Source organism: Pecten maximus, chromosome 5 (assembly GCF_902652985.1).
Source record: "Pecten maximus chromosome 5, xPecMax1.1, whole genome shotgun sequence".
NCBI classification, from domain to species: Eukaryota; Metazoa; Mollusca; class Bivalvia; order Pectinida; family Pectinidae; genus Pecten; species Pecten maximus.
Window position 1 is genome coordinate 25,464,612 of NC_047019.1, and position 137,067 is coordinate 25,601,678.

Sequence of the window (137,067 nt, forward strand, 5' to 3'; positions counted from 1 at the left end):
GCTATTTTGTAACGAATCTTTATTTAAAAAGTTAAAACATGTCTGAATTTTATATATAGAATGCTTTTCTCTATTCTTACCTAAGTCTGTCTTAAATTGGGCTGTGGTTTAGCATTTGATACGCAATATTGATAAACCTAGATGGCAATTTTTTCATTAACCGCATTATCTATTTATATCTTGGAGACATCACTGATCATTTCTACTTTCACTTTTGGTTTATATAGATTGGCTGTATCGATGTTTAGTTCGTGGATCTCGTTTTATTTCTTTCTTAACCGGATTATTTTGTTATTATTTTTCATTGTCAGCAATGGTACTCATACGCCTTCATTTAATTCTCTATTTGTGTATTCACATGTCAGTTTAAGCGCTTGGAAGACTTTTGTGGCATCGGTTTATTTTTGGGTTTGGGAAACACTACGGACCTTACTGTTCGAACTAAGCAGTGTCTTCAATTCTGTACTCATTGTTGGTTTTAAAGATGTGTTGACCAGGTTACAATGCTGGATCGAGAACGTGCTATCTTGCAATTCCACAGATATGATATATAATTATACAAATTACACCGAACCGTATAGTACATCGGTCTTTTACTTACATCGGCGTCTGGAAAATCAACTGATTGTGGCACCAACCATAAGGCTATCTGTGATCAACACTGTACCAATGCCAAGACACATTTTGCTACATCATCCCGACAAGGACCAAACTTTATATCTAACTTTCTATTTCTTCCTTTGTTTGATATTTGCAATATTGTCGATTCTTTTCATGAGTTTCAGAAGATGTTTGAAGGTAAGTGGCTTATTTGATATTAGTTTGGTCTATTTGGACGATAAACAAATATTGTCACTTTCTGTTTCGTTTTTTAAAATTTACTAGCTCCTTATTGGAGTGAAAAGATAAAACCTCAAAATGATATCATACGGAGAAACGAAAGTAGGGAATTCCATGTGATTACATGATGTCAACGTAGGGTTTACCTGTCGTCATTTCATACCGACGCTATGAAAGTCGTAGCTGTACATGTCTTATTAGTGTTCTACAGTGTAAAATGTACTGCTCCATATATTGGAGACATATTATTAGTGATACAGGTATGTATGATTTATTTGTTAACTATTTTGTTCCAGAATTTCACTTTACAACATTTTAGAACTACGCGTAATAAATATTGGGATTCCATCACTATTAATTAGGCAGAATATTTAAGCATAGACGGTTTTAAAATATGAAACTAAAGTATGCAAATCACACTGCACTAATGGTGTTGTAGTTATTGATCAGAACTAAAAATCATTTCCACTTTCGCTTTCGTTCTAATAAATTAATTTTCACCTAATTAATGTTTTCGTTCTATCCGATTGCGTAATACCTTCCATTGTGTTCCCTGTTCTATATATTTCATTCCAGTGGGGCCCTGGGGCCCTACGCTTAAATAGCAACGAGTTAAGAGTTTTAATTGGTTTGGTCTATAGAGAAAAATAACGATGCGCATGCGCGAGTGTAGATGTGTTCCGGTAAAAGGCCTTAGCACGGTCAGCTCGCTGTCTATCAAACTGGCTCTCGCGCCAGGTGCAGAATAACTGTGTGCATCGGGCTCCATACTCAACAAGCATCTTATGAATAAACAGTATTTACTGGTTAAGAATTGTAAATTTCTTGTATAAAAGATGTTATGAATGTTTTTCGTCCATATGGTTAAGGCGTATAAAAAAAACTCTCAATGCAGAAATATATATTAAGTTTAGCTAATTATTGTACATAATTATTGAAATTAATTAATTAATTCAAGTTATTAAAAGAAATAAAGTTTAATAAATGTCACGGCACGACGGTAGGTAATTTGAACTTGGGTAATTAACACAGGTGGTTTCCAACTTATAAAAAAGGGGGAAGATGGTGGAGGGTATTGATATATATTTTAAATGACATGCCAGCGAACAATTAGCTCTAAGCTGACCGATCCATTTACAACGGGTAACTGTCAGTCATATTTGAGGCTGATCCTTACCTCACCTTCCCAACAAGAGGATGTTACAACAGTGAGCTTATAACATTTAATGCAGAAAAGGGGTACCTAATGAGATGTCGTAACTGCAACTCTGAATATTTATCAGGTACATAACTCAGAGTTATCTGTCATTGGAAATACAATTCAGAGAAAGGTATCAATTTCAAATCACAGCTGAAAAGTAATATTTGCTGCCGGATGTGTAGACTATAAGATAGTCTTAGACAAGGATGTTATTATGACCGCCATCAATTCGGCCATCATTCTTGCTGAAATAAAATGCCAGAAAGTGAATGGAACAATCAGAAATCTGTCATGCAAATGTGTCATGTAGGATCGTACATGGTATATGCTCGACAGTGGCTTGACGATTCCATTGGTGATCGTTCTATTTCGATGACTAAAATCTAACTAAGATTTACTATGGTAGATTCAATAGATAAGTGAAATATATTTTGTAGTTAGTTAATTTGTGAATTGATATTAATTGCATAAATATGGTTATTTATACTCCATAACTGCGCCATAACTGCGCATTGCAATTATATTTTGAATTAATGCATATAATTAATAATCTGTGACTTAGGTTTAATAATCCGCAACTTTGGTATAATTACTAGACAAATTTATAGTTCAAGGTCACATAATCCGGATACCTTCACTAAGGCTGCAAACGTTTTATTCAACTTTAAAAAATGTTCTTTTACCTTCTTAGAAATATGAACCGATTCACTTCAGTTAGCAATTTTATTACGATCACAACTGTATAATTCAAATGAAAGTCCATGGCTGATATATTCAAAATAACTTTGTTACATATGTACATTTTTTTCTATGCTATGTTTACTTTATTCAAATGCCAAGAAACTTTTATAAACTATTATATGTTCCTTTTTTTTCGTCACATAAGTAGATAACTAAATACATGTGCCTGTCTTACAGACTGATATTAGAGTTTAATTTGATATTGCAGTATAATTAACAATTTGCTTACTGATATTTCACATGATTAAATTGTTTTATCAATCAATTATGTAAAACTCTAAAATCATTCTGGAAATTCAGTGATTACATCGCCCTTGATGTTGAAAACATTTGGATCAAACAAGACCTTATGTAAACGTATGCTTTTTTGGGGCAATCAAATGTTAGCACATAATTTAATGTAAGTTTCAATATGATAACACAATGATTAATTGGCGTAAGGACAATACTTGGATCATTAAAAAGTATACATCAACTGCCATTAACGCAATCGTATTTTATCGGAATGCTTTCAGCGCTAAAAGTGCAAAATCAAAATTACTGCTAAATATGTACGTGTACAGTCAATCTATATTCAAACTGCTAGATGAAGGTCATTGCATTTGGTGGACAAAATCATGCTATAATTATTTTCCCTTCAACTTTCAATCTTCAGTGAGTGCGATGCCATTCTCATACCATGGCTTATGGTCATTATTCTGTACAGTATGAGCTTACGGTATGGTTTTCCTTCCATTAATGTACCATGTGATTGCTTCATGGGTGTCTGTACTATAGTCCAGGACCCTTGGAACCAGTAATCGACCGATGCTAATCCCTCGGCATTGTTTGGTTACCAGTAACTCGTGTCAAATATTCTGGACTATTACACAGACACCCATGATATATTTGTATAATAGAGTATTGTAACTTCTTTCTTTGTTCTGATGAGAGAAGATACAAACAAACTGTAATATCCTATTCTGTAATCGGTACATCATCCAAGTATGTTTCAAGATCTTATCACAACCAATTACATATACATCATTCAAACATAGCGGTAATGTTGTTTCAAAGGGAATTTTACATAACTTAAAAACACTTTGCAAACAGGGTTTTCTGTCACATTAATTGATATTTACAAAAAACAATATTCACATTCACTGGCTAGGCAAAGACCTTATACTGTGGATTGAGGTTTTTTGAACACGGAAGTAGAATTTTGTACATTGTTGTTTACAAAATTGCTTAAAAACTAGAAGAGTCGTGGCGTTGAAAATTAGGTGGACGTTTTATGTCCTGGTGAAATGAACACTGAAGAAATATCTTTAAAAAGATAAACGGCATAGTTTAAATGCTGGTGGTTATAATGTAAACTTGCTGGGGAAATAAATTAACGTTTCAGCGCGATAACAAAATTATATCCTCTTGAATCATTTTTGGTGATAATAAGACTGCATTTGAATCATAAATATAATTTTATTAATGTGTCACTTGACAAGACACACCCACTTATTCAGTTTGCATTCAATCTTAACTTTGTTTCGTTCTTAACTGCACATGTGCATTTTGCATTTACAGCTACATTGTCCAATCACATACCTCATCTTGACCAGTAACGCCACCTGTCGCGTCATATCCGGGGTCAAAAGAATATTAAACGGCTATGCCGAATAAAATTTGGTGATCGTAGATTTATTGGTTGTGGAAATATATAACCTACATGCATGTCTTACTATAGCGATGACTCATTCTCGCTGCATATAGGTATACGTATAGAGCCCATGTTGTGGCCTGCCTCCGTAATAGTGAAAATCTGCGCCTTCAGTCAGTAAATTCACCTGTAGTTTGTGTTATCAATTCTATGATATATAACCCAATATGTATATTGAATCAAACATGGAAGCTTCATTTTTATATATTAAAAAAAAACTGATAAAAATGATAATTTCACTTCGAAATCGTGTCTTTTGTGCTTAGAAAAGTATACCAAAGCCTATTAGCGACTTGAAAAACTGGGTAGTCACGTAACCATTTTAGGTGGACAGTGCATTTGTGTATCATTCCACTGTAAAACTTTGATTTCGATCACAAATTATTTCCACTTAAGACGGACTTAAATGGAATGTAACATTCTCATAAAAGTATACAATGCTACTACTACATGTACTTTTTTATGCTCTTATATTTTAAAATGACCAACATAGCAAAATATTGAAAGAGAATTTTCTAGTTTTGTTCCCGTGCACTGCCAATATCTTTCAAGCTTTTGATCTATTCTATGCATGTATTCATCGTGCAAAATTAACAGGTGTTTATAATGATGTTATATTAATAACTACTCACTATATTTAATGAACTGTGAAATACCTCATAAAAACAAATGCATCAGTGTTGTATAAACTGTCGTCTAGAAATGACTCAAATGTAGCCAAAATTGTGTCAATTGTATGTTGACATAATCCAAAAAAAAAAGGTTCTGCGGTCAAAGCAACCGGTGGACTCATTCTCGATACAATCCCTTGTAGCGAAAGCACAGTACATTAGCGATACACCTATTAATATGAATATAGAGCCCAATAGATCAAATAAGTTTTTATAACGGATCTAATGCTGTGACCGGGAATACAGACAGATTTATTAATTTCTTCTGGCCCTACCTCTTCATTGTAATGCTTCATATGTGTCATAAACAAAATAAACAAAGGAGTTTTACCATTAAGGCAACGAGACGGCCAGAGACCTATGCCGGCCTTGGCCTTTTGTCAGTCTCGTGTTTATCTACGAATATAACTTACTAGCACGCAGCCTTCAAGACTATGAGATGGATGGATTGAAGTTGAAATGATACATTCCTTTGAATTTTGGCTTTTTATTTATTTGAGAAAAAAACACTCCTGTATGATATTTCTACATCTTACTTTCAAAAGTGAAAAATATGCAATTGCCTGTACTATTAAAGTATTCCTAATATAATGCTCAGCTATTCGTTTAAGAATAAAATGAAGAGGCGCAGAAAACCGGATGAAGAAGAAGGAATCGACGATGACGACACACACTCGAAAGAGAAGGTTCCTATTCAGTTACTATTGTTGTCTGTAAAACAATTTATTTGTAAAGTGATATCAATATGTGGTCAATGAACTAATACAGTTTGATTGATATTTGTTTTGTCTAATCGGTTTGTCAATACCGATGTCTTTATGGCGTAAAATCAGTAGGCGAGTGCATCATAGTTTAACGGTTTGTGCTGATATTTGCACATAAAACGTTTTATTATTTTGAGTGAGAAGGAATTCTGTTCAACTAATTTGGGATGTATTTAAATATTGGCTAACAGAAACTGAAGAATCCAAACGCAACTTTGAATGACTTAGAAGAAAAAAGGAAAAAGGATGGAGCTGATGAAGAGGAACGCAGACAACAAGTAAAGTCTAAATAATTATAATTTATGAGTTCCGATCCATTTGTTATACCGTCCTCAATTAGTTTACACATTAGTTACATAAGAACTGAACTAACTCTAACTTTGTATCATAGAAAGTAAGGTTTCAGAACTAATTAATTAGTAAACTAATGCTTCTTTACATTTAGTCTAGTCTTGAAATATTTTTTAAAATTCAAGTTTAATCACATCATTTTACTGTCCTAAACAAAGCGAAATATAGTTTTTAAATGCATATCTAAGGATGAATACTGTGTTAGGATACTCATTGGTCATTCCCAGTAGATTTAAGTGATTTTTTTAGTTGATTTTATCTACCATTTTGTAATGAGAAAAGTACTTTATCCCCGAATACCTGATATTTTATATTGCTTAAAGATAGGTTCCTCTATCTCATTAGTTTCCACCACGACGTCACAATATTTATGATGCAGTACTTTCATTGAAGGCTTATTGAGTTGAAAATAGTCATCGATCCCCTAAATGTTAATGCTTCTATCACGTATAATTGCCACTAAATTACCGCCATGTTCGGTTCGTTACTAAGTATATAACATAATGTCATGTAATCGTTCGGGTCAAGTCAGTTTTGAATATTCGAAAGAATGTGTATTTTTGTGGATAGGAACTACATCAGAGGACAAACGTTGATTTCCCTAATTAAACTACTAGTTACTTTTCAAACCTTATAACAATCCAGGGGAAAAAAGAGATGATGACTTGATTGATATCTTTAATTATAACATAGACTATACGAACTGAAAATACTAGGGGAAGGGGGCACAGAGATATCTGTTTATCCTTTCAGTACTGTTACCATCTCAGAATGTTGTTAATGATTTTTTAATTCTGTTTTTATTATTGTTTTATTATTTTCTTTACAGGTATATTATATTTCTTATAATTAGCTCTAACAATGCATATTTGAAACCTTGTATTAATTAAGCTTGTACCGCATTTATCATGATGATTAAGAAAAAAATCAAATTATTAAAAAAAATGCAAATTGAAAAAGAGACTTGGTTAAGGTCAGTTTTACTATAATTTTCAGGATGAAAGGAAGAGGAAACGAGGGCAGGAACAAGCGGAGGAAAGGCGAAAGCAGGAAGAAATGGAGAGGAAACAAAATGAGGAAAAGGAGAGGAAACGAAAGGAGGAAAGGGAGCGAAAGAGACGACTGCAGGCGGAAATAGAGTCAAAGAGACGAAAACAGGAACTTCAGGTAAATAGTGGTTTGCGATCTTTGAATAATATCTGTATATCTGTTCGTATGATCATTTATCTTCGCCAGTGTCTAAGCAGATCGTAGACAACGCTTGGTAAAATATGGCTAATACTAATGTTAAGTAATTTAGTATTAAGAATTCAACACGAGTCTGCATAAGAGGGCAAAATTAGACGATTTGATGTAAAAGAACAACGATCAATAAAAACGAACAATAATGTGTATAATATCAGCAGAATTGGTATAATTAACGGTTTTAAAGAGGTGGTATCAAGGAGATATCTCATCGAACATAACACTTACAATAATAATTGGTGGTATAGGTGACATAATAATTGGTGGTATAGGTGACATAATATTGGTGGTATATGTGGCATAATAAATGGGGGTATGTAAGTGACATAATACTGGTGGTATATGTGGTATAATATATGGTGGTATAAGTGACATTAATTAATAGTGGTATAAGTGACAATATGAACGGTGGTATAGATGACATATTACAGTGTTGTATAAGTGACATATTAAATGGTGTATAGGTGACATAATAAATGGGGGTATGTAAGTGACATAATAATGGTGGTATATGTGGCATAATAATGGTGGTATAAATGACATATTACATTGTGGTATAGGTGACATAATGATAACAATAAATGATGGTATAAGTGACATATTAAATGGTGTATTTGTGACATAATAAATGGTGGTAAAGTGACATAATATATAGTGGTAAAGGTTACACAACAAAAGGTGGTGTAGATGGCAAAATAAATGTTGGTATAGGTGACATAATAAATTGTTGTATTTTGGTATCAATAAGTTTATTTATTACTATCAACAGTTTTTAAGAAAAGTTTTTAAGAGGTACCCCATCGTCTTTCTGGACCCGGCATAAAATTCTCCCAGTTGAACTTTCAATGTATGGACGTCGAAGTTTTCACAATCCTTTGGTCTAGGCCTACCTGTTGCAGATAGGAAATGTCTAAAGGAATCCACGGCCACATTGATGACCCTTTTGGTGTTTTTAGAATCCTTTTCTTGCAATAATTTCGCCAATTCCTCCTCTGTTGGCAGACGATAGCGTCCGCCGGCAGCCATTGTTGTTGTCAAGCAGAATACTCGGAACTTCTCTGATTCGACTACTTTTGAAGACGTTACGGAAGAGAGTTCCGAGTTGGGGCTCACGAGAGGGTGACATAACGATTTTGGAGGGCTCACGAGAGGGTGACATAACGAATGTTTTTAATCACGTGACATGGTTTTCACTAATCAGAAGCTGTGATACAAGTCTGAGGTATAATAATATACAATTATTGCCCTTGTTCCGGGTTGACATGAATATTTGACCACCCGAGAGGTGTCATGTCACCCAAGGGCGTAGCCCGAGGGTGACATGACACCTCAAGGGTGGGCAAATATTCATGTCAACTCGGAACAAGGGCAGTAATTGTTTTATTATACCGAAAAAAACATAAGTGAATTAATTTTGGTATCAATAAGTTTATTTATTACTATCAACAGTTTTTAAGAAAAGTTTTTAAGAGGTACCCCATCGTCTTTCTGGACCCGGCATAAAATTCTCCCAGTTGAACTTTCAATGTATGGACGTCGAAGTTTTCACAATCCTTGGTCTAGGCCTACCTGTTGCAGATAGGAAATGTCTAAAGGAATCCACGGCCACATTGATGACCCTTTTGGTGTTTTTATAATCCTTTTCTTGCAATAATTTCGCCAATTCCTCCTCTGTTGGCAGACGATAGCGTCCGCCGGCAGCCATTGTTGTTGTCAAGCAGAATACTCGGAACTTCTCTGATTCGACTACTTTTGAAGACGTTCCGGAAGAGAGTTCCGAGTTGGGGCTCACGAGAGGGTGACATAACGATTTTGGAGGGCTCACGAGAGGGTGACATTATGATATTCAGAGGGTGACATGATGTTTCGAAAGCGACAGCAAGTCAATAATGAATTATTTGGAAAGTTGTGGTTGACATAACGAATGTTTTTAATCACGTGACATGGTTTTCACTAATCAGAAGCTGTGATACAAGTCTGAGGTATAATAAAATAAATTGTTGTATGTGTGACATAATAAATTGTTGTATGAGTGACATAATAAATTGTTGTATGTGTGACATAATAAATTGTGGTATAGGTAACATAATAAATGACGGTAAAATGGTAAAGGCGACATAATAAATTGTGGTATAATGTGACATAATATATATTGGTATATGTGATATAAATAATGATAGTAAACAGTAGTGACAAGAAGTTTTCAAGTTAACATTTATTCGCTTACCTATGATGAAGACTGAAAATGACCATACCAATCAATCGTCCTTCCTTCTCTCCTCACACTTATTGAACTTGATCATCGAGTGCAGTTCATTAATAAACACGGTCCATTATGATATGTACAACACAATGTACAACGAAACTCAGTCAAACAAATTACAAAATTTACAAAACGTTTTAGCTGTATGCCTGTTCATTAAAATACCGACAGATTTGTAACTATAGTATGTTAAAGAGATTCTTATTTATTATTTCTATAATCTTTTTGAACATTGTTTTCTTCACACTCAGAAACTTCGTAAAGATATTGAGAAAAGCAAGAAACCTGGTTGTTGGAAATATAACGGTCAACCAAGGGTAGGTTTGTTGTTTTTGTTTTTTTGTATACCATCTTCACCGCATGATTCTGTTTATTGATTAGGTTGCAATATTCCCTGATCATTAATTAGTTTATAACTGCCTAGTAATCCATGTTAACTATATCCATGTATTTTAGAAATAAGCAATACATATACATGTGATATTTTGATCGCTAATGTACTATACTGATAGAAAATAATGTGCTAGTTGTGCCTCTGTCCAAAAACATAAATTTGTATTTTTTTTTCTGGCTTTTGCTATGAAACTTGATTAAATGATATTATAAGAAAACTATATTTTCATATAATGTTATTATAATATTATATATATATATATATATATTCGTGACGTCACACCATTATGTACTGTTACTATGTACCTGAAGATCTAATAGAGTGAAAGCGCTAGTGCAAAATGTAACGTCTTCTTTTGTCAATTATCAGTGTATATATATAATTATTATATTATTATATATGTAATATTATTATATATATAATATTTTGAATATCTGCTAGTGCATATGGCTGCATTCTGAATATTAATATATATATATTAATATATATTCTAAATATTTTCCATTTCCAGGGATTACCAAATTTAGGGAATACGTGCTACATGAATTCAATTCTTCAGGTATGATATACATTTCTCTTTGTTAACATATACAATGTAACAACCCACACGACTGTTAGTTTGGGTGATACGATATCTCAAAGGTAAGCAAAAGTAGGGATAATTCAATTTCAGGTGAAGATGAAAATGGCGGCTGGTTGTAAACACACTTTAGGATTGGTAAAACAATATTCGTTATTAACTTAATCTTCCTTGTCCAAATGTTTTTTTCAGTCGATGTTTGTAATTTTCAAATATGTTTTTATTTTTCTTTATTTCACAGTGTAATAATCTTTAACTTTAAAAAAAAATTTGCTTTCCGGATTGAGTGCAGAAACACGTGTTTGAGAGAATAGAGGAAGGTTGCATATAAATGGCAATGATTTGCTATTGGCAATGTAACATTTGATTATGAAACTTAAGGTCTGAAAAAAGCATTAATGCCACAATGCATACAAAAACGTAAAGTTTGTATGTAATAACGTAACTTGTTATTTCAAATCATTTTGATATTTTTATCTATCAGAATGTTTTAAACTTATTTCAATAAAAAGAAATAATATTTGATGTTCAAAGGCAGTGGTTCTTATTGATGTGATCAAATTGTAATTCTGTTTTCAGTTTTACATCTTAAGAGATAGAGCTTGTACAGGCATAGCCTGTCTAAAAACACAAATACACAATATGTGAACGAAGTTATGTTACCTCTTCATCCAGACACAATTCTTCGGAAATCACAATAGTCAAAAAATGTTGTTTTTCGTTTCGTTTGGATTCATCTTTTAAGACGTTTAATAATTAATCTTTGAAAGCAAATTAATACATTTTCAGGTTCTTAGCTGGACACCGTTGCTGGGAGAGCAGCTTGCAGAACAGTTATCGAAATCAGTCGAAAATGAAAACATCGAAGTAAGACAGCTGTCCATTGGTTACATATATATACATGTATAATTAAACAATATAAACGGTATAGCACTTTGATCAAATTGCAATTCTAGCTTTTTTCCTCAAAGAATTTAGATTATTAAAGTAAAGTGAAATATGCATTATTTTAGCGATGTTTACCTACAGTACTGCAGTGATGATGTTATTGATAAAATGAATAGATTTGTCTGATAAGAGCATTTTTGTTTTCTGTATCCACAGACAGACATCAGAAACAACGTACAGGCTCGTTTATTTCTGCTTCTTCAAAACGTCCATTCGGAAAACAAATCTTCAACGACATTGGATTTCAGTATCCCTAATGACATATTGAAAGAGGCCAGGAAACTGTAAGGATATGTTAACACACAAACACAACCGCGTTACATTTTGAAAACAACATAACGGCTTAAATGCATATGCCTGATCTGTTGGTATAGGATTTCGAGATATCTGAAGATATTAGCATACTATGTATTACAATGAAAAACAAAGTAAAAATATATTTCATACCAGTTTGCAAATACGCTTTATTACTGCACACCTAGAAAATCTAGATTATCATTTTGAAAACATAATATTGGATACATAAGATTTAAATCAATATCTATTCTTTGAAGTTGCCTTCGAGCACTTGCATTTGGTTTAACCTATTGCACATAAATATGTTTCGTTAGCTTAAACTGAGTGGTTTCACAAAAGAGGAACGTCTTTTTATACAGAGAAGAAATAAGAACCTCTTTTTAAAAGTACAAAATTTACATTTATAACTACAAACTTCTATTTTTCTTTTAATTGATTCTAAATATTCAAATTTGACCTTTTTGTATCTTTAGTAACGACCAGTTTATGGGATACCGGCAACAAGACAGCTTTGAAATGTACAACACTTTGATTGGCGGAGTGGAAGATGAGGCGAGAGTATTACCCTGTAATGTATGTATTGAAAGGTTTGATGAAGTATGGATTGAATGGCAGGAGTTGTTGGAGATTTTCTTTGTTTTTTATTTTGTTGTAGTGCACAAATGGATAGGTGGACAATTTTAGTCTACAGTGTAAACATTTATAGCAAAATCATATCGGATGATAACCATCCAGTATTTTATCCTTTAATCAACGTCCTGTATGTCAAATGGAATGAAAAGCTATTTTGATTATTTACTCATGTGGTTTAACCATTGTAATTGATCTTATTTGTATACGTCCGTAAGTCTTTCCCCTTGTTCATCCCACATACTGTAGGTGTCAGCTGGTATTCATTTATATATTCCGACATTAGTATTCGTATACATGATCTAGTAGTTGTAAAGCTAGTATACCAATAAGTGCGTTGTGTATATCTGTGCGGGTGTGGGTGTGTATAGATGTGAATCATTCCTTGTTGTGAATGTATATGGTTTGTTTTCATTCTGTTTCTGTCTTGAAATATGTCGTTATTTTATACTGAACAAAACGAGTCAAGGATAAACATTTATTATTTGTAACTTAAGTTTCTTTTCTTACACTTTAAATATTTTGAAATATATCTACACAACCTCTCTTGTGAATCTTGATAAACTTAGATAACTATGCAAATGTCCTTTTTTTCCTGGAACAGCTTGTCAAAAGTTACATCTCCTTGCATATTATGTCAGAATTTATAGAACTGTGTTCTCCATGGATTACTTATTTTTTTCATTAACTGAATTTGTTTATTTCAACCCTTTTCATTTAAATTATGTATAGCTCTGGTAACATATTTCCTAACCTTTCCTTCTTCATACTGTTTAGATAATATGCTTTAGTTTAATTGATTCCTATTGAAATATCACTGATGTTTTTTGTGTCTGATTTATTGTAGTATGCTGGCGAAAAGAGCATGACAGGTAATAGTTCAATTTTATTTCGTAACAATTTTCGACTCTACATTATACTCTGTAAATCCTTTAGAATTGATAACAACGAATATCATAAAGGTTGTTTTATTAGATGACAATTAACAACAAAAACATCCATGTTTTAGACAACGAAGTTCTCATGCGGAAATCAAACGTATCGAGGCTTCTGGGTGGAACCTTCATGACAGTGTGGTACTACGAATCATGTGAACACGTATGTACATATAAAAACGCGAAACGGTATAAATAATCTACACTTATACATATAAGTGTATCAGTTATGAGCAGATTAAAAATATTGCTTGTTAAAACATTTCTGTATGCGTAGTTTGACAGAAATGTATTTTATAAAGCGGAATTGAAACCCTAACTTGCTCATTATTTAACAAAAACAAAAACAAAAACAAAACAAAAAACGAAAAAAAATGATACACTTTATATTTATATATATGTGTGTGTGTGTATTTTATATATTATGATTAGATTGGAACATATTCAACCGATACATGCATCTTTACGCGAGCGCCTTGAACCAAGTATAGTTCTGATTATCTAATTGAAGTTATTCAGTTTCGTGGATAATTGTGTTTTAAAGGTGGAGCTAACATTCCAGAGGTTCACAAGTGTTAGCGCACCAGTCCCTAAGCCAAAGTCCCTCCAATCGGTAAAGTATCACGCATATTTTTTCGCATATGTTTAAAACCATTTATATATGCAACAATAAATTCCATGCATATGCATGCTTACATACAAGACGTACATATATGTATATCTGTTTTATATTAACTGACATGCTCAAGAAGCGTGGACATTATTTTGATGAGGCTGATTGATATCAGCGATAATCAAAGATCATTCCAATCGTTCCGTTAGGAAACTAAAACTGTATCATGACTTTTAAAAAAGTGATTCAAATAACTAATTGTATAGGTAAATTTCATGAGATTAAATACACGACAACAAAATAGTAAAAATAAACAAATATTACAGTACATGTATATGGAATTATTTCAATATTTTCTCACTACATTTCTGTATCTGCCTTGCATCAAACATGTACGTAAATATTTCTGTTACATATTTCACATCAATAACTGTTTTTCTCTCTAGAAGTGTAAGGAAGCAAGCATATGCATGCACAGACAACAAATAAGAAGAAATTGATTTTTACAGATTAACAACAAGCGAAAAAGTCCTGAACCAGCTGATGATATTGCTGATCAAGTTGAAGATGACCATTCTAGGGACAATTCAGAAATAGGAAACAACCTAGACATTGATGAATTCCATCCAACCAAAAAGGTATGTATTTTTTTATATAATAATTACAAAATCAAAACATATGAGTTTTGCGATTAAAATACAAACGTAGATATTTTAAAGAATTTTTTACAAATAAATATTTGAAAATAATATTACGCAGATAATAAACTTTTCAGACGGAGCTACATGCAGCTAGTAAAAACTCGTATTAACTTAATGTAATTGTAGTTGAAAAGGTATGCTTTTCATGGTTGCATTTGCTGATAATTTACAATTGTGTAGCCGTATTGTACTACAAAATATCACATACTTTTATTCGCTCTTATCATTGTTATATCTTCTCATTGTTTTCTCTGAAAAAGAGATCATATGACAAAACCTTTGATGAAGAGGACAAAGACAATGCAAACTCATTCCTCGAATTATGCGGCGAAAATAATATTTGTGGAAAAGGGCCCTCGTCAACATCCACACACAGACCAATGCAGGATGAAAAAAAGAATGAAAAGAAAAATAAGAAAAGAAGAAAACAGAAGAAACGAAAAAGAACTAATCAATTCGAAGATAACGTCAAAGTAAAGGCAAAGATCGGAAACGATCGGGAGGTAGACAGGAACGGCCAAAGTTGCTTGACATTACAAGAAGAAACAGGACATAACAGCACATCTGGGATATCTGCAATTAGTAGCAGCCCATCTGATATATCCACAAATGAACATAGCAGCACATCTGAGAAATCTGCAAATGGACATAAAAGCACACTTGAAACATCTGCAAATGAACATAGCAGCACACCTGAGAAATCTGCAAATGGACATAGCAGCACACTTGAGACATCTGCAAATGAAAATAGCAGCACACTTGAGACATCTGCAAATAGACATAACAGCACACCCGAGACATCTGCAAATGAACATAGCAGCACACTTGAGACAAATGCAAATGGACATAGCAGCACACTTGAAACATCTGCAAATGAACATAGCAGCACATCTGATATACCTGCAAATGAAAATAGCAGCACACTTGAGAAATCTGCAGATGGACATAGCAGCACACTTGAGACATCTGCAGATGAACATAGCAGCACACCAGAGACATCTGCAAATGAAAATAGCAGCACACCTGAAACATCTGCAAATGAACATAGCAGCACATCTGATATACCTGCAAATGAACATAGCAGCACACCTGAGACATCTGCAAATGAAAATAGCAGCACACCTGAGAAATCTGCAAATGAACATAGCAGCACACTTGAGACATCTGCAAATGGACATAGCAGCACACCAGAGAAATCTGCAGATGGACATAGCAGCACACTTGAGACATCTGCAAATGGACATAACAGCACACTTGAGACATCTGCAAATGAAAATAGCAGCACACTTGAGACAAATGCAAATGGACATAGCAGCACACTTGAAACATCTGCAAATGAACATAGCAGCACATCTGATATACCTGCAAATGAAAATAGCAGCACACTTGAGAAATCTGCAGATGGACATAGCAGCACACTTGAGACATCTGCAAATGAACATAGCAGCACACCAGAGACATCTGCAAATGAAAATAGCAGCACACCTGAGAAATCTGCAAATGAACATAGCAGCACACTTGAGACATCTGCAAATGGACATAGCAGCACATCTGATATACCTGCAAATGAACATAGCAGCACACCTGAGACATCTGCAAATGAAAATAGCAGCACACCTGAGAAATCTGCAAATGAACATAGCAGCACACTTGAGACATCTGCAAATGGACATAGCAGCACACCAGAGAAATCTGCAAATGAACAAAGCAGCACACCTGCGACATCTGCAAATGAACATAGTAGCACACCTGAGACATTTGCAATTGAACATAGCAGGTCAACTGATATATCCGCAAATGAAGATAGCACCTCATCCGATCTATCTGCAAATGAAAATAGCAGCACACTTGAGACATCTGCAAATGAACATAGCAGCACACCTGAGACATTTGCAAATGAACATAGCAGGTCAACTGATATATCCGCAAGTGAACATAGCACCTCATCCGATCTATCTGCAAATGGACAAAGCAGCACACTTGAGACATATGCAAATGGACATAGCATCGCACCTGAGACATCTGCCAATGGATATAGCATCACCTCTGAAATATCTGCCAATGGACAAAGCAGCGCAACTGAGATATCCGCAAATGACCATAATAGCTCAACTGATATATCTGTAAATGAACATAGCAGCACAACAGCTATATCCGCAACTGGACATAGCACCACATCCGAGAATCCTGCAAATGGACATAGCAGCACACCTGAGACATCTACAAATGAACATAGCAGCACACAAGAGACATCTGCAAATGAACATAGCAACACACCTGAGAAATCTGCAAATGGACATAGCAGCACACTTGAAACATCTGCAAATGAACATAGCAGCACATCTGAGAAATCTGCAAATGGACATAGCAGCACACTTGAAACATCTGCAAATGAAGATAGCAGCACATCTGATATACCTGCAAATGAAAATAGCAGCACACTTGAGACATCTAAAGATAAACAAATTTACCAGGCAATACAAGAGGAAGTGGCATCATCCACGAGACTAGTATCTCCTACAATGTCCAATTCACTTTTAAGAGACCATAACGGCAATGATCAAACAAGTACTCGAAGGGAAAAAGAATTCATGGATTGGACACAGACAGACCAAGCTCCTGACATCATAGTGGATATGGCTGGCTGTGCTGATAGACAACAAACAAGGACTCGTGAGGAGGATGAAGACATGGATTGCATACCGACCAATCAAGGTCACGACAGCATAGGGGATGAAGCTTGCTCTGCTGATAGAGACATCGCAAAAAGCAACCGTCCTACAAAGGCTGGTGACAGAGAATATCCTAAAAGCAATGAAGAATCAGATTTTGAAAATCATCGTCCGAGTCAAGATGCTATCGAATTGAGGAAAGAAGATCAGAAAAATAAAATACTTCCACATCAACCGTTGGAAGTGATGCGGGAAGATCCCACTGATCTTGAAAGGGGACTTTTTGAATTGACAGAAGAGGAAATTTGGGACGAGGAGATGATCGGATGCCGTATCTGTAATTCCTCAAATACACACGGTATGGCCTTTTCTATATAAATTAAGGTAAATGGGTGGTAGGACTTCCTAGCATCTTTATATTGAGGAACACTAAATTAACGTCAGCATACGATCATTTGGCGACAAAAAGGTATCTTAATGTATATAAATATCATGTCGTTTGCTGACAATTGAAAAGTCACATACAACGACATCAAACGGCACTTCGTATCTCCTGTAAAAGCTACATTAATAAATCATATATTGTATTTATATATGTGTACTCTGTTTGATTGGAAGACATTTTCAAATATGTTTTGTCATTCACACGTAAAATGTCTCTAACAAATCTACAGGGAAACAAACTCACAAGAAACTCCTGATCATCGGTTTGCCGCCAGTATTTGTTGTTCACATCAACAAGATAGAAAAGGTAAATACGTAAAATGTACTTGTTATCTGTCCTGATTTCTACTAACAGTTTTGAATTAACACCATGGGAATATAAAGAACAGTTATATAACAATCGGGACAGCTTTTTAATATTTTTATTGTTTAGATTTCAATTCAAAATACTGCTTCTTTGTTTACATTTCAGTCAATCTTATATTCAAGATTATACTATTTCAGGACGGATATGGAGGCCTACGGAAGATCAACAAGACGGTAACATATCCTAAATATCTTAACGTAGCACCATTCTGTTCTTCGGCTCTTCTGAAAACTCAGGTAAGTTATCGAGGAATTTCTAGTGTGAACGCAAATGATGTCTTAATAAGCACCTCAAATAGGGGATATATTCTATATATTCGTTTTTCGCTAAATACATAGCATTTTTTATCATTTCCTGTCTTAGATATCCATTGCTCTATAAAAAGATGTCTTTGTCTAATGTCTTATAATCATTCTAGTAAAATTGATATGGAAGGAAATTTCCTTAACGTTTGGCTACCCTACATTGACCCGCGTTGTTAGCACGAATACAATATTATTTATACACTTCCTACAGGCAGGGGGTACCCCTCGTACCTGGTTTAGACTATATGGAGTTGTCAGTCATGGCGGATCGATCCACGGCGGACATTACACTGCCTACGTCAGAGCCACTCCCCAGAATGCATCTGCACTTTATAGCAACTTCCTGCAGACGAAATGGATGGACCCTGAGCGAGTAGAAGAGGATATAAAGAAATTTTGGCAGAACAGTACTCACAGTCATAATATGTCACCAACAAAATCACCACAGGATGATGACAGAGAGACCTGGTACTACGTCAGTGATAGTATGGTTCAGCCGAGTGATGAGTATACAGCAGCCAACGATGGGAACGCCTATATCCTGATGTACGAGAGGTGCTGCTAGAAAAGGCAAAAATAACAAAAAATATTTTTTATCAATATCGAAGTGTTGTTTTTCATTGACATTCCAAGCAACATGTAAACCGTTTATAATTGATAGCGTATGATAGATTTTTCATTCAAAAGATGATAACACATCAGCATTTCAATATATGAATAACTGATTAGTGTTGGGTGACATACATGCATTGAAGTGTATTCTTTCAAAAAGAATATACAATGTACTAGGTTTGATGTGTTAGCATGCGTTATTCAAAACATTATTGTTTATAAAAAAAATAACATATTATCACGTAGTATCATTGGTAATAAAATTACTTTTTATTAATATCCATTATAATGTGTATACTTTAATTATGATTCATATTTGCAAATGCCTATCTAATTTTGATATTACATTTTACAAATGGAAGAAAGATGATTAACCATCTATTTGTAGGTTGAATGGTTTTGAAAATCAGCCGTAATTTGATTTATAATCAGAATTATTTTATGTTAAATTACAGTTTTAATTGTGTATAAATAAGTGGACGATTGAGATTTATAATCATTTTGCTGTATGATGCTATACATTAAGTAGACTGAATGGTAAGGTTTAAGCGGTGGTGTTAGATTCTATATAACTGGCGTGTATAAAGCAAATGTGTCATTTTTGGATACAATTAAATCACGCATAAAACTCACCTCAATACGGAGTGGCTAATGTCTTAGTGAAGATTGTTATTACTATTTGGTGAAGAGGGTCAATGCTATTTAATGAAGAGAGTTATTATTATTGAGTGAGGAGGGTCATTGCTATAAAGTGAGGAGGGTTATATTGTTTTAATGAAGAGGGCTATTTCTATTTAGTGTAGAGGGTTATTATTATTGCTTAGGTGCTTAGGGTTTACCCACTTCCTAGCCTAGACTGGCTTGTGTCCCTTGGGGAGACTAACCCATTATCCAGTCAACTGGGTCAATATTATTAACCATATAATCAACTAACGTTATATAAAGACTACAGTGGTACAATCTATAAATGCGGATACAATATATAATATATTTATTGTAAACGTATTCCTCCAAAATGTTAGAATTTCACTAAAAAGGAATAAATTTAGCTTTGTTCAAACTCTAAAATGTATGTACCTATAATCTACTATTTTATCATTACTTGTTAAAATGTATTGTACAATTTAATGTATATCCAATGAACTTTTTTCTCTACGTATGGGATACTTTGTAAGAGACAATATTCTTATTGTGATAAGCTAAAAGACAATGCTTTTTTTATATTATTGTACATGCTGTATTTTCTGGTGGTGTCTAACTACTGTGTGATGTATATAAGTGATGAATTAGATAAATGTACAACAAAAATAAAAATACATCATGCTCATTAATCAAAAACAAATGCTGTCCTTATTTAAATTGGGCAATGTGATCAAATTAATTTGTCTTGAATTACTTGACGGTTACTAAACGACAATTACGCATACTTTATATTTAGAACATAAACCATATCCTCTTTATGTATGTGAATAGATGGTCTAAGGGAGATAATTTTTATTTCATTTTAGCAAATGTCTTTATCAGCATTAGCGCTTCAAAAAATGTTTGTGCATTAAGACTTCTTCGGTATCGGTTGATGTTTTATGATGATACAGAGGGATTTTAATTATAAGCTTTGTGATAATTTGAAATCCTTTTCTTGCTGAAGAGAATTGTTTGGGTGTGAAAACATAAATGTTGATATGTATAGTTGCTACTTCATACATTCGAGGATGTATGTTATAAATAAACATTCAATCTATTTTCTCATTTAATACATAGTAACCGGGGCTTTCGATAACATTGTGCAGTTAAACATAATTAATTGTATTTAATATGTAAATAGCTGAGCTTGTTAATTAAAATAATCTTTATGCATATATATAGTTCAGTTGTTTCATTTGTCCATACTGACCTTCGTTTTATATATTGCATGTCTATATACATGTCTTGTAGGTTAACCGGAGAAATATGAAAAAAAAAGTATTTCAACAATTTGATGAAAAATATAGAGCATCAAAGTTTATACAAAAACTAGTGATTGTTTATAAGTCGTTGTAATAAGGTATGGTATATGTGTATGGTAATTACCAATCGCAGATGTGTATTTTGTTTGCCGTATCGATATCTTTTTTTCGGTTCAGACGGGGAATTAGGCCCAAAAATGTTTGCCTCAATTTTAAGAAATTGCGTTAATCGTTATTCTCTCTGATGTTTTTCAGGAGATATGAAAAAAGACAGACATACATAAATCATTTGCATAGAAGTGCTATTTAACGACATTTCAAGCAAGAAAATCAGAGTATCAATCCAAATTTTGCAAAACATATACAGCCGCCATTTGAATTTTAAGGTCAACAGTGAATCGATGTTATGTTTTTATAACGTCAAACATGGTCAAACAAACGCTCCCACTTCATGTGCCTGTTAAAGACACTCGTGAGCATAACGGCATGGTTATTGTTTACAAAATGTCTGATGCACATGAGCCTCCTGTGTTCTGAAACTTGCACTTAATGAATGTTCTTCCAAAATGTGCAGATGACTTAATAAATTAAATGTCAAAAGCAAGACCCATGGATAGCCATGATACGTATTAACAACTGGTTAAGTTACTTCTGTTCCACTGCGCCAGAATAGTGATTTATATACCTGTAAAATATCACTAGACTTGATATTTATATCAAACTTAAGTTAATGAATGATCAGAAAACATCTGTCATCGGGATTAATGGTGTTATAGATATGTACAGGAAAACATTATCGTAATCCGTACGTGATTCATGATTTAACTTACTCGTGAAGATTAGCATGGTGAGGTGAGGGACGGATTAACGTATCATCAGTGATGTATATGGCCAGTGATTCTGATGTCGTGACGTTACCTGAAACAGACACCGTTTACTGTACATCTACAGAACATCAAGCCTTATTCTCATTGTAAGTTTTCTAGAGTATCCATACAAACATATAGTTTGCTTATACTATTCCATTCCCTATAGATATCGGTTCAGAAAACTATTTCGTTTAAATGTAGCAATTATTGAATCAATGCATACTTCTTCTGCATAAATACGTATGAAAGAAACAGCTGAATGCTGTCCTCAGCATAACTATCGAGTCCTGGACAGACGACAAAACTATATGATGTCCACAGTATAGCAGGCGGATCATAGACGGACGAAACATCGGTATTGTGTATCCGGCATAACTGACGGGTCCATGACGGACGAAATAGGCGAGATGTTACCAGCTTAACTGACATGTCCTAGACATGATCATACAGTTTTATGATGTCCCCAGCATAACTGACGGATCCTAGACGGACGAACCAGCAGTATGATGTTCCCAGCATAACTGACGGGTCCATAACGGACGAAATAGGTGAGATGATACCAGCTTAACTGACAGGTCCTAGACAGATGATACAGTTTTATGATGTCCCCAGCATAACTGACGGGTCCTAGACGGATGAAACAGTCGTATGCTATCCCCAGCATACAGCTGCATACTGAATCTATTACTAAAACATTTTAAAATGCTAACATATTAATGTCTCCGCGTAAAACACTTGGAGTTTAACTTTCACGATCTTGCCTATTGTAGTTTACTTTAAACTTTGCTTAAAACTTGTAAGTGATTTTGATTTCTTCATAATTATTATTTTTTCCTTAAACAAATGAACGCAGTTACATCTGCGTTTTCTTACAAAGTATTTTATATGATCCCTTCTTCTTTATGTAAACGCTGTTGCACGGCTTCTGTAACATTTCAATGACTGGATGAAAACTGCAACATTTCATCAAACAGGTAATGTTCTACTGCGAATGTGACTGTGTGGCATCGACCTCACAAAATTTTAGTAGAATGAAAACAGTTAAATTTCCAGTACGTATCTGTAGTATTAATCATTTAAATATGCAAATCAATTGATTTGATTTGTTTATCTTTGTTTAATTATCACGATAGCGTACGTTTAATAAAATTAATTTCAACAATTGGAATTTACTAGTACACTATCTACTTTCGGTTTCGGTATTTAAAGTGTTAAACCTTCCTTGGGTTAACCCGTATGTATTTATAGAGTCAACCAATATGTATCCTGGACAAAATAAGCTCTTCGTCAGTATTACAGTTATTCTGTATTAACAGTTACTGAATTCCACCTGTGACAGGTACAGCGTGGTTTTACATGTGACGACTGAAACAAGGTAAATATGAGTTACGTCATTTTGATCGGAGGAACCGGTATTAGTTACAACGTCTAGAACAATGTTTCATTTCCGTTACCCCTATTATGTTTTATCAATAATGATATAGTCAACATAACGTACCTATGAACAATATATCGGTATCCCCTTGCTACTTTCAGTTTCAAAGGGGTATGTAAACACAGCTAGATATAAAGTAATTATGCAATCTTGGCTATGTTACACTGATCGCCGCTCTGAGGATCGAGTCATTTGTTTATGTTTTTGTGGCAGCCTAAAACAGTTTTCGGTCAGGTGGGCTTATGATATAGTGCGTCGTCCATCGTCCGTCTGTCATTCGGCCGGTGTAACGTTGAAAATGGACCCCCGTGGAAAATGGAACCCGGTTCCATTTTCAACGTTGAAAATGGAACCGGGATGCCGTGGAAAACTGACCCTCCTGTTGAAAATGGACCCCATCAGGTCTCTCTTTTCCACGTGTAGCCTGTTGAAAACGGAACCCGTTGAAAAGTGAGCCACATGTACATGTTTCTCTGAATAATAGCACTGTTATAAGATACAAGTCTGTATACAATTAAACAAGCATACAATTTTGATCGATATTGATTAACAATTCGATCTTTGGTGACCCATATAATGACCTTTGGTATATCTTCAAACTGTTGTATAATATGCATATAAAATGTATACAATATTGATCAATATCGGTAAAACATTTGACCTTTGACCTTTGGTGACCCATATTATGACCTTTGGTATAACTTATCACTGTTATCAGATATGCATATGACATGTAAACGATATCGATCGACATTGGTTGAAAACTTGACCTTTGACCTTTGGTGACCCATATAATGACCTTTGGTATATCTTCAAACTGTAATAGGATATGCATATAAAATGTACAAAATATTGATCAACATTTCACCTATGACCTTTGGTGACCCATATACTGACCTTTGGTATAACTTATCACTGTTATCAGATATGCATATGACATGCAAACGATATTGATCGACATTGGTTGATAATTTGACCTTTGACCTTTGGTGACCCATATAATAACCTTTGGTATATCTTCAAACGGTAATAGGATATGCATACAAAATGTATACAATATTGATCAACATTGATTAACAATTTGACATGTGACCTTTGGTGACCGGTATAATGACCTTTGCTATAAATTATGACTTATATAAGTTATGCATATATGTAACATGTACAAGATATTGATCGACATTGATTGACGATGTGACCTGTGACCTTTGATAACCTATATAATAGCCTTTGGTTTATCTTACAACTGTAATAAGATATGCATATAAAATGTATACGATATTGATCGATATTTACCATTGACCTTGGTTGACCCATATAATGACCTTTCGTATAAATTCAAACAATAATAAGATAATCATGTATATTATATTCATCGACATGAATAAACACTTTCTCCTATTAAGCGTTCGTTTTTTTGGTTTGTTCGTTGTTTTGTTTTGTTTAGGTTTTTTTTTTTTGGGGGGGGGGGGGGGGGGGGGGGTCGTAAACCGAGATCCGCTGTAACATTTGAATATGGAACCGGGGTCATTTTCAGCAAATGATATGCAAATGGGTCAGTATGTTGTGGTGTCCATTTTCAACGTTGAACATGGAACCGGTGTAATTTTCAGCAAATGATGTGGAAATGGGTCAGTATGTTGTGGGGTCCATTTTCAACGTTAAATATGGAACTGGGGTCATTTAAAAAAATGATATGGAAATGGGTCAGTATGTCGTGGTTCAATTTCCCTTCGGGCAGGTGAGCTAAAAACATTTAATACAATGGAAATATTGAAACATACTATCGATAGTATTTAGGTTTAAACGTTTAGGTGTGAATCAACATTGCATATAAAACAAAACACAAATAAGAAAGAAAGACTATCATCAGGTTATATAAAATTAAACATTGTATTTAATCACATCATTGACATCACTCTATATTTTTCTATATTAAGTCTTTCCTAATCAGAAAAAAATAATGTTAACTTTAAAAACTTTTAATTCAAACGGAGTACATTTAAATGGTAAAAGACTCTTAGAAGGTGTGAACTTTAAATTACTCCCTCTGTTCCAATAGTGTGGGGACTGATAATCCATCAACTTCGCTAGCCAAGGGTGTTCAATACGATACTCTCCTTTTCAGTGAAAAGGAGAGTATCGTATTGAACACCCTTGGCTAGCGAAGTTGATAATCCATATGCCGTCAAGAACAATATGATAATGATTGAATACAGTAAAACCCCACTTACTCGAACCCGGTTTACTCGAATACCCTCATTCGTCGAACATTTCCTTTCGTCCCGACAGAGTTCATACGTATTAAATATACCTCGAATTACTCGAATACTATGTATCCCCGAACCTCGATCAGGTCCACACGAATTCGAGTAAGTGGGGGTTTACTGTATATGAATGTGCATTATAGATACACTTTGCAACGGAAGCTTTCATAAACTTTTGCATCAAATAAATTTAAACTGTCATTATTGCTCAATAAGAAATAACCATTTCTCTTCTTTTTTTAGTCCAAGCACCAAAAACCATAAGAAATATATAATGGGCAATATCATAGATTTAGAAAATGAGACAATGCGTCAGCAGTGGCGTCATTGATAACTACAGTATACATTGTATACATATCTGGTTAATACGATATGAAGTCATCGTTACATTCATTAAGTATGGAAAATGATGTCATAGGTAAATATATATATACATTGTATAACATGGGACATATCAACATCGAATACTGTGTAGCATAATTATGCTATGTTAAATCACCAGGAAACAACAATGCTCAAGAACTGGCATTGTCATCTATGAAGATATGGCGACGGTTATCAGTAATTATGCACAATTTGAGACCTGATGTCATTGGTTACTACAAAGCATGCGAGACATGGTGTCAAAAGTAATAAAAATAAACTGTGCAGGAGTTCTGATAGATATACCCCATACCCCCACAAAGTGGTCTAGAGTGATATGTGGTCCTAAAATGGACCCCACAACATACTGACCCCTTTCCATATTATTTTTAAAAAGTAACCCCGGTTCCATATTCAACGTTGAAAATGGACCCTACAACAAACTGACAAATTTCCATATTTTTTTTTAAATTGACCCTGGTTCCATATTCAACGTTGAAAATGGACCCAGCGACATACTAACCCATTTCCATATCATTTGCTGAAAATGACCCCGGTTCCATATTCAACGTTGAAAATGGACCCCACGACATACTGACAAATTTCCATATTATTTACTGAAAATGACCCCGGTTCCATATTCAACGTTGAAAATGGACCCCACGACATACTGACCCATTTCAAGATATTTTTTTTTATTGGCGCAGTTCCATATTCAACGTTGAAAATGGACCCCACAATATACTGACTCATTTCCATATTATTTACTGAAAATGACCCCGGTTCCATATTCAACGTTGAAAATGGACCCCACGACATACTGACCCATTTCAAGATATTTTTTTTAATAGCGCAGTTCCATATTCAACGTTGAAAATGGACCCCACAATATACTGACTCATGTCCATATTATTTACTGGAAATGACACCGGTTCCATTTTCAACGTTGAAAATGGACCCCACGACTTACTGACCCATTTCAATATTTTTTTTTAAATGACCCCGGTTCCATATTCAACGTTGAAAATGGACCCCACAACATACTGACCAATTTCCATATTATTTACTGAAAATGACCCCGGTTACATATTCAACGTTGAAAATGGACCCCACGACATACTGACCAATTTCCATATTATTTACTGAAAATGACCCCGGTTCCATATTCAACGTTGAAAATGGACCCCACGACATACTGACCCATTTCAATATATTTTTTTTAAATGACGAAGTTCCATATTCAACGTTGAAAATGAACCCCACAATATACTGACCCATTTCCATATTATTTACTGAAAATGACCCCGGTTCCATATTCAACGTTGAAAATGGACCCCACGACATACTGACCCATTTCAAGATATTTTTTTTAATAGCGCAGTTCCATATTCAACGTTGAAAATGGACCCCACAATATACTGACTCATGTCCATATTATTTACTGGAAATGACACCGGTTCCATTTTCAACGTTGAAAATGGACCCCACGACTTACTGACCCATTTCAATATTTTTTTTTAAATGACCCCGGTTCCATATTCAACGTTGAAAATGGACCCCACAACATACTGACCAATTTCCATATTATTTACTGAAAATGACCCCGGTTACATATTCAACGTTGAAAATGGACCCCACGACATACTGACCAATTTCAATATATTTTTTTTAAATGACGAAGTTCCATATTCAACGTTGAAAATGGACCCCACAATATACTGACTCATTTCCATATTATTTACTGAAAATGACCCCGGTTCCATGTTCAACGTTGAAAATGGGCCCCACGACTTACTGACCCATTTCAATAATTTTTTTTAATGACCCCGGTTCCATATTCAACGTTGAAAATGGACTCCACAGCATACTGACCAATTTCCATATTATTTACTGAAAATGACCCCGGTTCCATATTCAACGTTGAAAATGGACCCCACAATATACTGACCCATTTCCATATCATTAGTTTAAAATGACCCCGGTTCCATATTCAACGTTTAAAATGGACCCCACGACATACTGACCAATGTCCATATTATTTACTGAAAATGACCCCGGTTACATATTCAACGTTGAAAATGGACCCCACGACATACTGACCAATTTCCATATTATTTACTGAAAATGACCCCGGTTACATATTCAACGTTGAAAATGGACCCCACGACATACTGACCCATTTCAATATATTTTTTTAAATGACGAAGTTCCATATTCAACGTTGAAAATGAACCCCACAATATACTGACCCATTTCCATATTATTTACTGAAAATGACCCCGGTTCCATATTCAACGTTGAAAATGGACCCCACGACATACTGACCCATTTCAAGATATTTTTTTTAATAGCGCAGTTCCATATTCAACGTTGAAAATGGACCCCACAATATACTGACTCATGTCCATATTATTTACTGGAAATGACACCGGTTCCATTTTCAACGTTGAAAATGGACCCCACGACTTACTGACCCATTTCAATATTTTTTTTTAAATGACCCCGGTTCCATATTCAACGTTGAAAATGGACCCCACAACATACTGACCAATTTCCATATTATTTACTGAAAATGACCCCGGTTACATATTCAACGTTGAAAATGGACCCCACGACATACTGACCAATTTCAATATATTTTTTTTAAATTACGAAGTTCCATATTCAACGTTGAAAATGGACCCCACAATATACTGACTCATTTCCATATTATTTACTGAAAATGACCCCGGTTCCATGTTCAACGTTGAAAATGGGCCCCACGACTTACTGACCTATTTCAATATTTTTTTTTAATGACCCCGGTTCCATATTCAACGTTGAAAATGGACTCCACAGCATAGTGACCAATTTCCATATTATTTACTGAAAATGACCCCGGTTCCATATTCAACGTTGAAAATGGACCCCACAATATACTGACCCATTTCCATATCATTAGTTTAAAATGACCCCGGTTCCATATTCAACGTTTAAAATGGACCCCACGACATACTGACCAATGTCCATATTATTTACTGAAAATGACCCCGGTTACATATTCAACGTTGAAAATGGACCCCACGACATACTGACCAATTTCCATATTATTTACTGAAAATGACCCCGGTTACATATTCAACGTAGAATATGGACCCCACGACATACTGACCCATTTCCATATCATAAGTTTAAAATTACCCCGGTTCCATATTCAACGTTGAAAATGGACCCCACGACATACTGACCAACTTCCATATTATTCACTGAAAATGACCCCGGTTCCATATTCAACGTTGAAAATGGACCCCACAATATACTGACTCATTTCCATATTATTTACTGAAAATGACCCCGGTTCCATGTTCAACGTTGAAAATGGACCCCACAGCATACTGACCAATTTCCATATTATTTACTGAAAATGACCCCGGTTCCATATTCAACGTTGAAAATGGACCCCACAATATACTGACCCATTTCCATATCATTAGTTTAAAATGACCCCGGTTCCATATTCAACGTTTAAAATGGACCCCACGACATACTGACCAACTTCAATATTATGTACTGAAAATGACCCCGGGTCCATATTCAACGTTGAAAATGGAACCAACGATATACTGACCCATTTCCATATCATTTTCTGAAAATTACCCCGGTTATTAAATTTTCAAAGTGACACCAGTTCCATATTCAAACGTTATAGTGGATCTTGGTTAATTAATAAATTACCAAAAACATAATTGGACAAATCTATGTCGATCAATATCGTATACATGTTTTATGTAGCTTATGACAGTTAATATTTATACAATATGTCATTATATGTGTCACCAAACTTCAAAGGTCAATGTCGATTAACATCGTATACGTAAGAGTATGCATATCAAATAACAGTTTGAAGTTTATACCAAAGGTCATTAAAATTGACACCAAAGGTCACAAGTCAGATTTTTTCAAAAATATGGACCAACGTCGTGAACATGCCATATGCGTATATAGTTGAAAGTTACACAAAAGGTCATTATATGGGTCACCAAAGATCATAGGTCAAAATGTTTATCAATGTCGATCTATATCGTTTTCTTGCTATGTGAATAATATTTAGCAGTGATAAGTTATACCAAAGGTCAAATTGTGTTTCAATGTTGATCAATATCATATACATTTCATATATATAACCTATTACAGATTGAATATATACCAAAGGTCATTATATGGCTCACCAAAGGTCAAAGGTTGAATTGTGTACCAATGTCGATCAATATCGTGAATATGTTAAGTGAATATCTTATAACAGTAATGAGTTATAGCAAAGGTCATTATATGGGTCACAATAGGTCACAGTTCCAATTGTTAATCAATGTCGATCAAAATCGTGTTCATGTTACATGAATATCTTGTACCAGTGTTCAGTTATTTCAAAGGTCATTTTATGGGTCACCAAAGGTCACAGGTCAAATTATTAATTAATGTGGACCAATGTCGTATACATTTCATATGCATAACTTACAACGGTGATGAGTTATACGAAAGGTCATTATCTGGGTCACCAAATGTCAAAGGTTGAATTGTGTACTAATGGCGATCAATATCGTGTACATGTTAAATGAATATCTTATAACAGTAATGAGTTATAGCAAAGGTCATTATATGGGTCACAAGAGGTCACAGGTCAAATTGTTAATCAATGTCGATCAAAATCGTGTTCATGTTACATGAATATCTTGTAACAGCGTTAAGTTATTTCAAAGATCATTTTATGGGTCACCAAGGGTCAAAGGTCAAATTATTAATCAATGTCGATCAATATCGTATACATCCCATATACATATTATATTTCAGTTTGAATATATACCAAAGGTCATTATATGGGTCACCAAAGGTCACAGGTCAAATTATTAATTTATGTGGACCAATGTCGTATACATTTCATACGCATAATTTATAACGGTGATGTGTTATACGAAAGGTCATTATCTGGGTCACCAAAGGTCAAAGGTTCAATTGTGTACCAATGGCGATCAATATCGTGTACATGTTAAATGAATATCTTATAACAGCGATGAGTTATAGCAAAGGTCATTATATGGGTCACAAGAGGTCAAAGATCAAATTGTTAATCAATGTCGATCAATATCGTATACATTCACTATGCATATCATAATTTAGTTTGAATATATACCAAAGGTCATTATATGGGTCACCAAAGGTCACAGGTCAAATTCTTAATTAATGTGGACCAATGTCGTATACATTTCATATGCATATCTTATAACGGTGATAAGTTATACGAAAGGTCATTATCTGGGTCACCAAAGGTCAAAGGTTAAATTGTTTATCAATGACGATCAATATCGTGTACGTGCCATATGAATATCTAAGAACAGTGATAAGTTTTACCAAAGGTCATTATATGGGTCACCAAAGGTCACAGGTAAAATTGCTAACTAATGTCGATCAATGTCGTATACATTTTATATGCATATTTTAAAACAGTGTAAAGTTATACGAAAGGTCATTATCAGGTTCAATTAAGGTCACGGGTCAAATTATCAATCAATGTCGATAAATGGTATACATGTATAGGGACATCTTATTTAAAGTAATGCTAATGGTCATTATCTGGGTCACCAGATGTCACGAGTTAAAGTGTTAATCAATGTACATAATTATTATATACATTTTATATGCACTTCTCATAACAGCCTAATGTGATATCAAAGGTCACCTAAGGTCACGGGCCATTTTATTTTACCATTGCCCTTCAATATCGTTTATACATTGTAGCATGTAAGCATATCTTATCGCAACGTCCATGACAATATAAACTAGTACCGAGATCCAATACTTGTATGTGGTTCTATATTCAACGAGGTCCATTTTCAACGGGTATGTAAAGAAAATTTAATATTTGGTTCCGTTTTCCACGGCATCCCGGTTCCATTTTCAACGTTGAAAATGGACCCGGGTTTCATTTTCCACGGGGGTCCATTTTCAACGTTACACCGGCATCAACATTTTCATTTTAACAATTTCTTCTCAATATCTAAGGGTCCCAGATACCTAAAACTAAGCATAGGTTCAATGCAATTCTTTGAGCTACATTGGAGGATAGGGGGCCGAATATGCTACTTAAAACTAGTGGTTTGTTTTTTTTTGGTTTTATTTATGTTGGTTTTTTGTTTTTGTTTTTTATTTTGTTTTTATTTTGATTATAATTGCTGCATAACATTGTTAATAATTTTAAGTAAAAGTTTAAGTATTTCATTTAAAGCTGTCAAACGAAGTGGTATATGTAGAATAGCAGTTATTATTTGATAAAGTCACATATTTATCGTCATAACAGACAGCCATTATCTTGTCGGTAAGCGTAATTGATAGATTACCACGTAACAGCAGTTACAAGGTAAACATGATAGACTCTTCAGGTGAGGCATATCACGGTCAATGCACTTTGGACGGATATATAAAACAAAAAAGATTCAACAAACAATAACAATCAATAACGCAAGTGTTTTCAGGCCTTCCTAAATATATTTACGTGTCTGTACTGTCGTTATTACTAATTGGCAGAATATATATATATATATATTACCTTTGATGTGTCACAATTTTTTAGTTTATTTACCAATACCATTGATACTTAGTGCATTATTATTGCTAAACAAATACTGCTTAAGACTTTCGTTATTATTTATTATTACTGGATAAAGTTATTATTACACATGTAACTATAATCAATAGATTGGGTATTTTATATATATATATGTATATATCTACAATTATTATTAATATGTCACCAGTTAATCGTCATAATTGAAAAAAAAATCTACTATTCTATCGATTACTACAATTGATACATCTTGCATTATCAAGTAACTTTATACTGATCAATAAAAGCATGGCTTCTGCCCACTTCGTAACTCAAATAAAAACTCAAACACGCAGATATACATTTCCTGTACTGTCCCGTCTGGCTATTAATCAATAAAACAATTTCCTACTTCTGCCGTGTTTCTAACTGCCATGAACTATAAGCGTTTGTATCAATACATATTAAAGCTGATTAAGCTAATCTATAAAACCGACATCGGCATACTTATAGTACGTACATGTACGCCTCGAGGTATACAGAGTATACTACATTGTTGTACCTGAATTATAGCTTTGTAGTGTTTGATTTCATTTATCAGGGTGACTTGGTATACACACGTGTATATGTCATTGATGATGGCGGATTTATTCAAGGTAGGTGATATTATAGCCCTGGTAGTATTCGTTGATGGTATATGCACAAATTGTATAACCCCGGATAATAAACTCTCTGATTGATATATATTTATAGTACAATTACACAAGTAAACCCCAAAATAGTATATATATACCCCTGTTAGCATAACACTGACAAGAGCCCACTGTTACAGGTAGGAATACCATATTTTTTTCAAAGCTCTTGTTTGCAGATTATATATGATATGTACCAGCTAACAGTAAGAATGTCGAATGTGATTACTTGAAAAACATATGTCTCAAATACATTATTTCTATTTATAGAATGCGTTTAAAGGGAATAGGAAACACAAGAACAATACATGTATTCCACAGGTATGTTTATCAATCTAAGAATGAGATTAAACACTGACAATACGTAGGTATATATTAAAAGACGGTCTGTATTGAATAAACGTATGGATAAACGATACCATTCGACTACAGGCTGTATCCATTAATTCTTCAACGTGATAGTCTTACTGATTTAGATGATTCAAAGTTCAAATATAAATCAGTTCCGATTAGAATGTTTGTATTCTCATAACACCAATAAAAGTTAATTAAGGACTTTTGATACTTGATAAAATGGTAATCAAAAGTCATAAAGATAATTTTGTAGTGTGATATGATGTCACAACAATTGTACAAGAGCTCAATATCTTAGAGTAAGTTGCTGCAGCACAATTTTACAATTTGTAATGGTTTCTTGTGTAGGAATGTGTATGGTTTACGTTTAAGTTATGTGATGCATGTGCTTTACTTTCAGGGCATACCGAACGTTGGAAATACGTGTTATATCAACTCCGTAATCCAGGTAAATTGTAACACAGCAAGTACACATTAACTAAACCGGAATTCAAATTTAAAATCAGTAATTGTGAACGTGTACTGATATTATGGTATATCAATGATCTTCGTATTTATTTCCTGTCCTTTGACTTTATTTTATCATCAGGTTTTAAAGTGGACTCCTGGTTTCCAGTCGAGACTTGACACATGCCAAAAAGAGGTATCTGTAAATTATGATCTCAATCAAAATAGACAGAAATTCATCGAAATAAAAAAACCTAAAAGTCAATAATCCAAAAATATACATATTTCGAGTATAAAATGATTTTGATATATTGAAAAGTTGTGTGTTAAAGTAATAATGATAATTGTGTGTTTGATGATTCAGAGCCAGTTAGCCCTGGATGTAGAAAAAATAATGAACGTTACTGATAAAAGAAAACTGCGGTCTATATTAAAATCTCTTGGGACATCAATCGGGTTAGTATTTTCTATTTTTAGAAATATAATTTTTTTGTTTTTTTTTGTTTTTGTTTAGGTGCATAGCATTATATGTTGATATTGGATGTTAGTTATATTTATATTCTAGTTGTATGTACACAATACACATTTCCATGTACATTTACTTATTATATACTCGTAACAATTAATTCATAATGAAACAAGATGCTGATTTAGTTCAAAGTGCTGTTTGACGTATAATCTTGTTAATGTTATGTATGTATTTGATTTTCAATTCAGTCGGAATACGCTTACGTCCGGGAACCAAGAGGACTGTTTTGAATTGTATAATGCACTCACAGAAAATCTCCACTCAAGCGACGACAGTAAGTCACTTTAATGTAAATTCTCCAATCACACGACAAGAATAAGTCACTTTAATAAAAAAAAATCCGCTCAATGAACGAGAGTAAGTCACTTAAGTACGAAATCTCCAATCACACGACGAGAATTAGTCACTTTAATACAAAACCTCCAATCAAGCGACGACTGTATGTCACTTAAATACCAAATTTACAATCACACGACGAGAATAAGTCACTTAAATTCGAAATCACTAATCATGCGACGAGATTAAGTCAATTAATTACAAAATCTCCGATCAAGCGACGACAGTTAGTCACTTTAAAATGTTGTATTGATATAATAATGTTTAATGTTTTTGATGCGTTTTGCTATGTAATTGCACTGTACTACCATATGACAAAAAATAAAACTGCAAATTCAATTTATTTACATCTGAAATAGCATTTGTAAAGATAAAAATGATCATCATATAAATAACCTTTATTGAAAAAACGTTGGAAGTACTGAAAGTATAAACCATAGCTTAACAACTCTTCACAAATCTTAGGTTTGTGTTCATATTAAAATGCTAATATTTAAAGCTAAACTGTCTCAGATAAGGAAATATTTCTTTGACTTATCATATTCTTATTATACCTTTATGTCAATATATAGAACAATGAAATTCTTCAGGTTAATAAAATTGTTTTGGATCATGTTATGTTGGATCAAGATCCTGCAATGCTCCTTTCCTATTACCTCTGTTATGTATTATAAGGCTACAGGCCATTTCCCATTAAACGAAGTAAAAGGGACATATATTCTGTCCGACAGAATGTCCGGCGAAGCTGTTTGAGGGCAGTTTCCTGATGACTTTCTCCTACGAATCATGCGGACATGTAAGTATATTATACTAATATTAACATCACTGGTAACATATATGTCGACTGTATACTGGAGTGATATAAATAACTAACAAAATGCAATATAATCTTTAATGAAATATATATGTATTGATTTCGATGAAAACCAAATCTAAAGGATTTATATGGCATATTTTTGGTTGAGACAGATAGGACATCTGTAATAATTTGATCTTCGTCTGCATACAAAAATAATTAGGCTTATTCATCAACCGGTTTAACCCTACCTACCGGTTTTCCTAAAGACGAAATACTGTTCAACAATTCTTCAGTATTGAAATCTTTCACAATCCTATCTGTACTGAGGATGCGGATCTTTTTTGTTTATATCGGTTTCCTTTACCTTACTTGAATCTTAATCAACATTTTGTTTATTCTTATCTTGATTAGTTGTTCGACTAATTTACGTTAGCTTCTTACTAACGTTCTTCGTATAATTCAGTCGGGACTGCAGTCATATTGGTGTAATGCTTACTCCAGAAATGAAATTAATGATATGTGGATTTTGAAAAACTCCAAAGATCTTTTGATTTATCCTGAACATCCGCCACTAAATATCGTTTTTACTCTTTACAATATCCTTCCCCGTTCCAAACTTAGGAACGCCTACGTTCTCTTTTAACTAGAGCTTTCTTGTCCAAGTAAGACGAACGGCGTTATACGTACTTAGTTGTGTACAAAAGCATATATCCTCACATATCGTAGAAAATACAGCAAAGATGAAATCGTGTCGATGATCGATTTCCTTACCAACAACATCATGAGTTTGGTTGATCAGGTCCAATGACAGACTCTTTCACCCTTACCCTGACCGATTTTATCCATTTTGCAAAAGCTTTGTTAACTTTAGAGTGCTAAATCGTCGATATAAACGAACCAAATGAGACCAGTCCTTGGGTACACGGCCCTATATAGTCCGAGAATAGTAGGACTTAAAAAGAACATTCTTGAGTACCTCCTTCAATACGAGGCTCACAACATATCAATCATCCCTCGTATGTTATACCCTGTATAACATGAAATCATGATCAACACAGATGTCTACACGAGCCAAATGTCTCCATATTTAATCACAAAGTAACTAACAGGGACAGCGTATACGTAAACTGTGTGATAAACGTTGGTACTTTCCAATTCTAGTTCGCTGCATCCCCTTACCTACGATGTATATCTGTCTCATTTTGATTAATACCATTTTTTTATCAATCAATATGATCTCACCTTGAAACATTCTAATTCCGTTCATGATATAAAGTCAAACGTGTTAGATGATTGTTGATATACCCAGCTAATTTTTGTTTGAGATTGTGGCTTAAACCGTAATTGACCTGGAATATTGTTGTCGATACAAAGGACGCAAAATCTTTTGGAGCACCTGGTCCTATTCGACTACTACTGTTTCAACAGTGGCCATGCAGCTTTATGTTTTTGTTGATATTTTTGTTTATATTTTAGCCTCGTTTATTGATGCTCAGTTTGAATTATGGTTTCGTTATCATGTCAGTAATCTTTGTTGTTTTCAAATAACAAAATAACTACTCAAATGATATTAAGCATCAAATAGAAATTCTAAATTTTGACTTTTTTTTAAAGATTGAAAGACAACTACAAACATTTACAAGTTTGTCATTGCCCATTATGGATACGAGGGAGGCAGAGAAAGGGAATGATGACTACGGAATGAAAAAAATGGATTTCGCGGAAGAAAAGCAAGAGGTGATAGAGAAAGGCGAGGAAGAAAAAATTAAAGAAAGGAAAGGGAAAATAGAAGACGAAGGAAAAGTGCATGAATTAGTCAAGGGAGTAGTGGGTAAGGAAGGAGGGGGAAAAGTAAAGAATTTGACAGTGTTTAAGGAGGAGAATGCAGAAAATGAAAAAATGGTAATAAAGAAAGGGAAAGTAGATCAGGAGAAAGGAAATGTAGGGAAGGAGAAAACAGAATTGGTGAAAGTTACGAAAGTGAAAGTAGATAATGGGGAAGACGCCAATAAAGATGTAGAGCGGGGACGAGAAAAATGCGGACAAACTAAAGAAGGAAAAGGTAGAGAAAGTGGAGGAAGACATTCGGAAAAATATGAAAGGTGTCGCAGAAAAGGAGAAAGACGAAGAAAAAAGAAAGGAAATAAAAGAAGAAAAGGAGGTGACAGATGCGAGGAAGGTGAAACAATCGTTTGTAGACAAAGAGGAGAATAAGGATACTCGGGAAGAGAATAGATTGGAAGAAGGGCTGAAGATGAACGAATATGAGGAAGTAAAAAAAGAAGATAAGAAGGAAAAGAGAAGTGGTGATGGTAGTGAAGAATCAGATAACGTAAAGATAATGGAGGTAGTGAAGGAGGAGGAAATGAAACAGATGAGGAGAAAGACGTCGTAAGAGGTAATAACGACGAAGAAGTGAACGAAGTTGAAAAAGAAGCGTCGAAGGAAACAAAGACAAAGACAGTAAGCAAAGAGAAGATAAATGAAATGAAGGGACGCGAGAATGATACAAAAGAAGACAACAAAAGAAAAGAAGAAAATAAGGACGAACATTTGAATACTTTTCTCAAACTACTGACAATGCCAATGGTACAAAAGGCAGCAACCAGCGAGAACGGCATTGAGAATGGGCTTGAAAGGTTAATTGCTAACGAATGGTACAAAGAGCAAACACTTCAATGTAGGATGTGCAATCAGATGACTGACTTAGGATTGGAAGACAATAGTAAGTCAATTGTTTAATATCTTGTTATTCATATATTACTATAGATATATACCTTATACGTTCTTTAGGATCGTATTATCGACGGAATGGCCTATGTATGTGAATGTAGGGATCAAATGAGTCTGCTGTGCTGTAACAGGGAGCAAGTGTGACTCCTATATTTGACTATGTGACAATTGGGAGCAAGTGGACCCCTCTGTTTGACTATATAGCAATATGAATAAAATGCAGCGCCTATGTTGGACTATTATTTGATATGAAGGATAATGTGTGACACCTGGGTTGATATATGTGACGATAGGGAACAATGAATGTAACTCTTTCGTTGACCTATGTGACAACATGAACCAAATGTGACGCGTCTGTTTGACTATTCGAAAATAGGAAATATAAAACTTCTATTAGACTATATGGCTACTCGGTGTCAATCGATGGATGAGATAGAGTCCGTCTGTTAAAACAAAAGTGGCTGTGCAATGTTACGGAAACGTATTTCAGGATTGTATTCATATATTTCAGTCAACGGAGAAACTACGAAACGGATCATAATAGCTGACCCGCCTCCTGTATTAGTACTGCAGCTAAACAGAGTTCGACAGGTATAGTACACGTTCATTACATACTGGTTCAGATGTAATATTTCGCCATGCCTCGTGAGAAGGTGATAGTATCAATATAATAACACAATATTTCTCACTACTGACCACATATCAGCTGCCATCCAGTATTTGCTTACTTGTCCTCGACTAGTTGACAATTGGTTGTTTTATGCCATCATCTTTTTTACTCTCTAAGAATTTGTATAGCAATTTTCTTTTTAATGGCCAGGTTACTACAAGGAATAATATGGTTAAACTAGAGAAGATTTCGGACCTTGTCAGCTACCCTGAGACGCTAGACATATCCCCTTATTCGTCCAAGTTTTGTACTGTAAGTAATCATAGTTACTGCAGGGATTTGTCAATCTTTGAAATGAAAATATGCAGTGTATGTTTGCAACAAATAATATGAAAACGTCATGCTTCACACCAGAAGCTAGTGCAATTTTTACCTTAAAAACAAGTTTAAATCTCGAAAGGAATTTAGAAATTCCCATATGTAGTTTGAACTATTTGTTTATAAAGTGGCTTATGGGGACAGGGCACATACATTTGTACCTTACCTAAAATATCCAGCGTACATCAACAAAGTACCTGAAAATAGTGTGGAGTGATGGACATTTTTAAAGTATAACAATACCATGTCCCAAAAAAACAATATTATGCAAATATGGACTATTCTTACAAATGATTTTCTGGTTTCGACCATGTTAAAGATCTTTCAACAGCCAGGGTCATATAAGGACGGGTGGCAAAGAGATCCAGAGTAAGAAAACAAATAACAGAAATACAGAGTAGTGACAAAAGAGTGTTAGGTATAGGTAAGAACATTTGGTTATTTTATTGGGGATGATTCCATGATGTCATTCATATCATTCCTTTACTTTGTGTATACAACTGATTTGTTTATTGTTTGTTGTAGGGAAAGATCAATGTTCATTACCAGTTGTATGCTGTGATAGTACACATAGGCACATTGGGAAAGGGTCACTACATATCATACATTAAGGTGCCAGTCGACGGAAGTCTGCCATCAGACAGATTATGTTCAAGTACGCATAGACCGGATGTAGAACGATTGCTAGATCAGTGCGAAAAAGATCGTGATCTTCAAACTAGTTATATCAAGATGTCTCAAGAACAGAACATTTTTCTTCCAAATGAACCAGCCTCGTCATCAACATCAGACAAGTGGTTTAAATTCAACGACAAGAAAGTGACGGAATGTAAACATCCCCCTTACGGAGATAATTCTCTGAGGGACGCATATATGCTATTCTACTGTGAAGTCTCATTGTAACGTCCGTCACAATTACAGCGTCATTGAACCAAAACTGATCCGGAGAAAACACAAAAACATAAACAGTCAATAGTACTATATTTATTTGAAATCACTGCTACATCATATGTATTGTATACCACAATGTACATGGGAACTACTACTACTACTACTACTACTACTACCACCACCACCATCACCACAACTACCTACTACTACTACTACTACAATACTACTACTACTACTACTACTACTACTACTACTACTACGACTACCTACTACTACTACAATACAATACTACTACTACTACTACTACTACTACTACTACTACTACGGAAAAAAATTGCTCTAGACGCTACGCACTTTTTTATTTAAACTAGATTAATTAAAATAGAAATCGCCATGGCACATATCAAACCGTCTTCTAAATTGCTTAATCATGACACATGAATAGCAGTGTGATCATCAAAGTAATTTGGTTGCTCGTGTTTTCGGATACTATAATTCTGATTTGGCATCAGTCACCTAATTTATCGATTAAATAATAAACTTACAATGATAATTACGTATACGTATGTACATTCGATGCACATTTATTGTACTAATGATTCATATATAACATCAATTTACACAGGAATTTTCTTTACAATATAAAAGAAATAATGAAAATACTATTACTGGGGAACAATATTGAATAACTATTAAAAACACCAGAGATATTAGGAACTTGAAAGATAAATACATTAGAATCATGCACCTTTAATATTCCCGTCTAAATTGGTTGTTCATAGGAGACGACTAGAAAACTCGATGCTTGAAATATTTTCACAATTTTCAAAACTTGATTTGAAAAATAAACGAATAAAAAATAATAATAATAAAACAATGTTAATTGCATTTTCAAATGAATTAAAACGTGACAATCAGATTAAGAAAAGAATGCATAAAAAACATTTTAATGATTTAAACATTCTAGTTATTATTCCGATGTGAAGACATCGAATCAACGTGACGATTAACCTTCGGCAAATATATGTGATAAAATAATACATGGAATAATATATAATGTTAATGGTCTTATGTTTATGGATTTTCGTGGACTGTCTTTACTGATATCGTAGTAGGTTGTCTCTTCGAACGCGGATAATTCAATATACATTAAGACATTAACCCTGACAACGTCTTTGTGATCATGTCGTACAATAATGGAATATCATTTATCGGATTTTTTAAATTTATTTTCATAGATCTATGCAACAAAATACTAATATTCAACGCATTTGCTTGACTATACTTATATCATTTTCCTGATACTTACACTTTTGCAACAGATCTTATTAATCGTAGTAAAACCTGTGAATTTTCATAACTTAATAGTGTAGTTTGATTTTTGTGAAACAATTAAAACCTGAAATCCGAATTAGGTCTATGTTGGTGAATATTACTAGGGTACATGAAAGCGACTATAACTAAAGGTTTCATACTCACGAAACGATGATTTTTGTTCTGTAAATGCTTAGACCAATAAAATAGCAATACAGTAGTCATTATCGTAAATATCATTGTAGAAGATGCATGTTTTACAATTTAAACAATGTTCACGAGAAGCCCACTTTACGTCGCGAGTTTGTCTTTAAAGGTATTTTTTTTTTGAAAATCTATATTGGCATCACTTTCAACAACATTATGAGCATTAATTGTTTTCAAAGGGACGATGACAACTGTACAATATCAAATTATTATCGGCTCATCTTCAGGAACTTCCGAGTCTACACAAAAATTAAGTGTAAGGGAATTTAGCATTAACCTTCATTTATACACAATTTATAGCCAATGTTTAGATATTATATTACACATTAAAATAAATACTGAAAATTTAATCAAATTAAAGTGTTATTTAACCAGATATGATTGAACCACTTTTATTTGCATTGACAAGGTTTGGGAAAACTGAGTAAGTTAATGTTCCTATTCTACCGCATGTGTAGAAATTTATTTGGAATATTTTACATAAAATGTGCAAAACGAGAAAACATGTTCACTGATAAATTACGGCGCAGCTGCAGAACGGTTAACAGCGAACTACGTAAAAACAAGACTCACAATCACTGACCTCCGGCTTCATTGGGCTAGTTTCTCTGACGACCTATGAAAAGCATAAAGATAGTTCTGAATCGAGTGTCACAGTAGCAAAAGATTATCAGGGTAACAGGTGGTAGAACGGCCAAACAGAAAGTGTCTGCCACATTCAGGTAGCTGACGAGAAAATTGATGTCTGCAAATTCCATGCCGATATTTACCTGGGCATACGTAAGGAGAACGATGAGGAGAGAAGTACAGCCCACAAGGGCTAAACCACAGAACGCAAACATGCACACTGATATGGCACGAATGACTTCCTTGTGTTGGTAAGCCTCTACAGAATCCGACTGGCTGACGCGCTTAATTATGTACAGCCGAATAGACAGGAGGATACCGACAGTTAACATGGTGACGAGAGGGAAAGCATGTGTGACGACAAAAAGTCCAAGATACACATCTCTCTGGTAATACTCGACATTAATCACTGTGTCGGAAGGAAATGGTATGCAGCACTCTCGTTCCTTATTTTCGTCTAATTTGGACACCCAGTCGATTTGTATAAAACGAAATAATTGCATAGCCGGTATGTATAAACAAACACCAGCTACACAGGTCAACAAACAGAACCAGACAGTCTTTCGGGAGGTCATCAGGACTTTTTCCTTCTTTGGAATGAACATCATAATCAATCCTTGTACAGCTAGGCCAACTTTCAGCAAGCCAATTATAATGTTCATAGCAGCTGGGGTATCAATATTTACTCTTGCAAAGACTTCGCACCACTTGAACTCCATGTAATCTGTATATAAAGCGTCGTTACCCAGAAACTTAATGCTGAAAGGGATGCGAACAGCAAGACAAAGTGTCGTCATGACCATGATGCAGGAAACAAGTTTCTGAACGCCAATATAATCCTTCTGGCGTCGAAATAGGATGATCATAATGATCGTGATTATCATGGAGAGAGCAGAAATGACCGGAAGTACAAAGACCATCCATTTGGCAGCTACTACCGGTATGGTGATATTCAAACGCATTAAGAAAAAGTCAATATCCATGGGTGGATTAGCCATATTGGAATTTGTGTGAGAGCTAAGTATCCCTCTGTGACACGGTCAGGATATATGGGGTGTATATATACTAGTCGAAATAATGTGATGTAATTTTATACGTGCGACTGATTGGCTGTAGTTAGAATAACGTAATCATCTCGTGTTCTTTCACGCACTTCTCTATTTACCAATTTGAAGCTTTCAAGCGTTATGGTTGATTGTGGGTGTATCATCTGGCTATGTCAGTGTCGCCATCACCTGTATATTGGTGTCATGTATTAATTTAAATCATTGGAACTGTCGTTCTTAATCAAACCTTTGGCAGTGGGCTGTATCCTAGTCTGACTTTCCGGAGTGCTTTTGTTTTGAATACATGGTATATATTTGCACATTTTTGCATGACTGTAGTGGTTTCCTGGATACATTCAGTGATGAATAGATTAAAATGAAACTACCGTGGAAAATGATGACGATATGAGCAAATAAGAAAAACATTATTATATTTATATTTTGTTCCGTGATAGTAAATGACTTTCCCTTCATATAAGAAATCCGAAAATAAAGATCAAATCATAATTCACACTTAAAATGTTAAAAAAGATACACATACAATGAGAAAGTTGAAAATTGTAACTGCATAAACTCAGGTGTTCCGCCTTTTGCTTCATCTCGTCATGCCAACCTGTTAACTATCAATAAAACCATCAGGTATGCCATCGTTCACCGTTTATACGTCTAATATCAAACTACACGACTAATGAAAAGGACTGTATACTAAACCTTCTAAGTTATAAATAAAGTTAATCCTTTGCAATGGTAGGAACACGCGGCAAACAGCTGATATCATGGAATGTAGAAACCACAAGAGGTGAACGGCTGATATAAAGGAATGTAGGAAACACACGAGGAGAGCGGCTGATATCACGGCGTGTAGGAACAACACGAGGTGAGCGGCTGATATAACGCAATGTAGGAACCACACGAAGAGAGCGGCTGACATCACTGAATGTATGAACTACACGAGGAGAGCGGCTGACATCACTGAATGTAGGAACCACACGTGTTGAGCGGCTGACATCACTGAATGTCGGAACTACACGAGGAGAGCGGCTGACATCACTGAATGTAAGAACCACACGAGGAGAGTGGCTGATATAACGCAATGTAGGAACCACACGAGGTGAGCGGCTGATATAACAGAATGTAGGAACCACACGAGGTGAGCGGCTGATATCACTGAATGTAGGAACCACAAGATGTGAGCTGCTGATATCACGGAAGGTAGGAACAACACGAGGTGAGCGGCTGACATCAGTGAATGCAGGAACTACACGAGGAGAGCGGCTGATATCACAGAATGTAGGAACCACACGAGGTGAGTGGCTGATATAACGCAATGTAGGAACCACACGTGTTGAGCGGCTAATATCACGGAATGTAGGAACCACTCGAGGTGATCGGCTGATATCACAGAATGTAGGAACCACACAAGGTGAGCGGCTGATATCACTAAATGTAGGAACCACACGAGGTGAGCGGCTGATATCACGGAATGTAGGAACCACACGAGGTGAGCGGCTGATATCACTAAATGTAGTAACCACACGAGGTGAGCGGCTGATATCACGGAATGTAGGAACCACACGAGGTGAGCGGCGGATATCAAATAAAGTAGGAACCACACGAGGTGAGCGGCGGATATCAAATAAAGTAGGAACCACACGAGTTGAGTTTAAAATGTGTTATAGGCTCACAAAGATACCGTGCATGCATGATCGATATTTTGTCGAAAATTGTCGAGAATGAAGTCAAATTTTGAACGGGAGTTAACGTTGGACAGTAATTGGAATATATAAGATATTTTAACATTAAAAGTTTCAACATTTGTTTTAAATTCATCGCAATCGGTATATGCTTGCTTCCGTCCTGCAGTTGATTACACAGAAACACAGCTCAAGCACAAGTTCAATCTAGGTCGTACATGCATGTTCCGTTTCTTTAATTAAATCAAAACAGACCATAGATAGTCGATTTTATTTTTATTATGATACCCCAAAAAACATCTTCAAACCAATACAATACAAACTCTTCATATTCCACCATTTGCAGACATTGACCAAACACAGATAAACAAAATACTACTGAAAAAGGCGTATCAGTAGAAATACTTAATATGTACATTTCCACCTCCCGTTTTTCTGATGTATGATGTACCCACCCTCCTGAAATGGTATTCTACTAAAAAATACTGAGGCGTAACTGTCTTGTTCGCGCATACGTGAACCATTAAGACAAAATTTTGTTTTTATGTCTTACATATAACGCAATAAAAAAACCTAATTTCAATATTCATTGGAAAGACACGAATAATATCCAATCGCGTGAGAATTAATCTTAGACTAGGAAAGATCGATATCATTTCGGAAGTAATGAAGAACAATATTAAGCCACTCATAAATACAACAAATAATTAACTCTTGGTTTAAAACTATATAACTATATACTATATATCAGTTTAGAAACAGAGATTTTAAACATATTTCTGCTTCAACATTTCTTCATGATATCGTGTATCTGTATATCAACTATGTGGCTTGCCATCATCAATGTAAAAAATAACAATTCGTTAACTTTGAGGTCAGCATTTCATTTTCGTGGAATAAATATTCTTCTGTACTTTTTACCCGGCGATTACTTCTTGTATATATTAACATTCACCTTAACTTTTAACAATGGTTTTTATTTGTTTTTATTTTCAAAATCTCAGCTCAATCCTGTTTGCTCCGTTGTTTATCGTATTTCGCCCCGCTAAACAGCGTTATTTCGCCCCGCGGGACGAAAAGACGAGGATCTTTGTTCTTTCGCCCCCTGTAAAGCCGTTGAAATACAATATCCAGAAATTGCAATTAGAACAATAATAGTTCAATGGGATGCAGTCAGAAAAAAAGTTTTTAAAGGATCGCCGCTACGATAATTACCTTTATGTAATGTTTTCAAGATTATATTTTCATAGGCATTAGCAAATGAACATAAAAGACAAGGTACTGTACTGACATATTTCACCTGATTATTACAAATATAGTTGTTTTTCGGCAAATTTTCATAGTTCGTTTTACATTTTAACTTGAAAGATTACTTACAAGTTGGATCTATTTCCTTACCTTTTCCAACAGAAATGAAAAGTACTATCACAACATGTTTTTGCCATAAACGTGTCTTCCACAATATTTAAAACCACATACATTTATAGTCATCATAGTTAACTAATGGTGCTGACGACGAAAATAATGAGTTCATGATAAAAGACAATATCTACACAAATGATCACTATTACATAAAAGTTAGGTAATTCACAATAAACTTCAACCAGTGTTCTTTCTATTGTAACCATATGTTTTGTCTAAAAAAGAGACAATATGTGTGTATCTTTTTATCTGTATAAAACATACAGTATTGTATTTTCATGTATTTCTTCGTCCTATGAGTTGCATGAAGGTCGATCTAAACCGGGTGTCGCAGCAACAGAAGATGAAGAGTGTTGCTCCAGGGAGAATCGCGCTACAGACATTTTCACCGCAGCTAAAGTAACTAAGTACCTTCTGAACACTGCTGATATCCATTCCCAGGTCCACTTTACCGTAGGTAAGCATAATGAGAAGGGTTTGGATGGCCGTCATCAACTCGAGACCGGCAAAAGTAAACATGCACACTGATATTGCACGGATGACCTCCTTCTGTTGGTAAGTTTCAACGACATCGTCTGACTGACTGATGCGCTTCAAGGTATAGAGGCGAACAGTGAGAATGATACCAACTGTTACCATACAGGCGATCGGAAAGGCGTGCGCAACCGAGAGAATACCAAGGTAGACGTCTCTTTGATAAAACTCGATGTTAATAGCATTGTCTCCAGGGAACGGTACACAGCATTCACGTTGGATAGTGGGGTCAAGTTTGGAAATCCAGGGAACCGATAGGAATCGGATCAAGTACATGGCGGGTATGTATGTACAAGCACCTAGTATACATGCCAACACGCAGAACGCAATAGTCTTCCGGGAGGTCATCAATACTTTAACCTTCTTGGGAGCAAACATCATGATCAGTCCCTGTATGGCTAGACCAACTTTCATCAAGTTGATCGCAATGTTCATAGCCATTGGGGTATCAACATTTACTCTTGTGAATACTTCACACCACTGAAACTCCAGATAATCTCGGTAGAGGTCATTGTCGCCAAAAAACTTTATGCTAAGGGGAACACGGACAAAAAGGCAAAGCGTTGTCATGACCATGATACCGGAAACGAGTTTCTGTACACCTATGTAATCTTTTTGGCGCCGAAAAAGGATGATTACCACAATGGTAAATACCAGAGATATAAATGAAAGTATCGGAAGTATAAATGCCGTCCATTTGGCTGCTATGTCCGGTATGTTCTTATTTAGGCGTACCAAGAACATGTCAATATCCATGTTGCCATTTTCGCTGGTCATTATTTTTCTGAACGTATGTCACAGTTGCTGGTTTCCAGATCTCAGTCTTTATAAAAGAATGAACTGATACTAACTTCATTGTTATTTATACAATGTTGATATATCACGTGATACATTTTGTTCCAAATCATTTATACCGATTGGTCGGATAGGGAATTTCATAGCAAAAACAGAGGTGAGAAAGGATATACATTTGCACATGCGTCGTGTATAAATCATCATACATCTTGTTTTCATTTTCACTTGTGAGACTCCCCGGGATATTTGAATGTCATCACGTTGACTAATATCTGTTGGTGCCTCTGACCTTTGTTCATCCATCCTCCTGTTCCCCAGTGTGGATGAGTACAGATTAACCAGCTTAAATCTTGGTTAATGATATCATATATAGTTATTAGATACAACTGTTTGGAAACCATACGGTGATTAAGTTTAAACACCAGCTCCGGTTTATTGTGCGGTCAGAGTGTGAACCCCAGGGGTGTTGGTAAACACGGGTTTCGACTATCGGGGCGGATTAATAAGTACCAATGGCATTGTTTAGACAATGTTGTTTCAGCCAGCAGGCGGTAAAATATCGATTTTAATTGATTGGTTTGTTTTGTGGTTGTATATGAAATTAACAACAGAATAATTGTCGCCATTGTCATAATAAACAAGATCAATACACTGTACAAAATCTACCTACATTTTATATACAGTTTGAATGGTTTGTACATGTTAAGTTAAAACAAAGCATTTTTGTGAGCTATGTAAGTCTACAAACGTATTAGATTCTAAAACAAGTAAGGATTTCAGTACATTTCTGGTTGTGAAGGATACTTAATCTGAATTGTGGAAGCTTGCCATTGTATATAGAGACTGGGCGCTATACTAAACCTGAAGTGTCGAAGTTTGTCATTGTGTATAGAGACTGGGCGCTATACTAAACCTGAGGTGTGGAAGTTTGTCATTGTGTATAGAGAATGGCCGCTATACTAAACCTGAGGTGTGGAAGTTTGCCATTGTGTATAGAGACTGGCCGCTATAATAAACTTGAAGTGTGGAAGTTTGCCATTGTGTTTAGAGAATGGCCGCTATACTAAACCTGAAGTGTGGAAGTTTTCCATTTTGTATAGAGACTGGCCGCTATACTAAACCTGAAGTGTGGATGTTTGTCATTGTGTATAGAGACTGGCCGCTATACTAAACATGAAGTGTGGAAGTTTGCCATTTTATATAGAGACTGGCCGCTATACTAAACCTGAGGTGTGGAAGTTTGCCATTGTGGTAGCACACCACAGTAAGACAGCCATGGGCAATTTTTTTTTGTTAAGCAAATAACTCCTGTATTATGATATGCATAAAAAATGAAAAAATAAATATACACTATAATTGGTATATTCAGTATGAAGAAGTACATACAGGCTTCACATTTATTAAAACAAAAATTAATCAATTGGTTCCAGATTTTAAATATCCGGATTTTCCGAACGTGTGTTTACACGGGAAATTTAGTTTTGCCTACAGCGAAAAATGGAAGCCCACAGGAAAGGTAAGATAGCGGAAAAACTTAATTTACAACATATGTCCAAACAAGATTAATTCTGTCTTTGGGATAGAGATGTTTAATTTTAAATAGGTTTCAGAACAGAAATTGTGTGGAGAATTGTGCCATTTTGGGTCAAATATCATAATATTTTGCAATTTTTGAGAATTTTTTAAGCTGTTACCATGGTATTCACAGCTCTAAAACTCACAGAAAATATCAGCTTACTTATCCTTCAGAGCTCTATTAAAATTGCAAATGTTGTACAGATTTCAAATATATATAGTTTATTCGAGGTTATATGTAAGGTTAACTGGCAATATTTACATATCTAAAACATGTGCCATATTTTTCAGAATTTGGCATTTTACTGTACACTGCTACCTGTGTATAAAGAATGGCCGCTATACTAAACCTGAGGTGTGGAAGTTTGCCATTGTGTATAGAGAATGGCCGCTATACTAAACCTGAGGTGTGGAAGTTTGGCATTGTGTATAGAGAATGGCCGCTATACTAAACCTGAAGTGTGGAAGTTTGCCATTGTGTATAGATAATGGCCGCTATACTAAACCTGAAGTGTGGAAGTTTGCCATTGTGTATAGAGACTGGCCGCTATACTAAACCTGAAGTGTGGAAGATTGTCATTGTGTATAAAGACTGGGCGCTATACTAAACCTGAGGTGTGGAAGATTGTCATTTATATAGAGACTGGCCGCTATACTAAACCTGAGGTGTGGAAGTTTGCCATTGTGTATAGAGACTGGCCGCTATACTAAACCTGAAGTGTGGAAGTTTGCCATTTATATAGAGACTGGCCGCTATACTAAACCTGAGGTGTGGAAGTTTGCCATTGTGGTAGCACACCACAGTAAGACAGCCATGGGCAATTTTTTTGTTAAGCAAATAACTCCTGTATTATGATATGCATAAAAAATGAAAAAATAAATATACACTATAATTGGTATATTCAGTATGAAGAAGTACATACAGGCTTCACATTTATTAAAACAAAAATTAATAAATTGGTTCCGGATTTTAAATATCCGGATTTTCCGAACGTGTTTTTACAGTGTACACGGGAAATTTAGTTCTGCCTACAGCGAAAAATGGAAGCCCACAGGAAAGGTAAGATAGCGGAAAAACTTAATTTACAACATATGTCCAAACAAGATTAATTCTGTCTTTGGGATAGAGATGTTTAATTTTAAATAGGTTTCAGAAAAGAAATTGTGTAGAGAATTGTGCCATTTTGGGTCAAATATCATAATATTTTGCAATTTTTGAGAATTTTTTAAGCTGTTACCATGGTATTCACAGCTTTAAAACTCACAGAAAATATCAGTTTACTTATCCTTCAGAGCTCTATTAAAATTGCAAATGTTGTACAGATTTCAAATATATATACTTTATTAGAGGTTATATGTAAGGTTAACTGGCAATATTTACATATCTAAGACATGTGCCATCTTTTTCAGAATTTGGCATTTTTACTGTACACTGCTACCTGTGTATAGAGAATGGCCGCTATACTAAACCTGAGGTGTGGAAGTTTGCCATTGTGTATAGAGACTGGCCGCTATACTAAACCTGAGGTGTGTAAGTTTGGCATTGTGTATAGAGAATGGCCGCTATACTAAACCTGAGGTGTGGAAGTTTGCCATTGTGTATAGATAATGGCCGCTATACTAAACCTGAAGTGTGGAAGTTTGCCATTGTGTATAGAGAATGGCCGCTATACTAAACCTGAAGTGTGGAAGTTTGTCATTGTGTATAGAGAATGGCCGCTATACTAAACCTGAAGTGTGGAAGTTTGTCATTGTGTATAGATAATGGCCGCTATACTAAACCTGAAGTGTGGAAGTTTGCCATTGTGTATAGAGACTGGCCGCTATACTAAACCTGAAGTGTGGAAGATTGTCATTGTGTATAAAGACTGCACGCTATACTAAACCTGAGGTGTGGAAGATTGTCATTTATATAGAGACTGGCCGTTATACTAAACCTGAGGTGTGGAAGTTTGCCATTGTGTATAGAGACTGGCCGCTATACTAAACCTGAGGTGTGGAAGTTTGCCATTGTGGTAGCACACCACAGTAAGACAGCCATGGGCAATTTTTTTGTTAAGCAAATAACTCCTGTATTATGATATGCATAAAAATGAAAAAATAAATGTACACTATAATTGGTATATTCAGTATGAAGAAGTACATACAGGCTTCACATTTATTAAAACAAAAATTAATAAATTGGTTCCGGATTTTAAATATCCGGATTTTCCGAACGTGTGTTTACACAGGAAATTTAGTTTTGCCTACAGCGAAAAATGGAAGCCCACAGGAAAGGTAATGTAACAGTGTCATTATTTAATGACATTTGGGTATTATTTAGATTTATCCATTTTTGTACTACTGTGCATGTACAGGCTCCGTATTTATCATATGTATATGTGTACGCAGTTGTATCGTATGCTATTTATATATATATATATGTAAACCTGTTTAACAGGTCAGAGGTCAGAGTTATTTTTATAGTAGAGTGACCATGGGTCAATGCGCACCCGCGCTTTTTAGGGTAGCGTCACTCCCGTACTAGGCACCGTTGTGAGTGGACGTGTATATGTTGCGTCTATATATTTAGCGCATCCGTGTTGTACCAATCTACATGACTGTGAGTACTTCATACTTTCTAACTTTAATGTATATTGTATTGTATGTAGTAATATATGGATATGTTGAATGTCAATTATTTCCTTTATAAATTAATTGAAATAATTTACTTATTGGTAAAGATTGTCCAGAAATTGAATTTCCCGCCACTTTGTTATTAATTATTCCGTGTGGATAAACGTTTTGGTTTAGCTGATAGGCGTTATGCATTTAGCCTTTTATATTAAACATTGTAGTTAGTATACGCTGCCAGTACATGTTAGTAAATATTGTTTATTTTATTATTGTAGCATTTATATGCGCTGTAATATTGTACGGGTTGTCTCCCCGGGAGTCGAGCCCTCTTCGTCAAATGAAGAGGTAGGTTTTTTATATGGCTCCATTTATATTGTGTTGGTAGCATCATTTTTAAGAATATCCATGTACATGAGAAATTGTCATTGTTTGTATAAGCGTTACGCACTTGCTACTTTGTCAGATCTGTAATGTGCATAGTTCAGTATTAGTTGTAACGTTTATGATTACGCCTGGGTTAATAGGTGTTTTTGAATCTTAGGTTCTAAGCGTTATGCTTCCGGTTGCGTCAGGTGCGTACACCTGTCGTGTTATTGTGGGATGGATTATTCCACTTTGAGATTGTAACTATTTTACTTATTGTTGTTATTTGTTATTTTAGGGTGTTTTATGGACTAATAAATTATGAATTGGAACTCAAGCGTTGGAGTCATGGTGTAGACAATTTGAATAACCGACCCGGCTCAAAACGACCGGTTACAGTAAGATAGCGGAAAAACTTAATTTACAACATATGTCCAAACAAGATTAATTCTGTCTTTGAGATAGAGATGTTTAATTTTAAATAGGTTTCAGAAAAGAAATTGTGTGGAGAATTGTGCCATTTGGGTCAAATATCATAATATTTTGCAATTTTTGAGAATTGTTTAAGCTGTTACCATGGTATTCACAGCTCTAAAACTCACAGAAAATATCAGTTTACTTATCCTTCAGAGCTCTATTAAAATTGCAAATGTTGTACAGATTTCAAATATATATACTTTATTAGAGATTATATGTAAGGTTAACTGGCAATATTTACATATCTAAAACATGTGCCATATTTTTCAGAATTTGGCATTTTTACTGTACACTGCTACCTGTGTATAGAGAATGGCCGCTATACTAAACCTGAGGTGTGGAAGTTTGCCATTGTGTATAGCGAATGGCCGCTATACTAAACCTGAGGTGTGGAAGTTTGCCATTGTGTATAGAGAATGGCCGCTATACTAAACCTGAAGTATGGAAGTTTGCCATTGTGTATAGAGAATGGCCGCTATACTAAACCTGAGGTGTGGAAGATTGTCATTGTGTATAGAGAATGGCCGCTATACTAAACCTGAGGTGTGGAAGTTTGTCATTGTGTTTAGAGAATGGCCACTATACTAAACCTGAAGTGTGGAAGTTTGCCATTGTGTATAGAGACTGGCCGCTATAATAAACCTGAAGTGTGGAAGTTTGCCATTGTGTATAGAGAATGGCCGCTATACTAAACCTGAAGTGTGGAAGTTTTCCATTTTGTATAGAGACTGGCCGCTATACTAAACCTGAAGTGTGGAAGTTTGTCATTGTGTATAGAGACTGGCCGCTATACTAAACCTGAGGTGTGGAAGTTTGCCATTGTGTATAGAGACTGGCTGCTATACTAAACCTGAAGTGTGGAAGTTTGCCATTTATATAGAGACTGGCCGCTATACTAAACCTGAGGTGTGGAAGTTTGCCATTGTGGTAGCACACCACAGTTAGACAGCCATGGGCATTTTTTTTGTTAAGCAAATAACTCCTGTATTATGATATGCATAAAAAAAATGAAAAAAATAAATGTACACTATAATTGGTATATTCAGTATGAAGAAGTACATACAGGCTTCACATTTATTAAAACAAAAATTAATGAATTGGTTCCGGATTTTAAATATCCGGATTTTCCGAACGTGTTTTTACAATGTACACGGGAAATTTAGTTCTGCCTATAGCGAAAAATGGAAGCCCACAGGAAAGGTAAGATAGCGGAAAAACTTAATTTACAACATATGTCCAAACAAGATTAATTCTGTCTTTGGGATAGAGATGTTTAATTTTAAATAGGTTTCAGAAAAGAAATTGTGTAGAGAATTGTGCCATTTTGGGTCAAATATCATAATATTTTGCAATTTTTGAGAATTTTTTAAGCTGTTACCATGGTATTCACAGCTTTAAAACTCACAGAAAATATCAGTTTACTTATCCTTCAGAGCTCTATTAAAATTGCAAATGTTGTACAGATTTCAAATATATATACTTTATTAGAGGTTATATGTAAGGTTAACTGGCAATATTTACATATCTAAAACATGTGCCATATTTTTCAGAATTTGGCATTTTTACTGTACACTGCTACCTGTGTATAAAGAATGGCCGCTATACTAAACCTGAGGTGTGGAAGTTTGCCATTGTGTATAGAGACTGGCCGCTATACTAAACCTGAGGTGTGGAAGTTTGGCATTGTGTATAGAGAATGGCCGCTATACTAAACCTGAGGTGTGGAAGTTTGCCATTGTGTATAGATAATGGCCGCTATACTAAACCTGAAGTGTGGAAGTTTGCCATTGTGTATAGAGACTGGCCGCTATACTAAACCTGAAGTGTGGAAGATTGTCATTGTGTATAAAGACTGGCCGCTATACTAAACCTGAAGTGTGGAAGTTTGCCATTGTGTATAGAGAATGGCCGCTATACTAAACCTGAAGTGTGGAAGTTTTCCATTTTGTATAGAGACTGGCCGCTATACTAAACCTGAAGTGTGGAAGTTTGTCATTGTGTATAGAGACTGGCCGCTATACTAAACCTGAGGTGTGGAAGTTTGCCATTGTGTATAGAGACTGGCTGCTATACTAAACCTGAAGTGTGGAAGTTTGCCATTTATATAGAGACTGGCCGCTATACTAAACCTGAGGTGTGGAAGTTTGCCATTGTGGTAGCACACCACAGTAAGACAGCCATGGGCATTTTTTTTGTTAAGCAAATAACTCCTGTATTATGATATGCATTAAAAAAATGAAAAAAATAAATGTACACTATAATTGGTATATTCAGTATGAAGAAGTACATACAGGCTTCACATTTATTAAAACAAAAATTAATGAATTGGTTCCGGATTTTAAATATCCGGATTTTCCGAACGTGTTTTTACAATGTACACGGGAAATTTAGTTCTGCCTATAGCGAAAAATGGAAGCCCACAGGAAAGGTAAGAGAGCGGAAAAACTTAATTTACAACATATGTCCAAACAAGATTAATTCTGTCTTTGGGATAGAGATGTTTAATTTTAAATAGGTTTCAGAAAAGAAATTGTGTAGAGAATTGTGCCATTTTGGGTCAAATATCATAATATTTTGCAATTTTTGAGAATTTTTTAAGCTGTTACCATGGTATTCACAGCTTTAAAACTCACAGAAAATATCAGTTTACTTATCCTTCAGAGCTCTATTAAAATTGCAAATGTTGTACAGATTTCAAATATATATACTTTATTAGAGGTTATATGTAAGGTTAACTGGCAATATTTACATATCTAAAACATGTGCCATATTTTCAGAATTTGGCATTTTTACTGTACACTGCTACCTGTGTATAAAGAATGGCCGCTATACTAAACCTGAGGTGTGGAAGTTTGCCATTGTGTATAGAGACTGGCCGCTATACTAAACCTGAGGTGTGGAAGTTTGGCATTGTGTATAGAGAATGGCCGCTATACTAAACCTGAGGTGTGGAAGTTTGCCATTGTGTATAGATAATGGCCGCTATACTAAACCTGAAGTGTGGAAGTTTGCCATTGTGTATAGAGACTGGCCGCTATACTAAACCTGAAGTGTGGAAGATTGTCATTGTGTATAAAGACTGGCCGCTATACTAAACCTGAAGTGTGGAAGTTTGCCATTTATATAGAGACTGGCCGCTATACTAAACCTGAGGTGTGGAAGTTTGCCATTGTGGTAGCACACCACAGTAAGACAGCCATGGGCAATTTTTTTGTTAAGCAAATAACTCCTGTATTATGATATGCATAAAAAATGAAAAAATAAATGTACACTATAATTGGTATATTCAGTATGAAGAAGTACATACAGGCTTCACATTTATTAAAACAAAAATTAATAAATTGGTTCCGGATTTTAAATATCCGGATTTTCCGAACGTGTGTTTACACAGGAAATTTAGTTTTGCCTACAGCGAAAAATGGAAGCCCACAGGAAAGGTAAGATAGCGGAAAAACTTAATTTACAACATATGTCCAAACAAGATTAATTCTGTCTTTGAGATAGAGATGTTTAATTTTAAATAGGTTTCAGAAAAGAAATTGCGTGGAGAATTGTGCCATTTGGGTCAAATATCATAATATTTTGCAATTTTTGAGAATTGTTTAAGCTGTTACCATGGTATTCACAGCTCTAAAACTCACAGAAAATATCAGTTTACTTATCCTTCAGAGCTCTATTAAAATTGCAAATGTTGTACAGATTTCAAATATATATACTTTATTAGAGGTTATATGTACGGTTAACTGGCAATATTTACATATCTAAAACATGTGCCATATTTTTCAGAATTTGGCATTTTTACTGTACACTGCTACCTGTGTATAGAGAATGGCCGCTATACTAAACCTGAGGTGTGGAAGTTTGCCATTGTGTATAGAGAATGGCCGCTATACTAAACCTGAGGTGTGGAAGTTTGCCATTGTGTATAGAGAATGGCCGCTATACTAAACCTGAAGTATGGAAGTTTGCCATTGTGTATAGAGAATGGCCGCTATACTAAACCTGAGGTGTGGAAGATTGTCATTGTGTATAGAGACTGGCCGCTATACTAAACCTGAGGTGTGGAAGTTTGTCATTGTGTTTAGAGAATGGCCGCTATACTAAACCTGAAGTGTGGAAGTTTGCCATTGTGTATAGAGAATGGCCGCTATAATAAACTTGAAGTGTGGAAGTTTGCCATTGTGTATAGAAAATGGCCGCTATACTAAACCTGAAGTGTGGAAGTTTTCCATTTTGTATAGAGACTGGCCGCTATACTAAACCTGAAGTGTGGAAGATTGTCATTGTGTATAGAGACTGGGCGCTTTACTAAACCTGAGGTGTGGAAGTTTGTCATTGTGTATAGAGACTGGCCGCTATACTAAACCTGAAGTGTGGAAGTTTGCCATTTTATATAGAGACTGGCCGCTATACTAAACCTGAGGTGTGGAAGTTTGCCATTGTGGTAGCACACCACAGTAGACAGCCATGGGCAATTTTTTTTTGTTAAGCAAATAACTCCTGTATTATGATATGCATAAAAAAATGAAAAAATAAATGTACACTATAATTGGTATATTCAGTATGAAGAAGTACATACAGGCTTCACATTTATTAAAACAAAAATTAATAAATTGGTTCCGGATTTTAAATATCCGGATTTTCCGAACGTGTTTTTACAATGTACACGGGAAATTTAGTTTTGCCTACAGCAAAAATGGAAGCCCACAGGAAAGGTAAGATAGCGGAAAAACTTAATTTACAACATATGTCCAAACAAGATTAATTCTGTCTTTGGGATAGAGATGTTTAATTTTAAATAGGTTTCAGAAAAGAAATTGTGTAGAGAATTGTGCCATTTTGGGTCAAATATCATAATATTTTGCAATTTTTGAGAATTTTTGAAGCTGTTACCATGGTATTCACAGCTCTAAAACTCACAGAAAATATCAGTTTACTTATCCTTCAGAGCTCTATTAAAATTGCAAATGTTGTACAGATTTCAAATATATATACTTTATTAGAGGTTATATATAAGGTTAACTGGCAATGTTACATATCTAAAACATGTGCCATAATTTTCAGAATTTGGCATTTTTACTGTACACTGCTACCTGTGTATAGAGAATGGCCGCTATACTAAACCTGAGGTGTGGAAGTTTGCCATTGTGTATAGAGAATGGCCGCTATACTAAACCTGAGGTGTGGAAGTTTGTCATTGTGTATAGAGAATGGCCGCTATACTAAACCTGAAGTGTGGAAGTTTGCCATTGTGTATAGAGAATGGCCGCTATACTAAACCTGAAGTGTGGAAGTTTGCCATTGTGTATAGAGAATGGCCGCTATACTAAACCTGAAGTGTGGAAGTTTGCCATTGTGTATAGAGAATGGCCGCTATACTAAACCTGAAGTGTGGAAGTTTGTCATTGTGTATAGAGAATGGCCGCTATACTAAACCTGAAGTGTGGAAGTTTGTCATTGTGTATAGAGACTGGCCTCTATACTAAACCTGAAGTGTGGAAGTTTGCCATTGTGTATAGAGAATGGCCGCTATACTAAACCTGCAATTCAACTATGTTTCTTTGTATGCATTGTATCTCTCATTCTGATGAATCTGAAATTCAATGGAGTTGTGATTATTATAACAAAATCATGAACCTCTTTTACAAAGGTTAATGATATTTCACTAGATTAAGTACATATGCATTTTAAGATAAGTGTATCTTTTTTTAAAATTAATGAGGCATATCTGAAAACTCTGAGTATGTTCTGTGTCTCATAAGCCAATAATAGCCGGGAATTTTATAAACCATTCATTATTTTAATTAACACTATCATTTATGTATTGTGAAATGATGGCACGCAAAAAAAGATATATATATATATATATAATCCCCTGAAGAGCGGCACAATGTAGCCGAGAAAGTACTAGGGAGACAGCAGATCTTTGTTTGACTTTTTATTTTATTATTATTTATCGTCACATGGACATTTCAACATTATTCTATATATATATATATATAGCTTAGAAACACAAATGACGAAGGAAGATAACTTTTTGACTCGTGCCTTGACCGGGCCCCCGGACTCACGATCTACGGCACCAAATCGCCTAGCCAGAAATACCCGCAACTTATACCGCTGCGCCACATCGGCGTTCTTAAAAAGAACGTTTCAATGGCGCAGTGATGGTCGGCCCGATACCCTGACATGATCATTGTGGATGTCGTCTATAAGATGATATGAATACCTGGATCGCAATGTATTTACATACATGGATACGAATTGTACATACATATATATATATATATTTCTCTCGGTACAACTACGACAGGAAATTCAAATCTATATATTCGGATCACCAACAGATATGATATATTTATATTATAATCACTATTATCAAATGTGAATATGTTATGGTCATAATTTTGGTTTATCATTTTGCTCAATAAGACTTCAGAATATTCACAGAAGTTAATTTGAATCATACAATCATACTCTTGATGCTGACGCCATGTGGTCAAAGAATTTATCTGAAGTTGATTAACAAACAATATGATATCATTATGCCGTTATTGTTGTTCCTTCGAAATGCTGCTGAAGCTGTCGTGATATTTTCTTCGTTAGCTCTGCACAGCATATATCAATCCTTTGCTATTAACGGTTACAATGTCCATGCACCATATGACAAAATTCACACAAAATCCTTACGCGGGAGAATATATTAATAGTTGTGGTGATGCGGTCTCAAGTTCAAATTGCACCAGAAGGTGCTGTTCTGTAAGGAAGTCTTACTTGAAATCCTGGTATACTGGACTCGAACTGTTGGTTAAGTATTGGTATTTCGGATGGTCTAGTGGCACAGTGCGACCGGGGTTCGATTACCGAACCAGACATAAAAAGGTCTAGGGACACCTGCCTGACCAGGTAGGTTTTCCCCGGCTATCTTTCAGTAGGTTTAAATAAATTTGACACATGAAATGCCATTCTGTACTATGCTGGCCCTACGGTACTTCGGGAGAATTCAGTTATTTGGAGCTTGTATATAATTGTTTTAGACAATGCTGTGTTAGCTGAGCTTTCAATACGGCTATACATGTCCTTGTTATGTTATGATCAAACTTCACCATGGAGCCAGACACTGATGTCCTCGTTATACACGTAGCTGTAACCCCTGTATATCTCCTACGTGACATGTAACTAACAAGAAAGAGTAAGAAAACACGCAATCATATGGAAACAGAAAAGTATTACGTGTGTTACGGGACCGGGCTTAAATAACTATAGATGGGTAAGTAAAATAGAACATTTGATGAAGGTCTCCTCTTGAGTACAGATATACCCGGCCTGTCTGTATTGTCTTTTTTGTGTTGCAATTGAGACTAGGACCAACTTCTTAAACAGATTCAGTGATGAATGTTTTAAACATTGAAAAAAATGAGGAATATGTGCAGCTTAGTTGAACAATTAAAGTTTGGTCCGAGATTATAATCACAGTTTAGTCCCAGTGTACAATGTACATGTATGTGTCACGGAACATCAATAAAACTTTAAACATGGCTTTCACGAATACAGGTTTATACATTACTCTCCGTATTGAGAGTTAAACAGTAATTCTCGAACATTTACAGCCGTTTAGCCACATTAACACGGGTTTATGTGATGTGTAACGTACCCTGTACTATTTATAGAGCATTTAATGCTCGGATCAACACCCCGTCATACCGACAGAAGTCACAGTAACATGGCGTGTCTTCACCATCTTCTCGTCTCCTTGCTGGCTCTACTACAAGGTGAGTTTCTAAGAATTCCGATTTAGTTTTAATTTTGCTAACAAAAGCTAACTAGCTGAAATTTCATGTATGATTAGACATTGAGTTGAAAAAGTGCCAAAGATAGTTTAAGGTGAGTTTCATCCGTAAATGTAATAGTGCTAATGTTATAGTTAACCTGAAAACAGGCGAAATGTTTTAAAGAAGAAACAACATATAGCTACTGTTTTCGCAGTATGGTAGGGTTGGGGCTGTATTACTTGTTTCTGAATATTGTATACCTACAGAAATTCCATCATATAAACTACATGTATTTAAATCAACAGTCCGTGGAACAATACATGATTATCTTCCGACTACAGATGGGGACTTATATAGAGTTTATTAGACAGCCCATAACACCAAGAAGTCATCACGTGGTTGTTAATGTTATTGTTTTAACTATACAGGCCTAGGACGTAATCTGTGTACATCTTTTAGTTTCGAAATGAAGTTTTTACTGCTATATATTGGTAGGCTATATCAGTTTCAACTCTAACCTAAACATCTTGATTTGTTTTTTTTGTTTTTTTTTCTGCAATGTACCTCTTTTATACCTCGGTTAAATAACGCACCAGTCGTATGTGCCTTCCAGAAGACTTTCGTCAGCTGAGGAGGTACATGTAAACGGGGTTCGTTTTAAGCTATTTTTACTTCAGTCTCTTCGGTAATTGTTTCTGGCCAGAAACCTGCTTTATTTCCCTTATCCTTGTTTAACCACCCGTTTTAAGAATGTGTATCATACACCCCGACACGCCCAGCCGGTTTGGTCACGGTAGATTTACACAAGTTTAAATGTACTGCTAGTCAGAACTATATCATTCGTGCCTTACTTTTCAATTTGATGTCGTCATGATGACTTATCCTATTAGTTTAGGAACATTTTCTATACATGACCGTCACGCATTGATTGTCAATGTTAAATTAGACACTTCCAACGAGAACCTGTTTGTCGGCTACAGGTTGGTGTCAGATGCGCTGAAACAAGCATTATCTTAATCTAAATCGGGTTTTACAGTCAAAACACATGCATGCAGTACTTTGTTATATTTATTGGGCAAATATTTTAGGATGTAATTTCGAAATGTAACAGCTATCTAACAGTTTGATTGCTCCCGCCTAGATATGTATTGATTAACACTCTATATGAGTAATATATTAATGTTTAATGCCTTTATGGTGTTCACTTAATCTGTCTAGGTAAATCCATTTTATGTTTATTCATTTTATATCTGATGCGGTATTTTAGATATCCCAATAACTTTGCTCCTAAATTTCAGTCTTCGGTTCAAATCCTTACTAACTAAGCCCTTGGGGGACGAAACACCTGTAAGATGTAATCAATTTTGAAATCCACGTTTTCTCATAATTAAATCAAATTTAATGCGCTCTACTCATGATTCTTTTAACCACAATCCGTTGAGATTGATAGGTGATGCGCTTAGAGAGTAGGTTATTCTATCCCTATTGGGTTAGCGCATTTCATTGTTTATCTTAACACATGATCACAATTTGATCTTCAATGATATAATAGGAATTAATACAAGTGATCATATCAACTTCGGACTCACTTTGACAACCCCTTATACCAGCGAGGTGCTTGGAAGGAGATTCCTTATTTATTTTTCACGTGTTACTGTATCAATAGACAGGCTATTTATTATAAGCATTAGGCCTGTCGGAGTGACACAAATGCTATTGTAGGTATTCAAGCAAAAGAACTTATCGGCTTTGTTAAGAGCTGTGATAATTACTTTTCAGAAAAAAAATGTCAGGCGAGTTTTTTGTAACTTTGGAAAAATAACAAACCCGAGTGAAAGCATTACTATATAAGTAAATCACCAGTGTTTGTGAGCTGTTCTACCACCATAGAAAAGCTGTATTAAGGACTAATTTGCTTGTTTTGTGTCAGTTTCGGTTTAAGGATATGACCTATTTTAAGTGATATGCCGCTAATTGATATGCAAAACTGACAATTTATGAATTGTATAAAAATATTATAATTTATTGCAAATCAAAGCAAGTTTATCGTTTTCAAAGTTATAAATTGATAGAAATTAATTAAGATTTTTAAAATATGACCAAAACAACTGCGAACTACCTGTTGTGCATTATCATTTCCGTGACCTCGTGAAACGTCCTTCAAGCGTTGGCCAAAGCCCCCCTCAACCAATCAAAACGAATATATGTATCCCACGTGTGGTATAAACTGAATGTTATTCAACAGATGTAATGATTATTTCATGCCTTAGATGTTGACCAACACCCTCCTCTTATGGTAAAACATATCATTTCAGATTTTTAACATTAGAATGCCAACTTTATTAATTTTACAACAATTGTGAAACAACTTATATAAACTTATATTCATCACGTGTGTTTGACCGGATGCACGCGCGTGAGGGGTCATTTTGTTGGAGGAAACCGGAGTACCCGGGGAAAACCGCATGGTCGGGCAAGTGACCCTTTACATTTTCACATTCGATCGGGGAATCGAACCCCGGCTGTCTAGGCGCTAGGCAAGTTTGTTAGCACTGTATCACCCTACAATCCATCTTTAACATTAACAGTTCGACAATTTAATAACTATTCATTGGTTAGTTTATATCGACGAGGTAGCACTCTAAAGTAAACAAGAAAAGCGGCTTTTGCAAAATGGACAAAATCGGTTAGGGTTAGGATGAAACAGTCTGTCATTGCTATTGCTGCCATTTACGATTGTGGCTTTAAATTGCTTGAGCATCCGCATGATTCACCTGATCTGGCTCCATCAGACTTTCAGTCCAAAACTGAAAATAGCTATTCCAGGCACCCTAACACTAGCCCTAACCCTAACATGCAGTGGATGACTTTTGAACAACCAAGAAAAGAAGTTCTATAAAAGTAGCATTGGGGCCATTAAACACCGCTGGCAAAAGTGTGTAGATACTGAAGGGGATTATGTTTAAAAATATTACAATAAGTCCGGCAAAATTCAAATCCTTAAAAATGAGTCTCACAACTTATCAATCAGCCCTCGTATGTGGTATTTGATTTCACATTGGTAGTCTACAAAGATGTTGATTAGATAGTAAAGCGCGAGGGGAAATGTTTTAACAATATCACGGAACTGATGATATTTTCTTCATATTCATACAAAAACAAAAAAACAAAACAAAAAAACAGCAACATTTTTTTTATTATTAATTTCTTATGATGTCCAATATATCGATTTCATTAATAAGGCCGTATTTTAATCTAAACATCTGGTACAGCTCAAATAATTACATTTTCTGTATTGTGAGAAGCTTCGTTAGGTTATAAGTATCCTTGATGCATGGCTTATCTGTACTTATGGTACAATAGTATTATTTTAATGTTCTGTTCCATTCTAATTTTCCAATTAAAAGCATACTTAACAAATATGTACAAAATGTTTTTGTATTCAAACATGGGAAGACGTTCAGCAAATGTTCTCTCAATAACTTATAGTTAAGAGTTCATGTAGGCTCATTTTAAATAAAAATACTGGAATAGGTTTCAAGAGGGCCACCTAGTCAAAATTGAGATATTGTCTGATTTAGATAAGATTTGGTGTATTTGAATATATGCGTTGTTTTGTATGATAAAGGCAATGGCAGTGTCCATGTTCTCAAACTGATGCTGTTATGATTTGTCTAATTAATATGGATTGTATTGTTATTGTTTGAGCCTAAATTATACCAAAGAGGCAGAGCTGATCCTAGTTTAAGATATCCAGCTTTTAGAAAACAGTAGAACAGCTGGATATTCAGAAGAAAGTTATTAATTAAAAAATATTATACACGGTGTAATTGCGGATTCTATCAATTATTATGTAATATCAATAAACTTAATATACTGTCTAAAACCTGGTTGCTGTGTTAAAATGTCAGACCTGTAATTGATATCAAACTTAATACTATTTTCTGACCATTCCAATGTCTATCCATGATATTGATTAGGTTGTCCTTATCATATACAGCATAGCAAGGTAAACTCTTAATAATGGTATGATTAATATAATTACTGTAATTACTATAAAAACGGTAGATAATTCCCTTAGACTTTACCACATTACCACGTTTAATCTCTTTGTGTCTTTGTTTCAGTTAATGCTCAGAATGATTGTCAGCTATTGGGGAGTGTTGTTTACGGATATCCAAGTAAGTCTTAACAATCTTTATTACAGGAAATTGAATACAATCAGTTGTTAATTATTATGATGTCTAACGATTTTTTTAACAAGCGAGATTGGGAAAAGTGCGTTTGATTGTTTGATTTTATTTATTTTGTGTAATTCATTTTTGCCGACAAAGAATTTGTAAAAGATTGACCATGATCTCTGCCTGTCATTTAACGCGTAACATCAATACGCTATCATCTTCAATTAAATCAATAGCTTATCAACATATACTTGACAGAATGCTTAAAACTAGCGATTTCTTTTTTCCACACAGTAAGTCAGATATGTTCTGGCGAAACTGCAACCGGCAGGAGCGTTCTGATAGATATGTACGATTCCAGTGACACCAACATGTGTGGATGCACGGCCGTGGTGAGCTCTCCAACAGGCATCGCATCTCTGTCTCTGGCGAATTTCGAGAACCTTCAACCACCCTCATCATGTGGCTCCTCCATTTCGATCGATGTCATTTCCGGCGGAAGTATCGTGGGACAGTGTAATGCGGTGGGAGGAGAGGTGTCTGTAGCAGACGGTGACGTCATCATGATCAATCTAAACAGACCACCACAGACTGATTCCAGATACTGCCTGTTATTGACATTGGGTATGTTGTTAATGTTTTGATTTGTAATTGACATTGAGGATGGTGTTAATGTTTTAACTTGTTACTGACATTGAGTATGGTGTTGATTTGTTTTAACTTGTTATTGACAATGAGTATAGTGTTAATGTTTTAACTTGTTATTGACATTGAGTATGGTGTTAATGTTTTAACTTGTTATTGACAATGAGTACGGTGTTAATGTTTTAACTTGTTATTGACATTGAGTATGGTGTTGATTTGTTTTAACTTGTTATTGACAATGAGTATAGTGTTAATGTTTTAACTTGTTATTGACGTTGAGTATGGTGTTAATGTTTTAACTTGTTATTGACATTGAGTATGGTGTTAATGTTTTAACTTGTTACTGACATTGAGTATGGTGTTAATGTTTTAACTTGTTACTGACATTGAGTATGGTGTTAATGTTTTAACTTGTTATTGACGTTGAGTATGTTGTTAATGTTTTAACTTCTTATTGACATTGAGTATGGTGTTAATGTTTTAACTTGTTATTGACATTGAGTATGGTGTTAATGTTTTAACTTGTTATTGACATTGAGTATGGTGTTAATGTTTTAACTTGTTATTGACATTGAGTATGGTGTTAATGTTTTAACTTGTTATTGACATTGAGTATGGTGTTAATGTTTTAACTTGTTACTGACATTGAGTATGGTGTCAATGTTTTAACTTGTTACTGACATTGAGTATGGTGTTAATGTTTAACTTGTTACTGGCATTGAGTATGGTGTTGATTTGTTTTAACTTGTTCTTGACAATGAGTATAGTGTTAATGTTTTAACTTCTTATTGACATTGAGTATGGTGTTAATGTTTTAACTTGTTATTGACATTGAGTATGGTGTTAATGTTTTAACTTGTTATTGACATTGAGTATGGTGTTAATGTTTTAACTTGTTATTGACATTGAGTATGGTGTTAATGTTTTAACTTGTTACTGACATTGAGTATGGTGTCAATGTTTTAACTTGTTACTGACATTGAGTATGGTGTTAATGTTTAACTTGTTACTGGCATTGAGTATGGTGTTGATTTGTTTTAACTTGTTCTTGACAATGAGTATAGTGTTAATGTTTTAACTTCTTATTGACATTGAGTATGGTGTTAGTGTTTTAACTTGTTATTGACATTGAGTATGGTGTTAATGTTTAACTTCTTATTGACATTGAGTATGGTGTCAATGTTTTAACTTGTTATTGACATTGAGTATGGTGTTAATGTTTTAACTTGTTTTTGACATTGAGTATGGTGTTAATGCTTTAACTTGTTTTTTTCCCTTACCTGTATGTATATACGTAATGTCAATGTTTTCGGCTCTCTAGCGGTGTCATTCCTTTGGGCGATTTCAAACAGATTTTACACAATGATAAATGACCATAACATTTCGTGCATGTTCCAATTTTAGGAGTTTTAGGTCAAGGTCACTATGTACTACTTCAGCAGGGGCCAGTAGGGGACAGGTATTGTTTTAGCCATACCGATTAGGCTTGTTATATAACATGTTTGTCACAGTGTCCTTGATCAGTTGAAACGCATCACCTGACAGGGATATCACACATTGTGCATACCCTTACATTATGCGTAGAGTTGTCTCCTTTCCAGTTGTTAACCAATGTCAGACGAACAGAAAGTTATACAAATGTTTTCGCGCAGTCGAAGAAGCAGACAAAGATAGAATTGAGATTTCTAGTTATTTAACCTCAGTTTATTTATGCTTCTGTCAAAACAACAAAACAAAGTTCCTATTAAACAAAAATACGGCGTTGATCAATGGATTTTACTGTTGGTTCTAAGCGTTATGTTTGTACCACAGAACGTGTCACTTGAAAATCTGCGTGATAGAACATCAGCCCAGAAAAAAATGAATGCATAGTTGTGAAATCTTAAATCAATGTATGCTTTTAACCAAACGGGGCGTCGTCTAACATGTAGGTGTGAATCTTTAATATATAATAAATTTTATCATGTTTTATTCACTTTGAATTCTGTGTACATTCTTGTTGATTTTTAGATACTGTATCGTCGGCGCTTTCAATCACCTGTCCTAAAGCCACTATAACTACAACAACGACAACTCCAAACCCCACAACAACTCCAAAACCAACCACAACAACTCCAAAACCAACCACAACAACTCCAAAACCAACCACAACCACTCCAAAACCAACCACAACAACTCCAAAACCAACCACAACAACTCCAAGACCAACCACAACAACTCCAAAACCAAACACAACAACTCCCAAACCAACCACAACAACTCCCAAACCAACCACAACAACTCCCAAACCAACCACAACAACTCTCAAAGCAACAACAACTCCCAAACCAACCACAACAACTCCAAAACCAACCACAACAACCCGAAAACCGACCACAACAACTCCAAAACCAACCACAACAACCCGAAAACCAACCACAGCAATCCCAAATCAAACTACAAAAACTCCAAAACCTATCACAACAACCCCAAAGCTTACACCAACAACTGCAAAACCAACCACAGCAACCACCACAACACCCCCAAAATCAACATTGCGTACTCTTCGACCTCTCCCTACAACTGCTTCGCCATCGCCCGTCCTCCCTACCACCAAGATGACGACGACAACGACGACGACGACCCCCACCACCACTACAGCAACAAAACCAACGACAACCATTCCACTGTCGTCTCCATCAGATAGCACTGGCGGTTCCGGTGAAGTTGTTGACGACTTTGAGAGAAACCAACACAACTGTGAGTTTTATTCCATATATATTTTGAACGAACAGATTGACTTGGTGGTACTTTATAACGCAATGCTTGGAGGAATGATTTCGAACCTTAAGTCTCAGATGATTATGTGGTATGGAGCTCCATCTAACTAGCTTCTTTTTTGTTGCAGTGAAAATCATCATTCCTACTGTAACTGGGGCTTTCCTGTTGCTAGTTCTGCTGATAATTTGTTGTTCGTGTTGTACCAGGTAAACATTATCTTTATTTATCATCAGAGCACAGGTACATGTTACGATTCATAGAAGGGGTTCCTTGAGTATATTTATATGTACGCAGGGTACTATGTTTCTACCACCTTGTGAAAGAGGGAATCCATTATCATTTTCTTCGGATCACAACAGTAACTTTTAAGTTATTGCTTTTGAAGACCAAAACCATACGATAGTGTATCAGTCTTTCATGTTTATCAAGAGATCTGTCGGTATTCATAGAGTAATCCGAACTTTTTAGCCGGTCATTTTTTTTTAATGTTTAAACTACATAGTTTAAGTACTATTTAGCAAAAGTTATTAAAAAGGTAAACTGTATGCTTTCAACTGATTTCATTGTGGGTCACCATTGACAAGGAATTGTGATAGCTGAAGCTCTAACTACTTGTAGTGTCACGTAACCAGCCAAATATTCCGGATTCGCTCATGGGATTATTCACACATTTAGTAGTAAATCTCTCTGTTCCATTTTATTGGTTTGTGTCGTCAGTAAGGAAGATACCGGGTGTTAATAAGCCTTATTAACGCAGGGTACTAGCTGTATAACTATTAAATTACTGTATGAGTCGTGGACAAGAAAAGAACATTCTGACATAAATCTTCACCTGGATGATCACAGTGTATGTCACAGATACCTAGTTTGTTGTATATACCGCTGCACAGATCACAATCTCACTTCCTCGTCCTGCCATAGAAAATGTCGTATTTAGGATGAGAAAATTATAAACGATTTTTTTGATAAATATAATTTTACTCTGGAATTTGATTCTTTACCGAATACACTGTATCTTAATCTCTGTACATGAATGTATGTACAATGTACATGTAGGGTATTCATTTAACAAAATTAACTTACTTGTCATCACCTGTATAAGGTTCGATATTGTTGAATACGTTCTCCTTTACAGAAACGAGAAGAAAAAGGCAGAGAAACAGGAACCGCTAATGAGGCCCGAGGGCAAATATAACGTCAGAGGTTTAAACCGATCTAAACACCCAGTCCAAGCTCAGTACATTCGAGATGATGGGCAATACAACCGCGGAATGACGGAGAATGTTTTATACGACAATTCCGAGGACATTCCCAGGGACTCGGGTACCGTCCTGGTGAAAAGTGATCCGGAAATAATCACCAGTTTTGCTTCGTTAGAAAGACTTTACTCCGCAGGGAAAGGTACCCCTGATCAACAACATCAGGCAGAGGAAAGCCCCGTCGCCATGGCAGAGGAACTGGAAGTTCCCGATACAAACGAGCCGAATGTGGATGTGGGAAACATCGACAACAACACAACTGTAATAATTGAACGAGACTCCACTGCGGGGGTCGGAACTACGTCATACTATAGTGAAAGCACATTTGATAGTTTGCGTAGTTCACAAAGTGCGGCAGATCGGGATGAACATATTGCGATTGACCAGGAAACACCATTGTACGCAATTGTGAACAAAAGACCTTCTGACAAGCATATAACGTATCTGAAGGTATGAAATGACTATCAGCCAAAAGTTTCTAGGCTAGAAGAGAACATCTTATATATCACTACACTTCAAGCAGTGCTCCGTGTAATAGGATTACATTTTACTACTGAACTCCATTCCATGAACCGTGTATATGATTATAAATCACTACATTCCTTACCGTGTTCTGTGCCATAAACTTATAGTTTTCTGTTGCTGCACTCTTTACCATGATCCATGTCATTTGATTATGTATCGTACCTCCTTATGCCGTGATCTGAGTGTCATAGGATTAAATTCTTCTAACGCTGCACTCTTTACCATGATCAATGCCATAACATTATGTATGGCACTCTATTAAATTCCTCTAACGCTGCACTCTTTACCATGATCCATGCCATAACATTATGTATGGCACCTCTATTTAATTCTTCTAACGCTGCACTCTTTGCCGTCATCAGTATCATCAGATTATATATCACTGCAATTTATATCGTGATCCATGTCATGATAATATATATTGCTTTACCTAATATCGTGATAGGTATGTCAAAAACATTAAGTCTTCTACCGCTGAACTCCATGCCGTGATCCTTAAGATACATATAACTGAAAAGTGCACCGTGTCATGTTATTAAATATCAACACTCAGGCTGCGTAAAGAGTATTATACTGTCAATATTCGGATTTCTGTTGTATGAAGAATGAAAATGAAATAAACGCAATGATGTCCTATCTGTATTTAGTTCGTTTCGAGTTCCTTCCCTAAGTAATTGCTAACTCGTAAAAATTAGGTATATGTACAGTAGTGTCAGTATATCATCGTTATTGACATTACGTCTATCATCGTTTTGACTATACATCTATCACCGTTTTTGACTTCACCTCTATCATCGTTTTTTACTTTACGTCTATCATCGTTATTGACTATATGTCTATCATCGTTATTGGCTATACGTCTATCATCGTTATTGACTATACCTCTATCATCGTTATTGACTATACCTCTATCATCGTTATTGACTATACCTCTATCATCGTTTTTGACTTTACGTCTATCATCGTTATTGACTATACCTCTATCATTGTTATTGACTATACATCTGTCATCGTTATTGACTATACATCTATCATCGTTATTGACTATACATCTATCATCGTTATTGACTATATGACTATCATCGTTATTGACTATACGTCTGTCATCGTTATTGACTATACGTCTATCATCGTTATTGACTATACGTCTATCATCGTTATTGACTATACATCTATCATCGTTATTGACTATATGACTATCATCGTCATTGACTATACGTCTGTCATCGTTATTGACTTTACGTCTATCATCGTTATTGACTATACGTCTATCATCGTTATTGACTATACCTCTATCATCGTTATTGACTATACCTCTATCATCGTTATTGACTATACGTCACTCGTCGTTTTTGACTATACCTCTATCATCGTTATTGGCTTTACGTCTATCATCGTTATTGACTATACATCTATCATCGTTATTGACTATACGTCTGTCATCGTTATTGACTATACATCTATCATCGTTATTGACTATACCTCTATCATCGTTATTGACTATACCTCTATCATCGTTATTGACTATACATCTATCATCGTTATTGGCTTTACGTCTATCATCGTTTTTGACTATACCTCTATCATCGTTAGTGACTTTACGTCTATCATCGTTATTGACTATACATCTATCATCGTTATTGACTTTACAAATGTACATCTATCATCGTTATTGACTATACATCTATCATCGTTATTGACTATACCTCTATCATCGTCATTGACTTTACGTCTATCGTCGTTATTGACTTTACATCTATCATCGTTATTGACTATATGTCTATCATCGTTATTGACTTCGCCTCTATCATCATTATTGACTATACATCTATCATCGTTAATGACTATACGTTTATCATCGTTATTGACTATACCTCTATCATCGTTATTGACTTTACGTCTATCATCGTTATTGACTTCACTTCTATCATCATTATTGAATATACATCTATCATCGTTAATGACTATACGTTTATCATCGTTATTGACTTCACTTCTATCATCGTTATTGACTTTACGTCTATTTTCGTTATTGACTTTACGTCTATCATCGTTATTGACTATACCTCTATCATCGTTATTGACTATACCTCTATCATCGTTATTGACTTTACGTCTATCATCGTTATTGACTTTACGTCTATCATCGTTATTGACTATACCTCTATCATCGTTATTGACTTTACGTCTATCATCGTTATTGACTTTACGTCTATCATCGTTATTGACTTTACGTCTATCATCGTTATTGACTATACCTCTATCATCGTTATTGACTTTACGTCTATCATCGTTATTGACTTTACGTCTATCATCGTTATTGACTTTACGTCTATCATCGTTATTGACTTTACGTCTATCATCGTTATTGGCTTTACGTCTATCATCGTTATTGACTATACCTCTATCATCGTTATTGACTTTACGTCTATCATCGTTATTGACTTTACGTCAATCATCGTTATTGACTATACCTCTATCATCGTTATTGACTATACGTCTATCATCGTTATTGACTTTACGTCTATCATCGTTATTGACTTCGCCTCTATCATCGTTATTGACTATACGTCTATCATCGTTATTGACTATACGTCTATCATCGTTATTGACTTTACGTCTTTCAACGTTATTGACTTCGCCTCTATCATCGTTATTTACTTTACCTCTATCATCGTTATTGACTTTACGTCTATCATGGTTATTGACTTTACGTCTATCATCGTTATTGACTATACCTCTATCACCGTTATTGACTATACATATATCACCGTTATTGACTATACATATATCATCGTTATTGACTATACCTCTATCATCGTTATTGACTATACGTTTATATTGACTATACGTTTATCATCGTTATTGACTTTACATCAATCATCGTTATTGACTATACATCTATCATCGTTGTTGACTATACCTCTATCTTCGCTATTGACTATACCTCTATCATCGTTATTGACTATACGTCTGTCATCGTTATTGACTATACGTCTATCATCGTTATTGACTATACGTCTGTCATCGTTATTGACTTCACTTCTATCATCGTTATTGACTTTACGTCTATCATCGTTATTGGCTTTACGTCTATCATCGTTATTGACTATACCTCTATCATCGTTATTGACTATACGTTTATATTGACTATACCTTTATCATCGTTATTGACTTTACATCTATCATCGTTATTGACTTTTCGTTTATCATCGTTATTGACTATACGTTTATATTGACTATACGTTTATCATCGTTATTGACTTTACATCAATCATCGTTATTGACTATACATCTATCATCGTTATTGATTATACCTCTATCATCGTTATTGACTATACGTCTATCATCGTTGTTGACTATATGTCTATCATCGTTATTGACTTTACCTCTATCATCGTTATTGACTTTACGTCTATCATCGTTATTGACTATACGTCTATCATCGTTATTGACTTCGCCTCTATCATCGTTATTGACTATACGTCTATCATCGTTATTGACTATACGTCTATCATCGTTATTGGCTTTACGTCTGTCATCGTTATTGACTTCACTTCTATCATTGTTATTGACTTTACGTCTATCATCGTTATTGGCTTTACCTCTATCATCGTTATTGACTTCACCTCTACCATCGTTATTGACTATACGTCTATCATCGTTATTGACTTTACATCTATCATCGTTATTGACTATACATCTATCATCGTTATTGGCTATATGTCTATCATCGTTATTGACTATACATCTGTCATCGTTATTGACTATACATCTATCATCGTTATTGGCTATATGTCTATCATCGTTATTGACTATACATCTATCATCGTTATTGACTATACATCTATCATCGTTATTGACTATACCTCTATCATCGTTATTGACTATACCTCTATCATCGTTATTGACTATACATCTATCATCGTTATTGACTATACGTCTGTCATCGTTATTGACTTCACCTCTATCATCGTTATTGACTATATGTCTATCATCGTTATTGACTATACCTCTACCATCGTTATTGGCTTTACATATATCATCGTTATTGACTATACGTCTGTCATCGTTATTGACTTCACCTCTATCATCGTTATTGACTATACATCTGTCATCGTTATTGACTATACATCTATCATCGTTATTGGCTATATGTCTATCATCGTTATTGACTATACATCTATCATCGTTATTGACTATACCTCTACCATCGTTATTGACTATACCTCTATCATCGTTATTGACTATACCTCTATCATCGTTATTGACTATACATCTATCATCGTTATTGACTATATGTCTATCATCGTTATTGACTATACATCTATCATCGTTATTGACTATACATCTGTCATCGTTATTGACTATACATCTATCATCGTTATTGACTATACATCTATCATCGTTATTGACTATACCTTTATCATCGTTATTGACTATATGACTATCATCGTTATTGACTATACCTCTATCATCGTTATTGACTATACATCTATCATCGTTATTGACTATATGTCTATCATCGTTATTGACTATACATCTATCATCGTTATTGACTATACATCTGTCATCGTTATTGACTATACATCTATCATCGTTATTGACTATACCTTTATCATCGTTATTGACTATACCTTTATCATCGTTATTGACTATATGTCTATCATCGTTATTGACTATACCTCTACCATCGTTATTGACTATACCTCTATCGTCGTTATTGACTATACATCTATCATCGTTATTGACTTTACGTCTATCATCGTTATTGACTTTACCTCTATCATCGCTATTGGCTATACCTCTATCATCGTTATTGACTTTACAAATGTACCTCTACCATCGTTATTGACTATACCTCTATCATCGTTATTGACTATACCTCTATCATCGTTATTGACTATACATCTATCATCGTTATTGACTATACCTCTATCATCGTTATTGACTATACCTCTATCATCGTTATTGACTATACCTCTACCATCGTTATTGACTATACCTCTACCATCGTTATTGACTATACGTCGTTCATCATTGTTATTCCAGCTTTTATTCATACTGAAGAAAAAAGATAAGATTTTCTATCATAATAGGTGATGGTTATTTAATTCAAAGGGCGTCGAATAAATATTACAATTGTTGAATAATGAATAATCTATACCACACTTGGAATAGACTTTAAACATGTTTTAATTGGTTGAAACGGTGCCCTTTGACTGCGACAATTTTTAATATTGTGGTCCAATGGGGTTTGAAGGGCACTTCACAGGACAGCGGAAATGATGACACACAAAAAGTAGTTCGCACTTGTTTTTCGCGACAAGTTATTTTTCATATAGATCCTTATCGAATAATTGCTATAGAAATAAACAACTTACTAATCTTGTTAATGATTAACAATTAATTGTAATATCTGCACACAGTTCCTTAATTGTCAGTTTTGCATATTGATTAGCAGTATTCTTACACCCCAACTGATATTGTGAAAATAAGACACGTTCAGACAAAACAGGCAAATTCACCCTCAGGATAGCTATTCTATTGTGATAGATACAGGTCACACAAACTTCTGCTTGTCGTTTATGTTATCCTGTCACTCGCGTTAGGTATATTTCCAAAGTTACAAAAGAAAACACACTTGCTAAAACTCGTGTTTTATTTACCACCGCTCGTGTTTCACACTGACAATTACCACCTTCTTTACAGTGTTAATTGTCAGAGAGTATATATGTATTTGTAACGTCAGCTGTATTACTAGTTCGTAAAACGTGGTTGCTGTCCTGACAATTTATCACTAGCCCCCCATCTCTGGGTCGCGAGTTCGAAACCCACGTGGGGCAGTTGCCAGGTGCTGACCGTAGGCCGGTGGTTTTTCTCCGGGTATACATGCTTTCTCCAAACCTCCAAAACCTGGCACGTCATTAAATGACCCTGGCTGTTAATAGGACGTTAAACCAAACTAAGCAAAATCGCAATACTACATTTATATGGTCCAGAACTGTCCGAGTTGGGTTATGATGTTACTATCCATAAAGTAATAAATAATGTTATGTAAAAATTTAGATGAATGAGACACGGACCCAGATCAAACTATATGTATTTAAACAAAAATGCACAGCGGGAAACTTTCAAGACCTTAAAAGCTGTCTTATTTGTTTTCCCGGGACCTCACAAAGGGAAGTTGACAAAAGGATAACGGTAGACAGGGTTTCCTACCGGAGTGACTTGACTTTGACATGTTACAGAAACAATCTGTTATCTTAGGCTACCCCCAAATCCAATTACGTGAACTGTTAATGCCTGAGATATGAATATTCACTGAGTACTGTAATTGTGGATGACGATAAAATGTATCAGGACACGTGACCAACAATATTATATTACCTACCTGGTTCAACAAACACCCGGAAGACTATTTGTGTTTCTTTCGAGAATGGAGTCACTCAGTTTTCTCAGGTTGATGCAGATTTTATTAATAAGTATTTGTCAAGGTAAGTAGTTTTTTTTTCATTCCACACCACATACACACCACATACACACCACATTACAACCTCTTCTTCGTATAGCGCTTATGTCAGCCACAGAATTATATATGATTTTTTTGCTGAAACATATTATATTGAAGCAAAAGGATGGGACACATGTTTTGTACTTATACACTATATGTATAAGATATAGGGGGGAGAGGGACACAGAGATTAGAATAATTTTGTATCGTGAATGTATTTCTGGGTGTAAATAGAAATAGAGTAATGATATAGAATAAAAGTTGATGTTATTCAAAGGGGTTTTTTCCCAGACATTTCTGAAGTTATCCTGAAAATCATAACTAAATCAATGTACTAAATACATACATGTGTATATTATGACATCGACGGGTAAACGTTACTGACTTTATTTGAAACGATGGCGATCACTTCCGCATTCACGAAAGACTGTACCAGGTACATGTACATGTTATGGTTGAATATAAAGACTAACGTGTATATATATGTGGAGCGTCCTTATTGGGTAGATATACCCGTGTAGTATTACATTTTTGTACAACACTTACCAAGATGTAACCACCACACATTCAGAACATGGTCGTCAGTCCGTGAAAAATGAAACTCTACCTCAAAGTTAAGGGTTTTTTTAGCTTCCCTTTTGAACCGTTAAAAAAACTAATATATAAAATAGAACATGGCATGATATAATCCTACACATTCGGTATACACTGCTTTATTTCTGTAGCAGGCGTAATAAAACATGACGCACCATGCAATCCGAATATATGTATATATGTTTAGGTTTGGTATTGTTAAAGGCGACTATAACGATAATATCACTGTTAGAAAATATTACAGGAGCTATGTTTATCAAGGTATATCATAAAAACGAATAGTTTTACCTTAATAGCGAAAATTGTCCACAATCATGTTTTCTCAATACGTGAATTAATGCAAACCAGTAACAATACATATATTACCGCTCATAAGCAGACTACTGCGCATGCTTAAGTAAAGTATTTTTCCCTCTTCGGGCCGGCAAATGTTATTGTTAGTTTAGGCTATGTAGCTGTGTCACTTTCGTTCAAGAAATCATAGGTACAGAAAATAATTATAATATCATATACATGTATACATAAATCCTTCAAATAATACATTATTTGCCCAAACAGATGAAGAATGTTGTTGTTTTTTTGTTGTGTGAGGGCTGCGGTTACTGTACATGTAAAACATTAACACGAGCACTGGTTTGGCCCAAGAATTTATGTTTTGGTGGATAACATGTATTCGACAAGGAATGTAAATAGGAAAATGAAGCGATTTTCGTTTATTGTTATATGTACGTATAGGTCCCCGTAAAGTGCTGTTACCTGACGACATTATGTAATAAATCTGTGTAGGTAGGACCCAATGGCAGGCTGTCCTTTACTATGTATGTGTACCATTTTAATGTACATTACAGACGTCAAATTGTGCGTGTATTCAATTAGAAGTAATATTACATGTGTACTTAATGCTACCGGTCTCACAAAACTATCTGATGCGGAATCAACTGAGCTCAAGTTGTGTAGCATACATGTAGTTAGCTCCGTATACAGCTTGATTTACATGTACAAAATTTTAAATTGAAGGAAGTTCTTGTTTGTGAGAATATTCATGTCTGTTAATTCGGGTTATAGTAGATCTGCGTACGCATTTATTATTGATTTGTGTTATACATGTACATTACATTAATCATAACTGCTTGCCAAAACCGCAATGAGTTTTCTAATAATATGTAAACATAGATTTGCTCTCACATTTGATTTCGTGTACAAGAATTGTGTTTCTGTCTTCATAAAACAAGTGTTATATCTTGTCGCGAATTTAGACTAATAGTATGTTACCATATATACGTTGTAAATGAAGTTATAACAAACATAAACCATATAACATCATATATACATTGTAAATGTAGTTCGATAATACCGTTGTCGACTGTCTGATCACGAGCGGGTAGCTTATATAGGCGAGATGGTCATTTCAATGTGTATACCGGGGTCATTGCCAGACTAGCCTTTGTTATACGAAGGGTTCAATAAGTGATAGACAAATGGTCCCGCCCCCTGAATCACCTATCACAAGCTGACCTTTCCGAGATGTTCTGGGGCGTTACACACCCATAACAATTGTTACCTGGATAATTTTATGTTTATATCTTATACACAAAGGTAAGACATAAAATGACAGCAGGGTCTCCACGCAACAGTACCGACAAATGTGTGTTCCGAAATACCTTGTGTAGGACAAGGGGGAATTCATTATTGAAGTACAGTATATCAAAACGATGTTTAAATCACTGTTAGGCACTATTTCAGAGAGGTTTTGACTTGTTATGTAAAACAAAAATAGAAGAAAAATGGAATAAGACTACCACGGTTATTAGCTATATTATAGCCTGATAACCGCATATCTTGTTTAAAAGACCGCCATGTACATGACACTTCGTGCATATACATGTACTGTAAACAGCGTGCGTAGTTAAATACACATTTGATTTCTACATTTTAACAGACAACTTTAACAATATAATCGTTTATGTAAAATCAACAATTTTAAATTATATGTGTATAATTTGTTAAAACATCACGTATTCAAGGCACGTTCACAATGATCTTATTTCACCTGAGTTCGTTATAGTGGTGCATTGTACGGTGGCACGTATATGAAGTATGTACGTATACTAGTTAAACGAATTCGTAAATGCAAACACCAAACAATTTCAAGAATTTAAGAAATGACGTGCAGATTTGTCTAACGGAAAACATGACATCATGTCGAGAGCGCGTGACATGAAGCCTACCGCGATTTGATTTCATGGTAAAACAGAGAAAGCCGAGCCCTTCTGTGATAACGTTCGATAATAGGTCAAGGTTAAGTCCGCAATTTTTTGATGTATCTGTAAAATCTATAAATGTCCCCAATCTAATGTTTTATATCAATATTTCACCCATAATACAAACGCAGGTCCCAACATATATCAACAAAAAAATGCATCTCGCATCAACTCAGATAAAACCACTTTTGCAATTAAGTTAATGCACACCTTACTTAGGGTTAAGACACGGTTTCTTCGCTAATCTTATACGCATGTGGAATAACTGACATGGTTATTTTCACACTGGGGGAATAACTGACATGCTTATTTCCAAACAGGGGGAATAACTGACATGCTTATTTCCACACATGGGGAATAACTGAGATGCTTATTTCCACACAAGGGGATAACTGACATGCTTATTTCCACACAGGGGGAATAACTGACATGCTTATTTCCACACATGGGGAATAACTGACATGCTTATTTCCACACAGGGGGAATAACTGACATGCTTATTTTCACACGGGGGGAATAACTGACATGCTTATTGCCACACAAGGGGATAACTGAAATGCTTATTTCCACACAGGGGGAATAACTGACATGCTTATTTCCACACAGGGGGAATAACTGACATGCTTATTTCCACACAGGGGGAATACAATGACTATAGATTTGCTATACTGTCACCGTCGAAGACACATACCCGACATTGTGTGCCTATACCAATTTAATGGCATCCTAACGTGTCCATATTTGATCTAGGCAATAAATAAATGCCTCTTATAAAACCTGTGGACGTTTTGTCTTTTCTTGTTTTCCATACGTACAAGTCATGAATCAGGTAGCAATAGAAATATCCAACTCGTTATCAGAAATGTATCAGGATGATTACTGGTTTGATGTATGCACTTAAAATGTTGAATTTTATTAACATGTTTAAGCTGTAATGATATCGTTAAAGGTACAGAGAATGTTATATTACGCGATATATTGCAGTGTGCATTCAAATGACTATGTTAACAGACTAATACGTGCCAGTGAGAAAGGGGGGAATTATATACACCGAGGAACGCTACTGTTTATTTGGTACATTTTTATTGAAGTTTTCCGATATTTTTTCAACAATGAACTATCCCATGCCCGATACGTTTCGGAAAAACCTTCCCACAAGAATTCTAAAAACTTAAAAGCACACAACTCGCTTCTAGAGCATTTTATTGGTATAATAACGTTAGATAATTATAGCCTTGAGACCCCAAAATCTGCATGGCTTACAAACAGGAGTTGTACTGGGTCGTTACATTAATACTTTTTACTGGAAGAACCGGTCTTTTCCCAGACAAAAAATCATAAGGGATTTTGCTCAAGTCTGTACATGTATATATTTTTATCGCCCTCATCTCATCTACAAACTGAAATTTGACTAAACGATACTCAAATTTGGATATCTTCATTATATGAGTATTGTCTACCTGATTACAGCCTGGTGCCAGTTTCACGACACCTCAATTAAAAAAAAATCCTTAGCTCTTTCTTTTTTCTTTTATGATCAAGCATTCTTGGAATTTGAAAAAATCTGAAGGAAATTTAGATTTTTCAAGCTGAGGAATATTGTTGAAATTTGGGTCTGTCTCCTAAACTCTAAAAAAACACCTTTATTCCCTTATATAAACCTCCCCTGGGTACTGTCTCGGCACCTATCATTTTTCACATGTATATAAAATCTTTTATAACGAGTGTATCATAGGGTACGGACCTATCCTGTTTCTTATTTACGTTTATAGTCATTCCGAATACACGAAACCCACCACCGCTTCGCTGGTAAAGATACGATGCATAAAAAATGAAACACAATATGATACTGAAGACAAACATGTAGTCAGATTGTATTGCTGCTTGTAAATGGGAAAAGGATTGGTAAATGGGGAAAAAGACAGGTAAATGGGAAAAAGACTGGTAAATGGGAAAAAGATTGGTAAATGGGAAAATGATTGGTAAATGGGAAAATGATTGGTAAATGGGAAAAGGACTGGTAAATGGGAAAAGGATTGGTAAATGGGGAAATGATTGGTAAATGGGAAAAGGACTGGTAAATGGGAAAAGGATTGGTAAATGGGGAAAGACTGGTAAATGGGAAAAATACTGGTAAATGGGAAAATGATTGGTAAATGGGAAAATGATTGGTAAATGGGAAAAGACTGGTAAATGGGAAAAGGATTGGTAAATGGGAAAAAGACTGGCAAATGGGAAAAAGATTGGTAAATGGGAAAAAGACTGTTAAATGGGAAAAGGATTGGTAAATGGGAAAAAGACTGTTAAATGGGAAAAGGATTGGTTAATGGGAAAAGGATTGATAAATGGGAAAAAAAGACTGATAAATAGGAAAAAGACTGGTAAATGGGAAAAAGACTGGTAAATGGGGAAAATACTGGTAAATGGGAAAAAGACTGGTAAATGGGAAAAAGACTTGTAAATGGGGAAAAGATTGGTACATGTAATGTACTTACACGAAGGATTTCTATTTTCAAATTCTAAAAAAACTTCCGAATCTGAAAAACAGCCTGATTTCGTCATACATGTACCATTCCACTTAAAGTGGAATACATATATCTAATTACTGATAGTAAAATCAATTCTTTACAGATAACAAAATATAACTACAGCGTATTAAACACAGAACCATAGAAGTACGTACTGCTCGTTTTGTCAGAATGCGACACACAAGTATTCTAGGCCCTATATCTTAAGGACATCTTTATTGACAAAATCGGAATACCCGTAATTGAAATCACTCACGTGTGAAAGCTGTTTTGCACATCATTATTAGTAATACTTAATGGCAGACATCATGTATACGATTATACATGTTATATGTAAGGTTTTTATGCCTGTAACATATACATTTTTCAGTGGATAACATGTTTTGATTGATTTTATTTTACAGTTGGAGCCGTGTCCAATGACTGTAAACTGCTAGGAGACTTAGAGGGCTATCCTTGTAAGTACATGTCGATGCATTTTACATTGTTTCCTGCATTTACAGGTATTGAATATTTTGACGGTGGTGGGAATAGATTGTCTACTTCGAATAGCTAAAAGCTGTGTGCAAACAGTTAATGGCGGTGAACATTTCAGATTCGACAGTGTAAATATTGAATTTTATTAATGTTTTTTTTTCAAAATCATACAAAAGAAAAAGCAATTCAATATATCGTAAACAGTGCTGTGTCAACACTCAGGCTGGGCTTTTGTAGCGTCTGGATCGATGACAAGACTCGTTCTTGACAAACTCCCTCATAATTGAGACTTTTTGTCGTTTTTCTGTTGGCAAACTTGTTTAAAAAATGCAGCGACATTGATTCATTCTAGTATGTCATGTTTTGTACATTAATTAATTTCATAGTAATTATAAAATAAAAGGGTAAGATACGACTATCATGTGAAGCTATTTCGTCTTTAAGCTAGCAAAATATGCTCTGGAGGAACAAGTCTGGGACGAAGTGTCCTCGTCGACATGTATGACACCAATGACGTCAAATTGAGCGCGTGCAGTTGTAAGGCTGTAGTGCAATCTCCGTCCGGAGCTACATCCATGTCTATCTCCAATTTCCAAAACCTAGGACCAAACGTTGGTTGTGGGTCCTTTGTGGAAATTCAAAAGACGAATGGAGAGATCACTGGCCAGTGTAACTATGTCACCGGAAGTTTGACAGTAGCGGATGGTGACGTCATCACGGTTAACCTAATCAGACAGTCGCTGATGAGTGATTCGCGATACTGTTTATCATTAACAGTAGGTAAGCGACACATCTTATTATCGCCATCTATACAATTTCCTCACTTCAACATAAAGCTCTCGATTAAGCAGGGTTTTAATGAATTTATTACCTAATAATAATTTCTTTCGTTTTTACAAATAACATTGGGGTGGGTTACTAATGTATTTTCGATGTGTATTTAATGAGTGGAATGTAAAGCGAATGCTACTATTTAGATATTTTAGTTCAATTGTTATGCATAGGATCTATGATATTTTCTCACGAAAACATCGTCTGTTTTAATTGATATAATTTGAAAACGTGTAATGGAACAAGAGGCCCATGGGCCTTAACGGTCACCTGATTTTTGAAATATTTCATTAAATTTTAATGAAAGAATGAATTTCAAAACAAATAAAACAAATGATAGTCAAAAATGTGATTTCCCTATATAAACTATAGTAAAGTTTACCCCCTCCCCAGGGGCAAACGTGAGACCCCAGGGTCATGAAATTCACAATTTTGGTAAAGCACCTTAAGATCCTTCCATCTATGAAGAGTATTTGATTCTACCATATCTGAGAGTAGAGAAGAAGATTTTTGAAATTTTAGTCAATTTGACCCTTTTTGGCCCCGCCCACCAGCCCCTGGGGGTCAACTAGGGCCAACATGTACATACCATCAAACTGTCATCTCATGCTGATAATTTGAACCAAGTTAGAATGAATTCCAATACAAATCCAACAAATAATAGTCAAAAATGTGATTTCCCTATATAAACTATAGTAAAGTTTACTCCCTCCCCAGGGGCAAACGTGAGACCCCAGGGTCATGAAATTCACAATTTTGGTAAAGCACCTTAAGATCCTTCCATCTATGAAGAGTATTTGATTCTACAATATCTGAGAGTAGAGAAGAAGATTTTTGAAATTTTAGTCAATTTGACCCTTTTTGGCCCCGCCCACCAGCCCCTGGGGGTCAACTAGGGCCAACATGTACATACCATCAAACTGTCATCCCATGCTGATAATTTGATACAAGTTAGAATGAATTCCAATACAAATCCAACAAATAATAGTCAAAAATGTGATTTCCCTATATAAACTATAGTAAAGTTTACCCCCTCCTCAGGGGCAATCATGAGACCCCAGGGTCATGAAATTCACAATTTTGGTAAAGCACCTTAAGATCCTTCCATCTATGAAGAGTATTTGATTCTACCATATCTGAGAGTAGAGAAGAAGATTTTTGAAATTTTAGTCAATTTGACCCTTTTTGGCCCCGCCCACCAGCCCCTGGGGGTCAACTAGGGCCAACATGTACATACCATCAAACTGTCATCCCATGCTGATAATTTGATACAAGTTAGAATGAATTCCAATACAAATCCAACAAATAATAGTCAAAAATGTGATTTCCCTATATAAACTATAGTAAAGTTTACCCCCTCCCCAGGGGCAAACGTGAGACCCCAGGGTCATGAAATTCACAATTTTGGTAAAGCACCTTAAGATCCTCCCATCTATGAAGAGTATTTGATTCTACCATATCTGAGAGTAGAGAAGAAGATTTTTGAAATTTTTGTCAATTTGACCCTTTTTGGCCCCGCCCCTCAGGCCCCTGGGGGATGGGGACCATATAATTCACAATTTTAGTTGAACATTAGCCATAGAAGCTCCCTGCCAAATTTCATTGAATTTGGTTCAGTGGTTTTGGAGAAGATGTTGAAAATGTAAATTGTTTACGGACGGACGACGCACGACGGACGACGCACGACGGACGGACAAAAGGCGATAAGAATAGGTCACTTGAGACTTTGTCTCAGGTGACCGAAAAAACGTACTACTCGAGAAGTGAGATTTTTGTATGTTACATAATGTACATTTGGTAGGTAGTTGCCAACGGCACGATAATGATTACGTGGTGGAAAACAATTGTTGATAGCTCCTTAAATGCGATTATGAAAGTGGAAATAAAACAATGTAAGGTGGTGTTTAAATCCATTTTTTCAACCTTAGAGTTGTGTCCTTGAAACCAGGACATTTTATTTCACGTGGATATCGTAGATCCTGTGACTTTCCGTCTAAGATGTAAGTGCACTATTTGTAACTGTTTTTTTTTTCTTCTTCTTTTTCAGGCAATCCATTATCTAAAATCAATATCACATGCTCTAATGACATAGCAACCACACGTCAGCCGACCACGCCCACCACACCCATACCTATCACACATACGCCAAGCACTCCTGACCTTATCACTCTTAAACCTACAACACATAAAACTACCACATCTCAGGCAACTACTCATCAATTAACCACTCCCCATCATTCCACTCCTCAACCTACCACTCCCCAACCTACCACTCCTAATCCTACCACTCCCCAGCCTACCACTCCCCAGCCTACCACTCCTCAACCTACCATTCCCAATCCTACCACTCCCAAGCCTACCACTCATCAGCCTACCACTCCCCAACCTACCACTCCCCATCCTACCACTCCCCAACCTACCACTCCCCATCCTACCACTCCCCAACCTACCACTCCCCATCCAACTACTCCCCATCCTATCACTCCCCAACCTACCACTCCCCATCCTACCACTCCCCATCCTACCACTCCCCATCCTACCACTACCCAACCTACCACTCCCCATTCTACCACTCCCCAACCTACCACTACCCAACCTACCACTCCCCATCCTACCACTCCCCAACCTACCACTCCCCATCCTACCACTCCCCAGCCTACCACTCCCCAGCCTAACACTCCTCAGCCTACCACTCCTCAACGTACCACTCTTCCACCTTCTACTCCACAGCATACCACACCTCAACCTACAACTTCTCAGTCTACCACACCCAAACCTACCCCAGTTCCACATATCAGCAGCACTGTGTATACCTCGTCACCATTTCCCACTTCTGGTACGACTAGACGAGGAGACACCGAGAAAAAGATGGATACACACCAGGATACTCGTAAGTTTGGGACATCACCAGTCCTCTGTAATTTGTTTTTCGGAAGTTTAACAATCAACAGTTTCCTATATATACAAAAACAAAAAACAAAAAACAAAAAAAACAACAACAAAAATTATATGACAGGTCCACACTCAGTTGTGATTTTAACCCCCAGTTTCGGTACATATATCATCATTGTCATCATAATATCATACTGGTCAGAAGTGATAGAATAAAAAAAAAACATTAGATACATGTAAAGTGTGTATCAGCCATGTTTCTCGAACATTCTTACGACTTTCTGATGCACAAATATTGACCAATTGCTGTGAATCGTATATAACAATTACAAACGTTGATTCTGCTCCACGTTATGACGAGGGACATGACAAAATCTCTTTAGGTACGCTCATTCAGAGGTACAAATGTATATCATTCCATCTTGATCGGTTTAAATCAAGTCGTGTTGCAGTAATTTAAATCGGTAGTCTTGATCAATTCCGAATGGAATCTCACATATAATGCCGCGGTGCATATTTTCATTTTTTTTTTTAAATACTAAAATTGGTTGATGAATGCTAATTGTTTTTCTTCGTTTGTTTTTCAGTAAACATCATTATTCCGACAGTTGTTGGTATATTCGTTCTCTTTGTCCTGCTGGCAGTCCTCGTGATGTACTGTAGACGGTAAGGCATTCAAGTTTTCACATTTTGTTGAGATAAAACCACCCTGAAATCTTCTGATTTCGCAAAATTAATGTCAATGTAGAGCCCGTTTATTCCTCTCGGTATTGAATGCTTGCAGTTCCGTGTTGTTTTTGTTTCGTTTCATTTCATTCTGTTTTGTTTTGATTGTTTTGTTGTTTTGTTTTTGTTTTTATCACAAAGAGGAAACAAAAATCAAATTGTACATCTGCTAATGTTTCTTCAATTTTAGTAAGAAACCTACTTCAGACATCAGACCACCGACAACAGAATACTACTCCAATCCAGAATATAGTCGTCTCACAAAACCAAAGTTCAATTTTTCTCATTCTGGTCAAACGATTGGCAATGAAGATATGAAGGAAATTATCTTATACGACCATCCGTTATCCATTGACCCACCGACTGATCAGATATATCCATCGCCTGGCAAGACGTTCTCTGGTAAAACCACGCAGATTGATCTCGTATCTAATACATGTGACAACCCTCTGTTTGAGGAAACGGCAGAATCAGAGACTAGTACCCTAGAAGATGGCTCGTCGGTCGTGCCTGAGGACAAACATGCTACCGGAAGTAGTTACCCAAGTGAGGGAGCAGATACTTCCGGTGCAGAAGCACCAATTTACGCGAAGGTAAACAAAACACGGGACAATAAAATGACGTTTATTCAGATGAAATAACAGCGAAACTGTAAAACATATTTTAAATACTGTTTAGTGTATGTATGTTTAGAGGAGCTGGCCTGGATGGTATATCAACTTACTGATTCCTTACTTAATTATTGATAAATGAAGTTTAGAATGTTAGCTTAACTACTTTCTTATGAGTATACTGAATATTAATATGCACGTTATAGTCAATGTTAAAGAGTGCTTGAGTGGTGTTACGGAAGGCACGGTCAAATATTCTTATAACCTGCACATTTTCATTAATCAATAGACGATTTTTTTCAATTATCATTTAAAGCTCTCAAAACTGATATGATCTGTATATTTTGCACTGTAGTTTCTGATTGGGTGATTGCATACAATGATTTGTTTTTAAAATGTATTTTTACTACAGTTGTAGAATGCAATGAAAACTAACATTCTATTTACCTCATATACATTTTACATATTGGTTCAATATATTGGTTGTATATATTACATGCATATGATATATTTTGATTATTAAAAGTAATGAAGTTTTCCCGATGAACATAGTATGATGTCCGTAATAAATATTCGACATGCAATGTACATAGCATAATTATGTATAATGCTTGAAATAATAAAATACAACGTAGGGGTTTTCAACACTTTTTTTCGAAAAACAATAGAAAATGCATTTTATTTTATCCTGAAGCATGGTGGATCGTCGATCTGGCGCCTTTTATAACTGGCAGATTTACCTGGACGTTGTATGTCCATTATAGTTTATCGTTGTTACGAAAGTAGTTGGTCACATGTGTTAACCCGTGATGTTAGATAAACCTGGGCGTGTCTTTGTCTTCAACAGGTGATCATATTCGAACGCGACAGTCGTCATCGGACTCAAATTAGACCCTGAACACACTCACGCATTAGTAATGTGAGGAAGGTATTGGCTTCATATTGCATAGCATTATACACAACGGAATCTTTTACTTACAGCATCAGTTATATCGATATCGATATATATCGGTGTTACGAAACCTAGATATACAGTAGGCGGAGTCGTGTAGGTGGCAAAGGTGAAAAGGACAATATGCAGGTAAAAGAATGGGACAAGAACGTATAATTAATTTGCAGCCTAACAGTGTACCGCGGTACAGAATCGAATAAAAATGCTTTGTTACGTATAATACAAAAGTGTACCGTGGTACAGAAAAGACGGTTTATAAAAATGCTGCTTCGAATGTACCTAGCCTCCTTTGGCCAACGTAGATGAGAGAACTATTAAAATACATTTCTGACATTGACGGGGATATTTTTCAGTCAAATCGTGTCTCTTTAATGCAGTGTATGCAAAATGACAGAAAAAGTGTTGAGCACTTCGAAAGCTAATTATCTCTTTCCGGGGTTATGTCCGGGATGACAGTGCGAAATTCATGAACTACCCATTCCTTGTGCAATAAATGCATCGTTTTGACATGGAGTTGCTTGTGATGGGCGCGGCCATCTTATTAGTCCCCTGCCGTTTGAAAAACGGAGGGACTTTAGGTTTACCCTCCGTCCGTCCGTCCGTCCCTCCGTCCGTCTGTCTGTATGTCTGTCACGCAACAGTTGTCCGGACAACTCCTTCTAAAGTACTACTCCGATTTTAACGAAACTTGGTATACATGATCAGTATAACATGTAGTTGTGCATCCCACATTTTTTTTTCGAAAAAACATTTTTCAAAATGGCCGCCGGCTTCTCATTGGTTGAGGCTTGTCCGGACAACTCCTCCTAAAGGACTACTCCGATTTTAATGAAACTTGGTATACATGATCAGTATAACATGTAGTTGTGCATCCCACATTTTTTTTCGAAAAAAACATTTTTCAAAATGGCCGCCGGCTTCTCATTGGTTGAGGCTTGTCCGGACAACTCCTCCTAAAGGACTACTCCGATTTTAATGAAACTTGGTATACATGATCAGTATAACATGTAGTTGTGCATCCCACATTTTTTTTTTTTTCGAAAAAACATTTTTCAAAATGGCCGCCGGCTTCTCAATGATTGAGGCTTGTCCGGACAACTCCTCCTAAAGTACTACTCCGATTTTAATGAAACTTGGTATGCCTTATCAGTATAACATGTAGTTGTGCATCCCACATTTTTTTTCGAAAAAGCATTTTTCAAAATGGCCGCCGGCTTCTCATTGGTTGAGGCTTGTCCGGACAACTCCTCTCAAAGTACTACTCCGATTTTAATGAAACTTGGTATGCCTTATTAGTATAACATGTAGTTGTGCATCCCACATTTTTTTTCGAAAAAAACATTTTTCAAAATGGCCGCCGGCTTCTCATTGGTTGAGGCTTGTCCGGAGAACTCCTCCTAAAGTACTACTCCGATTTTAATGAAACTTGGTATGCCTTATCAGTATAACATGTAGTTGTGCATCCCACATTTTTTTTTCGAAAAAGCATTTTTCAAAATGGCCGCCGGCTTCTCATTGGTTGAGGCTTGTCCGGACAACTCCTCTCAAAGAACTACTCCGATTTTAATGAAACTTGGTATGCCTTATCAGTATAACATGTAGTTGTGCATCCCACATTTTTTTTTCGAAAGAAACATTTTTCAAAATGGCCGCCGGCTTCTCATTGGTTGAGGCTTGTCCGGACAACTCCTCTCAAAGTACTACTCCGATTTTAATGAAACTTGGTATGCCTTATCAGTATAACATGTAGTTGTGCATCCCACATTTTTTTTTTCTTTCGAAAAACATTTTTCAAAATGGCCGCCGGCTTCTCAATGGTTGAGGCTTGTCCGGACAACTCCTCCTAAAGTACTACTCCGATTTTAACAAAACTTGGTATACATTATCAGTATAACATGTAGTTGTGCATCCTTTTTTTTCGAAAAAACATTTTTCAAATGGCTGCCGGCTCCTCATTGGTTGAGGTTTGTCCGGACAACTCCTCCTAAAGTACTACTCCGATTTTAACGAAACTTGGTAAACATGATCAGTATAACAGTTTAAAAAATGGGAAATGAACAGGTGCACTCCTAGGTCAGGCAGGGGACTTTGTATTGCTGTTGCAATACTATCCATCCTTGTTTTAGTTCGGTTGACATTAAGGACAATCGAATATTATTAGTTTAATATAATAATAATAACAGAGACCTATATACTAAAATTTTATAATTAATATAGGTCTCTGATAATAATGGTCTTTATTTATACTTGATAACATGTTGAGATTAAAAACTCGTCTTACACATGGTCAAGATAAGTAATAGAATATACAATATTTACAACATATAAAAGAATAATACTATAACATTAAACAAGGCACATATGATATATAGAACACAACATCATTTTGGAGCTGTCATTAAATGTGAAGGATAAAAGTACAGCTACGGCAGGATTACAGATTACTCCATAAAAAAAGTTCTTTGTTGCTTTCTTAAAAGATAAAAGTGTTGAACAGTTTCTCACATTACTTGGTAAAAGATTCCATGTATGAGCTCCTTGATATTTAAAAGACTTTTTGAAAGTATTTGTATTGTGAGATGGTAAATAAAACAAAAATGTGGTTGAGAATCTGGCAGACCTACAATGGACATCAGATATGCTAGTAAAACAATTTAAATCTTGTGGAGCTAGATCGTTAAGTATCTTGTACATAAAAACAGGCTGACTATATACAATTCTTTTGCTAAAAGGCAGGCATCTTAGTAATTCAAACATGTCATTAGATGGAGTTAAAAAGTCACAATTTAAAATAATTCTGGCTGCTCTCTTCTGAAGGCGCTCCAACTTTACAATATTCTTTTTTGTACTGTTGCCCCAGACAGTAGCACAGTAGTCAATATGAGGATTGATAAAACAGTAAAAAATGTAATACAAGAAGTCAGGCTTAAAAATGGTCTTATCTTTTTCATTTGAAAAAATTGACATGAGAATTTTCTTTATACATTTGAGATATAATGTAGCTACTCTACCGACCACGGTGAGTGCCGAGCGGAAACAGACTCTGACAAAACGTTTCCCATTCGTGTCGATTGGATGAAAAGTCATCGGAACATGACCCCTTACCTACTACCGTCATTATCTTATGAACGCAATGTAGATATGTATAATGATGATCTGTGTTTTAATCAGATTGATTGTTCGCCTGGTTAGTAGTTAGCGAATGTTACCTATCCGTTGTCGCTATTGTGTCATTAATACATTCCCTACTGGCGCGGATCAACAGGTGTGAAATCCTCCCCAACATTTCAGCTTATACCATCTGGCCCGACGTCAGGTGGGTAAATTAAGCTGCTCCTTATCGCCCCTCTTTGTTGGTGTGTCATATAGCTGTTATCTTTGTATCTGTCGACAAATACGAATTCATAACATACCCTCCAACTACTAGTTCTAGGAAACCTATTCTATAAATGTCGATATTTCGGAAGTTGAAGAGCTTTTTTTATTCCGTGACAATATGCCACATTCGTATCCAAATATATTTGACTCCACTGAAAGTCCATACTGGGTGTGTCTCTTTAAGTATTATCTTTTTGACTTTCGTTTCTATTGATGTTCTGGATGTAATCAAGTGTACCAGTGAGCCATTTCCCTTGACAATTGAAGATTTGACAGTCCTCTTCGATAATTAGTGCAAAATGCTTGTAACGTCTCCCACTCTATATGATAAATTAGTTTTACATACAATCATAATATGATACGTGATTAGCAATACCCCCTCCCCAATAGCAACAATGTGTGAGTTTGGTAATGGGCAGGTCATAAGTCTTGTTGATACAGTCCTCACCATCACCTTTATGGTGCACATGTGCTAAGGACCAAAGTATGGGCCAGGACTACATCTTTCATTGTCCAAACCATATCATTAAATGTCACCAGTTTAATTTTTGTTCTGATTGGCACCCTTATCAGGTATTAAATTGTCAATTTTGATGCCATTTACATATCCCGTTTTACCCTTTAATGCTATAATGTTTTTTCTTGCCACTACTGTACATGGTTTTTTCTCGCCACTACTGTAAATTAACATGGTTTTCTCGCCACTGCTGTACGTTGTTTTCTCGCCACTACTGTACATGGTTTTCTCGCCACTACTGTACATGTTTTTTTCTCGCAACTACTGTACATGGTTTTCTCGCCACTGCTGTAAAACATGGTTTTCTCGCCACCACTAAACATGCTTTTCTCAACACTGCTCTACATGGTTTTTATATGTTGATGTACGTTTTAAAAGTTAATATATAAATTCAAAGGTTATGATTAGATTATCTTGGCTAGTTGCTTGATGGCAGTTTTACATTCTCTATTTCTCGAAAACCATGAATTCCTACCTTCCAGTGGTACAATAACATACAATTGTATTTACATGTACCTTCATGTATCGAACCGATACTCGATTTCCACTGTCGGACAGAATTACAAACCATGAGAATGTCAGATATTTCGTAGAAAGGAATCCGTGTGAGGTGGTTTTGGGTAATAAGTAAAATAGATAAGTATACGTAAATCGGCGATATAAGCGCAAGGAATGCCGTACAGCTCTGACTCCCTTTTAGACATTGTTAACGAAGATATTGATACCAACATATTTCGGGTATTTAACGAATACTTTTTTATCGTTTATGCTTTGATATAAATATTACGTAGATGTATACATCCCTGTAAATAGACATTAAAATAAGCAAGAAAAAAAAAACACACCTACATACATTATTAAATAAAGACAATAACATATTACTCTTTATGTCGTACTATTTTCTGTTGAAGACTTCGTGACTCTTATTTATTTATGTAAGCCTCCTACCATGTACGTTTTATGCACTGTAGCCTACTGTATAACAAACGTTCAGTGATATGACTACTACTTATAACATTTTAGAGCAACTTTTCACAATATTCCCCTTTTAGGACTAGTCTTCGGACTATTTGACCTTCAGGCTATTATGATTTCGGAATATAAGTCCCCAGATACAATATATCAGTAGTGTTCTCTTGATGTTACAGATCAACTTGGGGAAACCAATTGTCCTCTACCGGCAAAGTTGTTTGTAGAGAACGCAAGAAAAGATACAGTTAATGCGATGTATCAAATCATTGTACTATAATACTATCATCGAAAAGCTAAGCAATCCGGTAATGTAGATGACTGGTCTAAATTCAGGGAACACAGAAATGTTTGTGTAAACGCCATTCGGAAATCCGAGCCAGATGATTTTAACAAACTCCGTGATAAACTTAACCATGGTAATAATACTAGTGCTAAGGAATGGTGGAAAATAATTAATAGATCTCGATAAAGCCATTGATTTTAACACATTTTGCTACTCGAAGTCCACTATAGATTACACTAATATCACCGCTGGTCCTGTAAGTCATTGTTTGTAATCCATTACAAAACTTATTTAATCTTTCTCTCACTGCATGTATAGTTCCGTCATATTTGAAAATAGCTAATGTCACCCCAGTATCCAAAAAAGAAGATCCATCTGTTTTCAGCAACTATTGTCCTATATTTTAATTATCAATTGTTGGGGAAATGATGGAACGTTGTGTATATAAATATGTCTACAACTATCAAATTAGTAAATCCTCTTTAACACCCTGCCAGTCTGGCTTCAGTTGCGGCGATTCCACTATACATCAACTCATATCTATTTCTTTCTGCTCTAGATAAAGGTATAAGATAAAGAATGGAGGCCTTCTTTCTAAAATAAGTTCGTTCGGTATTATCACAGGAAATCTTTTCGCTTGGTTCACAGACTACTTACAAATGTAATCGCTGTCAGCGTGTTGTTATAAATGACAAGTAATCCTACTTAGCATACATTACAGCAGGAGTTCCCCAGGGATCAATCTTGGGTCAATTACCTTTTTTTAATATTCATAGACGACATTGTACAAGACATCAATTGCACAATAAAAATATTCGCTGACGATACATCTCAATATGTCGAATTAGAATCGCCGAATCTGACGGCCAACCTTTTGAATGATAATCTAACAAAAAATCACGAGTGGTCTAAACCATGGCTCGTAAATTTTAACCCTGAAAAACTGTAACAATGAAAGTAGGCAGGAAACTTGGAAAACCCGATTTACACCTCTTTATTTCTGAACAACATTTCATTAACATAACGTGCAACAGACACCTCGGTATCACTGTCTCAGCTAATGGAAGTTGGACTGACCATATACACTACATTATCAGTAAAACCTCTAAAAACTTAGTCTGCTAAGGAATCTTAAATTTAGTATTGACAGGAAGTGTCTTCAAACAATATATTTTACCTTTATCAGACCTTTGTTAGAGTATGGCGATATTGTATGGGACTTGTATGGGACAACATAACTTTATGCCAATGTCAGATGCTTGAAAATATACAAATCGAAGCAGCTAGAATCATGACAGGTGCTACCAAACTCACAAGTCACGATATACTATATGTAGGAACTGGCTGGGACCCCCTTTTTGTACGTAGGATAAAAACATAAAACTATTCAATTTCATAAGATCGTCCATGGTCAGTGCCCTTCTTACCTGACCAATGCTCTACCTGCTCGCCACTATATACATCCCCATAATACCAGAAGAGCTTATAATTTTTGTCGAGTAAACTGTGGAACTAATCACTATAAAGAGTATTTCTTGCCCTCTTCAGTTGATTGATAGAACGAACTTCCAGATGACAAAAAATACAATCCTCCAGTTATTAACCTTAAAAAAATCCTAAATACCGGTCCTATTATTGTTCCATCACACTATTATTACTCCTGAAGTAGACACGGCCAGATCCATCATGCACGACTTAGGATGAATTACAGCTCCTTAAATAGTCACCTGTACTCACGTAACTTACTTGAAAGTCATGTGTTTATCAGTCTGCTGAAACTACCGATCATTTCCTCCTCTATTGTCCTAACTACCAGCAGCTAAGAATTCAATGTTTTAGGAGCCTTCCTCCTAATTATAATATCAATACCTTACTATATGGTAGTCTAGAATGCCAGTACAGTACAATGCAATTGTTTTTATTGTGTCCAAAACTTTATCAGTCAATCTAAACGCTTTTAAAATCTAACTACCCTTTATCTATGATCTGTGATATCTATTAAGAATTGTATCTGCAGTATAGTTTGTATAAGTACTACGTTCCACAACAGGTGACAGCCCTGATGGTTCTATAGCCATACATTGTATGGTATCATGTAATCAGCGTTTGTTCCTGAAATGAAATCCCCCCAGCATCATTCCTTTCGCCCTTTCTCTTTCTTTCCCCTGCACATATGCACTAGTCAGCACTGTTTCATTAGCTATCTATAAACAAGACGGATTCACATAAATATCAAGTTCTTGTTTCTGAATCCTGCATGCTGTATACATGTATATACTATTTCAATTTATGATAATAAGATAAAGTTTAAACTAATACAATCAATTTAAAGCAACGTTATCATTTCAATATATCTTGATAAAACATGTAATTTTTCTTTACAGCGTACATACGAATCCGATACAAGAACAATATTTACAACACATTTTACATTGATATCATTCTAATGCCATCAATTCAAATCCCAGTATGTACACAAATGTATACTGAGTATGTTGGAGATAAGTAATTTGCGTATTTCACAAAATTAAGAATGTTATAAATGTATCGTTAAATATGTTTCCTTGACGAATACCTTTAAATGAATAAAACGAATTTTGTTTTCTTTAATTGTTTTTATTTCAACTAGAAGCTAATGCTGCTATAAAATGCTTTGAAGAAGAGTTTCAAGGGAGGAAACTCTCACACAAAATCAAGCCTGCTATGCATAATGCAAATATTTGCGTTTGTGGGTACAGGTGTGGTCTTCATCGCGGGAGGACGACTCCGTTGTCCTTAAATGTATCAAATGATTATAACCCATCGCAAATAACTTTGTGTACGTCACTGCTTTCAACATATTATCATGCTTAGAACCGGAGATTTAACACTGAATGTATAGATAATATGTAATATTATCATTTATGATGCCCCTTAAATGTGTGAGTAGAATATAACCTAACTGAACGTTTATACAAAAAATGTATGTGTTAACTATCAATTACCCCTTGACCACTTGCATTTGTATATTTATGTGGATAACTAAATATTACCGAGACTCCTTGTGGGTGTAGTAAGAGCTAGAACAGGGTGTTTATAGGAAGACTGGAGACCACTCCGGGTTACCCGTGTGTGTAATAAGAGAAAAGGGTGTTTATAGGAAGACTGGAGACCACTCCGGGTTACCCGTGTGTGTAATAAGAGAACAGGGTGTTTATAGGAAGACTGGGGACCACTCCGGGTTACCCGTGTGTGTAGTAAGAGAACAGGGTGTTTATAGGAAGACTGAGGACCACTCCGGGTTACCGGTGTGTAGTAAGAGAACAGGGTGTTTATAGGACGACTGGGGACCACTCCGGGTTACCCGTGTGTGAAGTAAGAGAACAGAGTGTTTATAGGAAGACTGGAGACCACTCCGGGTTACCCGTGTGTGTAGTAAGAGAACAGAGTGTTTATAGGAAGACTGGAGACCACTCCGGGTTACCCGTGTGTGTAGTAAGAGAACAGGGTGTTTATAGGAAGACTGGAGACCACTCCGGGTTACCCGTGTGTGTAGTAAGAGAACAGAGTGTTTATATAGGAAGACTGGGGACCACTCCGGGTTGCCCGTGTGTGTAGTAAGAGAACAGGGTGTTTATAGGAAGACTGGGGACCACTCCGGGTTACCCGTGTGTGTAGTAAGAGAACAGGGTGTTTATAGGAAGACTGGAGACCACTCCTGGTTACCCGTGTGTGTAGTAAGAGAACAGGGTGTTTATAGGAAGACTGGGGACCACTCCGGGTTACCCGTGTTTGTAGTAAGAGAACAGGGTGTTTATAGGAAGACTGGAGACCACTCCGGGTTACCCGTGTGTGTAGTAAGAGAACAGGGTGTTTATAGGAAGACTGGAGACCACTCCGGGTTACCCGTGTGTGTAGTAAGAGAAAAGGGTGTTTATAGGAAGACTGGAGACCACTCCGGGTTACCCGTGTTTGTAGTAAGAGAACAGGGTGTTTATAGGAAGACTGGAGACCACTCCGGGTTACCCGTGTGTGTAGTAAGAGAACAGGGTGTTTATAGGAAGACTGGAGACCACTCCTGGTTACCCGTGTGTGTAGTAAGAGAACAGGGTGTTTATAGGAAGACTGGAGACCACTCCTGGTTACCCGTGTGTGTAGTAAGAGAACAGGGTGTTTATAGGAAGACTGGAGACCACTCCTGGTTACCCGTGTGTGTAGTAAGAGAACAGGGTGTTTATAGGAAGACTTGGGACCACTCCGGGCTACCCGTGTGTGTAGTAAGAGAACAGGGTGTTTATAGGAAGACTGGGGACCACTCCGGGTTACTCGTGTGTGTAGTAAGAGAACAGGGTGTTTATAGGAAGACTGGGGACCACTCCGGGTTACCCGTGTGTGTAGTAAGAGAACAGGGTGTTTATAGGAAGACTGGAGACCACTCCGGGTTGCCCGGGTATGTAGTAAGAGAACAGGGTGTTTATAGGAAGACTGGAGACCACTCCTGGTTACCCGTGTGTGTAGTAAGAGAACAGCGTGTTTATAGGAAGACTGGGGACCACTCCGGGTTACCCGTGTGTGTAGTTATAGAACAGGGTGTTTATAGGAAGACCGGAGACCATTCCGGGTTACCCGTGTGTGTAGTAAGAGAACAGGGTGTTTATAGGAAGACTGGGGACCACTCCGGGTTACCCGTGTGTGTAGTAATAGAACAGGGTGTTTATAGGAAGACTGGGGACCACTCCGGGTTACCCGTGTGTGTAATAAGAGAAAAGGGTGTTTATAGGAAGACTGGGGACCACTCCGGGTTACCCGTGTGTGTAGTAAGAGAACAGGGTTATAATAGGAAGACTTGGGACCACTCCGGGTTACCCGGGTGTGTAGAAATGTAGCTAAAGTAGATATTGCTCCCATCACGAGTTGAAAATAATCTAAATGAAGGAAAGTACATGTACATGTAAGGTGTAACCTTTGGTCCAGATATAGATACATTATACCTTTTTAGGAAAGTAAATTGAGGATTTATAAACTTAAGAGACTGTGGATTGGGATCTCTAATACAATGTAAACTTCGTGAACAGTGAGTTGGGATTTTTTCCAATGTGGGCTCGTGACTTTTTCGTGTTTAAATGTGTTAATGTGAAAACTGGGCAAATATCCTCTAATAATTTAGTGTGGTCGTGTTATTAAGACAATGAAAGCAGGTCCTTAGGTTCGTTATATAGATACTTATCATGATTAATTGATGAGCTCTATCGACTGGTTGTATAACTTCTCGGACTACGCCTTTCACCTACAGCTCATGACCGATATTCTCATTTTACTTCTATACAACGCGTATAACACCAAGTGACCAATCATAACGTGGATTAAAGGCAGGTATGACAAATACAGTTGTCCTCAATATGTGACATAACATCCTATATCAACATTAAAACACGTCTCTGTCTTAAAGAAACAATGCAAAAACAAACCATTTCAAGGTATTTAGATATATTTCATTAGAGATCCACCCCAATGACTGACTATAGGTAATTGTTACATTTTATTGATGGGTGGGTATTTTATGTAGTATGATGTAGAAATCCATAAGAAACTGTGTATACCTATTTATTGATGGGTGGATATTTTATGTAGTATGATATAGACATACATAAGAAACTGTGTATACCTATGAGACAACCAAGCAACACTGACAGCTTTATCGCTGAAATAGTGAATCTATTCACTGAATGAGTTGGAGCCGAGATGATGAGGAATTCAGAAAATATTTTTAAACTGACATTTTATCTAAGCGTCAGAATAAGGTTTCCGTAACAGCATAAAATATTTTCTGGAAAAATAACCGGTATGTTGTGTTCCGGGGCGTGAATAAGTGAGTGGTGGTACAACAATAACAATACATTTACAACAATTAATGTACATCACATATTTCAACACCTATAATAGATACCGGTGTTCAGAATGACATGTTTTTCTCACACCTTTCACTGATTTGTCTCCCGTTTTGAGTGTACAAGATTTCTCTGTCCTTTTTAACGCGTGCAATCTGTCATACCCTAGGGTGTGACAGATTGCACGCGCTCACTTTCTTCACCGGAAGTACTACCGGAACTACTTTTTTTGTTTACATTACGTCGTCTGCTACGTCAACAAACAAATTGTGTACACAATAATACAAAAATCCCCAGTCTCTAAACAACTACAGACAACTGAACAGTTTCCAAAAACAAAAAATGTCTGCCATTCTTTCAAATACAAATGAATCCCCCAACTGTAGGCCTACAACTGAAACTGAGAGCATAAGTGCACCTACCAGGCTACCTGCACCGGTCGCGACAAAATTGTTCAACTGTCACAAGTAAAAAGATCGCACAACAGCATTTCCTTGTGCCCAACTCCGTCCGATGTCAAAAGATCGGTGTTTTATGGATCCACAATCAGTGGGGGAACATTTAACATCCATTTCCACAGCCATAATGACAACACAAAGTCGATTTCAAAGCGACCTCGTGTGATTTACTCCGAGTCGGACAGTGATGAGTGAGTGACGTCACCCCACGTGAAATGGATGAATGGAAATGTGTGCATATTTCCCGCGGTTTTTTTGACATGTGTACTTGTTTACAAACAGACGGAGATCGCCGATGGGAAAACACATAAAGAAAAGAGGTGGGAGAAAAATAATCATTCCCTACCTTGAGGGTGTAACAAAGAAATCTCAACCTTCGGGGGAGATTCTTGAATGTCCAAACCCTCGGCAAGCCTCGGGTTGGACATTCAAGAATCTCCCCCTCAGGTTGAGATTTCTCTGTCACACCCTCAAGGTAGGGAAAGATTCTATTAGTCATTAGAATTCTAGACCATTTTTGTGGAACATCAAAAAAACATTGCCCTTGTTATCTATTTACATGCCGCTGTATTGTTTTACAAGTTTTACAAATCAGTTTTACCCATTGTTATAAGTTTAGCCCATTGTTTTTTTTTATTTTACCCATTGTTTTAAATGTTAACCATTGTTTTAAATTGTTCTCATTGTTTTAAGTTTTACCCATTGTTTTAAGTTTTACCCATTGTTTTTGCATTATGTATGAGTAATAAGCTTATGGGTTTATGGTGGCTTCATCGTTTGTCGTTTTTGTTGTTACTGTTTAAGTTATCGTGTACAGCGATCGCGTTGTACTGTTCTTTTGATACTGTATCAAATATCTCGGGAGTGACAAAGCTATCTAGATGAACATACATACGTTACTACTTCTACTGAGAAGGTAAACATGCATCTTCAATCCAAGAGTTCCAAATCTGTCTGAACATGGTACATGTAACTGACCTGCGCTGACCATTGCTATAAAAAGCGGACATCGGTGTTGTGTTGTCCGATTACGATCCACGGCTATTACATATACATGCCTTCAAAGAACCTGTCTAACTTCTAATTATCGATAATAACGATGTCTATTTAAAGCTTACATTGACGAGTAGTCAAACTGGGAAAAAAAACCACGAGTGCTTTAAATTATTCATGGTAAAGGTAAACGGAGTTGCGAAAGAAACGAGCTTTCTTGCTGACAATTGAAGACATGCGCATTGTGATTCAAGATACATGGGTGGAACCGCAGTCAAGCGTGGCGATTGATTAATCAACGTGTGTCAATATTGGCGGACATTAACTGAGAACGTGTGTGAGTTTGGACCACGTTTACTTACACCAACACAGAATGACTGTACTATACCACGCCTGAAATGTTTACATTAAAATTTAATCGCAATATATACAGTTACTGTAGGAGGTCACATCTGCCTCTAGGATACACACCCAGGGACGTTTAGGAGTTTTCTCTGGAGTTATTGACCTAATATGGCTATCCGAGAGATGTTTTCAGTCTGGACATCAGCCTTAACACTAAGCTGTTTATACCTGTCCATCAAAGGTAAGATTGATATTTTATATTAAGACGTATTGGGCTATTTCTATACGACTAGTGCAGTTGAAGGTAATTGAAGGGTTGTTGACTGAAGAGTAACGTCAATATTTTCGTTGGGTACATGTATATAGTATTTATATAAGGGAACTGTGCTGATAGTTGTACACGTTAATTTCAATATGAACATACCATATATATGGCGTATGACATAAGCAGGCTTTTCTGATATGAATAATAATCTTCTATAGAATTGTGTACCGACGCTTGTTTGCATCAATATACACACATCGTCCGTCCATTCTTCCCTCCCCAACCCGACCCAGCCTATTCAAGAATCACCCATTTTAAAGATGTGTGATAAGATAAACAGGTATTTCAACATATCTCAATTTGTATGGAAGATTAATGAACATGCACCGGTAAACCCAGGGGTAAACTAGCTTCCTGGTCGTCCATGATTGTATCGCGATATTTTTTTATATGATCCAACCTTACATGATATGGGTTATTATTTATTTTCTTAAAGACAACATCAATCGATAAAGAAGACATTGCAAGTCCATATCATGTCGACACGAGCGGGTCCGTTGCAGATAATATGTCAAATTCAGGATCAGTTCATCCAAAACATGGTTTCGGGATCGATACTGGAACGTATATCTCTCCTTATATAATTTAGGCCAGTTCCATACGGCCGTGAATGTATATGCTCAGTAATAATGAATTCCAATACGTTTGTTTGTTCAATTATTTGCCGGGTTTGTCTCCCCATCAACAATCGGTGTCATTTTGAGGCGGGGTTTCATTGTAGTAGACGATGGCTATTGTCGGACAACATGCATTGTTTAAGAGGCCCGTTGCACCACTTAATGAGCAATTGTTTCTTATACGTAACTTGCATGAAATAACATCTCAATGTATTATACTGTATTGAAGTATTTTTATAAAGACATGTTCATGTATTCCATAAATAAACACGGCTTCTAATGTGCTACTTATTTATTTATTTATTTATTTATTTATTTTTCACCAGAGCTATTTACTCTCTTATTTATCTTATTGTTATTCATAACATATTGTTACATTCGTAAAACATACTGACATACATGTAAAATGACATTACCTCGCTAACAAGCTATATAAATTAGAGCTTTTAATGTCACAAACAGTTTTTAGGCGTTTTACATGCACATGTACATTATTACCTAATGCGACGTTGTGGTTTTGAATCTGCCTTACGAGAATACACAGAACACCGTACAATAGCTTGGGCTCTTTTTTTTTTATTTTGTTGTATATATTTGTAAGGTAATAACTGTAATGTGTATTTAGGCCCACCGGGATGAGAGAGTCAGGTAAATAGACTAATAATAGAACAAGGTGTCGGCATTCATACACACCTGTAATTACAGAGCACACCAGACATTCGTGATTTTACCCTAGTCATGCGTCACGCACCTGGCGTATACAGTCATATAAAGGACGTGGCCATGAAATATTTAATTGCTGTAAAAGCCTAATTGCACAGTCTCACCGAATAGCCTACCCGGATGTAACTTCCCATTGTAAAACACGTGACCTGATCGATGTATCACCTGGAACGTGACTGGAGGGTGTGACCAAGGTCCAGTGAATTACGGAGCCATAAATGTAAATATAAGCAAACCAGCTGAAACGTAACTATTTACGGCTTGTTAATAAAACATGTTTTTATGATATTTTCAAATTAAAACTATTGTAAATTCCCGTTGAAATGATAAGAATGTTTTTATTCTTGTTTTTCTTAAACAATGGAAAGAACAGTTACCTATACTTTTTATTTTCTGCATTGTTAAATGTACACAATATGTACTGATTAAACCAGATAAAGAAACGAATTTCACCCAATTACTAGTGGCATATGTAATGTGTGAACACTTTGTCGTGGTTAAATACATATGTGATGTATGAACACTTTGTCGTGGTTAAATACATATGTAATGTGTGAACACTTTGTCCTGGTTAAATACATATGTAATGTGTGAACACTTTGTCCTGGTTAAATACATATGTAATGTGTGAACACTTTGTCCTGGTTAAATACATATGTAATGTGTGAACACTTTGTCGTGTTTAAATACATATGTAATGTGTGAACACTTTGTCGTGTTTAAATACATATGTAATGTGTGAACACTTTGTCCTGGTTAAATACATATGTAATGTGTGAACACTTTGTCCTGGTTAAATACATATGTAATGTGTGAACACTTTGTCGTGGTTAAATACATATGTAATGTGTGAACACTTTGTCCTTTTTTTACATTACGAAGATTCGTTAATATATGACATGTAAGTACCTTCTCGTCAGACTAAGTCTTCTTCCCCTGGTCGGGTCTGTGACATTCTTTACTGATTTTTTCGTAATTTCTTTCTTTTCTAAAACACGAGAAGGTAACCTTTGAACCTACATGTAGATTTACACAATGAAGGCAGACGCAGCCCCGTCTGACATTAGCCATTATACTAAATATACTTCCTTGTAAAAAATCTATTCTTTTGACGAACTGTTTTTCCTCCTTTGTTAAAACATATTACCGTAATATACCCGATAAAAAGCTAAAAAGAAATACAATAAACTAAGCTGAATAGAACTTTGTACTGATCAAACGTTTACAGAGCCTCTTACACGTGTATGTCAGCTATACACTGTTTTGTGCTACAATATATATTGTGTTCAACTTTCAGTAGTGGAAAAGTACAAATAAACTTTATCGACGGGAGAATGTTATTTGACCACATTCTCTGAACGCCTTGTTAGCGATATTATAGTTAATGTGTTTATGGTGGGAAATCAATTTGCCATTGTGCTACGCCTCAAGGGTTTTACAATATTCTTTTTCTTTTGCAGATATCGAATGTTCAGAATGCTCTGATCTTGCAAGCTTACTGGAAACTCCGTGTGAGTATAGAACCACTGTCTGTCTGCCCTGCCATCTGTAACTCGTAATGCTTTGTGACATGTGTTTCTGTTGAGATTTCAAATCAAACGAAATTACTTGAACATAATGGTCATTTAAAAGATTGAGCATTTTCCACATTTCTATGAATTATATAAAAAAAAAAAAAAAAAAAAAAAGATTATGGCATTAATCTTAGTTTCAATTCCATTGTCCATTTTCAGCTTTAACTCCATGCCAGACTACCACGACTCACGTGACCGGAAGTAGTGTCGTGTTCGACTTTTACGACAGTTACAATTTGGGAGTGGATAGCTGCTCTTGTTCAGTAATGATTCCTTCTACTACGAACTTCGAGCTGTCGATGTATGCCTATTACGGATTGGGTATCGACTCGAACCCCGGATGTGGCTCAAAGATCGAGGTCAATTCGAACCAGTCGGGGTCACAGATCATGGAGTGTAGAGTGTTTGGGTCAATTTCAATGCAGACTGGAGATCAGGCAACCGTGAAACTAACAAGGGAACCAAATGCCGATTCTCGATATTGTATGATAATGAGCACAGGTACGATAATACAGAAAATATCCTAACAAACTTAAAGCTAGTTTCTTTTTATACATTACCTCTTCTTAAAACATCACTGCTTATAGTATCACTGCTAACATATAACTTCTGATAAATGAAAACAGTGCTGTCTTTTCACCGGATTATTCACCCCTAACATATTTCAGTCGTTTCGACAGTATACATTTGTATACCGAGCGTGATTTTAAACTAGCTCAATGAGGCAGTTCATCTGATTCTTCGCATGCATATATTCTTGTTGCAGATCCTTCGTTTATAATGGATATTGATTGTGAAGCTGTGGGGTCAGCGTTACCAACAACGACAAAACTAACAACCACAACAGCACAACCAACAACAACGCCATCAGCCACAACAACACGAACACCCACAACAACAAAACTTACAACCACAACAGTACAACCAACAACCACAACAGCACAACCAACAACCACAACACAACCCCCAACCACAACAAAACAAACGACCAAAACAACACTACCAACATTCACCACCACAACAAAACCAATAGCTACAACAACTAAACAAAAAATTACAACAACAAAACAAAAAACTACAACAACAAAACCAACACATTCAACAGTAAAACAAACAATATCAGCAGCAACAACAATACCAACAACCACAACAACACAACCAAGAACTTCGACCAAACAATTTTCAAGTACTGTTCAATCCTCCGCATTATCGTTGTCGTCATCAACAACCCCAAGTTCGACAACCATGGCTGGTAGAGGTAAAACAAATGTCGGAGGACAGAGCGAGGACAACAGTAACAAAACTCGTAGGTTTCAGCTTTTTCTCTCTTTACCTTTTTTCTGATACTTTCTGTTTGCTTGAATAGGAAAACAAAGAACATTATTATTTAAGTAACATGTTTTCTTAATTTTTTGCCAGTTGTGATCATCATCCCTGTCGTCGTCGGAGTCTTTTTCCTTCTGCTGTTAGTGGTATTGGTGACGCAACTCACTAAGACGTGCAGGTACGTATAACCTCCTGTCACTACAATAGTCACATAAAATACTCTAAAAACTACAGGTACGTATAACCTCCTGTCGGTACTATTAGTCACATAAAATACTCTAAAACTTACAGGTACGTATTACCTCCTGTCACTACTATAGTCACATAAAATACTCTAAACTTACAGGTACGTATAACCTCTTGTCACAACTATTAGTCACATAAAATACTCTAAAAACTACAGGTACGTATTACCTCCTGTCACAACTATTAGTCACATAAAATACTCTAAAAACTACAGGTACGTATTACCTCCTGTCACAACTATTAGTCACATAAAATACTCTAAAACTACAGGTACGTATTACCTCCTGTCACAACTATTAGTCACATAAAATACTCTAAAAACTACAGGTACGTATAACCTCCTGTCACTACAATAGTCACATAAAATACTCTAAAAACTTCAGGTACGTTTTTCCTCCGCCTGTTACTGATATTGGTATCACTCTGAATCAACCACAACCCACTAATGCCATCACGAATCAATCACTACTCAACACTACCACCACGAATCAATCACTACCCATAACTATCACCACGAATCAATCACTACCCATAATTATCACCACGAATCATTCACTACCCATAACCCCCATCGTGAATCAATCACTGCCCATAACCCCCATCGTGAATCAATCACTGCCCATTGCCCCCATCGTGAATCAATCACTACCCATAACCCCCATCGTGAATCAATCACTACCCATAACTACCACTACATATCAATCACTACCCATAACTACCACTACATATCGATCACTACCCATAACTACCACTACATATCAATCACTACCCATAACTACCACCACGAATCAATCACTATCCATAACCCCCATCGTGAATCAATCACTATCCATCACCCCCACCGTGAATAAATCACTACCCATAACCCCCATCACGAATCAATCACTACCCATAACCCCCATCGTGAATCAATCACTATCCATAACTACCACCACGAATCAATCACTATCCATAACTAGCACCACGAATCATTCACTACCCATAACTACCACCACCAATCAATCACTACCAATAACTACCACCACGAATCAATCAATACCCATAACCTCCATCGTGAATCAATCACTACCCATAACCCCCATCGTGAATCAATCACTATCCATAACTACCACCACGAATCAATCACTATCCATAACTAGCACCACGAATCATTCACTACCCATAACTACCACCACCAATCAATCACTACCAATAACTACCACCACGAATCAATCAATACCCATAACCTCCATCGTGAATCAATCACTACCCATGACCCCCATCGTGAATCAATCACTACCCATAACCCCCATCGTGAATCAATCACTGCCCATAACTACCACCACGAATTAATCACTACCCATAACCCCCATCGTAAATTAATCACTACCCATAACCCCCATCGTAAATTAATCACAAGGTACCCATAATCCCCATCGTGAATTAATAACTACCCATAATCCCCACCTCCCTTGAATCAATTACATCCCATAAGTCATCTCCTGAATTAATCCGTACCACATGTTAATGTCATGAGTAAAACTCTTGTTTTACAGGACAAAGTCTAAACAAAAACCCGAAATAGACATGGAGAAAATAAGATTTGGTCAAACCTTTCCGAAGAACGGTGTATTCCTACACCCGACCGACATGGTGGAGACAACCCATTACGACAGTAAGGAGGATCTTCACGGGCACAATGACCGTTATATCGGCGTCACTAACCCAGTGTACATTCACGAGGAGTTCGAGTACTTAGTGGAAATAACTGACCTGGAAGTCGCCAATTTTACCTCCAACCATGATTCCGAGTCAGGCAAAATAATATCCGGATCCAATAACAATAATACCCACGATGCGCCTTTGTACGCAGTCGTCAACAAATCAAGAACAAACGATTATCTTGATTTTTCAAAGATGTCTGACTTCAGTAGTAAAAGCAGTAGTGATCTTAGCGGCATTGGAATGCTGGATGAAAACGAGAGAAACTTGAGACAGGAAGAAAGCTTTCATTATTGATATGTTATATTGTATTAAAGAACTTCGTATCCTTTTCAAGGAAAACAAATGTTTGCATCAGCGGTCTAATTTAGAATTGTCTCCAGCTAAATTAATATGTGTGTTAAAGAGCCGATTGATTCAGATCTGTTTTCCGAAACGCTATGACTAATGAAGCTGTACAATGCAAAGTAGACCCATGTAGCTTTCATGGAGCAAGGGAGACAACTGAATCAAATTAACGTTTACATATAGACGTGCTTTAAAATACTTTGTATATAGATGTTTGATATGTATCTTTTTATAAGCTGGCGAGTTGAAATCAATTGTTGTTTTTGTACTTTATACACCCTTTGTTTATATCGTATACATAAATAAAAACGAAAAGTGTTATTTGATTGAATTTTTTGCATTTGGATTCATATGGACGAATTTACTGTATAAACATAGAACGTCCCCCTTGCCAATACTACATCGAGTTATTATTGTATATTTACATTTACACTGCAGCCCCACTATATAACTTTACCAAGCTCACTTGGAAGTTATGAGTCCATAACTTCCAAGTCTTTATTATGACGTCATTATTATAGTGACGTCATAATTGTCACGTCGGCGATAACGAAAGATGGCTGTTGAAAAGGCTGTTCCGTCTTTGACGATAATAATTTGTTCATTCATTATCAGAGTAAAATTCCTTGATATAGTCTTTCAAATTCGTTGTCAAATGTAAATATGAGCATTGAACTGATTTCATTTGGAAGTTATGGGCTGATGAATGCCAACTGGACAAAGGCAAATTTAATGAAGCGCGCTAGCGCTTCATGTTCAATTTGCCTTTGTCCAGTTGGCATTCATCAGCCCATAACTTCCAATTGAAATCAGTTCAATGCTTAATTAAGGATAAAGTTCGGCTAATTTATGGCTAAAGCAATAACGCATCGTACGGATACACTTTTCTAAGGCTATAATGTATAAAAAATTATACAGGAATGTTTGCAAAATGGCGCTTCCAGAAACGAGTCTTCTAAAAAAAAGTATGCAATTAAAGTATTGACACATATCAGCCATATTTTATATGTTGGCAACTGACGGGTCCATGTCAGAATATACAAAGTCATCTTGATAGTAGATGTATCAATGCTGCATCTGTGACATACTGATACATTTTACCTGTGACTGCAAGGCATCAAAGCAGAAATAAGCCGATGACGTTCTTCTGAACCTCCACCTCCAATCGCCGACAAAGTACTTTGTATAATAAAGGTATTACTCCAGTACTACGATAGAGCTATATGAACATGATTATCCACCAAACGACATGGAACCACTTGCTTTGATTAACTATTAAAGGCCTAAACCATCAAGATCCTCAGATTAATCTCAGACTACGAAGTAATCACCGGTGGACACTTTAATATAAAGGACGACAACTCTAGTAAAAGCAAAAAATAGAGGAATCATTCGAAGCAGTATTGGTATGAGAGCGTTCTTATTCCTAACCACCACCACCAATCACAGACAAAGTACATCGTATAATAAGGGATAGTAATGGTTTCCTAGTAGAGAATACCAGGAGTGCGTGTTATACCTATAATATCTAAAGATAAACTTGGTAAACAAAAACAACAAGTCTATAGTCTATATTAATAACACTAGTTCTATACATTGGATGGTCGAGTATGAAACTGAAGACAACGTATAGAAGATATTTGTCCCTCCTTTGGGTTTCCTATTTTTGTGTAAATTAAACAAGCACATGGAGTGAGAAAATGAAAGAAATGCATGGTTTGCTTTACTCCTAACTAAAGTTTCACTTCATCAAACAAATGTCTTTTAAATGAGTAGATTAGTCGCAAGCTCTTTGGCCCCATCCGAAAAAAAATCTTCGTCGAAACAGATGGCAGCAGCAGATGTACAATATATATGTTTCACTATTTTACATGATAAACTAGATTTGATCAAGATCAAAACACGGGATTTCCAACAAGAAAACGATCTCTGACATGTTCTCGTTCTGACGAACGCTTTTGTACGTTTTACCTACGATTCTCTTCGTTTTCTATTCGTTTTCTCTTCGCTTCCCTTCTTTAACCGATCAGTTGACCTTCTAACGTTGCCAACATCTTTAAAATAACGTTTTCTTTCACATACGATGAAACTATTTTGAAAATTTGAAATTTTCGATTTTTGATCATTTGACCTTTGTGACCTTGAGCGAAGGTCAGCATCAATTAAAAGCAATTAAGTTTGTAGCCCTTTGTCCAAGCTATCATTGTACCAAAAATCAAATCTGTATGTGTAAAGATATAGGAGTAAATGGAAATTAAGTGTATTTTTGGGACAAATTTGAATTTTGGCGGGAAAACCAACATTTTTCAAAGTGCCATTTCTACGTCATTTTTTATCGCACGACCATAAAACTTGCTCAGTTTGGCATGATTAATCATGCGCTTTCCGATTCATATAAAAAAATTAGTAATTTTGAATTTTATATTTTTGACCTTGATTTGACCTCATGCTTAGACCTTGACCTTGAGATATTTTTTGATAACATGTATAAGAAAAAAAGTTAGTGCCGACCATGATCTACAAGATGCACTGATTGTTTAAGGAATAAAACGAACAGAAAAAGAGCCTCACCCAAAAGATTTTTTTCAATTTTAGTTTTTTCGATAATTTGACCTTGAATGAAGGTCAAGGTCAATGAAAAATAGTATTTTTTGTAGCTACTCTTACATGCTATTGTTGTGCTAAATATCAAATCTGTATGTGTATAAATGAAGGAGCTGAAAAAAATTTAGTCATTTTTTGCCGATTTTTGAATTTTGGCGGGAAAAACTTCGAAATTTTCAAAGTGCCATATCTCCGTCATTTTTCATCCGACGATCAAAAAAAGTTCATATTTCGTCTCAGTACATCATACTCTTTCGTTTGGGATGAAAACAGTTTTCAGATTGAGAATTTTTTTTCGATATTTTCTTTACCCCTTTGCGAGTTCATGACCTTGACATATTCTCTGATAAGATGGCATGGAGAAAAGTTAGCTCTGTCCCTGATCTACATAATACACTGAACGGGAACGAAATAGAACTATCCGTTACGAAGCTATGACCGTTCAAAAAACGTCCAAAAATTTTCTATTTATAGATCTGTGACCTTGACCGTTAAATGTGTGAACATCAAATTGCACCAAGATCGACAACATGATATTGTCTATCATGTACTAAGATATGAACGTTCTATCTGCATTCGTTTTTGAGAGATTTTGTTCACAAAAAAAGTGTTAAGAATAATAATAATAATAATTAAATAAGTATTTATATGATAATCCGAATTTTTATGTTAATGACCGTAGCGACTAAACAACAACTGTTCTGAATACATTATGACAAAATCGGATGATCTGACCACACGGGAACCGTGCACGATGTTTACTTGCCGAAATATACGCATTTTAATTCCAATCCAAACCGCCTCACAGCTTCGGGTCGCCATCTTTGCTCAAATCAAAACATCAGTGCGTTTGAAAGAGTCAGTACTGCAAAGCTTCTAAATGATCTTGTGCTACAAATTTTAAGATTATAATAGAAACGAAATATGGATTTTAAAATAATTTGATTTAAATTACTTCTGCATTAGGTTAGCGAATCGTAGCAATTATTTACAATGCATTCTAACGTTGTACTCAGTACTGATCACGATATTTTTATTTAGACATTTTCTATATCTTTCGCTTCATATCATTTTAAGAATTGATTTAGATTTCCCAATAATTTCGCTGGAAATGCATTTGATGACGTAAAATTAAGTCTACAGGCTATAGAATCAGGCATCTATAGTCGATTAATGGAGGTTTGTAACACTTCGGTCCATTAGTTGTATGATATTTCGTGGCGTCGGTTATTAGAACGTGACACGGAAAGCACAACGATAATAAAAACAGAAGATCATTGAACATTCCCGGATTATTTTCGCAATTTTTGAGACACCAATGTGGTAAAATACAACGGAAAGTAACACAGATTTAATTCATAGCTATCGTATCGTAACCTATGTAGTTGGACTAGACCTACTTTTGTTTTACAGTTTACGGATATGGTCATAAAAATAATTCATATTCTGAACCATAGTCGATCTAATTACTTAATTGCGGGATATTTCTATCAAGTATATTTGTACTTCTCATGTACAGGGTGCATCTTTGTTTAAAAGTGACTGGTCTGCAGGTCTGATCTGACTCCCTCAGCTGTCCCTGACCACAGGGCCACGTTAATATCGTATCCTTTCGTAAACACCTCATAATAAATGTATCAACGGCAGAATCGTCTGGATTATAATTTTTACCGTTTAAATACTTTAATATATAAATACTTATTACCGGTTAGCTTGTAATAATAATAATAATAATAACTAGATTTGATCAAGATCAAAACACGGGATTTCCAACAAGAAAAAGATCGCTGACATGTTCTCGTTCTGACGAACGCTTTTGTACGTTTTACCTACGATTCTCTTCGTTTTCTATTCGTTTTCTCTTCGCTTCCCTTCTTTAACCGATCAGTTGACCTTCTAACGTTGCAAACATCTTTTAAATAACGTTTTCTTTCACATACGATGAAACTATTTTGAAAATTTGAAATTTTCGATTTTTGATCATTTGACCTTTGTGACCTTGAGCGAAGGTCAACATCAATGAAAAGCAATTAAGTTTGTAGCCCTTTGTCCAAGCTATCACTGTACCAAAAATCAAATCTGTATGTGTAAAGATATAGGAGTAAATGGAAATTAAGTGCATTTTTGGGACAAATTTGAATTTTGGCGGGAAAACTAACATTTTTCAAAGTGCCATTTCTGCGTCATTTTTTGCCGATTTTTGAATTTTGGCGGGAAAAACTTCGAAATTTTCAAAGTGCCATATCTCCGTCATTTTTCATCCGACGATCAAAAAAAATTCATATTTCGTCCCAGTACATCATACTGTTTTAAATCAATTTTATTGCATAATGGCAAATGGATTGGACAAAAGTTATGCAACTTACCAACGTCCTTTCCGTAACAAATGTGTATATACAATGTTTCACGTGACATAATTATTAAACTTTTTTTTAAACAAAAGGTTGGAAAATGTAAAGCAGCGAAATAGATTGTGAACACCAAGTATGATATACTGTTTATCGTTTATACATGCAAGAGGTTTCAGTGGCCCTGACGGCGCAAGTAAAACACTACTGTTCATACACTCCGATCCTCCTACTTTCTAAGAGTTCGTCACATCCTGTGCTTAGAAGCTTTCTCCAGTCTGACGTTGTCCATCTTTGATCATTCCATGGAATACCTAATTACTTAACCTTACTTCGCCGGCAGGACCACTGAAACACGATGCAGTCTATATATGTAATTTCATGATAAGATAATATGATTTAAATGATACTTTAGGATACTTATGATATACTTATGGTGTTCGAAAAAGAGGTTTAGATTTATTAAAAAAAAAAAAATAATTGAAAAGGGAGAAAACAGTAAGGAGAAAAAAGAAAGGAAGAAACATAAGAATAGCACTAACAACCCGGCTTTTGATACAAATGGTAGATATCTTATTAGTAGAAACAAGCAAGTAGATACTATATGTTGAATCTTTTGGAATCTAGAATAAACGTTTGTACAGACCTACAGATAAGAATATTATGGTTAGTGTCTAGATTTGGGTCCCCAGACAAAAGATGTTCTACGGTAATTCTGTTATACCAGTTCAAGGAATCAATCATTTTGTTACGGGACTGTTCATGGTTTTTACAGTGTAGGAAGAAGTGGGAAGAATTTTCGCAATAGTGTCCACAGTCACAGATAGCGTTTTCTGAAAGATGGGCTTTATGAAGGTCGTGCTTTAAAGGACTACAGCGATTACGTAATTGACAATGTAAAATATTGGCTTTTCTTGAACCATATTCAAGGAATTGTTGAATTTGTGGTGGATTAGTATCTTGGTGAGTTAGAAAGGTCTTAAATTGTCTGATGGATTGCGATGATTTTGTTTCAGTTGGTAGGTTGTTCCAAGAATTAGTTGTGTTTGGGATAAAAGATGATTTTGTAATTTGCAGTCTATAGTAAGGATTTTGATAGTCATCTCTGTTTCTTAGGTTGTAGTTAGTATAGTTAGACACTGTGTGTGGGAGTAGGGACTTTAGGAAAGAAGGAGAGTTATCATTACGAATATTATAAAACATACACAATTTTCTATTTTTCCGTCTATCAGCTAATGACTGCCACCCTAGTTCACTATATATAAACTCTTTCTTAGTAAAGATAGGTAAACCGGTTATGATTCGACCAGCTTCGAACTGCATATTCTCAAGTTTGTTAGTTAAAGTGGCATTACAGTTGTCCCATACTTCAGAGGCATACTCAAAAAGTGGTCTAATAAAAACAAGGTATATTTTTTCTAAATTTTTCCTTTTTAAAATGTATTTTAATTTTCGTAAAGTTGCTATGTATTTTATGGTTCTGTTTATAATGTCTTCGATATGGGTATTCCATGTACCGCCACTGTTAAGGACTACACCTAGATGTTTGTGACTGGTTACAATAGGGATCGGCGTGTTATCGAAAAGAAATTTAGGGTTAGAAGGAATTGCGGTATTAGAAATCATGATTATTTCCGTTTTAGTGGGATTGAAAGTCATTAACCATTTTTTCGACCAGAGATTCATTTGTTCCATGTCAAAGTTTATTACCTGTTCAACATCGAGTAAATTTTTGGAAGAGTGTGTTAGTGCGGTGTCGTCGGCAAATAGTCTTGTAACAGAAAATAGTGTGTTGGAGATATCATTAATATAAACCAGGAAGAGAAGTGGCCCTAATACTGATCCCTGAGGAACTCCAGCTTTTATGGATAATTGTGAAGAAATAGAATTTTGCAGTACAACTGATTGACGCCTGTTTGTTAAGTAATTTTTTATCCAATCCAGAAGTTTGTCTTTTATCCCATATTTTTCTAGTTTTATTAAGAGACCCTTATGCCAAACTCTGTCGAAAGCTTTAGAAAAGTCACAAAAAACAATAGCAGTATATTCATGATTCTCCAGGGCAAGAAGTATGTTGTGATATAATTCGATTAGTTGGTGAGTAGTAGAGTGGTTAGGTAGGAAGCCAGACTGTAAGTTATAAATAAGTTCATTACTAAAAAGATAGTTGTAGATGTGCTTGTGGACAATGCGTTCAAATAGTTTTCCAAGACAGCTAAGAAGTGAGATGGGTCTATAGTTATTAGCAAGTTCAGGTTCACCTTTTTTGAAAATGGGAGTGACATAGGCAAGCTTCCATGATTCGGGAAATACAGAAGTACGAAGAGATTCGTTGAATATAAGAGTAAGCGGCGCAACTATTTCCGGGGTAAGTATTTTTAACATCTTATGGCTAATACCGTCGGGACCAGCGGCTTTGTTAGTATCTAGAGTATTGATAGTATCAGACACTTCTTGTTCAGTTATAATTATTTCGGAAAGGGATGTGTCAGTCTGGGTTTCAAAGTAGGGTGTATCATCATCGGGGTTGTCCAGGTTAGAAACAGATTGAAAAAAGTTGTTAAGAATATTTGATTTTTCAAAGTTGTCTGAAGTAAGGCAGTTAGTTGTTGGATTTAGCAAAGGAGGAAGATCAGAGATTGTATTACCTTTCAGCAGCATGCGCATTAGTTTCCAATAAGTTCTAGGGTTAGCTGACTTATCATTTATTTGTCCATCAATATTCTCGTAGAAAAGAGCCTTAGCGTGTTTGAGCAGGTTACTTACTTTGTTTCTTGCACGTTTGAATTTAATTTCAGATTGAGGTGACTTAACTCTTATAAAGTGTTTCCTTAGTCTGTTTCTACGCTTTATTGCCTTTCGTAGATCTCCGTTCATCCATGGCTTGTCATTTTTATTCACAGTAATAGTTTTTTTAGGAATATGCTTTTCCAAAATTCTAGTAAGGGTATTAGTAAAGATATCAGTTTTTTCACTTACATTTTCAACATTGGAAAAAAGGTTATTCCAGTTTACGTGAGCAACTTCAGTTTTAAGGTTCAGAATAACTGCTCTGTTAAAAAGCCAAATTTTTCGCTTAAAAGAATTTTGTTTGAGCAAAGGGGATGATATAGAGACAAGAACTGCTCTATGATCACTTATGGTTTCTAAAACAGGTATAACCATGGATAGATCGGTTCTGATAGAGTCACTAGTGAAAAATGGGTCGATTAGGGATTGACTTGTATTAGTTACCCGTGTTGGGCTGGTGACAATGTTAGTTAGATTATATAGTTGGGTAAGTATGCTAAGATCGTTGTTATTACCTAGTAGTAGATCAGTGTTAGTATCGCCTGTCAGTAGAACATGTGGAGTGTAATTAAAAGCTAGATCAAGGGAGTGTTTAAGTCTTGTCCAGATGCCTGAATTTGAATGTTGCCAGGGAGGTTTGTAAAGTACACAAAGGAGATATTTATTATTGTCAATTTGAAATTCAATCCACATTATTTCATCATTTTGGGCTTCAAGGTCAAATCTGCGTATGGGTAGCACTTCATTAGTTGTGTAGATCATTATTCCACCACCAAAAGCGTTCCTATCTTTTCTGAATATGGTTGTGAAGTTTGCAAGTGAAAGGTCAGAATCAGGGACTGAAGGATCTAAATGTGTCTCTGTTAAACACAAGATATTAATGTCATCAGTAAAGCTATCAAGGAAATCAATTTTATTTCTAACACTGCGTATATTCAAATGCATTATATGAAGTGAATTGTCAGGGTGAGAAAACGATTCAGTGTCAGATGTATTAGATGAGGATGAGCTAGCCGCTGGTCCTGGGTTTGTATGTATATCACCAGACAGGAGTAGAATAAGAATCAGTACAGTAGCAATATTGTTAAGGTTTTTATGAATATGTAGAAAAATGAAAAGGGTAAAAAAAATAGGCAAAAGTGTAAAGTTTAGATAAAAAAGATCGTGATATGAGTATGTATCGTTGCTAAGTCTGTAGGTTAACTTTAAACTAGACTGTTTAAAATAATGTAGTCCAATAGCACATCTCCATGCAGACAAAGAGCATCCTGTCATGGAGGATAGAAATAGTATAGAGTTTTGACAAGGAGATTGCTAATGGACTCCATAAGAAATAAAGCGATATCGATTTTCAAATGGCCAGGTTGCAGAGTATACTTGTGAGAAGGCGGATTATAGATAGAAATGAATAGAAGAATGTTGATTGGGGACAGAGAATTCAAGGAAAATAACATACAGACGTATTTACAGCAAACTAAAGAGACATAAGAGGAGGAGAATAACGTTGAAGCAACAAAAATTATCAAAATGTTACATGTGGTTCATACATATACTTACAATCGGGACATCAAAGTTCAATATAAATTTATGAAGAAGTGCATAATAATAGTGTGAGCATTCTAATTTACAAACAACTTCACAAATACAAATCATAATTTACATCATAACTCAAGTTAACCATTGTTACCTTCTCAGACTTGTTGGTTCATACAACTATACACGTATGTTTAAGATTCCAAAAGCAAATGTTAAAACACAGTAACAGCATGTCTTATTTTATTACTATTATTTAATTGGCCGGTACTGTCACGTTTTTTGTGTGTGTGTGAATAACAGCCTGTAGTTTATAAACATAATAAGAATATAAGCATTGCGTATACATCCAGGACATTTTCCCAACAAATCGTAAGGCTACCATGACTATCAAATTTAGAGACTGCTATTGAAAAATAAAATGTTGTGCCTATTAGTATATAATAACTGTTATCTATATTATATTTGATATTAACTTATTTTTAATGTTCACAGTTTGTCACATTCTGATTATGTTCGGATAATATATAACTTGTTAAATCGTAAAGTATCACTATACGAATTTGACTTTTATTTACCATTCCAGTATACAGCTACTTCGTAGATGGAACATACGCACATAAATATAAACTGTAGGTTCTTATATAAGTACTACATAATATGTGCTGGTATATACATATGTAACATATCGTATATCATATATTGGTATAGTAATTACCTTTTATATAGCATGCGTTCTAAGAACAAACCTGTGACAAACTGGGTGAACATCCTTCTACACATGTTACATATGTCATTATTACTTTATACATGTATTATACATGCGTATACATGTACATTTTTATACATTATTCAGTATAATCAATGGACTATTTTACATTTGTCCATTTTATTTGTATGTTTTCTGCAATAACATGTAGTCTTCATATATAATCACTTTGTAATAATATGAACTGTATATTTGCAAGCAAGTATCGTTGACAACACCTGCTAAAGTCACACACATTTCTACGACACAGCGCAAGTCAACCATGACTACCGAACATACATTGCACGTGTACATTCCATTCGCGATCAGTGTATTACACAAACTCAAAATAGCGATTAGATGTGCGTTGTGTCGTGTGCTATGTGCGTATACTTGTAGTTTTTTTACCTGTAAGTTTGTAAGGGGAACATTTATGTCCTGCATGATAAAATACGTACTTAGAGTACAGAAGTAAAATGTGTTACCTTGGGTATATAGATATCACCTATTATAGTGTACAAAAATTAAGCACCGGTGACATACACCGTATTTTGATATACAATATAAATTATAAATCATATATAATTATATATGGTACGCATATATACTACTGTTCAGTGTACATTTTCATTTTAACATCGTATTCAGCAGTCCAAGTAGACTATATTATATGTTTGTATATATACTATCAAACATTGTACAAATGTACATATTCATTTTGACCTCATATTCAGTATTCAAAGTATACTATATTATATGCTTGTACATGTTCATAACATCATATTCAGGTGTATACTTATAAACACATTAGCATCATTTCAGTAATTCAAATAGGCATTCGGCGTTTGAAATTATATTACTGGTTTAGGTATAATTGTTGTTAATTGGTAACAAATATCAAACAGAATAACCTCGTTAGCATGGTATAATGTGTAATTTGACTACAAAAGAAAAGTATAGTTGTGTAAAAATAATGATTCACGCACTTTTTACCATATTACGTTGTTATTAACAATTTACAGGTGATAAAAAAAAACTGTTTTTACATGTCATCTGTAAAAAATCCTAGGAACATATAATGGTAATGCTCGTTAGTGTATGACAGTATTTTGTGAGTTATATCTGTAGTTACTAGGCAATACACTTATAAGTTTAAATAGTACACATAGTAAACATAGTACATGGTTTTATATTATATGCAAGTTCAGTTTTTGGAGTTTTACAGTTTAGAGTTAAACGTTACAGGCTGGCGATGTCGTCGTACTGTTTGACTAGTACTTTTGGGGAGTCGTGCTGGGTTCTGTAAAATATCCGACCGTCGTTGGTCCAGAATGAGTGGATCTTTCGCTCTCGCTTTGCTCTCGCCAGGCCACTGATGATTTTTTGACGAATTCGGGTCAGATCTTCCGTTACGAATACACGCGCACTGTTTGACTGCAGATTTTTTAATTGGGTTCTCGCTTGGTATACCTGGTTTTTTATTTTCCAGTTGCGGAATCGGCAAATGATTTGGGCCTTCCCGTGACGGATTTCACCAATTGTGTGTGACCTGTTAATGTCATCTTTAGATAAATTAACGCCAATTTTCCTACAGATTTCAACAACTTTGTCGTCGGTGACTTGTTTTTCACTATCAGCCAGGGTTACTCCGTGGAATCTGAGACTGGTGCGCCTACCATATTGCTCTAAGTTCTCCAGTGAGGACTCGAGATCTCTCACTGTATTTTCAAGGACTGTAACTTTCCCCTGTAGGAAATCGTTGGATTTTGTGACAGTTTCAAGTTTGTCAGTTAAAGTTTGAATTTGTTCGGTGAAGGGAGACATTGCTTCAGTTATCTGTTTCCTAATGGTAGACCCTAACTCTTTAGCTAATTTGGGAACCAATTCACTGATAAAGTCAGATGAAGATACAACGTCATGAATTGGTTGAGACAGATTGATGGGTTCGCCTTGGGTAGTGCTTAGGGTGTCCATTTTTGGTATATCTGGTAGAGACCTTCTACGTGAAGATAAAGGTAAAGTGGCGTTATATGACTCTGGACTGATAATGTCTTCAATTTTGCGTTTCGATACTACAGGGGTGGCAGAAGAGCTGGCCATGGGCTATAGCGGACGGCTAATATGTGTGTGTGTAGATGAACATGCACACGTACAAAGGTATACAGGTACGATAGTACAGGTGAAATAGTACTCACATTCCAGCTGTGGCCGTTGTTGTTAAACTCGTATTTCCAGCATATATCACAAATATGTTGTCAGTTGAATACAACACTAAAACATAGTCATGTTTTTGTGCGTGGTTTGTCAACTTTCCCGTTGTAGGTTACTCAGAAATAATTAGAAACACCACATTTCGTCGAGGAGCTCTCTCAGGTGCGTGTAGCCATTACCTCAGTCATACTCTTTCGTTTAGGATGAAAATAGTTTTCAGATTTAGAATTTTTTTTTCGATATTTTCTTTACCCCTTTGCGAGTTCATGACCTTGACATATTCTCTGATCAGATGGCATGGAGAAAAGTTAGCTCTGTCCCTGATCTACATAATATACTGAACGGGAACGAAATAGAACGATCCGTTACGAAGTTATGACCGTTCAAAAAACGTCCAAAAATTTTCTATTTATAGATCTGTGACCTTGACCGTTGAACGTATGAACATAAAATTGCACCAAGATCGACAACTTGATATTGTCTATCATGTACTAAGATATGAACGTTCTATCTGCATTCGTTTTTGAGAGATTTTGGTCACAAAAAAAGTGTTAAGAATAATAATAATAATAAGAAGAAGAAAAAACATAACAATAACAATAGTGATTTCCATCCGAAATGGAAATCCCTAATAACGGTATAGGCTACTTCAATGCTATTTTACCTGGGCCTGTTTTATTCTCGCTCACATACATAGTCTTTTAAGGTTGTTTGCCGTATGTACACGATGCTGTACTGATGTGTACACTAGATGTAACCCTATCAATATCGGGATTAACCGTGGGACTAGTGCTGTGAGAAAGAGAATTAGCAACTCGTAACGTCAATGTCCTGCCGCACTCTCACTCGGCACGTTCTTTAGTCAATGGCCGTTTTATTCAATGTTTCAGAATCCGAAACTTTCTACTTGCGTTAATCAGTCACTTTAAATATCGCTACAATGATATTGCACGTATTTGGCCCAATGCCATATGATACGTATTTCGTGCGGGGTTGTCCATCTCTCGTATACTACCATCTTTGTATACAGGTATTCTATGTGATATTCAGTTCACTTAATAAAAAAAGCATAACCTTGATGTTTTGATTTTTTTTAAAAACGATGACATGGACTATACAAGCGACGTTCTTTTGCTCGGGGTTATGTTACATGTACCATAACGTGACAGACAAAAAGATCTACAAGATAGTCGATGTCTGGCCTACACACGACTCTGTGGCGGGTTCGTTTTTACCTAGCTTCGGTACAATAAAGAAATACTGTACTGATAGGTACGATGTAACCCAGCAATCGCGGCGAAGTCTCCGCCAGTGAGATACGCCCTTACTGAGGGTTTTTTCTGCTCTTAACATTATGGATGTTTGCTTATAGGTACGACGGTTATGGCGTTTGTTTTTAAGGAATCCATTATCATTTATACGCAAGTAAGACTTTTTATGAGAACAGTAAATGTTTTCCGTGGTTAATTATTTACTAGAATGTCAGTCTAAAGCATCGTCGTCGTCGTCGTGAATGCGTTGATCAATCACGTACGTGCAAATCTATAACAAACGTCTACTATATATAATAGGTTCATCTTGATTATTGATTACCAGTTACGACTCCTTAAAGATTATTTATCACTAGTCGTTGCCCTTAACACTGTAAATCAAGACATTTCACAATATTTTGATAATACGTGAAAATTCCCTGTTGTAGGTTGAAGAAGATCACGGGGAAGTCTTATTGTCGACATCTTAACCTCATTTGGAAATATATTATTTCCTCATGCAGTTTAAAGGCAGACGTGTTTAATGTTTGTATTCCCGTCCCCCAACAGTTGTCAGATTATCGCAATACATTTGACAGAATGAAACAGAATGATTATCACCTATTTACTGAATGTATTATCTCATTTGAGATTGGACTTGGTCCTGATTTGACCTGTATAGAGGATATGTCGTCGATAAAGTAGAAGACGCTACACTTTCCGGAGCAGCTGGTCTTCCTAATCTTGTACTGTCCAAAGAACCTCCACGCAAATCTATAGTTTTGTTTATATTTACCATTGTTTAATCGATTTTGAGTCTTAATCATGGTTTAGTTATCACGCTGGTACAACATGTATTATTATTATCTATTCAATAAAAAAAAAGTGAATGTGATTCTGTCATATTTGTATTACGTTTTTTTAGTGTGTGAGTGTGTTGAAGGGAAAGGTGCATGTTGGTATTGAATCAAAGTGTGTTATGGGTGTGAAGATGTGCGTTTGGATATGTCAGAGAGAGAAACAGAGGGTGTAAATGAGAATATGAGGGAGAATCATACCATCGGGCACGTGTGTTTGTATGTGTGTGTGGGTATTCGAGGTTTCGAGGGAGTAGCAAAAGACTTTACGTAATCCGTGTACCATGCATAATACCAGCAAGGTGAAACACTAAACACTATCCCATTAACGACTCCATATACATTGGGGGTGTTCTCCATTTGCCACTTTTTAAAGTTCAAAGAAAAGTGTTGATATAGGAGAACAAAGGAAAACCAATTATAGTCCGTTCCATTTTAATTTTACCTGTGTTTTACCTGTAGTCATTTACCTGTGCTACCTGGAGAAAGTGGGGAAATAGAGATATATATACCTATGCATGTAACATTAATATTACATTAATTTCATTTGATGGAAAATATTATAATACAAATGCGTTCATTCATTTAAGACACATTTTACATAACATTACAATATGTTACTTTAAATACATTATGCGATACATAACTACAGTTACATATCAATACATTTTAATTAATTTTTTTTTTTAGAAAGAACACATGTAATGAGTACTAATGACATAAAACTAAATTATACAACGACAGACATACAAATTGTATATAGATAATACATTTCAATCAGCAACATATATCACCAAGAAAGCACTAAATGCATTAATTTCATTTTTTATGGAAGATATTACACTACAAATCCCTTCATTCATTTAAGACATATTTTAGATATCATTACAATATGTTACTTTAAATACATTATGCGATACATATCGACTACAGTTTCATATCAATACATTTTAATTGAACATTATTTTACCATATAGATGTAAATTTCATGAGAAGGAAATAATTCATTTAATTTTTTTTTAAATAAAAACATATCTACATTTGTACAACATCTAAGATACAGTATATATGGCAATGTTATTAATGTTATTACAGTTCATACGCAGGTTTCTTCCCTGATTTTTATCTCAAGTGACGAAGGTGTGATGCTACGTCGGCGGGCTGAAGGGGAGGTTGTAGTTCGTCATGGTCATCTTCAGAAGGGTGAGGACTCGGGTGTACGTCTGCTTGGTCTTGCTAGGCAATAAAGTGTAGACTAGTGGGTACATCTGTCCGTCTATGTCTGCATAGATGGTATAAATCTGATAGAAAAGCTTGGGCAGGTTTCAGAAGTTTCAGAAGTTTTTTATTTGACACTAAGATCATATATACGATACATGAGCAACACCAGAATATGCACAAATAATTAACATTAGACAATAAATCGCACTGGTATAGTTAACATGGAGACTGAAATGTTTGCATAATAAAGGTGAAGAATGTTCCGTCGCAGTAGATGGTGTCGGCGTTGGTGAGGTCAAATAAGCTGTCCGTGGTTGGAAAGCTGATGACCGCGAGTCATCTCCATCATTCAGTCATTAATATTATTGGACATTGTTACATATGCTCATTGTAAATTGGTGAAATTTTATTGTTATTATAAGTAATGATAAAATGATTATTAAAAAATCTTTGATTTTAGATAATTAGTTCATTATAGTCTATAAGTGCAATTAATATATATATATTTTGTAATTTATTGCATTTTTTTTTAATTAATAAGTTTTTCTTGATATGTACATCCTATAGGTATAAGTTACCATCATGATATAATCAGGTAACAGGTGAAAAACACAGGTAAAAAACACAGGTAAATTTAGGTTAACTACTCTGAAATAGACTATAATTCTTGTCACAACACTTCCCTCATTATAGGATTTTAAAAAGTGGGCAAATGGAGATACAGCCATACATTGTACTATTACGTTTCATGCAACGATGGCTTCACATATTCGTTCCACTATTAGACATAGAAGACTTTGTAAATATTATAAATAAGTTTGATATTATATGTTTGTATGAAACATGGGTTGAAAAAGAGGATGAAGTGGAATTGGAAGGGTACGTCAGTTGTGTGTTTCCTAGAACGCATGGTAAGGGTGGTGGAATTGTAATTTTTATTAAATCGTCTCTTTGTGGTATTTGTAAGGTAATAAATAACATTAATGATAATATTGTTTTACTAAAGTTATGTAATAATTCCAGAACCAAAGGTAGTGATGTGTACATTTTTGCTTGTTATTTCCCACCAGTAAATAGCACTTTCTATCACAAATGTGAAATCGATGTCTTTGCCAGTCTAGAAGAAATGATATATGAATATAAAGCACTAGGTGAAGTGATTGTAGTTGGAGATTTTAATAGTAGAACTGGTGTTTGTGATGACTATATTACTGATGATGTTGTTAGACAAGGTCCTGAGCATGTTGTTTCAAATATTGTTAATTATTCGAGTGATCCTGTACCTCCAAAACGCGCCAACTCCGACACCTGTGTTAATCAATTTGGTAGACACCTATTGACATTATGTAAAACCACGTCCTTAAGAATCGTAAATGGGCGTCATAAAGATGATATTAATGGCAATATAACATTTTTAAATAGTAGAGGGTCCAGTCTAATAGATTATGTATTGTCGTCCGATGATTTTTTAAAGAATTTTTTTTATTTTGAAAGTGGCATTTTTAATGTGTTTTCAGACCACTCTCCAGTTAGCTTTACAGTGGATTTGTATGAGGTAAAAACTAGTATTATACCTGTTGTTGAAAATGCAAAAAGTCCATATACTAAGGCAAAATGGATTGAGGACCATGCAGATAGGTCGCTTTATTGTTTAGAGGAACATAGTATAGAACTGTTACAATTTTGTAACATAAGGGGAGATAACCAAGAATGTATAGATGAAAGTGTCAATAAGTTTACAAATATGTTAAATGAATTGTTATTGCCTTTAAATACTATTACAGGTACACCAAGACGGACTAGAAAAACTCGAGTAGAGGACAAGCCATGGTTTAATGAACTTTGTAAGAAAAGATATACTGATTTCAAAAACGCTTTATTTATTTTCAATTCTGATAAGTCAGAAGAAAATAGAAACATTTTTACATCTAAAAAGCGTATTTATAAAAAACTCGAAGCTAAATTAAAACGTGAATATGTAGCTCAACAGGGAAATATGATGGCTTTTCTGAGAAAAAGTAATCCTAAAGCTTTTTACAGTAAATTTAGGAAAAAGAAAAATATTGACATGGTAATCTTAACGAACAAGATTTTTACAATTATTTTAGTGAATTATTAACAACAGAACCTGTGGATAATCTAATGGTCAATGATTTTTTAAATGATTATGACATAAATGTACCAAATAATATGTTTCATGAATTAGATAATCAGATATCTGATAGTGAAGTTCTTAAAGCTATCAGAAACTTGAATAATTCTAAGGCTTGTGGGCCAGACTTACTATTAAATGAGTATTTTATTAAAGGAAAAGAGGTACTTTTGCCTTGCTTAGTCCAATTGTTCAATAATATCTTTAAATCTGGTTTTTATCCTTCATCATGGTCATTAGGCAATATTATACCTATCTTCAAGAAAGGTGATAAAAATGATACCAATAATTACAGGGGCATCACACTAGTTAGTTGTTTAGGTAAAATTTTTACATTAATTTTAAATGAGCGCCTAATGAAATTTGATAGTGATTATTCTAAATTAAGTGACGCTCAGTTTGGCTTTAAGAAAAACTTATCTACTGTAGACGCCATTTTTGTTTTACAAACCTTAATAAGTAAAATTTTAAAAAATAGGAAAAGACTATATTGCTGTTTTATTGATTACAAGAAAGCTTTTGATTTTATAAACAGACAAAATTTGTGGTACAAACTTATTAAAGAAGGTGTTGAAGGGAAAAAGTTGAATATTATAAGAGCACTTTATCAAAATGTGAAATGTTGTGTCAAATATAATAATAATATGTCCGATTTTTTTAAATGTCAAAATGGGTTATTCCAAGGTGAAATAATGTCACCATTATTGTTCTCCATGTATGTCAACGACTGTGAAATGAATTTCCTAACAGAAGGATGTCCATCTATTGAGTTATATACTATTAACTTGTTTTTAATTATGTATGCTGATGATATGGTTTTAATGGCAGAAACTCCCGAGGGACTGCAAACAATGTTAGATACTTTATTACTTTACACAAAGAAATGGAACCTTACTGTAAACACTACCAAAACTAAAGAAATGGTTTTCCGAAACGGTGGTAAATTAAGAAAAGAAGAAAAGTGGTTATATGACGGATGTGTATTAGAAACCGTAGATGAATTTAATTATCTGGGGATACAAATGAATTTTAATGGTAAATTTAAGAAAACTCAACAAAAAATTGCTGAACAAGGAAGAAAAGCATTATTTTCAATTTCGGGAGTATCAAAGAAAATTTTTTTTAACGTTGAAACCCAACTACATGTTTTTGATACATACGTCGGTAGTATATTTAACTATGGGGCTGAAATTTGGGGTTTTCATAAAGCACCGGATATAGAGAAAATCCACTTACAGTTTTTAAAAAGATTATTGGGGGTTAAGAAAAGTACTTCTAATTGTATGATTTACCAAGAATTAGGGAGATTACCTTTTGTAATAGTGAGGAAATTTAGAATTTTTAAATATTGGTTGAAATTAAAACAAACCAATAACTGTGTGTTAAATGCTTGTTATCAAGATATGTTAGAAAACGGGAATGAATGGTTGAATGAAGTAAAAGAAGAACTGTATAGAATGGGTGTTGGGTATATATGGCAAAATGGGGATATTTATACAGCTGATTATATTATGAATATTGTTAAATGTAGACTATGTGATATATTTATACAAGAATGTAAAGAAAAAATCAATTCATATTCCAAGTGTTCACTGTACAAGTTTATTAGTGAAAAGTTCTACTTACAGCCATATTTATCAAAACCAATAGGTACTTCTAATTTAAAAGAAATAACTAGAATTAGATTGTCATCACATAAATTAAATATTGAAATTGGTAGATTTAATAACTTAGAAAGAAATCAAAGAATTTGTTCCTATTGTAACAGTGGAGACATTGAAGATGAATTTCATTTTATTATTAAATGTGAATTTCATTTAGACCTAAGAAAACGTTTTATTAAGAAATATTATTATGTACAAATGTATTCAACTTCTAGAAACAGTAAACAAAAAAGATCTTTCAAATTTAGCAAAATATATTAAATACAGTAATAAACAAAGAACAGATTTTTTATTAGTATAAAAAAAATGTCCTTCTACACTCTACCTGTTGTACAATGTATGTGTTAGTCCGGTTGTGTGTGTGTGTGTGTGTGTATGCGAGTGTGTGGTTTTTGTATTGTATCATTTCTGTACATGTATATATTTGTTGAACCGATGAGCCGTAAGGCTCAAGGAAATAAAGAACTTGAACTATATATAGTACTTAAGTTCCTGGTTTGATTAACCTTACAGTAACAACACATTATTACATCTCTGTTGAAAATGGCACCGATTGCTGGTCTATGTGCTTTTCTTACTTTAATCAACGTCCAGAGCTTCAGGGGTGAGTTCAGTCAGTTTTATCACCATAGCCGAACATTTGATGAACATATACCCTTCATAAATGTGTATGTTATGTCACCAAATACACGACATGACCGCAGTGCATATAAACTTATATTTTTGTTTGGGTAACACGACTTGTCGAGATGATTATGTCGACAAGTCGTGTTATTAACACGGCAAGTCGTGTTATTATGACGACCTGTCGCGATAATTTATCACGACCGGTCAAGTTAGGTTAGTACGGAAGCGTATAGGGGACACGACATACTTATTTATAATACATTATGTATAGTTATCATATCCCGTTTTACACACATATTTACTGTTATCTTGAGGTAGATATGTCGACATAACATACTTTATCTTCATATTTTACAGTTAAATAATCCAACTTATACATAAAAATCATCTATCTAGAGTAAACTTATGTCGATATACATACTGTCATTATAAGTCCTTATAACACTATCTTGACTTGTTGCATTGTATCTAATATGTTAACTTTACCGAAATCGACTTGTAAATATATTTTCCCTGAAGTTGAATCTTTTTATCGAGTTTTCGTGACATGTTTAGTTTTATCAAGATGTGTAATGTCGAGAAATCGTCTTGCAATATGGCTATTCGAGTAACATGGAATCGTTTTTACAACAACTATATGCACAATTCGAGTTTGACATTTCGAGAAATTCTACAACATCATGACAAGTTGAGTTAACGTAAGTCAAATTCATTAAACAAACACAAAACATTTGACATAAAATAGTGCGAGAATGATATATGTACTGTAATGAATGTCGAAAAGATTACCTGGCGTTCTATATATACATTTGAAGGAAAATGATGTGGACACTTCGAGAAAAGGGGTAAAATTGGGGAAATCTTTTCATGAACCAACAGTCCAATTTATTTCATTATTGACATCTAGAGTCCAAAGGAACAAGGCTTCAAAGTTTGTAAACAAAACGGGGGGAAACCTAGGGGTAATAAAATAGGGCAAAAATTCAAATTTGACCGAATTTGAACAAATGTGGGAGGAAGCATCTTCATGTGAAAATATTACATTTATGCATTATAAAAGGTAGTTGTGCTCACATTTGCGTAACATGGGGGCAAAATAGGGGTAAATGGTCAAATGGTTTTCTATATATCTCATTAAAGAACCGATTAGCTAAATTCAATAATGTTTGGTAGGAAGTATCCTTATGTAAAACTGCACATAGTTTGCAGCCAATGTATTTTTGATATTTTGCAGTCATTATATCTGCACATTGACAAGTGGTTTCTTAAAGCAATATGTGATATTTTATGACAAGCGTTTTGTGATATTACTCTGCCAGATGCTTGTTTATAAAAAAAACTACTGAGTATGTTTATGCAATTTTTTTTTCTGATTTGTTTGTGTATACCCGGTAATATGAAGGGTCTATTATGCCTTTAATATTCTTTCATATTGTATACCAAATATTGTTTCCCTTGCAACAAGGTTAAGGGAATGTAGATTTGTGCTCGTCCATCCGTCCTAAGGTACACAGTTTGGTTGGTATGTTTGCTTGGTGTCTAAATGTGTGTTGCAGGCATATTCTTGAACTTCTTTTTATGCTTCATTTAACCATGTCGTTTGACTTGTTGATGTGTTGTCACATATGCTGAACGTTATTGCTGCTAATTTAGAACATTCACTAGGTGTGACACAGGTCTCATTTGCTTCTTTTACTCTTATTCTTAGTTAAAGAGTACGAGGGTCAGTATGATTCCAATTGTTTTGAGGTGTTCTTGTCTTATTGTGATTGAGAAGCATACTATTTTTTTCAAATAGAATATTTGTTGATATATATTCTCTTATGTTATGTTTTCATATCCAGTTTTCAGTAGTTACATGGAGAAATCCATGCATCCTATCCTATCCTATCCTATTACATACATTGGTATTAATCTGTATCTAATATGGTGACGATTTATACCTGTTGAAGTATACAGTAACTGAGTACAATGTATACAAAAAACTGTATGTGCTGAACACTTAATATGATATAATACAAGATACAAAATGTACATGGAATACAGTTATGAACCAAGGTTGTGTTCCTTGTGAGATTGGGTCGCTGCGATATCGTTGCTCTAACGACGGACGGACGATTTCTGACAGATGGTCGTCGTTAGAGCATAGTGTAGGGAGCGTATGAATATTCGTACTAGAGATTGGGGTGTTCCTTTAACGTACACATTTTTAGAACACTTAATAAGTAGAAATATCAAAGGGGGGGGGGGGGGGGGGGGGGGGGTATTTTACAGTTTGTATTATAACTGTTACATGCGCTATATATGTGCTTACCGGAGATATTTGATATGTATATGTTATGGAGATAAGTCTCTAACTTGAAAACATAGCCATCCTTTGTCTTAATATAGAACACCTTTATTTTTAGCCCACCATCATCAAAAATCGAACAAAAACGTACACTGCTTCGTCGACGACATCCATCATGCAAATCTTGGTCACATTAAAGTAAATATCACATCCTTCAAATCAGAACCAAGGCATGAACAACATAACAACACTGGGAATGAATGATCAAACGAAAAAACGTCCACCTTCAAATCAAACAAGGAGACCGAATATTCCATAATGAGATGAAAGTGGCGACCGTAAAACTTGCCCAAAGTTTTCATCAACCAAAATCTCTCAAGTATTTTTAGTCAGCAGCCGCAATATATCAAGGAAATGAGCTTTAAAAAACTGAATCAACTGCAACATGTAAATATCTTAGGATCGAAAAGCAGGAATGATGCTGTCGAGAAACGGTAATTTTACGACCGGAAGGTCAAAATCGTCACGTTTAGGACCTATTGTATAGCTTTGTGGTTAGCTGTCCATGTTGATCATAATTGTGAGTAAAGTCTGTAGTTTCCGGAATGAGCATACTCAAAATCTTATCCCTTCAGATAACGAAATGGTATAGAAAATTTCCAAATAAGATGAAGAGCCCAGCAATACAACATATCAATTTAATTACAGTGAAACATCGGTATTCAAACCTCATTAGAGACTTGACAGAATTGGTAATAGTGAGTGTGACCATGCGGACAGGTCTTTCCAGTTGCTATTTTTCAGTATATTTTCATAATTATTTAATTAGCGAATGGGCTTCATTATAATAAACAGTAGTTGCTTAAGCATTGAACTGCATTCAGTTGCCATTAATGGGTATATGAATGCCAACTAGACAAAGGCAAATCCAACGAATCCAGAACAATGCTTATATTTACAATTTTTGCAATATGTTCATCACATAAAAAATCACTGCTTTTTTATTTTTTTATCATTTGTGATTGTGCAATTGGAACAGCCATCGTCCATCAGGGTATGTGGTCTCCAACGTTACAATCATAACGTCGTAATAATGATGATGTCAACTATAGGTCCATGATAGCTATTGAGTTTGGCAATAATATTTCAGTCTATGATGAGGTCCATATAGTGGTATACCGACCTAGTAGAATAAAATATTAGCCGAGAGCGAAGCCCGAAGTCAATATTTTAGATATCAAAATATCGACATCTACATGACTAGGATTTAGCCAATGAGAATTGAGGAAAATCGGAGCATATCTATATTCTATGAATTTAGGTTTATGTTTTACATATCCGGCGGACCCGTATATCAGTGCAAAAGCCTTCCTGCGATAGTGTTTTAGTGTGGTATTCTTTATCTTTAATGATATATTGAAAAAAATATTGATGATCTAACCATATCATTGTTTTTGAACATTAACCATCTTGAGCAGTTTATTACCCTGTGCATGGGCTCTGCTTCAAAAGTATCCATTCACATCAGCATATCGGCTATAAGATATGTACAATGCAACAATGATGAATTTTTAGAAAACGTAATGATTTCATCAAGGTGATTTTTGGACAAAGTGTGTGTGTTTTATTGTCGTTATAATATGATAATTATAATAAAGATTTCCGGTTTTCTTTAAATTCATTTTTCTCAGTGATTATTTAAAGAATAATTTAGGTCGATAAGCCAAATATCTTGCTCACATGCGGCGTCAGATCAGTCAATAGCGGCGACGAACATTGATGTGAAATGTTATTGAAATATTCATTTCTATATTATTAACCAAAGGTGAAATTAGGCAGTACATTTGTACCTACTGTTAAGATTTTCAAATTAGGCGTTAACAAAGATATTTTCAGCAGAATGGTCAAAGCACAATGTTAAAAACAACACTGCATTTGAAACAGACTTTATTTTGTTTCAATTTAATGCAATATACACAATGTATACAAGTAATCACTTTGTAGTACTAAATAGTATCGCGACATTGTACTTATTCGTCTACTAGTATGTATAAATAGTCACTCGTTACCACAGTTTCATTAGTCTAGACTTTGGGAGACAACATTACTTCAAAACGTCTAGTAAAGCTGTAAACATTCTTATTGCTTCATTGGCCGTCCTTGGTTGCACAAGCTCGTCGCGATTTGTATCTGAAAGTAATTCCACAATTTGCAGAAAATCGTCATTGCAGTCAAACTTTGGAAATGGGACGGTATAAATATCAGCAACACGTTCCACGTCTTGTTGTTCAAAGGGAACAGGGAGAGAATAGTTAATTGTACCACATAATTCTGGTTGGAAATACAGTACATTTGGTATTCCACAGTAACAGTCACTTAAATGCTGTTGTCGTATGCGGTGCCTGTTCCACATGTATCTAAACACATCTAGCTGTCTCTGTATTGCGTCAATAAAACAGAATCTTACGCACTCAATATGAATAGGGTCTGTATCTTGCAGTATCCCAGAATCCCTCAGGTCTTTGAAAAGTGACTTCTAAAACTGTATTACATGTCTGTTAAGCAAACCCCAAAACATTTCGATCCTTTGAATGGCTGTGGAACGTCCTTTCAGAAATACGGGCTGGCCTGCTACTGCATCCGGATGACGTGATCGCAGAGTTTTATGCAAGTCTTCGATTGTTACATTTTCTGTACCGTTATCAGAACGAATACATCTAGGAACAGTCATGGTCCGTAAAACTTCATCTATATAAAATCGTGCAACATATCGTGGGTTGTTCTTGGTGAAACCAGCTTTCAACCAAACAATTCGTCGCGAAAATCCGTCGATTGAACCATGTATCGCAATACCGTAAGGTTTAAGCTTATCGAATCCATCGATGTGCATCAGGAAATTCGGTCCCTTATTGTAGTATAACCGTCTCCGTCGTCTGTGACTTCTGCGATTATTTACGCCTTCATTGTCAATTAGTCGTAGTGCATGTCGAATCATTAACTGTGTAACACGCAATCCACACCTAGTATTCAGCAGTTTCCATACCGTTCTGTACCCGACGTCAATTAGACCTGCATCCCGGAGTCTTCGGATTCCCCGTATGACATCTCGAGCCGGGGCTCCTGCGTTATAACGACGCAGTCGTTGTCTACGAAGTATTCTTTTCAGCTGCCGTCAACTCAAAACAACATCATGATGGATCAAAAGAAATCCAATGATTTCATTATACGTATAACCATCATTGAAGTAAAACGTGACCATTTCGTCCAGATTTGAATCATCATTTATGAATATGTCAGGGTCATCTGCGCCGTTTACTGCCACCACAAGGAAGATTGACAACACCAGTACAATCTGTAAAATACAAAATGACCACAATACTATCTCAAATAACAATTGGTGGAAACATGTTTCGCAATGGCTCTTCTTGAAAACTTCAAAATCTCGGTAAAAGACACTTATTGTTCTTATTATTTATAATAACATTCCAGTAAGTTTTCTTTATTTAGAATAATTAAAATCGATACCAATGTCTATGCATTGGATATGCATTACGGAAAATAATTCATTAGCAGTTCTCGATTATACAAATAAATTTAATGCAATTGAAGGAAATTTCGCCCCCTGTTATTTTCGCTCTCGGCCATTAAAATCCTTTTTTTCCCCAGTCTTAGATTTGCCCTTGAGTCAGCCGGTCTTTTGTATGATACCATCTATTTTAGCCGACTTTTCATTTTCACCCATTAACTGAGAGGCCAAACCGGTATATGATTCAGCAACTCTGTTGTTTAGTCTCAATTTGGTCCTCTAACTTCTAAGATTTTTCAGAGGTTATCCAAGGCAGAATCATGTGCCGTGATAATTTTAAAAAAATATGATAATTATTGCTTATTATATTTACCTGCTTCAGTGGCAGCATGATCCAAAATTATTGTTGTACATCCACACTCAATTGTAGCAGCTCTCCCTTCAAACGCAATGCAAATGCCCTTGTATATTATTAAATTTATTGTGCTTTTGTAGAGGAAAACATCAACAGTACTAAATCGAAATACATCATTATGAGATATTGTAATAACCAGACAAATCGTTTTACGACAATTAAGCAATTAAGATTTAACTTGCCAAGTCGAGAAGTTTACCTAAATGTAGCCGGGTATAAGTTAATATCTCAACAACACCTACGTCGAACATGAACTTTCAAACTTAGAATTTGAGATAATATAAATCGTGTTCAAATGTTATACCTTATTCTTACCTGTTTTTTTTCTTGGGATGGAAAGATATATTTCGCAAACACGAGTTATAGTATTTTGAGATATGAAAAAAAACTATAAAAAAACACAAACATTAAGTTAAAATGTGAAAGTACAAGGCTCTTATACAACAAATTAGATATTGAAATAACTAAGTATATGGATAATTCAAGATAGTGTTATAAGGACTTATAATGACATTATGTATATCGACATATGTTTACTCTAGATAGATGATTTTATATGTATAAGTTGGATTATTTAACTGTAAAATGTGAAGATAAAGTATGTTATGTCGCCATATCTATCTCAAGATAACAGTAAATATGTGTGTAAAACGGGATATGATAACTATACATAATGTATTATAAATAAGTATGTCGTGTCCCCTATACGCTTCCGTAGGTTATCGCGGATCTCGACTTAAAATGTACTTTTGCCCAGATATGCCATCTACTTAACGTTGTCGAGATAAGTTATAAATGGACTGACAGGGAACAGTTGCTCTGACCTAAAGTACATAAGTAATGAACTTAAAATGTGTTTTTTTTAATCCTGTAATATTCAAACAATAATGTAGACTTGTAATTATTCATTCAAACTAATAACTTATTTACCAAGTGCTATATTAGCTTAGTCCCTACCGTTACCAAACGGGATATGCACAAACCAAAGTCATTAAGATGTGTTTATCTATGAAATATTTGATCCCTCGACTTTGGTACCTCTTCCTATATTTCTATATAGATGACAAAGGTCCTTGCCAAACCCCTGTGACAGTTACAAATGGTTTTGGCTAAAGCGGTCATACTCTAGATCTATTTACAATATAGCAATTAAACTTGGCTTATTTATTAAAGCCGTATATAAAACAAACTCCGTTTCTCCTGTGGATTGATATTTGTCTCCCATCCCCTCCACTTTGACGCCCAAATTCACCTAATCCCGTTCATTAGTCCTCCCCGACACTCATAAAAATCGGACTTGGATAATATTAACGTCCCTCGTCCTTATCGAACATCCGATATATACAGTACGAGGAGGGTGGTTTGGTAATCAAACGCTCACAGAGCGTTGACCCACGCAGCCCCCCGCTCAGAATTTGCGCGGGTTTGCAGCGGGATTGCCGCGGGATTTGAGCGGGCTTCGAGCGGGCTTGAGCGGTTTTGTAGCGGGCTTGAGCGGACTTGTAGCGGGCTTGAGCGGACTTGTAGCAGCGGACCCGCTCGCCGGGCGGGCTTGTAGCGGGCCCGCTCGAGCGGACTTGTAGCGGACCCGCTCGAGCGGAATTGTAGCGGACCCGCTCGAGCGGAATTGAATAGGACCCGCTCAATCAGTAATGACGGTAGACTTTCAACAGCCTGGTGTCGATTAATTATACCTTAATGACCATGTATATGTTTTCAGTTGTATCGTCCATCGTAAGTATTTATTGGATGAGGTACCTCAACTATGAGATACAAATTCATACGTGTAATGTATTGCTCATGAAATCTATGTTATAAGTTGAATAATATCTGCAATGTTGTACAATATGACAGTGTACTTGATGTCAGACCATTTTGATAAAAACTATTTGTAGGGAAATATTGTAGTTATTAAAGTTCAAATAGACTATTTTCATGCATGTGCAAGATCACTCACGAGTCATAAATCCAGTAATATTGGATATAGTCGTCATTTAGTGTTAGGAGCTGAGTTAATACATTGTAAATGTATCCTGTGACTGCTAACTGGTCACCGCCTTCTTTGGGAAAACAAAAGGTAATTATTCCGGTTAATGGTGGACAATGAACCAAGTGTCCGCAGTAGCTTTATTTCATTCTTACGGAATGGGGACGGGTCAAAAGGCGGTTTTGTCATCATTTCTAGAGTACTTAGGACGGTCGGATCTTGGTCAGAAATTTTGTGCACCTCGAGTGGGATATGGGGAACACGGAAATGTGCTCAATCCGGTAACCATTTTAATAGTGGACAATGAGCCACGTGTCCACGGCAGCATTATTACAATTCTGATTTAGTGCAAGACCTCGGAGAGGCCACATAAGGGGCTCGTTATTTTGATCTCGACTTATTTTTACGTAGACATTTGAAGTAATTAGCTAGCAACATGTCCGTTTGAGAAAATTATCTTTGAATTTCTGTAGTAAGTTT

At 35.5% G+C, this 137,067-nt stretch overlaps 5 protein-coding genes and 1 long non-coding RNA gene across 7 annotated transcripts; all 6 read left to right on the plus strand.

Annotated features, from left to right (window-relative positions):
- Positions 1 to 217: 217 nt before the first annotated feature.
- Positions 218 to 21,126, plus strand: LOC117327647 (sericin 1-like). Of its 2 annotated transcripts, none has more exons than XM_033884718.1 (17): positions 218 to 798; positions 5,758 to 5,832; positions 6,102 to 6,188; positions 7,258 to 7,428; positions 10,021 to 10,086; positions 10,675 to 10,722; positions 11,533 to 11,610; positions 11,848 to 11,975; positions 12,462 to 12,561; positions 13,466 to 13,490; positions 13,628 to 13,716; positions 14,098 to 14,166; positions 14,676 to 14,804; positions 15,128 to 17,897; positions 18,214 to 18,290; positions 18,488 to 18,586; positions 18,867 to 21,126. In XM_033884718.1, the coding sequence occupies exons 1-17, from the start codon at positions 241 to 243 to the stop codon at positions 19,218 to 19,220; spliced, it is 4,923 nt and encodes a 1,640-aa protein (XP_033740609.1). In that variant the 5' UTR covers positions 218 to 240; the 3' UTR covers positions 19,221 to 21,126. The 2 variants fall into 2 exon arrangements, with proteins under 2 accessions (XP_033740609.1, XP_033740610.1); XM_033884719.1 differs by lacking the exon at positions 218 to 798 and adding an exon at positions 944 to 1,100.
- A 2,216-nt stretch (positions 21,127 to 23,342) lies between these two features.
- LOC117327649 (ubiquitin carboxyl-terminal hydrolase 35-like) lies at positions 23,343 to 42,390 on the plus strand. The gene is made up of 12 exons (XM_033884720.1): positions 23,343 to 23,457; positions 33,326 to 33,380; positions 33,687 to 33,737; positions 34,171 to 34,218; positions 34,360 to 34,413; positions 34,582 to 34,673; positions 34,935 to 35,020; positions 35,814 to 35,878; positions 37,496 to 38,606; positions 39,126 to 39,205; positions 39,435 to 39,536; positions 40,128 to 42,390. The coding sequence occupies exons 2-9, from the start codon at positions 33,351 to 33,353 to the stop codon at positions 38,093 to 38,095; spliced, it is 1,026 nt and encodes a 341-aa protein (XP_033740611.1). The 5' UTR covers positions 23,343 to 23,457; positions 33,326 to 33,350; the 3' UTR covers positions 38,096 to 38,606; positions 39,126 to 39,205; positions 39,435 to 39,536; positions 40,128 to 42,390.
- A 9,942-nt stretch (positions 42,391 to 52,332) lies between these two features.
- LOC117328558 lies at positions 52,333 to 53,018 on the plus strand. The gene is made up of 2 exons (XR_004532981.1): positions 52,333 to 52,668; positions 52,985 to 53,018. It is a non-coding gene; the product is annotated as an uncharacterized LOC117328558 (long non-coding RNA).
- Positions 53,019 to 60,781: 7,763 nt separating this feature from the next.
- LOC117328375 (mucin-5AC-like) lies at positions 60,782 to 70,947 on the plus strand. Its single transcript, XM_033885903.1, has 6 exons — positions 60,782 to 60,935; positions 65,063 to 65,116; positions 65,411 to 65,740; positions 67,772 to 68,500; positions 68,649 to 68,727; positions 69,657 to 70,947. The coding sequence occupies exons 1-6, from the start codon at positions 60,842 to 60,844 to the stop codon at positions 70,234 to 70,236; spliced, it is 1,866 nt and encodes a 621-aa protein (XP_033741794.1). The 5' UTR covers positions 60,782 to 60,841; the 3' UTR covers positions 70,237 to 70,947.
- Positions 70,948 to 76,701: 5,754 nt separating this feature from the next.
- Positions 76,702 to 89,198, plus strand: LOC117327650 (proteoglycan 4-like). Its single transcript, XM_033884721.1, has 6 exons — positions 76,702 to 76,802; positions 82,607 to 82,660; positions 83,124 to 83,459; positions 85,558 to 86,400; positions 86,990 to 87,068; positions 87,319 to 89,198. Exons 1-6 carry the CDS (start codon positions 76,745 to 76,747, stop codon positions 87,767 to 87,769), a joined length of 1,821 nt encoding a protein of 606 aa, XP_033740612.1. The 5' UTR covers positions 76,702 to 76,744; the 3' UTR covers positions 87,770 to 89,198.
- Positions 89,199 to 101,345: 12,147 nt separating this feature from the next.
- On the plus strand, positions 101,346 to 108,695 carry LOC117327651. The gene is made up of 5 exons (XM_033884722.1): positions 101,346 to 101,745; positions 104,630 to 104,680; positions 104,903 to 105,244; positions 106,163 to 106,247; positions 107,851 to 108,695. Exons 1-5 carry the CDS (start codon positions 101,673 to 101,675, stop codon positions 108,311 to 108,313), a joined length of 1,014 nt encoding a protein of 337 aa, XP_033740613.1. The 5' UTR covers positions 101,346 to 101,672; the 3' UTR covers positions 108,314 to 108,695.
- The last annotated feature ends 28,372 nt before the right edge of the window (positions 108,696 to 137,067 follow it).

What these genes read in the sequence shown, in the direction of transcription:
- LOC117327647 (XM_033884718.1), top strand. Translation starts at nt 241, where the DNA reads ATGTTTAGTTCGTGGATCTCGTTTTATTTCTTTCTTAACCGGATTATT. An exon ending in ACACACACTCGAAAGAGAAG is followed by an intron (nt 5,833 to 6,101) that starts GTTCCTATTCAG and finishes ATTGGCTAACAG; the next exon opens with AAACTGAAGAATCCAAACGC. An exon ending in CGAGAGTATTACCCTGTAAT is followed by an intron (nt 12,562 to 13,465) that starts GTATGTATTGAA and finishes GATTTATTGTAG; the next exon opens with TATGCTGGCGAAAAGAGCAT.
- LOC117328375 (XM_033885903.1), top strand. Translation starts at nt 60,842, where the DNA reads ATGCTCGGATCAACACCCCGTCATACCGACAGAAGTCACAGTAACATG. An exon ending in TGTTGTTTACGGATATCCAA is followed by an intron (nt 65,117 to 65,410) that starts GTAAGTCTTAAC and finishes TTTTCCACACAG; the next exon opens with TAAGTCAGATATGTTCTGGC. An exon ending in TGAGAGAAACCAACACAACT is followed by an intron (nt 68,501 to 68,648) that starts GTGAGTTTTATT and finishes TTTTTGTTGCAG; the next exon opens with TGAAAATCATCATTCCTACT.
- LOC117327650 (XM_033884721.1), top strand. Translation starts at nt 76,745, where the DNA reads ATGGAGTCACTCAGTTTTCTCAGGTTGATGCAGATTTTATTAATAAGT. An exon ending in AGACTTAGAGGGCTATCCTT is followed by an intron (nt 82,661 to 83,123) that starts GTAAGTACATGT and finishes TTCGTCTTTAAG; the next exon opens with CTAGCAAAATATGCTCTGGA. An exon ending in CTCGTGATGTACTGTAGACG is followed by an intron (nt 87,069 to 87,318) that starts GTAAGGCATTCA and finishes CTTCAATTTTAG; the next exon opens with TAAGAAACCTACTTCAGACA.
- LOC117327649 (XM_033884720.1), top strand. Translation starts at nt 33,351, where the DNA reads ATGTCATTGATGATGGCGGATTTATTCAAG. An exon ending in TTGACACATGCCAAAAAGAG is followed by an intron (nt 34,414 to 34,581) that starts GTATCTGTAAAT and finishes TTGATGATTCAG; the next exon opens with AGCCAGTTAGCCCTGGATGT. An exon ending in TCTCCACTCAAGCGACGACA is followed by an intron (nt 35,021 to 35,813) that starts GTAAGTCACTTT and finishes TCTGTCCGACAG; the next exon opens with AATGTCCGGCGAAGCTGTTT.
- LOC117327651 (XM_033884722.1), top strand. Translation starts at nt 101,673, where the DNA reads ATGGCTATCCGAGAGATGTTTTCAGTCTGGACATCAGCCTTAACACTA. An exon ending in TTTATACCTGTCCATCAAAG is followed by an intron (nt 101,746 to 104,629) that starts GTAAGATTGATA and finishes TTTCTTTTGCAG; the next exon opens with ATATCGAATGTTCAGAATGC. An exon ending in TTGTATGATAATGAGCACAG is followed by an intron (nt 105,245 to 106,162) that starts GTACGATAATAC and finishes ATTTTTTGCCAG; the next exon opens with TTGTGATCATCATCCCTGTC.